The sequence below is a fragment of the Erinaceus europaeus genome, chromosome 19 (assembly GCF_950295315.1).
Source record: "Erinaceus europaeus chromosome 19, mEriEur2.1, whole genome shotgun sequence".
NCBI classification, from domain to species: domain Eukaryota; kingdom Metazoa; phylum Chordata; class Mammalia; order Eulipotyphla; family Erinaceidae; genus Erinaceus; species Erinaceus europaeus.
In genome coordinates, this window is record NC_080180.1 from 19,907,204 (window position 1) to 20,013,247 (window position 106,044).

General features: G+C 51.8%; 3 protein-coding genes and 1 long non-coding RNA gene across 9 annotated transcripts; all 4 read right to left on the minus strand.

The window, feature by feature from the left end:
• Window positions 1-16,023: 16,023 nt before the first annotated feature.
• TNNT2 (troponin T2, cardiac type) lies at window positions 16,024-30,964 on the minus strand. Of its 3 annotated transcripts, none has more exons than XM_060178523.1 (14): window positions 30,912-30,964; window positions 29,778-29,788; window positions 29,666-29,683; window positions 25,130-25,201; window positions 24,833-24,865; window positions 24,174-24,207; window positions 21,541-21,598; window positions 21,189-21,305; window positions 20,278-20,355; window positions 18,901-19,026; window positions 17,870-17,979; window positions 17,474-17,564; window positions 16,479-16,519; window positions 16,024-16,250 (listed from the first exon to the last, which is right to left on the minus strand). In XM_060178523.1, exons 1-14 carry the CDS (start codon window positions 30,947-30,949, stop codon window positions 16,205-16,207), a joined length of 873 nt encoding a protein of 290 aa, XP_060034506.1. In that variant the 5' UTR covers window positions 30,950-30,964; the 3' UTR covers window positions 16,024-16,204. The 3 variants fall into 3 exon arrangements, with proteins under 3 accessions (XP_060034506.1, XP_060034505.1, XP_060034504.1); XM_060178522.1 differs by having other exon boundaries at window positions 18,916-19,026; window positions 24,833-24,868; XM_060178521.1 differs by lacking the exon at window positions 30,912-30,964 and having other exon boundaries at window positions 18,916-19,026; window positions 29,666-29,788.
• Window positions 30,965-36,472: 5,508 nt separating this feature from the next.
• On the minus strand, window positions 36,473-53,392 carry LAD1 (ladinin 1). The gene is made up of 10 exons (XM_016187681.2): window positions 53,006-53,392; window positions 43,808-43,945; window positions 41,876-42,689; window positions 41,335-41,430; window positions 40,797-40,840; window positions 40,320-40,392; window positions 40,088-40,225; window positions 39,701-39,787; window positions 39,424-39,498; window positions 36,473-38,925 (listed from the first exon to the last, which is right to left on the minus strand). The coding sequence occupies exons 1-10, from the start codon at window positions 53,038-53,040 to the stop codon at window positions 38,920-38,922; spliced, it is 1,506 nt and encodes a 501-aa protein (XP_016043167.1). The 5' UTR covers window positions 53,041-53,392; the 3' UTR covers window positions 36,473-38,919.
• Window positions 53,393-65,073: 11,681 nt separating this feature from the next.
• On the minus strand, window positions 65,074-75,950 carry TNNI1 (troponin I1, slow skeletal type). Of its 4 annotated transcripts, none has more exons than XM_060178526.1 (8): window positions 75,927-75,950; window positions 75,432-75,477; window positions 71,941-71,975; window positions 71,084-71,125; window positions 70,462-70,593; window positions 67,921-68,010; window positions 66,897-67,073; window positions 65,074-65,219 (listed from the first exon to the last, which is right to left on the minus strand). In XM_060178526.1, exons 4-8 carry the CDS (start codon window positions 71,090-71,092, stop codon window positions 65,112-65,114), a joined length of 516 nt encoding a protein of 171 aa, XP_060034509.1. In that variant the 5' UTR covers window positions 71,093-71,125; window positions 71,941-71,975; window positions 75,432-75,477; window positions 75,927-75,950; the 3' UTR covers window positions 65,074-65,111. The 4 variants fall into 4 exon arrangements, with proteins under 4 accessions (XP_060034509.1, XP_060034511.1, XP_060034510.1 ...); XM_060178528.1 differs by lacking the exon at window positions 75,927-75,950 and adding an exon at window positions 75,733-75,918 and having other exon boundaries at window positions 70,462-70,663; XM_060178527.1 differs by lacking the exon at window positions 75,927-75,950 and adding an exon at window positions 75,737-75,916.
• Window positions 75,951-87,473: 11,523 nt separating this feature from the next.
• Window positions 87,474-99,027, minus strand: LOC132534604 (uncharacterized). The gene is made up of 3 exons (XR_009546313.1): window positions 98,725-99,027; window positions 92,092-92,187; window positions 87,474-87,527 (listed from the first exon to the last, which is right to left on the minus strand). It is a non-coding gene; the product is annotated as an uncharacterized LOC132534604 (long non-coding RNA).
• Between the last annotated feature and the right edge of the window lie 7,017 nt (window positions 99,028-106,044).

Genomic DNA, 106,044 nt, shown 5'->3' on the forward strand with positions numbered 1-106,044 from the left:
AGTGGGCAGGCAGAAAGGTGCTAGCTCCGCAGACCTTCAAGAGCAGAGCACAGCCAGCACCCAAATCAAGGGCAGACTGTCACCTGCTCCCTGGCCCCTGCATGTCTCCATCTTTCTCCCCCCACCCAAGGGTAACACCATCCTGACTCCTAACATCAACTAGTACTCCCAGCCACTTCTGCCCTTTATGTAAGAAGGTCAATGGCATATTCCCTGCTGTGTTTGGCTTTTTTTTTTTCATTCCTTTTTCCTTTTTTCAATTGAGAGGTGACTGGCATGTAACATCACATTTTGGGTGTCTGACAAATGATGACATTGCTGTGGCAAATCTAGCTAACCTCCCTGACCATACCTGTATGTACTTGTTTGTTTGTTTGTTTATTACCTCCAGAGTTATCACTGGGGCTCGATGCCAGCACTACAAATCCACAGCTCCTAGCGGCCATTTTCCTCCCCTCCCCCCATTTTATTCAATAAGACAGAGAGAAATTGAGAGGAGAGGGGAAGATAGAGAGGGAGAGAAGAAGATAGACACCTTCAGCCCTGTTTCACCGCTCGTGAAGTGTCCCCCTTATAGGTGGGGAGCGGGGACTTGGACCTGGATCCTTCTGCAGATCCTTGCACATAGCACTATGTGCACTTAATTGGGTGCACCACCTACTGACCCACCCTGTGCCCATTTCTTTTTTTTTTTAAGATTTTATTCATGAGAAAGATAGGAGGAAAGAGAGAAAGAACCAGATATCACTCTGGTACATGTGCTGCTGGGGACTGAACTCAGGACCTCACACTTGAGAGTCCAATGCTTTATCTACTGTGCCACCTCCCAGACCATGCCTGTGCCCATTTCTTTAGCCCAATAAAAGGTATGTCTGTTACAACCACACATCAAGTTAACTGCCGTCCCACATCCCCATGTGATTGCAGTCACATGCCTCTTAGCAACAGGGCTACCTTCAGAGAGATGCTCCATCATCGTCAGGTAAACATACAGTTATACAAAAACGTCAGCTGGTGGCACACCTGATTGAGTGTACACATAACAGTGCACAAGTATCCAGGTTCAAGACCTTGGTGTCTACCAGCAGGGGTGAAGCTTCATGAGTGGTGAAGCAATGCTGCAGGTGTCTCTCTTTTTCCCTCCCTCTCAGTCTCCCCCTCCCTTCTCAATTTTTCTCTGCCATATCAAATAAAATTTCTGAAAAATGGCTGCAGAAAGCAGTGGATTCATCATGGGGGCACCAAGCCACAGTGATAACCCTGCTGTCAATTAAAAATCTGTCATATCAATGGCACAGCCCCCATGTACCTGATCTGTGTGACCAGGTAACCCGTGGGAGTTATCATGTCATAGACAATGACACATGGCTGTTGCTGTGACAGCTGGTGTTTGCCAACACCGTGTGGATGACTTTTTTCCTTCTGCAAAGTCCCTATGTGTGGTGGGACTACTGGGGAATTGTAACCGGTGGGAATGAAGTTAAGTTTTGTACAAGAAGTAGGGTGCATCGTGTGTGTGCCAAAGAGTTACAGAAGTCAAGACTCAGTCACTCCTGGTCAAGAAGGTGGCAAGCTATCTGGCCCCCCAGAGGACTGGCTGAGCAGGTGAAAGAGACTGGGGTGGGGTGGTGGTGTCAGTGGCAGGTGATTAGACTCAGCTGGGAGACTGGAAGCAGCAGCAATCCCAGACTATGGCCAATGAAGGGTCTTCAGCCCAGCATCCAGGCTGCCTATGACAGCTCCTTCTCAGGGGCCTGGAAGCTTCCCCCTGTCCCTTTTGTCCTGACCTGGCCCAACTTCCTCACTGGAATCCAAACTCCTCCAGAGATAAAGCAGCTGGACCACATCACCCTTCAGAATGTAGGGGCCCTGCTGTGCAGCAGGCTTTGAGGAAGAATCGATGGTCGTCAATAATAAGAATAAATAGCTCACTTGGACAGTGCACTGCTTTGCCATGTGGATGGCCCAGGTTTGAGCCCAGCACCCACTGCATTGAAGAGAGTGTTAGTGCTGTGGTAGGTAGGTAGGTAGGTAGATAGATAGATAGATAGATAGATAGATAGATAGATAGATGGATGGGGGGAGTGATGCATATGTTATGTGAAGGGCCCAACTAATCCCTTGGCCTTTCAAAGCCTAAGCAGACCCACATTCTCTTTTGATCTTGACCATGTCCTGATGATCCAGGCAGACAGACATCAGAGAAAATCTCCTTCAACTCCGACTTCCCAAAGATGGCAATGAGACCCAAGGAGAGATGGTACTTTTCCCAGCATCACACTAGGGAGTTGGTGGCAGAGCAACACTGGGGTCAGGACCCCTCCTGCCAGCCCACATGTAATCTGACAGACTCCCCAGAAGCTCCCCAGCTGCCTTGGAGAGTGATGAGCTGGGCCTGACACGAAGGTGGCACTGAGCCTGATTCAATCTGTAGAGACCCACAAGCTCACAATACCTCAGTGTGTCCCAAGATGACGTGTTTCATAAGTCAAGGCTGCTGTGCAGATCTGTGATTCAGGAACTGTGTGATCACTGGGATCACTGCAGGGATCATCTAGTCTGAGGACGGCTGGTCTGTCTGGGCAGAATATCAGGCCAGTGAGACCAGAGTCCTAGGGGAAAAATGCCTCTGTGAAGACATGAGCCTCCCCCTCCAACTCACTGCCCCCCCCCCCCCGCTCTCCCACCCCCACAAACCCCTGCAGCGGTTCAATAGGATGTGACTGTCACCAGGCAGCCTTCTGGCACTCTTGGTGACGTATGTCAGAGCTGATAGTCCCTGTCTATGAGTCACCAGCAATATCCCGTGTAAGCTCTTCACACTCCTACATTCCAAACCCTGGACTTGACAGTTGAGAAGGTCCATGACTTCACTATTTATCAAGTGATTCTAAATCTTGGACCTCCAAACAAGGACACTAAAATCCTGCTTTAGGCATCTCCCTCAAGTTTTTGAGGCCAGTGGGCATGCACAATGAATCCAGACTCCTGAATCCTGAGGCCACAATTTTTTGTCTATGATAAGGAAGGGAGCAAGAGAGTGGCTGATAGGACAAGAAGAAGGGCTTGTTTCCAGAATACTGTCTTAATTGGTTCCCAAGATTTGCTGAAACATGAAATTCTGAAAGTAAGGTAACACATAAGTAGTAGATCTCTTGATGCACACACACACACACACACACACACACACACACACACACACTCCTGACAGGAGGTCTATGATAGTGGCTGGCACTAGTGGGCACAGAGCAGAGCTCTTATAAAGCTCAGTGTCCCTCTGTGATTGGGTGGGACCCTTTTGTAGCCCAGTGCTGATGAAAGGAACTCAGCAGAGAACAAAACAAGGTCAAACACCTCCCAATCCAGTGTCTAGAGCAATTGGGCTCATCACCAGATATTTGTGTGCAAAAATCTGAAAGCATTTAAGCAGTTAAAACCAGACAAGGTGGCCAAAGGGTTTTAAAAGAAGAGGTTCAAAGACAGTGGAGCATCAGCTGAGGAACAGAGAGAATATGAGCTGGAAGCAGAGCAGAGGAGTGTGAGGGCTGGAAAACAAACAGAAGGTGAGGCCAGGCACGAGGAGACGGGACCATTGCATCAACTTTTCTTTTCCTTCTTGTGCCTCTGCCTCCCTCCTTGCTCTGTTCCTATTCTTCACTTGCAATTTTGTAGGTAAAATTTAGATAGTGAAATGGCACTAAACTGAAGACCTCTACTCTAAGTATTGACAAATTCACACATTTGTCCATCCCCAATCACTATCACCATACAGAGAATTGTCACATCAGAATGTTCCCTCCTGCATTTTCCTAACACTCCACCCCCACTGTTGAGTTTTGCCTGTTTAGAAAGCTTTGAGATCTGTAAGATGCATCCTTCTCTTTCTGATATTTTTCAGTTGTGTTCTTTTTTTTTCTTCTTCTTTCAGTCTCCAATAGTCTAAGACATATGTCATCATAAGAGCAACTGTAGTTAAGTCATAGAAGTGGAAATGTGAGAATGAGTTTAAGAGAAAAATGTAAGATGCAAAAACATATGAAACCAGCAACAAAACTTCTGTTGTCGAGAGAACAAGAAGCAGGTTGGTTTCTGTAGAGGGAGGTGACATCTGGAGAGGTCATTCTCTAAGAGGAAGGCATGCATTCCATGCTGATGAGAATGTCTCCGGGGAGAGAGGGAAGGACTACAGGAGTGATGGTCTGGGGTAGAGGAGCGAGAACGTGTGGAAGAGCAGGAGTCGACTCTGGGCAGGTCATGAATCACTTATTTGCAGGAGCAGACAAGTGGGTAAGATGTGGCGTGGCAGGCTAGTTGGAAGTTCATGTGGTTGTGGTACTTCCTTGTTCTCAGTGAGATAGAAAGTTTGAGGATTATCTGTGAGGATAGAGGAGAATGTATTAGAAGTATGAGAGAACAGGGTAGAAATGAAACAGTTTTCGAAGAAAATAGGAAGACTGAAGACCTAGCCAAATGCAGTAGAAACTGTGAGCATCACACAGAGCCCGTCTGAGGCTGACGGGGTGCACTTACAGAGAGGCAGGTGGTTCCCCCACCCACCTTCTGCTGCCGCACTGGTGCAGGTGAAGAGAAGGTATGGAGTGTTTAACGAGGGATTTTCCCAGGCAGTTACAATGAGGTAAGAGGAAAGGAATTAGGCTGCATGCAAATGATTACAGGTGGACTAGGGGCCTTCACCTGGGGAAAGGAGTGAGCAAGGATCAGTTGGGAGCTACTTAGAATGGAGTTGATAAAACAGATTTGTAGAGTCCAAAGAATCACCAGAGTTGTGCACTCAAGGGAGGAAGTTATCACTAAGGAGGAGGTAGTCAGGGAGAGTGTTGCTTGAGCTGAGACATGGAGAGAAATTGTTATTGTTGGCAGCCATAAGAATAGCTGACTGTGTGGGGCAGTCAAGATGGTGTAGAAGAAACTGAGGCTTTAAGATTAAGAACTTGCATAGCAGACTTCTGGCTTCTTGTCCTCAGAGTTTCTTCCCAACTCTCCAGCAACTGCCCCAGTCTCCCCTACTTTGCTCAGGACTCCATGATGCTTCAAGCCTACCATGGGAGCTCTCTGTCTTGTTGCCTATGGAAATCATCCCAAGTGAGAAGTTTCAGCTGGCCCCTCCTTGAATACTCCCTTCCCCCATCTGGGTACCAAGTCCTGACAGCTCTAACTCAAAGTCTCTTCTGTATACCTACTGTCACCCAGGCCACCACAGCCATGAGAACATGGTGACCTCTCTGCCCATTGTCTTCCCTGCCACCTCCTAGCCACTAGACTATGTCACTACTGGGACCATCACCAAAGGTTATGCTAAGTAGATCTATCCTCTATAAACACCTGCTCACAGCCTGGCAAATAGCCCACATAGATAGTTCACTGCTTTGCCATGTGCATGAACCTGGCTGGAACCCAGTCCTCTCAGCATTGAAGGAAGCTTCAGTGCTGTAGTTTCCTTCACACTCTCTGCACCTGTCTTCTCTGTCTCTGTCTAAAGAGATAACAAAACAAGTAAACAAAAAAAAAAATCTGTCCACTCCCATTCTTATAGCTAAAATTCTAGGGCTGGCTCCCAAGGTCCTCCCTCTCTGTCTCCACTCCCTCCCATCCCTCCTCCCAGTGCTCCACTCGTTCTAGGCATCTCCCCAAACAACGCACCGATTTAATCCCAATGTCTCCGAGTTGCTTCTCCTGTGTTGTGTGCCCTTCCCTGGCTCTGCCTGTCAAAACCTTATTTGTTCACTGAGGTCCTGCTCACACATTTCTATGCAGAGGCCCATATCTGGTCTCGGCTTGTGTGCCCACATCTGGCTCCCCCTCATGGGTGGAACAGGACTGGTTCACTGGATGTCTTTTCTCAGTACTCGTAACAGTGCATAGAGCAAGTAAGTGCTCCATGAGCCTGAAGATAAAGCCAAAATGATTCAGGCTTTTTGGTCAGCCTGCTTGGATATGTTATTAAGGGCCACTCTGGGAATGAAAACAGAAATCTGTGTGAACTGATGCTAAAAACCTGCCAGTTCTACCTCCCCATACCTCACCCTTGAAGGTCCTGAACCACAGCCTTCAAGTAGTAGGACAAGCTGCCCTTCTGGGCACCTCCAGGGAAAAAGCTTTGAAACCATCTGCTAGATGTTTCTCTGATTCTTCTTCTCATCCTCATTCTCCTACTCTTTCTTCTTCTCCCTCCTCTTCTTTTCTTCCTACCTTCTTCTCTTCCTCCTCTTCCTCTTTCCCCTCCTCCTTTTCCTCCAGTTTCCTCGTTTATTTTGATTGAGAGAGAAGGAGAAGGAGAGGGAAAGGGAGAGGGAGAAGGAGGGAGAGGGAGAGGGCGAGGGCGAGGGCGAGGGAGGGAGAGAGAGAGAGAGAGAGATCAAAACCTCTTTTATGCAGTCAGGATAAAACCCACTGCAAGCAAGACTTATGCTCTACCACTGAGCCACCTCCCAGCCCCTCCCTGTGCCCGCTGCCACATTCCTTGAGTTCCTATGCCCCAGCCCTTCTCTTCCCCCTCCAGGTCACAGAGCACAGGGCCATCCAGCCTTCCCACACCTGGACACAGTGCCCTGTGTGTGGCCCAGGCTAAGCCTTCTCATTGTTGCTCTGTTCCCTTATAAGGCTGGCTGAGTGTCCCTGGCTGCCTCTGGGAGTGACTCAGGGCTCTCAGTGGGCGTGGGCCACTAGATGTTTCCTGAACAGAAGTGTGGTGGGGGGCTGGGGTTCATCCAATTTGACGTGCCCATTTCTTTTTTTTTAATTTTTATTTATAAAAAGGAAACACTGACAAAATCATAGGATAAGAGGGGTACAATTCCACACAGTCCCCACCACCAGAACTCTGTATCCCATCCCCTCCCTTGATAGCCTTCCTATTCTTTATCCCTCTAGGAGTATGGACCCAGGGTCATTATGGGATGCAGAAGGTGGAAGGTCTGGCTTCTGTAATTGTTTCCCCGCTGAACATGGGCATTGTCAGGTCAATCCATACTCTCAGCCTGTCTCTCTCTTTCCCTAGTGGGGCAAGGCTCTGGGGAAGTGGAGCTCCAGGACACATGGGTGGGATCATCTGCCCAGGGAAGTCAGGTTGGCATCATGTTAGCATCTGGAACCTTGTGGCTAAAAAAAAGAGTTAAAATATAAAACCAAACAAATTGTTGACTAATCATGAGCCTAAAGGCTGGAATAGTTCAGATGAAGAGTTGGGGGGGTCTCCATTTTGTAGATAGTAGGCCTATTTTAGTTATATTCCAAAGGGAGGTGCCCATTTCTAATCTATTCTATCCCCCAAGCCTGGAATTTGGGGACTCCTGGCATTTCTGAGGTCTGTTTTCTGTCAAAAATGAATTAGGAGGTCTGTTCTGACTTCAAGGAGTGAGGGAGGGGGTCCTATGTATAGTGTTCCTTTGCTACCCCCCCCCCAGTCATGAGCTGGGTCTCTGACAGAGCCAATATAGGCTGATCCAGCTCCAGAATAAATGAATTTCGGGTCAGCCAGTGCTGCCACCTTTCGATGTCATCAGTGCTCCCAGATTTTCCTGACCCAGGGTGTCCTTGAGATCTCCATCGGTCCAGCAGGGCTGGCGTTCCTGTGCTGGTTCCCACGCACCCTGCCACCAGCCGTGGGGAGTCGATGAGTCAGCCAGCCTTCTGCCTGTCAGCAAACGCCCTGCTTGGCTGCTATTACCCAGCTGTCACCCAGGCTTCCTGGGACCAGGCCATGGAGGTGTCCTCAAAGCCCAGACCCACTGCCAAGAGTGAAAGATTTCTAGGCCCTCCCCTCCTGCTGGAGGCCAGCCACCAGGTCTTGCAACCTTCATCTGCCTACAGGGGGTGCCACATCCACATCCACGCCCCCAATGGTGGATGAGGGAGAACTAAGAGCTTCTGAGACATTCAGCATAAGCTGCTGAGGAGCCCCTGTCACACAGACTCAGGGAGGAGACACCAGCTACACACATGCTACACACATGCTACACACATGCTACACACATGCTACTGCCCAGAACAATCTCAGGAGAGATGCTCCACAGAGCTCTGTACACCACCCCCCAGACCAGCATCCGAAACGGGGTGACAGAAGAGTCTGACAAGATAGCCCTAGTAATGCCGGGTTATGTATATACCTGTGTAAGTGTATATATGATTGAGTATGCATGTAAGGGAATTTAATTAGCACTTCTCAAAATTATTCTTTTTCTATTATCATCATCATCATTATTATTATTACCTCCAGGGCTTGGTGCTAACTACAAATCCACAGCTCCTGACAGGCATTTTTTTCCTTTTTTTTTTCTTTTTTCTTTTCTTTCTATTTTATTTTGATTGGTCAGAGAGAAGTTGAGGTGGGAGAGAGAGAGAGAGACCTGGAGACCTGCTTCACTGCTTGGGAAGTATCACCCCTGCAGAGAGGGGCCTCGAACCCAGGTCCTTGTGCATGGTAATTTGTGTGCTTAACCAGGTGTGCCACCACCGGCCCCCAAATTCATCTTTTTTAAAGTTTGTTCATTTATTACATGGGGGCAGTTATTACCATTCTGGGCTGACTTTTTTTTTTTTTAATAAAGAACGACAAAGAAAAAAGACAATGAGAGAGGGGGAGAAAGAAAGAGAGAAGGAGAGAAAGAGAGAGAGAGACCATAGCCCCAAAGTTTCTCCAAGACAGTGGGGGCCAGGTTCAAAGCTGGGTCACATGCAGGGAGAGTTCAATACTTGTATGAGAGAAAGTGAAAGGGAGAGGCCAAGCACTCCTCAGCTGGCATGTGGCAGTGCCACGGGTCTAACACCCTGGGTCCTCAGATGCGCAACTTCTGTGCTTGGCCTTGCTGAGCTGTCTCTCAGGCCCTCAGCACTATTCTCAAAGGTCATTCCCAGGTACCAAGTGACAGTGGAGGTCTGGGTTCCAGAAACTCTTGGCTAAATGAGCTTGGATGGTTTTCCTTCTTCACACCTCCCATCATGTGTGCTGGAGGGGGGGGAGGGCGGCATGGAACCTCTCCAAAGCTTGTTGCTCAGAGGAGCACTTCTGACCAGAGCACCAGTGTTCCAGAGAACCAGTCAAGTAGCACTCAAATTGCTGGAGCTGACTTTTGAGGGAAGATTCTGGAATCCCAGCAAGTGGGTCAGTGCCTGTGGATCTCTGGACATTTGTTGACACTCACACATCAAGGTTCTGTGTTTCTGTGATGATGTCACCGATGCTGCTGGTGTGTTGCCCACACTTGTGTAGCAAGATCATGGCCAGTCTGGGAAGATTCCAGAAGGGTAGATAACCAAGGATGGGAGACCTAGAAGGAGAGAGACCAGAAAGTAGAAAGAGAGAGACAGGAGAAGGAAGATAGGCTTGGAAAGGCCACAGGAACAAGGTCCAGGGTGGTTCAAGATGCAGTTATAGTTTAGCTAGTGGTTGGAGCCTGAAGATGGCACCAAGATTGAGCAGCTGACACAGCGCCCCATGGGCCTTGCAAGTGGGGATGACAGTGACTCTGTGGCAGGGCCTGATGACCCCACCCAGGGAGCTAATCCCTCAGCAGGAGGCTGTGCTGACTGGGCTCCAGAATGCACCCCAGACTTGGGTCCTCCAGAATGCACCCCAAACTTGGCTTCTTCCTGGCCTCCTGGCTGCGGGGCAAGGCAGGGTGGACTGACTCACCACTTCCCAGCCCAGCTTCCCATGACCAGCCCTGGGTTGGTGAAGAAGGCTCACCTGGGCCCCTGCTATGAAACAAGAAGCAACTGGAGCAGAGGGAGGCTGGGGGGGGGGCAGAAAGGAAAGGATGGCCCCCAGGAAGGGGAAAGAACAGAGGAGCTCAAAGGCCTGGGAGATGGCACAGTGGCTAGCATGTCTCATTTAAGGGCACGAGGTCCTAAGAACCATCTCTGGAGTCACACAGTCACACAGGCCGGTGTATGCTCTGGTGTTTCATCCCTCCTTCTCTCTCTTTCTTATTAATAAATAAAATAAATCTTTGGGGGAAAAGAATGTAGGTTCAAGCAGGTGTACACCCACATGTTATCATGCTCAAGGACCCAGGTTCAAACCCTGGTCCCTACTCGCAGGTGGAAAGCTTGATGGACAGTGAAGCAGTGCTGCAGGTGTGTGTGTGTGTGTGTGTGTGTGTGTGTGTGTGTGTGTGTGTGTGTGTGTGTTCCTGTGACCATGTATCAAAAAGAAAGGAAGAGAAAAAACTATGGCCCCTGCAATCAGTGGAGTTGTGCAGGCACTAAGCCCCAGCCGTAACCCTGAGGCAGAAAAAAAAATGATGGGGGGTAAGGAAGACAATATATAAGCCAAAGTGTTTTCCATTGTTTGAAGAGCTCAAGGACCTCCCACCACACTCGAGTAAGCAAGAGTACTCCTTGCTCTGAGATCCTCGAGGCCCCTGTGACCTTGCCCTGTGCACCAGTACTGTCACCCACCAACCCCTTACCTCATTCACTCTCTCAGCCCCTGGGTCACACCAGGCCCCTGGCACCAGCCTGTCCCTCTGCTCCCAGCAGTTCTCCCTCCGTGACTCGTAATTCTCCAGTGCAGGGCAGCTGTCCCCACTGCAAACCCAAGACTCAAGTGATACCTAGCCCCAGTTGCCACCCACACACCACACTCTTATCTTCCTGTCTAGCTCTCCTAGCAGTCAGAAACACCCTGTGGGTGTGCACACGTGTGTTGCTTTCACAGAAAATTCTGCTCAGAGACTTAGATTGCCAAGAACAGTCTGATTCCAAGCAATGACAGCCTAACGGCATTACAGTTCCAGGTCAAAAGGAGATGAAAGAACACAAGTACAAGTCTAGTTATGCTCCTGGCAGAGTTCAACTTTGCAGTGAAGGCTTGGTGTCAGCACCCAGCCTGGGTCCCTCGTTGCTGAAATGCATAGCTGTTGAGTGAGGGCTCCAGTGCCACTGGCTGGGGTGTAGCTCCTGGGGACTGTCACCCAGCTTGTGTCACTGCCACGGCTAGAACAGATGTCCCTTCTCCTGAGACAGCTGTATGGTTTACACTGGCAACAAAGTGTAACCTAACCATGGTAGGATCACGTCTTAGCTTCAAGAACCAGCTAGCTTAGCAGAGTAGCCCTGCCCATGGAGGATGTGCTCCAGCTGTCCGTCAGCTCTCTGGGGACTTTGTTTATTTTTTTAACCAGGGAACTACTCAGTTCTAGTTTGTGGTTATGCCAGGGATTGAACCCAGGACCTCAGAGACTCACACTTGATACTCTTTTGCACCACCAATATCCAACCTCTTGAGTCCCCTAACCTCTTTGGTTTTTTTTGTTTGTTTTTGTTTTTGTTTTTTGGCCTCCAGGGATATCACTGGGGTTTGGTGCCTGCACCATGACAAATCCACTGCTCCTGGAGGCTATTTTTTTCCTCCCCTTTTACTGCCCTTGTTTTGTTATTGTTGTGGTTATTATTATTGTTGTCATTGATGATGTCATTGTTGGACAGGACAGAAAGAAATAGAGAGAGTAGGGGAAGACAGAGAGGGGGAGAGAAAGATAGACACCTGCAGACCTGCTTCATCGCCTAGGAAGCAACTCCCCTACAGGTGGGGAGCTGGGGGCTCAAACTGGGATCCTTACGCCCAGTCCTTGCGCTTATCACAACGTGCGCTTAACCCACTGTGCTACCACCCAACCCCCAACTTCTTTGTTTTTACAGCATATAAGTTGCAGTCTGGGAGGTTGTGCAGTGGAGGAGTGGCAGGACTTGCAAGTGAGACAACCCTACTTTCAGTCCCCAGCATCGAATGTGCCAACACGATGCTCTAGTTCCAAGAAAGAAAGAAAGAAAGGAAGGAAGGAAGGAAGGAAGGAAGGAAGGAAGGAAGGAAGGAAGGAAGGATGGAAGGAAGGAAGGAAGGAAGGAAGGAAGGAAGGAAGAGAGAGAGGGAGGGAGGGAGAAAGGAAGGGAGAGAGAGAGAGAAAGAAAGGAAAGTGTGATGGGGAGAGGAGAGAGAGAATAATAGAAGCTGAGCATGTGAAGGGCATCACCGCCTTAACAATGATTCATGGTACAGTGACCCTCTCCACTCCAGGTGCGAGTGTCTGATAAGAAAGTCCCAATACCCTGCTCAAAACAATATCATCAAAATGAGGTTTTTTTAAAGGAAAACACTGATTTATTTCTTTAAAGATATATTTGTCAGTGAGAAAGATAGAGGATGGTTTGGGAGGTGATACAGTGGATAAAGGATTGGACTCTCAAGCGTGAGAAAGTCAGAAGGACACAGAAAGAGAACCAGAGTTTCACTCTGACATATATGATGCCAGGGATCAAACTCAGGGCCTCATGCTTGGGAGTCCAACAGTTTATCCACTGTGCCACCATCCAGGCTACCAAAACAAGCTTTGAACACCAACAATTTGGCTCAAAACAAACATCAACCATATGTATACCCACATCTCAGTAACTCTTATTTGTCTATCTGTCATCTGTATCTTTGTCATTCATTCAACCTATCAGTCCACCACTCCATCTGTCTATCTAGTCATAGCTTTAGTGTCTGTGTACCATCTCTCTCCCCTGCTTTGTGGAGGTGGGGCAGGGATCAGTCTTGGTCTGTCCCCATGTAGAGCCTTGCTAACTGGTCAGTGCCCAGCACAGAATATATACTCAAGAAACATGTCCAATTAATATTTGTGAAATGACCAAGTCAGTGGATGAATAAGCCTTTCTAGTAGAAACATGGGTCAACAAGCAGACTCTGTGTGTGTGCACTGATAATCACACATACTAAGTAAACATCTGGAACTTTCAAGATCAAAATGGCTCCTGTGCTGAAGTATGCATTGTTTTAATTTCCTCTGGACTGGAATGTGTCCTATTTGCCACATTTTCCTGCCCTGTTAATGTTTAATGTCCAAAGGAGTAAATTCTTGGGGAGATAGTGGAGGAATAATGCATCAGACTTTCATGTCTGCCATCCAGAGGTCCAGGGTTCCCAGCACAACCATAAGCCAGAGCTGAGCAGTGCACTGGTGAAAAATGAAATAAAGGGAATTGGGCAGTGGCACAGCGGGTTAAGCGCAGGTGGTACAAAGCACAAGGACTGGTGTAAGGACCCCCGGCTCCTCACCTGCAGGGGGGATTGCTTCACAGGTGGTGAAGCAGGTCTGCAGGTGTCTTTCTCTGCCCCTCTCTGTCTTCCCCTCCTCTTGCATTTCTTTCTGTCCTATCCAACTACGACAACAACAATAATAACTACAACAATAAAACAAGGGCAACAAAAGGGAAAATAAATATTTAAAAAGAAAATTAAAAAAATGAAAAATGAAATAAAGCCTTTACAAGATCTGCTGGATGAGACTGGCTTCATGCTGCATCCAACAAGTGTCAGAAATACTGAGAGCTGCTTTGAACAAGGCAGGGCCACAGGCCCCAAGAGGCACCCAGACTGGATGGGAGAGAGATGAAGAAATCCAGCCACAACCGAGTGGGCTGAGGTCTGTGAGAGCACACAGGTCACCTCATCTGAACAAGGGACAGAGGGGACCCTGCACTCGTCAGCAGACCCTGCTGAGTGATCATGATGTCACAACCTACAGATCTGGACGTTATTTCACACAGACTTCCTGTGATAAGAATCAACATATACAGGGCCAGGCAGTGGCACTATTGGATGAGTACACATGTCACTATGCACAAGACCTGGATTCAAGCCCCTGGTCCCCACCTGCAAGGGGGAAAGCCTCATGAGCAGTGGAGCAGTGCTGCAAGTGTCTCCTTTTTCTGTACTCTGTCTTTTACTCTCTGCCAAAAAAGAAAGAGAAGTTTAAGGGGGGAAATGGATACCTGGAACAGTGGAGCCATGCAGACACTGAGCCCCAGAAATAAACTTCCTGACTAAGAATAAAAGAATCAGGGAAGATAAGCACAGCTGGGAGAACACACAAGTGACCATGTGTGAGGGCCCAGGTTCCAGCCTCTGGTCCCCACCTACAGTGTTGGGGGGGCTTCATGAATGGTAGAGCAAGCTACTGGTCTCTCTCTCTCTCTCTCTATCTCTGCCCTCCCTCCCGCTACCTCTCTCAGTCTCTATCACAATAAACAAATATTTTCTAAAAAGAATCGGTGTGCACATACTTTGAAGAACATAGCCAGAAATTATTTATATACAAAGACCATTTTTAAAATATTTATTTATTCCCTTTTGTTGCCCTTGTTGTTTTATTGTTGTAGTTTTAATGTTGTAGTCGTTGTTGGATACGACAGAGAGAAATGGAGAGAGGAGGGGAAGACAGAGAGGGGGAGAGAAAGATAGACACCTGCAGACCTGCTTCGTCACCTGTGAAGCAACCCCCCTGCAGGTGGGGAGCCAGGGGCTCGAACCGGGATCCTTACACCGGTCCTTGCATTTTGCTCCACCTGCACTTAACCCACTGCACTACAGCCCAACTCCCTGCAGAGGCCATTTTTTTTAATGGACTTTTTGAAGTTTCTCTCAGATACCTGATTGAAATTGGTAGAAAGTGTGTAATGATAAGAATAATCAAAACTGTGTTCTTTGTGACCTTGGACACATCACCTAACTTGTCTGAACCCTCAATTCTCACAGCAAGTGGAGCTGTCCGTGGGAGCCCTCAGTGTCCATGGTGCATAGTTAGAGTGTGTGCACTGCATGGCCATGTAGGAGCATGTGGTGGGGGAACTGGCATCACTAGGCACTTAGATACCCCATCCATCTCCTCCCAGCAGAGTCACTGCCACAGCAGGGCCAGCAGGGTCTCTGTTCCTAGTTCATGGGTGACACACTTGTCCCAAACCCCCAGCAGAAGAGAAATCACCTCTCTTTCTCCCTTTTTCAGGCACAGTGGGTGGCTCGCACTTGGTGATTCATGGGAACAGGTCTGGGTGCTCTGCCCTGCCTCCCCAGCACCACCCACCCACTCACCCCATTCTCAGCCCCAAACCCAGGCACCTATTGCAATTTAAAGTGGCCTGGATGGAAAGTGCTGGTCTGGGTGTGGTGCCCATGGCTGGGGGTCTGATGCTGAGGTGGGCATCTGAGCAGGACCGCCCCCCAGACCTGGGGGCAATTCACACAAAGTAAAGCATTTTCTTTCTCCTTCATCTTCATTCAAGGGCAGTTTAATTGTGATAGACATTTAAATCACAGCGTCACTGTATCTACTGTACCTGCACAGTGACTCATACGTATCGGTGCTCAAGATGGACTAGCTGAATAAATGCATGCATGCACGAATGAATGAATGAATGAATGAATGAATGAATGAATGAATGAGAAATGAGGCCAGGGTCCCAGGTTGAGCCCTTCTAGCTGCCTGGGCTCCAAACCTATTCATCTCTGAGTCACTAGCCTCCCTCCCAGAACTTGAATAGGACACAGGAGGGACAGCTGTCACTCTGCCATGGTGGGTGGATGGGGGTCAGGGCTGAGGTGGCCGAAGTCAGCAGGACCCAGATGCCCAGGAACATAGGGAAGTGCCAGGAGGCCTTCCTAGCAGAAGGAGCAGCCTGAGCAGAGGTGTGGAGGGAAGGAGAGCAGCTCATCAGGTCACTCCGAGAGCTTGGGGGATGGTCTCTCTGCCCTGCTGCCCCCTGGGACTGATGCCACCAGGCTGCACTCCTCAGCTGGGGGACCCCATGGTCCCCAGCTTATAGGTCCCGCCCTAGAGGATATGCAGATGCTAGGGAGGGGAAAACCAAAGCAGATGTGTCCAGCTTTTCCTCCCTCTTCTCCTCTCCTTCTTCTCTTTCTCCCCTCCCCCTTGCCCCTTCCTCTCTCCAGGTCTCAGGCACCTGCTTCCCAGGGTCCTGGTGGGAGGAGACATAGACAGGCCCATCCCCCATCTCAAGAGGCCTCTAGTATTCCTGGGAGTGACCCAGGGGGGACACATATCCTTGACACCCCTCCCCACTGTGTCCCTGCCCTTGACTCAGCCCTGACAGGACAGTGCCTGCACCCCACCCCCTCTGTCCCCTTGGGAAGCAGGCGTGAGGGGGGTCTCTGTCTCCCTGTGCAGCAGGGTCTCCCTGCAAAAGGAGAATGACAGCGCCCCATTAGGAATGTGGTGACTTTATTCCTGGTGTGGTGTGGGGGTGGGGGCTGGCGGGAGTGGGGGCTTCAGGGCCTTCTGCTGGAGCCTCCTCTGGTGTTTGGAAAGCCCAGGGCAGGGGGCACAGGCAGGGGTGGGCTGGGGGCTCTTGGGAAGGAGGCCTGGCCTTCAGGGAGGCTGCTCCTCTACTTCCAGCGTCCGGTGACCTTGGCCTTCCCGCGGGTCTTGGAGCTGCAGGAAAAGTGAGACTTGGTGAGAGGAGGACATGGGGCAAGGGGCAAAGGGTGGGAGTGACAGGTCTCCCTAGGGAGCTGGGGCATGAGGGGAGCACCTTGGTTTCCTCAGGATCCAGTTCCCCACTAGGGAGCAGGAGGAGAAGGGACTCCCAAGGGAGGATGTGATGCAGGGCTGAAAGAAGGGATGGGGGAGCCACCAGAGGACCCCCACCCAGACACTCACACTTTCTGGTTGTCATTGATCCTGTTTCGGAGAACATTGATCTGAAAGGAAAGCGGGAAGAGAGGGAACCAGGTGGTGGTACACCCAGTTAAGTGCACATATTATCATGCACAAGAACCCAGGTTGGAGATTCTGTTTCCCACATGTAGGGGGAAAGTGTCACAAGTGGTAAAGTAGTGCTGCAGGCATCTTTTTCTCTTCCTATCTCCTCTCTCTCAATTTCTCTCTGTCCTATAAAGTAAAGAAGTAATTAAATAAATAAAGGAAAAAGTGGCTTCTGGGAGCAGAGAATTCATAGTGCTGGCACTGAGCCCCAGAGATAACCCTAGTGGCAAAAAAAAAAAAGGAAAGAAAAAATAAAGAAAGAAGAGAGAAGTGTGTAGGAGCCCACTGGACTGAGGCCCTAGGCAGCTGGTGGCAAAGGGAGGCTCAACACAGAAGAGGAAGAAGAGGAGGGAGATTGGAGAGGCAGAAGGGTGAGCTGTGCTATTACAAAGGTAAGAAGTCAGAGTTTTAGAAATTTCCAGGTCCCAGGAGCAGAAACGAAGGAAAGACTTCCTGGCTACTTCACTAGCCTCTGACTGTGGGGTTGAGGGTCCCAGAGCTAGGTACAAGGCCTGGCCCAGGAAGGCCCCTTTATCACCACCACCCAGTATGAGAACATGGGCCACCCAGCTGCCCCTCCGCATACCTACAGTGGCTCCCCACAATCTGGCCTAGCCTGTTCCCCACAGGCCTGGCCAGAGTTAAACAGAAGCCCCACAATGCTGTGCCCACACCAGACCTCTGGTGTACCTGTGGAGTAGCAGGATGGCGGGGGGGGGGGGGGGGGGGGGGGGGGCTGCCTCACTGAGCGTGAAGGCTAGGAGAGTGGGGGCCCCTGGGGCTGCAACACTGGGATCACTAGGTCTCTGTTCAGCTCCACTGAACCCCCAGACACTTTCAGCCAGTGGTGTCCATATGGCGGCTGTGCTGGGTTGGGGGTGGGGGCTCACCTCATACTTCTGCTGCTTGAACTTCTCCTGCAGGTCAAATTTCTCTGCCTCCAGATTATAAATGCTCTGCCACAGCTCCTTGGCCTTCTCCCTGCCAGGGTCAGAAGGGGAGGGGACGGGGCACATAGGCCAGCAGAAGTGAGTGGGGGGACAGGACCCAATCTGTTTTCATCCCAACCCCCCTCCCCCAGAGGCCTCAGCCATTCCCACCTGCAGAGCGGGTCCCCAGCCCACAGGCCTGACTCCACAGGGAACCCAGAAGTCAGTTCTCAGTGTTTGGGGGTGAGATTGGGGTGCTGCTGCACACTGGGGAAATTGACGGAGCGGCATCGCCCCCTGGTGGTCCCGCTGAGAAGGCGCCCTTGCCTGGCGCATGCGCAGAGTCGCCCTACCTACCTCAGCTGGTCTTCATTCAGATGGTCAATGGCCAGCACCTTCCTCCTCTCGGCCAGGATCTTCTTCTTCTTTTCCCGCTCTGTCTGCCTCTTCCCGCTCTTCCGCTCCGTCTGATGAGGGTGGCAAGCAAGGGAGTCAACTAGAGAACTCCCCACCCCACCCCCTTCCCCAACCCCAGTATGGAGTGAGCAAGGTAGATCTGCCCACACCATCATCTGCCTGTCGATCCCCCCGGGAAACTGAGGCAGGGATGAGGAGAACCATTTCTTGTCTCCTTTTCCTGGGCCTTTCCAATCTCTTCCGTCTCTCTGCAGCCACATCCTCCCCACACCTGGCCTATCTCTGCACCCTCTCCCCCCCAGTGAGGCCCCGTCCCCTTCCCCTCCCACGGCAGGCCCACCACTCTGAGGAGGGAGGAAGAACTGGAGGTTAAGGTACCCACCTGGGCCTGCAAAGCCAGGACACCATGAGAGAAAGAGCCAGAGAGAAAGACGGAGACCACAACAGAGACAGAGAGAGGGCAGGAAATGGAGAGAAAGGGGAGGGAGAAGGTGATTGAGTTGCTCACTGCAGGCCACTTGGTTCACTAGGACATGAGACTGGATTAGAGCAGGGTCGGGTCGGTGTGACTGGGGACAGAGTCAGGGTGGTGGACTTGGCCCTGAGCCAGGGACTATGACAATCTCAGGAAGTGGTGGATCCCTGGCTACCCAGAGGACACCAGCTGGGTGTCCTCCTCCTCCCCCTGAGAGTAGAAGAGCAAGAAGGAGTGGGACAGGAGGACCTTCCAGTTGCTCCTGTCTCCCTCTGGACATCACCAGTACTCAGATGCCCTTCTTGTGAGCACCCGGATCTCAGGGAGGGGCAGAGCAGACACAGACCCCACTTCACAGAGGAGGAAAGTGAGATCAATCCTTGCATATGGACACACAGCTGATGAGGCAGATCTGGGGCTCCATGCTGAGCTCCAACAGGGCTTGAGGATTTTCCAGCCTCCTTGGGACTCCTGAGGGGTCTCTGGGCTCAGCCACTGTCCCCCTACATACCTTCTGGATGTAACCCCCAAAATGCATCATGTTGGACAGAGCCTTCTTCTTGCGGGCCTCGTCCTCAGCCTTCTTCCTGTTCTCCTCCTCCTCCCTCCGGGCTCTCTCTTCCTGATATTGAGGGAGGGGGGGGAAGCACAAATGGAGGAGGGTCAGGAAACTCTGATTCTGGGATGGAGATGCTGGACTTTTAAAATATTTGGTTTATTTGAGAGAGAAGCACTAGAGTTCGGCTCATCTCTTGACACAGGGTGGTGCTAGGGATTGAACCTGAGATCCTGGGTCCTCAGGCAAAGCTGCTGGACTTAATGGTTTTTTGTTTGTTTGTTTTTTGCCTCCAGGATTATTGCTGGTGCTCAGTGCCTGCACTATGAATCCATTGCTCCTGGAGACCATTTTTCCCATTTTTGTTGCCCTTATTGTTGTTATTGCTGTTGTTGTTGGATAGGTCAGAGAGAGAAGGGGAGACAGAGAGAGGGAGAGAAAGACAGACACCTGCAGACCTGCTTCAACACTTATGAAGCGACACCCTAGCAGGTGGGAAGCCAGGGGCTTGAATTGAGATTTTTTTTTAAATTTTTTTTAATATTTTTATTTTATTTATTCCCTTTTGTTGCCCTTGTTGTTTTATTGTTGTAGTTATTATTGTTGTTTTCGTCATTGTTGGATAGGACAGAGAGAAATGGAGAGAGGAGGGGAAGACAGAGAGGAGGAAAGACAGACACCTGCAGACCTGCTTCACCGCCTGTGAAGCGACTCCCCTGCAGGTGGGGAGCCGGGGTTCGAACCGGGATCTTTATGCCGGGTCCTTGTGTTTTGCGCCACCTGCGCTTAACCCGCTGCGCTACAGCCCGACTCCCCTGAATTGAGATCTTTACACTGGTCCTTGTGCTTCTTGCCATGTGCACTTAACCTGCAGCTTTACCACGGGGGCCCCGAATTTATGGATCTTTATAGGCTTTTTCTTCCCTGAACAAAAAGTTCCTGAAGGTACCTTCCTAACTCAGGGTGGGCCCCACACTCAAGAACTAGCAAGATGCTTGTTTATTGAGTGGGTGAAGAATGAATGGATGAATGAGTGAATGAGAACCTGATTTCTGTGTGTCAGGTTCCCCTCGGGCTGTGAGCTCCCTGGGTCACCTGTAGCTTCAGAAGGGCATCTGGTGGCAGCAGAGACAGAAGGTTGTGGGACCATCAGGCTCCAGGGAGCCTGCACTGCAGGCCTTTAACATGCGGCCCTGTCTGCTTGTTCCCTGCATGCTTCAGCGCCTCAGCAATGCCCAGGTTCTCGGGGTCATGTCTAGGTGATGGAGGGGCTCAGGGCCTGTGAACAGGGGGAGGGGGTGCCTTCAGGGCACTCACAGCCAGGCGGGTCTGGCGCTCTTTCTCCCTCTCATTCCGGATGCGCTGCTGCTCTGCCCGCTCTGCACGCCGTTTCTCCTGTGAAGAGGCAGAGAGAGAGAGAGAGAGAGAGAGAGAGAGCAAGGCAGCCCCTGCTGTGTGAGCTCAGGCTGAGGTCTCATCAGAGATGCAGGGACCAATGGGGAGTGAGAGGTGTCCAGAAGCCCCCATGCTGGGGGTTCTCCCTCTAGTCTTGGGGAGGGAACACACCTCCTCCAAGGGCTTCACTCCCAGGCACTACCACCCTCTACCCCCCGCCCCACACACACACACAGGTAGGCCGGCACAGGACACTCTGGCCAAGCTGCCTGCACAGAGGACACATGGAACATGACTCAGGATGGGGCTGTCCCCAGCCAACTGAAGTATGCCAGGCAGTCTTCTGCTGTTCCCCATAAGGGCTCCACCAGGCTCTGCCCTGGCAGCTGCTCTGTGCACCAGACCAATTCCAAGTCCTCAGCTGCCAGCCAGAGCAGGTGTTGTTGGCCAAGCAAGCGGGTGGAGAGAAAAGGAAGAGGGGCCCAAAGGCCCTGCCCACTCCCCACTGGTGTGGCTTGGATTCTACAAGTCACTGACTCATGTCCTCATCTTCAGTGGGGACTTCTGAGCCCAGTGGGGCAGGGACAGGGACAACAGGCATAGGCTTGGTCACTTCACAGGGACAAACTGACTCAGTGCCAGCTAGCAGGGTGCATCCAGGCTGGCAGGGAGAGAAAGCAAGGACCCAGAAACCTTAGTGCAGGGTCTGGAGAGTGTAGGGCTCTAGAAGGGTAGGGACCTTCTGGGAAGGCTGCCTGGAGGAGATGGTGTCTAAGGTTGAGAATGGAGGACAGAGCAGGGCAGACATTCCTGGAGGGAGATACGACACATACGATCCTGTCTTTGAGCGAGAGCAGCTCTTCTTCCTCCTTCTTCCGGTTCTCAAAGTGGGCCTCGATCAATGTTTGCAACTCATTCAGGTCCTTCTCCATCCGCTTCCGGTGGATGTCCTATAGATGCACCCCGTGAGTCCCAGGGAGCCCTCCTCAAGGAATAGGGGTAGGCAGACCTGCAGTGGGCCAGGCCCAAGAAGGGGCAGGTGTGGGCTGGACCCAGAAGAATGCCCAGCCACACCTGTGACCTTCCACTTGGCAAGGCTCCAAGTCCACCATGCTTGGGTGGGGGGGGGCTTGCTATCACACCCAGCCCTAGCCTGGGGCTGCTTATACTGAAGTCACCACTCACATCAAAGTCCACTCTCTCTCCATCTGGGATCTTGGGTGGCACCAGGTTGGGCATGAACCTGTGGGAGGAGAAACTGGAGTTGTGACTGTCAACCATCTGGTTGTGACCATCAGACACAGCCACAGTAATGACATCACATACCATCAGCAGCAAGTGCTCAGGGCCCCCGTCATGTTATTCAGCCTCATCTGAGGCATAGCAGAAACACCCTTCATCTCACTCAGGACAGCTGAGACCCAGGGGATGGAAGGCAGAGCAGAGCTAGAGCAGAGGTCTGGGGTCCCAAGTTCAACCCCCACACTGAACATGCCAGACTTGACCAAGACTCTGGGTTCTTTCCCATTGTCTCTTGGAAAACAAATAAATAAGTATTTGTCTAATAAAAAGAAGCAGAGGCTCAGGATCATGCCAGAAAGAGAAAAAGGGACTCTGTTACACTGTTGGTGGGAATGCAGCTGGTGCAGCCCCTCTGGAAGACTGGCCTCAAAGAAATGAAAAACGAAATTACCTTATGACTCAGCAGTACCACTCTTTTCTCCAAAGGACATGCAAACACTAATTCAGAGGGATATATGCAGCCCTGTGTTCACAGCTGCATTATTCACAATGACCAAAGAGTGGAAGCAACCTAAATACCATCAATAGATGACTGGATAAAGAAGTTATGGGATATATCCCCCCCCCCATGGAATACTTCTCTGCAATCAAAACAGATTATATTATATCCTCTGGGACAAAATGGATGGAACTGGAGGTGATGGTGCTTAGCAAAATGAGTAAAGAGATGAAAGACAACTACTAGATGGTTTCACTCATGAGAACTAAAACTCGAACTTGAGAAAAGAAAAGAAAGAAAGAAAAATGAAAACACTAAAACAGAAGTAAACAAACTGCCTCTAAGACTTCGTGAGGACTATGGTGGTGATAGATGGGAAAGTGGGGACACAGAACTTTGGTAGTTTGGCGTATTGCACCAAAATAAAAGACTCTGGGGTGGCCGATCGCAACCTAATCAACACAATGATTGCCACCTCAACATGCTTCACCTCAGACTGTGTCCAGAGACTTCACGTGTGGAATGACAACCCTTCAGCTTCATTACTCGGGTGAGACCTTTCCTTTCATAGTATACTCTAATTCCATACCAGTTGGATCACTTTCTAACAAAGTCCCAAAACCTAGATATACACTAGTTTTGGTGAGAGAGAGCATTATGTTCACACGTATCCATAAACTAGTGCAAAATATATACCTGAAAGCAGAAGTACACTAGAGTTTGCAGTGAGTACCCCCCTAACACTTCCTCTCCACTATTCCAACCTTTGGCTACATGATTGCTCAACAATTTGTTTGGCTTTGTACGTTAACTCTCTTTTCAGTCACCAGGTTCCAGATGCCATCAGGATGCCGGCCAGGCTTCCCTGGACTGAAGACCCCACCAGTGTGTCCTGGAGCTCCACGTCCCCACAGACCCACCCTAATAGGGAAAAAGAGAGGCAGACTGGGAGTATGGACCGAGCAGTCAACGCCCATGTTCAGCGGGGAAGCAATTACAGAAGCCAGACCTCCCACCTTCTGCAACCCACAATGACCCTGGGTCCATGCTCCCAGAGGGATAGAGAATGGGAAAGCTATCAGGGAAAGGGGTGGGATATATGGAGATTGGGTGGTGGGAATTGTGTGGAGTTGTACCCCTCCTACCCTATGGTTTTGTTAATTTATCCTTAAATAAAATAAATAAAATAAATAATATATTTTAAAAAGACTCTGGGGTGGGTGGGTGGGGAGAATACAGGTCCAAGAAGGATGACAGAGGACCCAGTGGGGGTTGTCTTGTTATATGGAGAACTGGGAAATGTTATGCATGTACAAACTGTTGTATTTACTGTCAAATGTAAAACATTAATTTCCCAATAAATAAATTTAAATAAATAAATAAAAGAACCTGGGCTTCTCTGAAAGAAAAAAAAAGAACTTTGGTAGTGGGTATGGTTTGGAATAATACCCTCATAACTTATAAAACTGTAAACCACTATTAATCACAAGACTTAAAAAATGGCTTGGAAAAAATATGTGTAAACTCAAAAATAAGTCACACCAGCAGGAAGCCGAGGCTATGACAGGTGACCAGCTCTGACAGGTGTGTCTGGCTGACTCCACACACTCCCCTTATGATGCTGAGTCACCTGTCCTGCTTGCTGTGTGACACCAGGCCCAGTGGCTCTGGTCCTCAGTGTCCCCACCTGCCCTCAGGTCTGTGTGGCCTGAAATGAGATACTTGAACCTACATGCAAGTGGCCAAGGACGGGAAGGTGTGGCCTGAGCAACCAGGAGGAGCTGGGGTTATCCTGGGTGCTGCTGACTGGATCACCCAACACCTGGAAGAAGCCTTTGAGGGTGCTGAGGCGCCACCTACTGGCAGGTTAGTATGGCCTCCAGGAGAACATGTGCTGCCTCTGCCAAAGCAGGAACTGGCAATAGAGTGCAGGGCGCATTTCCTTCCCATGAACCTCTTCAGACTGAGACTGTGCAGTCCATAGCCTGTGCGACTGTACATGGTGGTCTGCACTGCCCATACCTCTCTCACTGATCCTCTGCTCCCAGGGCCTTGCCCAGGCTTTACCACCACTCACCTGGGCTTGGGTTTAGACTCCTCCATGGGGCCATCTGAGGAGAAAGACATAATCATAGTCAGCAGGTCCCTGATTTGATCACAGCTCAGCCTCACTTGCTCAATTTCCCACTTGCTCACTGAGTCCCTTCCAGCCTGGGTATCCCTGAGTCACAAGGGTGTCACAGGGGGTACCCACTGCATGAGGGAGCTCAAAGTCTCTCCCATTCACCAGAACAGGCACTGACTTCTCTCAGCCTCCCTGTGAGGAGGGCTCCTGGACTCAGAGCACCCCCTCACCTGACCCTCCCTGGGTACCCCCTGGAGGCCACAGGCCCCGGAAGCTTCAAGTCCCTTTGAGGCCCAGCGACTGCCTCACTCCTGCAGAGCCCACCTAGACCCAGTGGCTGTGCCTGAGTTTTGGGAGCCATGGCTGTGGGCGTGACTCTTGGGGGGCCCCCTAGACTAGGGGCTGGACTTTGTTCCCTACCACCATTGGGCCCCAGAATGGCAGCTCCTCTGGGAAGGGAGCCCCACACCCCACACCTGAGGGCCATCAAGTCCCATCCTCCCCTCCTACAGCACCTCATCCCATGCCTCCCTGGAGCAGCCCCCTAAAACTTCTTGGGGATTCTCTTGTCACCCTCTCCAAACTCTCTCCTGATGACCAGTAATCCTCACCTTCAGCCTCTTTTACTTCCTCTTCTTGTCCATCTTCTAGAAAGACACAAAAGTCAACAAAGGCCTTCACTCTGAGCCCAAGTCCCTGCCAAAGCCTTCCTTAGACTGTGCCCCAATGCTTTGGGGGATCAGGAAGTTGTCTCTCCATACACAACAGGGAGCTCAAGGTCAAGTTCATGGACAGGATCATGAGGGCTGAGTCCCAGCACAGATAAGAATGGCTTCACAGGGCTGTGAGGGGTCCTGACACCCCCTCAGCACCATGAATGTCCCTGTACCCTCAACTCAGAGTCCTACCTTCTATATTGGTCTCCTCGGGCTCAGCCTCAGTGTCACCATCAGCTTCTTCTGCTGCTGCCTCTTCCTGCTCTGTAGGAGTGAAGCAAACAAAGTAAGCAGCCAGCCCCACTTCCACTTGGAGGCTCAGAACAGACAGGGGTGGGGCTGGAGGGAGTAGTGACTTCCAGATTCCAAAGAAATTGGGGGGGGGGGATTGGATAACCAATATGAATACAGGTGCTTCCAGTTATTGGCTTAAACCAGAAGTAATCAAATTATGCAAGGGTCAAGTCTGATCTCCAGACTGTTTCTATGAATAAAGTTTTATTGGAACATAATCATAGCCATTTATTCATGTGTTTAAAATGGCAGCCTTCCTGCTGCCTCTGCAGAACTGAATATCTGCAACAGACTGTGTGACCCACAGAGCCTAGGATATTTGCCACCTGTCCTTGACAGAAAAAGTTTGCTGACACTTGGTCAACCACAGATGGAGAAGAGTTCTTTTATTCTAATTGTGCCTTCCAGGGAGTTGGGGAAGTGGGCCTTTGCACTAGGGAGACAGGCAGCACCAGAGAAAGGCAGCCTGGGGAGACAGAGAGTCATGTCTGCTGGCTCTTTCCATCTGAATGACTTCCCTTTCCCAGAGTCTCCTTAAAGTCCCTACCTCAACCCCCAGTTTTCTACCCCATGCATGTGTCTGGCCTAAACTGAGGTGTCGGGAAAGCTCCAGTAACTCCATGGAACCATCATCTTTATTTAAAAGAAGCCATAAGAAGCCCAACACATATGGATGTCTACTGTCCAGAGAGTCAGAAGAAGTTGTCCACTTTCATCCATTTTCTTGGCAGGAAGTAGCTCCACCCCAGTGAGGCACTTGAAGACAAACAGATGGATGGACAGACAAGACAGAAGGATGCCAGTATAGGGTTCTGGCCCTGAGAAATGCCTAGTAACGCCCCCTGACTGATGGACTGATGGAAGAGGTCTCCTGGCAGACAGAAGAAAAGACCTCTGGACAAGAGAAAGGTCATCATGAGAGAAACATTGACCTCTGTCCTCTCAGTCCTCTTCTGGGTCTGAATCATTTCTGAGCCTCCTCTCTGATCCCTACAGAAGCCTTAGCTCAAATAAGGCTTCCAGAAGCTGTGAGAGTAGAGGACCAGATGGCAGTTGTGGGGTCCACCTTCAGGTCATCTAGGTAGTGTCCCCCACCCTGTCTGATGTTTCAAGTCTCTGTAGACTACCCCCAGCTCTGCGTGGATGTAACATACCACCATGACTGCCATCCCAGGGCACCCCGTATCCCAAGACACCAGCCTCAGGAAGCTCTTTCTTTTTTTTTTTTAAATATTTATTTATTTATTTATTCCCTTTTGTTGCCCTTGTTGTTTTATTGTTGTAGTTGTTGTTGATCTCGTTGTTTGGATAGGATAGAGAGAAATGGAGAGAGGAGGGGAAGACAAAGAAGGGGAGAGAAAGATAGACACCTGCAGACCTGCTTCACCACTTGTGAAGCGATTCCCCTGCAGGTGGGGAGCCGGGGGCTCGAACTGGGATCCTTACACTGGTCCTTGTGCTTAGCGCCACCTGCGCTTAACCCGCTGTGCTACCGCCCGACCCCCCAGGAAGCTCTTTCTAACATGAAGCCCAGTCTGTCTCCCTTGATGATAGGAAGCAAGTCCAGGCCCCACCACCCAGCCACAGAGCACCTTTGAGACTAACATGTCATTTCCAGTCCCCTCAGCTACTCCTTGGGACTTTGTCTCTAGGCCTTTAGGCCCTGGTCACTCTGCCTGGGCACTGCCCCCACTAGAGCAAGGGCACAGTACAGAAGACTGGCATTCAGGGGGGACATAGTGGGTCCCCTCTGGAGCCACATTAAGGGTAGGCCAGGAACCAGGGAAGGAGTGGGGGCCCTGAAGGAGACACAGGAACAAGAACTCAGAACAGGGGTCCCAGGCTCTCTGAGGCCAGAAGTAATTGTCCCCACCCATCCTCCTCCCAGAGTGGGACCTTTGCCAAAGCAGTGTGGGTGTCAGATCAGCAGGGAGTGGATGCACAACAGAAGTAAGAGCTGCAGTACCGTCTTCATCATCCATCCAGTCCTCCTCTTCTGGGGTTCAGGGAGTGGTAGCAGTGTAAGGGAGAAGCAAGACAGGTTAGTGGGGTGCAGAAGGGCAGGGATGGGAGCAGAGCAGAGGACAGCATGGGCTGAGTTGCTGGACCCACCACTTTAGCAACCTGATTACCTGGCTTCTCATTACTCCCGGGGCCTCAGGTGCCTCCCCAGTGAAGTGGAGTATATTGGACCTCAAACAACATGGTGGCACTTATATTGCAGATTACTTTCAATCTGTGGGTTCTGCCTTTGGGGATTCAACCAACCTTGAATGTCAGTTGGTTCACTCCGTGAATGAGGAGGTATGAGTCAGACCTGGATCTCTGACAATGGGGGCAGAGTGGAATGGGTTCCCTTAACCTCCGCCCACCATGTTGTTTAAGGCTCGATAACAATTCTGCCCACTCTGGTGATTGCAGAGAGTGAGCACTCCAGCTTCTGAAGAGCACCTAGTGGGAGCTTGGCACAGGGGCACATTCAGTAAGTGGTGACTGGTCCCTGCTTCTAGATAACGTGCACCACCTTATTTTCTCTAGCAGTCCCAAAGAGCAGAACATGTCTAGTATGCAGCCTCAGAGGTGGCGCAGTGGATGAAGCACTGGACCCTTAAGCATGAGATCCTGAGTTCGATCCCCAGCATTGTATATGCCAGAGTAATCCTCTGGTTCTCTCTCTCATAAGTTAATTTTTCAACTATTATTTAATTAAAACCATGTCCAGTTTGCAGGTGTCACAACTCTAAACATCCAGCACAAGGGCACACTGTCCCAGCTCACTTCTGCCCGCTCACAAAAAAAAAAAAACTGGGTGCTGATGAGATGGCAATTCTTTCAAAGCCAAAGAAGATCTGAGAACTCAGGACCTGTGTGGGAACAGGAAGCAGCTGGGTTTCCCCTCCTTGACTCAGACTGGTCCTGGGGAGCCAAGAGCAACTCCTGTGTCTCCTCTTCAGCTAGACACCCCTGGAGAGGCCTTAAATGTGCAAGAGCCCCCATTTCCATTTGAAGACATGAGGGAGAGATGAAGCCCTACCAAGCCCCCAACTCTCTCCCTGCCCCTTCACGGAGGCCTTCTGGAGTCCACAGCCACAGCTGAAAGGTTTTTGCTGAGAACTTTTGGGAGCTGTAAAGAGTGGGGTCACTCTGCCCAGCAGATGATGCTCTTAGCCACACTCATGAGTCCAGGCCTCTGGAAGAAAAGGTGGCAGGGTGTCCCTTCAGTGAGCTATGGGCATGGAGTGGGGAGAATATTGCTAGCTGGTCCAGAGGATAGGCAGCAAAGACCCTGAGACCCAAAGGGACCTTCCCAAGGTGGCAGTGTTATCATGTCCATATAAAATGTTTCATCTAACTGAGCACTTTTAGTCATGATCTCATTTGAAAGAGTGTACACATTACCTGCAAGTCCCCACCTGCAAAGGGGAAGCTTCATGAGTGGTGAAGTGGTGTTGTAGGTGTCTCTCCTCTCTCTCTCCCTCTCCCCACCCCCATTTATCCCTGTTGAAAGAAAGAAAGAAAGAAAGAAAGAAAGAAAGAAAGAAAGAAAGAAAGAAAGAACAGAATCATCCTGCAGGCACTGAGCCCCAGTGACAACCTTGTGGTGAAAAAAGAAGAGGAAGAGGAAGAAGGGAAGGAAGAGGGAGAGGTAGGAAGAAAAACAAAAAGAGGAGTCAAAGGAAGAAGTGGAAGAAAGAAAAAGAGAGGGGCTGGGTGGTGGTGCACCAGGTGGAGCGCACATGTTACAGTACTCAGAGACCCAGGTTCTAGCCCCCAGTTCCCACCTGCAGGGGGGAAGCTTTGCAAGTGGTGAAGCAGTGCTGCAGGTGTATTTATCACTCCCTTCCCTCTTGATTTCTGGCTGTCTCTATCCAATAAATAAATAAAGATAATGCAAAAAAATTTAGAAAGAAAGAAAAAGAGAATTTAAAGAATGATCACATCAAATGCTGTTTGCTAAGTCAGTGGCTATGTCTATATTGTGGTTTTGTCTATATTGTGGTTATGTCTTTCTCCTAAAGACATAAGCTGAAATATCAAGTATGTGGGGAACTGATGTCTGGGAATGAATCTGGACATCTGATCTGAAGCAACCGAGGAGACGGAGCCAGGTGAGAGGAGACTGGCCCTATGTGGGCCAAGTATAGGGGTGGGAAGGAGAAGACACAGGGTGGATTCAGTTTTTACTACACAAGATGTGTGTTTCAACTGTCTATGGGGTGGGGGGATTTAGAAGAATAAAAGCAAAACTAATTCATTTTAAAAAGTGGTAATTCTGTTTGGGCAAAATGGCACCCCGTAGAGTAGGCTTAAACTGTTTGCCTCCAGAGCTGACAGATGACAGTGAGGACTGGTGTCCACTCAGCTGTATGACTGTAGGAGGGCCTTGTCCAGATCAGAGGAAGGGACACCTCGTGTGGCCCTCCAGCTGCTTACCTTCCACAGCATCTTCTGCTCAGAAAAGGCCGAAGGTGAAGGAAAGAAGAAAAGAGGCAGGTCAGTTCCAAATCAGGTCATTCTTCCTGCAAATGACTAGACAGGGGCTTACCTTCCTGCTCCCTGCAGATGGAAGATGATGCTGTTAGCTGAATGTACCCACACAAACACACACGCTCACTCACTAAGTCAGATACATTCATACACACACACACACACACACACACTCACTCACTAAGAGGAACACATTCATATACTCACAGAGACATACACAGTAAGAGAAAGACACATTTATATACAGGATACAAAGACACATTCACACAGAGACACACCGATACACACACTCACACAAATAAAGGCATATTCATACACGCAGATAGATATAGACACACACACACACACACACACACACACACACACACACACACACTAGCCTTACCCTGAAGATAACCCCATTTTTATTCTCTTGCCTAGTGGACTTCACCTCTCCCTGTCTGGCCTATAAAGGAACCCCTAACCTGCCCCAGCCTTCTGCTCCTCCGCTGCCCCAAGGAACCCACCCACTGTCCCCACTCAACCTTTGCCTTGGCCAGCCCCATCTCTTTCATGCCCGCCATCTTTCTCTCCTCTCACCTCTGAGTTTTCTCAGGCTGTCCCTTTTCTAGAAAGCCCTTCTCTCTCCCTTCTCGCTGGATCCAAATCCTCCGTGGCTAAACCTGCCTTCTCCAGGATTTCCCCATACACTCCACCCCCAATAAGGAGAGCCGAAGTGCCAACTGCTTCTCAGACTCGCTGGCCAAGTAGGAGGGTGTCAGGGGAAGAAGCTGTACCCACCCCTGTACCTCCTTCCTGCTGACCTCACCCCCAGAATGACAGAGGACACCCACCCCTGGATCTCCCCAGGACCTAAGAGTGGGCAAGGCGTTGTGGAGTGAGCAGGTCTCCATGACTGCACCAGGGCTGAGCTGTGAGGTTTTGTGGGCACAGACAGCCCTGTGTCCCTGGGGCAGTTACAGCCCTTGTCCGGACACTCAGAGGAGCCCAAGCTTCAGTCTCTGCTCCTGTCACCTCCCCGTCAGGCAGGACCCCTGTGGATCATGGCAGTGACACCCCCATGCCCCTGAGGCCCACAGCCCAGAGGTGGATCAAAGCAGTCACTCCATGCCCCATCTCAGGATACTGGATACTCCTGAGCCAGGGATGGGGGCAGGGGGTAGCTCTCCAGACAGGATGCCCTGATACTCACTCTTCATACTCCTCCACAGCTTCTTCCGTGTCAGACATGGCCTCTGCTCGTCCTCCAGAGAGAGAGAGAGAGAGAGAGATCAACCTGGGCAACAGGGGGCACCCTTGTCACCCCAAGGAGAAGAACTCAGGCCAGAGACGCGCCCCTCTAGTCCATGCCCTGCAGGGGGCGCCTGCTTCCTCCTCTACCTCATGCCACAGATGGGCACCCTACCCCCAGTTTCCACCAACACCTGCCCCTGGCCAGGCAAACTGAACTTTCAGTGCTCCCATGCCAAACACTGTTTCTCACTCTCTCCAGCCTGAGAAGCATTCAGGGAAGTAGAGCTGCACACCCCTTCCACATGACGTGTTCATCACCACTAAAAGCTCCCCAAAAGTGAGGATGGCAGCACGGCAGCTCCCCTGAACAGCGCATGATTTGCCATGTGCAGAACCCAAGTCCAAGCCGAGACCCCACTGCTCTAGGGAGAGCTTGGGTGCTGGGGTGTCATTCCCCCTCTCTCTATCTGAAAAAGTTGACCCAGAGAGAGGCCAGATGGTGGTGCTCCAGGTTGAGTGCGCACAGTACCATGAAAAGGGATGGGGGGGGCAGGTGGTGGCACATGTGGTTAAGCACACACATTGCAATGCACAGGACCCGGGTTCAAGCTCCTGGTCCCCACCTGCAGAGGGAAAGCTTTGCGAGTGGTAAAGCAGGTCTGCAGGTGTCTCTCTGTCTGTCTCCCTCTTTATCTCCCCTTCTTATCTTAACTTCTCTCTGTCTCTATCCAATAATAAATAAAATTAAAATTAAATCTAAAAAAAAAAAAAAAGCAAAGCCTCACATTTTAAAAAGAAAAGAAAAAGGGCCCAGGTTCCAGCCCTGGTCTTCACCTACTGTGGGTATCTCTCTCCTCTCTACCTCCCCTGATCTGTCTCAGTTTGTATCTCTCTCTAATAAAACGAATAAGTAAATGTTTTTAAAATAAAGTATATTCCTTCTTTTAAAAAAGTTGATACAGAGCAGTGAAACCTCAAGAACAAAACAAACCAAAAAAAAAAAAAAAAAAGTGGGCCACACTGAGTCACAGTCATCACAGAACACCCCTAGCCACAAAGAGGAACAACGTGGTGACGACAGACACTCTGATGAGTCCCAAGTCCTCAGCCAGGACACTCACTGGGGAAGCCCCCCTCCCTTGTCCTGTGATGCCATTCACACAGCTTTCCTGGGATGGCTTGGCCATGAGCCATGAGGGTGCTGGGTGGCTTTGGCGTCCAGCCAGTGGTGATGGACACAGGCTCCTGCACAGGTGACAGTCACACAAAGCGCAATACCTAGCACAGGGAGAGCTGGAACCTGGCCCAGAGTTGCTGGGCAACTGGCTGAGTGAAAGGGGGGCCCCTTCCTGAGCTCTGCACCTCAGTTCTTCCTCTATGCTGAGGAGATGCAGAGGATATCCCAGCTATAGGGGAACTTTGGGGGGGGGCAGAGTGCAGGGTTGACTGCTGACCGCTGGGTGAAGCCACAGGGAGAAGCGAGATGGCGACTAATTGGGCTTAGGATGCTGATGTCATCACACACTTATACACAACCTTGAAAAGGTCACTCAACCCCCTCCAACCCCAGTTCCCTCTTCCCAGTGGCCATGAGGTCAGAGTGAGCAGCAAGGGGGGTCTTTTAGTCCCCACCACCCTCTGGGTCACAGCCACACAGCTCCAGGGTACCGCTTGCCAAGGTAAAATGTGAATGGCGCCCCCTGGAGGTGTGTAGCACTCTGCAGAGGGGACCAGCAGGAGTGGAGGCTAAGCCCCTTGGGCAACCATGCCTAGCTTCTCTGCATTGCTCATTGCCCATCCCCTCTCACACGGTGGCTGAGCCCACCCAGCCACCCCAGTAGACATCTAGACTGGGGGGCCCTGCTGCCAGGTGGCCCCAGTACTGCTGGACCCCAGACCAGCATGGGCAGACCCCCTCCTGCCCCCTGTGCTAGAACAGGGTAAGGACAGTGAGAGGTGGCTGACTTATGTGAAACTTTTCTTACCAGTTAACTAATCTATTATTGGTGTACTGATTTTCATGAGAGAGCAGAGAGCAGAGCATGGTTCACCTCTGACATATGGTGGTTCCAGGGATTGAACCTGCAAACTCCCAGTGTCTGGTGTGCTGCCCTGAACTATCTAATCTCCCTGCCCCCAATAAATCTTCATGTGTGTGGAGCTAGCATCCCCCCTGCATGATTTCACTGCTAGGATGCTGTTTCATTCAGAGAGAGGCAGAAAGGAAGAGATACGAGCTAGGGCTTCCCCTAGTGCTATGGCACGTCCCCTATGGTGGTGGGGCTCAGTGGGTTGTGCACTCAGCAAGGCACACACTCTACCCGGTGATATCTCTCCAGTTTATAGATGCTTTGGACAGAAACCCTGAGCTGGTCCTTGGTTCCTGAGGGCTGAGAAAGAGGAAGAAACGTGAGCAGTGTAAGGTGGCAGGAGGCAGGAGGGAGGACTGAGCCTCCTTCTGCTGGGGACTTAGATGAGCAGCGGGTGCCTCCTTGGACCCTCAGGGTGAGTGTGAGCAGGGAGAGCAGCCCCCCATCCTGAGAGGGGGTGTCCCAGTGGGGGAGTTCCAGCCAGACAAGCTCTACCCCATGCCCTAGGGGAGCAGCCAGACTAGCAGTCCTAGATCTTGGGGACCCTCTCCTTTAGCCCCAAGGGAGTCTGCTGCTGCAGGGAAGGGGATGTGGGGGGGCAGGGCAGAATGGCCATGTGCTCCCCACACACGGGGATTGAGGTAAAAAGTAGCCCTCTCCCTGCTCCTGCATCCAGCTTCTAAAAATAAGCACAGAGGGAGGGCTTTTAGCTGAGACCATGCAGTGAGTCCATCCCTCGGAGGCAGGATTGTGAAATGAAAGATAAAGGGGCTGCTTGCAGGGTAGGAGCAGCAGTCAAGAACCCAGCAGAGCAGAAGGTGAGTGGCCTGAATAGCTGTGATCTCAGAACCAAACCCTCTCAAACTTCCCAGCCCAAACCCTCACAGCCAGGAGACTCGGGCCACCTTTCCCTGGAAATAAATCAACATCAATAGGAGGCAGAATAGATATTGGCCCTGGGAATGAAAGAGCTGAGATCCAAACCCAGTTTTGCTGTGTGGCTTCAGTGAACTTACTTAACCTCTCTGGTGCTCCATTTACCCAGTTTCGAAATGATGGACATCATATTCCAGTCTCGCAGAAAGCCTCTGAACTTCTGAGGAATGTAAGACCCATCCCTTAACTCTTGTCCCCAGCATTCATCTGGAATTTCCCTTAAGCCTGCAGCTGTCACCCAACAGCAGAATTTGGGAAGAGGGTAGGAGGGAGGGGGCCGCAGGCCAATGGCAAATTCCTCGTACACCCCAGAGAGGGAGGACTTGGCCTTGGAGATTCAGGTCAGAAGAGGAATCCCGAGGTCGCAGGCTATACTGGGCCAGGAATGTGGTGCTGACATTCCTTATGCTCCCGGCGCCCCCTCCCAGGAACCTCTGTGCCTGCCTGAAGCCACCGAACCAGCAGCAAGTTCTCTCACCACCCTCCAGGGGCTCAGAGCTGGAGTCACACACATGGGCTGGAGGGAGGCAGCCCTTTAGTGCCACCAAGCTGGGTCATACCCTGAAGGGTTCCCCCAGGGAGATCTTTCCCCAAGTGCTGCTCAGCCAGGTCTCCCCATTAAGAAGTATTGCGGGGAGAGACCCACCAAGGATCCTGCCAGCCCTGGATGCTTGGTCTCCCTGGTGCTTCTAGTTCCAGGCCTGAGGGGACAAGGGGACTCTGCTCTCGGGCCCCAGGAAGGCCCTGCTTGCAGTGAGTCAGGTGGTGCTCAGCAGATGATCAGGCCTTAGCCAGGTAGGGTGGTCCTATGGTTAGAGCCACAGCATCAGAGCTACAAGGCCTGCTGCCCATTCCACCAGTGTGGCTCTGGGGCTTGCTGATGGCATCGCACTCCCAGGGATAGGTCTAGGGCCCAGCCTCGAGGGGGCAGCGTCTTCACACTGAGGCTTTTGTTCTGACCCCACAGTCCGTTCTCCTGCTCAGAGAGAGACAATGGCTGACTCTGACAAAGGCACCAGCCCCCCATCTACAGAGTCACCCCAAGTCTTACCTCCTCTGTACAGGAGCTGCCACCGATGGTGAGGTGTCACTGGGCTTGGCAGGACTGGGTGAGGCCAGGCTGGCCGGGGCTTTAAGCAGGGCCAGTGGGCTGGTCAGGGAGCCAAGCCCTGCAGGGCAGGAATGCAGGCAGGAGACATGGGGGAGGAGCTGGGGGCTGGGTGGGGGGGGGTGCTGGCTGCTATTTTGGCAGGTGCCGGGGACAGGCCTAAAGGGACTTGTACCCCACACCATATAAGCCCATGTGGTTGTCCAGCTGCTCAGATAAGCTATTTAAAACCAGGACAGATTCAGGAACAGAGGAGGGAGCAGCCCTGTCACATAAACCAGCTGTCCCTCTTGAGCACACTGATAAAGGAGATGCCAGTGCCCTGCCTGGGATTGGGCACTTCATGAGCCTGGGGCCTGAGGGGGCAGGGAGAGGGCTGATGGTGGTGCTACTGGAAAGAATGCTTCAAGAAGTCTCTGGGCTAAGCAGCCTGGCCTGGGGCAGCTTGCATGTTCTGGGGCCTCAGTGAGGGCCTGCAAGCAAAGTTTCCTCCAGAACCCCACAACCCTCCTCATGGAGGAGGGGGATGGACTTGTTATAGGAGGTGGCATCTAAAGCAGAACTTTCGGTTGAGGCCAAGTGTCTACCTGTGCCCACGCCTCCTTACACACTGCTTACCTGGGTCAGGACAGAAAGGAGAGGCCGAGCTGACTGCCTCCTGGGTCCCCTGAATCTTCAAGGACCAAGGCCTGAGGGAGGGAGGCCCCACCCCTGCACCAGGCCCCAGAGCCCCTAGCTGTGGGCTTTTCCAGACCATCCACTGATACACAGCCTGCCATTACCCCCATTCTGCCTCCCCTCACGTGCCCCTCGCCCCCACTTCTGCACGTCCGACCTTAGAGCTCAGACTTCTTTCAACCAAGTTGCTTGGGGACAGCCATGCCATCCCACAAGCATCCTCGGCTGGCCAGACTGCCTGTGCCCCCCACCCAGCCTCTCACTTTCCGGTCCCCTCAGTGGTCCCCAGTGGCTAGGCCCTAAGGCCTTACTTGCCAATGCTGCTGGCACAAGGGGGGCTGAGTGAGCTGGTGCCCTGCACCTGACGCCTGGCTTATGATCCAGGCAGGGGTGAGATGCAGGCAGGCCATTCATGAAAAGAGGAAAGACCTCATCACTGCATCCCATTCTAACCCACCTCCCCCCAACCATAGGGCCCAGCCTTGCTTCCTGGCCTGGTCCAGAACCTTCTGGAATGTTGAAATGCCCTTTTCTAAGCCCTCCCTTCACTTGATCTCTATCAGCAAGTCACTGCTCCTTGCAGGCCATGATCCTCTGCACACACTGAGCTGGTTTACAGAGGCCGGGGACGGGGGTGGGGGGAACCAAGCTCCCAGGCCCCTGAGGGAAAAGCCCTACTCTAGGCCCCCGAGGACTAAACACATGTGCTTTACACTCTTTAATGCATTTATTTCATTTTATTTATATTTTATTGAATGAGACAGACCAGTAGAGACCAGAGCACTACTCAGCTCTGGTTGATGTGGTGCTGGAGATTGAACCTGGAAACTCAGAGCCTCAGACATGAAAATCTTTTGCAGGATAATTATGTTGTCTCCCCAGTTCAACTACAAGCCTGGGGGCGGTCACTCAGCTGGTGTGAACATCTAGCACCTTCTGTTACCTACCTCCTCTCCCCCATGACAAGACATAAAATCACCTCCCAGGGCAATGATGAAAGATGGTGCTCTTCAGAATTGTAAGAGGAATCAAGGACTGAATGAGTGGGCCTTGCAAACATCAGGGTCCACAAGAGAACAGGCTGCCAGGACCTGGGGTGACTGGGCCAGGCATGCAGGGGGTAGGGATAGAAGAGGTGGCAGGGGCTGGTCTGTGCTGGGCTGGGCCATCTGTTCTGTCTCCAGAGAGCACTCAAGGGAGAGCAGCTCTGCCCTCCTCACCAGTCAGTCACCGCCACACTCTTATCATAGTTACTGGCAGTCTCTCCGGCAGGAAGGGGGGCAGAACCCTCATGGGGGAGGAAACAGATGAATCAAAGGAAGGGGGAATAAAGGGACTGTGTCTTCCACCTCCTCTACCAAACACTGCCCAGGCTAAATGCAGGCACCAGGATTCAGTACCCAGAGGTGACAGCTACAGCCAGGCCCCTGACACTCAGCCCCCTCCAGCCTCCACCCTGGAGGAAGGTTTCTGGAAACCTCTCCTTAGATGTATTTGAGGAGCTGGCAGGTAGCTCAGTGGGTTACAGCACAGGGCTCACATGCTAGAGGGACCAGATTCTAGCCCTGGCATCTTCATACACTGGGCAGGACTCTAGTCACTGACAGAAACAGAAGTGTATGTGAGAGCAGTTCTGCCCACTGGGTGAAGCACCTACCTGGTGCTTTTGTGCTTCTAGAATGTGAGCATTTACAGCCTTTGAGGTCCTTGTGTACACCCTGAGTGCTGGCAGGGCCAGAGAAGTGCGGGTCCTTGGTCTCTGGATACTGAGTCCCACCCCTCTCCCCCTGCCCTTGGCCTTGTCTCTGTCCTCAAACTTTTGAGCTGGGGCACCTGATAATGCTCTTGCCCTGGGAAGGGAACTTCTGAGCAGGGCCCCTGGGTCCCACCACCCCAGCACAGCACAGGCACCACAGACAGACCCAGGAAACCCTCCCAGGACATAGAGGGGGCTAGTCGGCGAAATGGGGGGCTCAGGAGTCTTCTGGAGCCTGGTCCCAAGGATCCAAATGCAAGCCACCAGGTGGGAGCGAGGTTGGCTGCTTCTGCACAGCATGTTGAGGGCTTCTGCTGCCCCTGGGGCATGTCCTGAGACCCCTGGCCATGCCCGAGGGTGAAGTCACAGAACAGTGGGCAGGACTCTATGCTTGTTGTGGGTAAAACCAGAGCAGTAGAGAAACCGTTAGGAACAAGAGTGTTAATAAGAAAGTTCATGTGTGCATGTGTGTCCACATATGTGCGTGCGCACATGCATGCGCGTGCGCGCGCGCACACACACATTTGTCATTACAGCATTAAAGGCAGGGTAGGGACTATGCTGACTTTCACTTTCTTAATGTGGCTAGTCCCAGATGTTCCCATGGCTTGATGTTCTTGGGGCTCAAACAGGAGATGGAGGGGGATGGAAGACTGGATCTGGGGGCAGCTAGGACAGCTCACCTGGCACTGCATGTGGGAGTCTTCTCCCCCCCCCAAAGGGCCATACTAGGACAACTGGGATGGGGGAGCCCATGTTAATGTGGGGATAAAGGGGCAGCTAGGAAAACAATCCCCAGCCAGAGGACTCCTCTCCCACGAGGGGTCTCCACTAGGGAGCAAGGCTCCAGGACAACAGAACCCGCTGGCAGCATCACCAGTCACATTCAGACAGGGCGTGAGGGGTGGCATGAGTTTGCCAGCTCTTTTCCTGAGAATCTTTTTCAGAGAAGGAAGAGGGGTATAAAAATTAAAGGCACTGAACCCCAGCAAGGTGGGAGGGGGAGGGGTAATGCAACTGAGGGAAGCAGACCCCCAGGACTAAGGCAGGTCAGGGCCTAACTGCAGGAGCTGCATCACAGGGGTGCTGGGGGGAGGGGCGCTGAGACAGGCAGGCCTGGAGTCCATGAGGCAGCAAGCCCCGAGCCCAGGAGTGAAGGAAGAAGGCGCCGGCTCTGGACTGGATGGAAGTCCCTAGTCAGGCTCCCGCTCTGTCAGGCCTGTGGTGAGACCAGGGCACATCTTCCCCAGAGGCCAGGCTGGGAAGGGGCCAGCTGAGTCTCCCCAAGATTTCTGGCCCAATGTGATAGCAGAAAAGAAGCAGGGGTGATGAGAGGCAAGGAGGCTGCAGCAGGGGTGGGTCTTGGTTGAGGCAGCCCTAGAGGTCCTGGGCGGGCACGTCACACCTGTGGGACAAAGGTACATCAGGCCCAGGGAAGGAGCCAAGTCAGGATGTGGCTCAGTGGGTAGCACACAAGACCTACGTGTGTGAGGTCCCAGGTTTGATTCCTGGCACTGCATATGCCAGAGAGCTGCTCAGGTATATGTAGTTTGTCTTCTCTCTCTCTCTCTCTCTCTCTCATAAAAATAAGTAAATAAAGCTTCTAAGAATGGAAGAAAAGCAAAAGACATCACTAGGCCTGGGAGGGGCAGGGCCTCTGGACAGAAAGGCACCCCCCCTTTGCTCAAGCCCCACTGAACCAGAAATCCCAAATCTGCTGGTTGAAGGGGGCAGAGCTTTGCAGAGTCATGGAGGGTTCCTTTAGTGTCACTGAGTCTGGGTCAGTCTGAGAACAGGAGTCCAGCACTCTGGGTACCCAGACTGTGTGGCCACAGACCAGAGTATGTAAATGTGGACATCAGCATACACCTCCACCCCCAAAGTCCCCCCCTACTCCCCTCACCTCAGCATCCAGTGTGGAGCCTGCTTTCTTTGCCCACTGGGCCCTCTTGCTGGTGGCTGACTCTTCCTGCACCTCCTGGTTAGGGACATCATGTGACATCAGGGACAGGAAAAATGTTGGGGCTCCCAGTGTCCTCTCCTTCCCTGCTATTTCCTAACCACCACCAACCCAGGCTTATCCAACAGATCTCCATCACCCTTGGACTGCCCCCCTCAAACCCAGGGCACAGGGCACACAGCACAGGGCCAGAGCTAGAGCTGAGCTGGGGAAAGGGTACCTGGGGGTCCTGCTCCCCAGAATCCTGGGTTCTGCTGATCCACAGATTGAGCTTCGATGTCACAACCCCTGAGAGTTTCCAGTTCTCCTGAAAAGAGAGGTTACATCGTGAGGAAAGGGGTACTGGCAGCAGAGAGGCATCCCCTGAGGCCTGGCACCACCCCCTCCCACAGCCACTTTTCCCCAGTGGCACAGATCAGAGATGTCCCCCGCTCCACCCCTTCCCAGGGACCTCTACCCATGCAGCTAAGGAGGACACAACAGCAATGCAGCTGCCACCCAAACTGACACACAGAAATGGGGGTCTCGGGCACTGGCAGCACTGAGGGCAGGGGTTCAAGACTTCAGGCCTGCCCCCCCCTCCCCACTGACAAGACCCCAGCCTCACCTTCAGGCTGGAGGCTGGTTCTGCTCGGCCCTGGCTTGCCTGCTCCTTCTCAAAGACGTGGCGCCTGGTGGCCACACTGGAGGGAGCCACAAAGAACTCAGTGCGAGAGGTGCTAGGAGCCTTGAGGGATCCTGATCTCTGCAGACAGACAGAAGGTCAGAGCACTGACCCTGGAGGGCCAGGTCCCCCACACATCCAGGTGCCTTCACCCTCCTCGGGGTCCCCCCCTCACCTGCACAGCCGCGTGGTACTTCTCTAGCTTTTCACCGAGCTTGGAAGCACTGGGTGGGAGCCTCACACTGGCACTGCAGGGGGACAGGGCACAGCCCAGTGAGACCCTCACCCACAGGAGCCGGGAGAGGGGGGGCCACATTCACTCTGCCACTGGAGAACGCAGCCGTAGAGAAGCAGCCACCAGCCCTACTCCTGCTCATTGTCTCTGCAACACCTTGCTCTCCACACTCCTGCACTCTGAGACTAAACCCTCCTCCATTTTCCCAGCCCCACCCAAGACCTGCTTCCTCCAAGAAGCTCTCCCAGATCCCCCCTTCCTGGTTCAGTTCATAGGGCCTCAGTTCCTCCTGCTAAACCAGTCTCCCCGCTGAGTCTGGAGGTCTGTGCCCTATGGCACCGACTGGCATGAGAAGGACAGGCACTTAGCAAACAGGATTGACAGGACCAAGGCAGGAGCCGAGCTCCAGGCACTGACCTTCGAGTTAAAGTCGTTTCTATGTTTTCTTTCTTGGGACTCATCTGAAATGATAAGAAAGGCACTGACAAGGTTGAGAAGCACAGGCCGGCCTCTGATGAGGGTGGGGCGCAAAAAGGCCTCAAGAAAAGGAGAGCCCTTCTGCCTCACCCATCCCCCCACACACATACAACTCTACCCCCAACCTAACCCTCACTGAATCCCCTCCTCTGACCATGAACTACAGGACTGGAGCAGAACAAAAGGCATTAGGACACCTCTCTCCTGGGAGCACAAGAAGGGGTGAAGGAGGACCAATCTAGGGGGGCCTGCCAAGTGCCACTTGCCTGCAGTTCCAGCCTTCCCCACTAGGTGGGGCTCATCACATCTTATTTAAAGGCCACCCACTGGAATGCAAAGACCCTCTTTAGCCAGAGCCCACCCCTGACAACCCTTCTCTCCTCCCCTATACCCCCTGCCCCCTGATAGCTGACTGAAGGCCCCTGTGTGGCAATGGCTGGTTTCCTGGCTGGCCCTCAGATGGTGCCCAGGGACTCACCCGAAAGGAGATGGTCCTGGGGCTGGAGCGTTTGAGGGAGCTGCTGTACGTGGGTGAGACCACATCTGCTTTCTCTTCCCTGCTGGGGATTTTCACCTGGGGATGGGAACAGTATCACACAGGAGGTCTGGGGACCTGGCAGGCTCCTGAGTTTAGGCTACCACCAGAAACTCAGGGGCCTGGCTCAGCCCTGGGCTTCTCCCGCCACCTGGCTGTGCAGGGACAGTGGGCAGGCCAGCAGATAGGGTTTTTCAGGGAAGCTTCCAGAAGGATCCAAGGCTTTCCGAGCATTTGTGGGTCCTGAGTCCACATCCTAAATGAGAACTTGCCATGGGGTACCAGGTGCACCCCTTCATACAACAGATCCCCCCCCTTCAGTGTCCCCTACTCTGATCACAGCTGAACATGGAGGGAGAGAGAGAAGAAAATGCCAGGGCAGGCCTGGAGGCTGGAGGACAGGGGCCAGCATGGGAGCAGAGATCATCGAGGCAGAATGAGGCAGGGGACGAAGCTGTGAAGGGGGGAGTGAGTGGCTGCCGACCTGGAGTGTGATAGGCGGGAATCGGGAAGGTGGGCGTTCGGCTGGGGATGATGGTTTTTTCTCTGGGGAGGCCTGTCCTCCCTGCTCCTTGGGGGCCAGCTGCGCCTGGACCTGGGGCTTGGGCACTGGCTTTGTTTCTGGGGCTGGTGTCTTCTCAGAGACCAGTGACTTCTCAAAGAGTTGGGCCTTCTCAGATACCAGCCGTCTCTCTGAGCCCCCTGTCTTGCCCAAGGGCAGGGTCTTCTCTGAGCCACCAGTCTTTTCTAGAACAAATTTCTTCTCCAAAGTGGTCCTCTTCTCCGACAGCACAATCATCTCTGACACAGATGTTCTCTCCGGGGCCTTCCTGGAAGTGGAAGTCTCCTCAGAGACCAGTCTCTTTTCAGGAGCTTTCTTCTCAGGAATGGGAGCCTTCTCTGAACTGGGAGGCTTCCCAGGAGCTGGAACCTTCTCTGACACCACCTCCTTCTTCTCATTCTTTGGCTGCCCACCAGCCAGGCTCTCCCCCTCCTTGGCCCAAGGGCCCCGCTGCTCCCGGCTCAGTCTCCGGTGAAGGGGCGCCTCTGTCTCTTTCTCCCTCTTGGATGTGAGAGGTTCCTGTTTGGCCTGGGTGGGCCCAGGGCCACCTCTCCCCTCCTCAGGCTGTGGCCGCTCTGGAACAGAGGCCTGAGTCTGCATCCCCTCCACTGCCTGCCGCCTCTGCCGCCGCTCCTTCCGGCTCCTCAGGATGGCCTGCACATCCTCCTCTTGGTCCTCAGCCCTGGGGGTGGGGGGTGGTGGCCTGGGCACCTCCGCTTCGTCCACGCTCGGCAGCCTGAGTCAGGGGACACAGAGGGAATCATAGCAGATGGGAGGAGGAGAGCCCCTGGGGAGGGTGTTCCTCACCCTACAAAGCTGCCTCCCTCTCCAGAGCCACCAGGTAGGGATGAGGAGACAGACCTAGGCTGGCCCTCACTAGCTCCACCAGCTCCACTTGTAGGGCTTCGAGGAGTCCTGGGAGCCAGGGGCTCCTGAAGAAATACAGAAAGCCCTGTGCTCAGATTCAGTCAACAAACACCCCTGAGCAATGGCTCCCTCAGAGTCCTAAGGCCACAGCTGGGTGTGAGAAGGCAGAAGAAATAAATGTGCCTTAACCCCTTAGAGATGACAAGACCAGAGAGGCAGAGGGATTCACCCAAGGTCACACAGCTAATGATAGGTGGAGCTGGGCAGAGAACAGGGGCTCCTGATATACCCACCCAACACCCCTCACTCCTGATGGCACGTGGTGCAGCTGGGACTGGGTAGTAGTCACAGGGGTTGGAGTGACCCAGGACATGCATCCTGCTCCCCCCTTCGGGGTGGGTATAATGGGAGTGGGGCAGGGAAGCAAGGATGGTGTTAGACAACTGGTCATAGGCCTCAGCACTTGACCTCATGTCAAGGAAAGTCTTTTCCTTCCTCAGAGTCCAACTCTCTGCACAATCAAGGCCAAGTTAGCTCATTTCCTAGGCCTCAGCCTCTGGATCCTTAAACCAGGCTTGGAGGTGGGGTGGGGGAGAGGGCTCCCAGGAGAGAAAGATGCCCCACAGCCCTGGCACAGAGGATCATTCAGCAAATCCTGGGGCCTTCTCCTTGTCCACTGGTTATCCCTGAACCTCAGTGGCAAGACTAACCCCCGAGGCCCCCTAATCTGAATTATGGAGGGTCGGGCTAGAGAGCAGCTATAACCAGCTGGGTCATAGCTTGACAGATCTGGAAGGAAGCTGGGGGATGTGGCTGATTTCAACAATTCACCCAGAGATTCCCTGACCAGGTTCCTGCATCTGTAAAATGGGTTAATGACACCTATCTTGAAGTTCATCCTCCACCCTTGGCCCACGTGGTACTGAGGCCCCCTGGGCCCCTTGAGACGAGAGCTGGCACCTTCCCTCCCCACCCAGGCCCAGTCACCTCTCTGCAGCCTTCTGGTCTCCATTGGGGGTGAGCCTGGGTGACCCCTCATCCGAGGTGGAACTCAGGTTGCGATTGCGGCGCCGTCGCTCCCGCTCCTGTTCCTCCTCATCCTCCAGCGTCCGCTGCCTGGCGAGGCTGGGGGGACAGGTGGGGGGACAGGTGGGGAGACAGGTGGGAGGCGGGGGTGTCAGGGCAGCTCAGAGGCCTGTGCCGTGGGCAGCTGCAAGGCAGCTGGTGTGAACCCAGTCAAGTGCACAGACCAGCTATAAAACAGAGTGACAGGGCTTGTGAACACTGGAGCAGAGAGACAATATGTCATGATGATTGTGTTTGTCCATCCCAGGGAAAGTGAGATGTTAAAATCTTGCTTGTTTGTTTACTTTAAATTGATTTTTTTGGGGGGTGGCATCATAGAAATCTCCCATTAGTGCAGATTCACTGCTCTGAGCTGACTCTTTCAGTGAGATGCAGAGAAAAAAGTCACATCCCTGGAGTCTCCCCCAGTGCTGAGGAATCCCCCAACCCTCCATGTGGTGCCCAGGCTCAAGCCTGGACTGTGTTGCAGAGCAATGCGTGTACCCTACCACATGAGCCATCCCTCCAGCCTCCTTGTCCTCCTTTCTCTCTCCTTCCTCCTTTCCTCAATTTCTCTTTTTAAGGTGACTTCAAGAAATGAACCCAGACCCTCACACGGGCCCAGCACGGTCCAGCAGACCAGCCTCCTGAACTGCAGCATCACCCCACCATCTGTGCAGCTTCCCCAGTGCTACCAGAGCTCGAACCCAGGACTTTAGGTGTAATAAGGCACACTTTACCAGCTCAGCTGTCTTCTGGTCCCTTTTTACTTCTGTAATGTGTCCACTTGAACACTTAGATTCTCATTCAAATGTGACTCATAGGTGTGATTCATGTTGTAGGGCAAGTGAGTTTCTACTAAAAGCCACAAGGGTTTGGGTTAGGCCAGAGTTTCTTTTCCTTGGTGCCTTTTACATTTTGACTGGATAATCCCACATGTCAAGGCAGTCCTCAAGTGGCAGAGGAGGTGCTGAATGGGCCCCCCTTGGCTTCTACTCGGCACCACACCCAGTAGTGACAACAAATAATGCCTCCCCACAGTGCCAGGAGTCCCTGAGGGGCAAATACCCCCCCCCCCAGGTGCGAACCTCTGGATTGTACTCATCTCTGGACCCAGAACAAGAATGTAGGGGCGGCACAACTAGATCCTGAGGAGCAGATGAGCTTGAGACGTTCCCCATTCCTTGGCCCTGGGACTCTACTGACAACCCCTCAATGAATAGTCACAGAGAAATGGGCTCAGTCACTCGGTGGCCATGGAACTAACTCCTCAGCTTTGAGGAAAGGGAGGCTCCCAAGTAAGAGTTGTTGACCCCAGAAGATTCCATATCACCTTCTTTTTCTGTCCCTGGAGCAGTGTGAGCCTCTTGACTCTTAAAGCATGTTTCCCCTTGGTTAGAAGCAAAGGAACACACCCAGACATTTACCCTGACTCCTGGCCAGGTCCCCCTTCATCATGGGAGTGACCCTGCACTGTCAGTCATCTGCCCAGCCTCGAGCCTGTCAGTGTAGACACCCACCACCTAGCCACCTCCCCTTGACCATCAGCTACCTCCCTTCTTTCCAGCCTGACCACAGGGCACCCCAAGGAGCAGCTGCCACAGCCAAATCATCAGGAAAGGCTGGGAAGAGACAGAACCTGGGTGAGGTCCCAGTGGGTGAAATAGATTTTAGTGTAGGTGTAGGAGCTGCAAAAGGACTGGAAAGTCCAGACAGAGGAGGGGGACAGACAGTAAGCTTGAGGTCAGAAGTGGGGAGGGCTGTGTTCCCCTGTAATGCTCGAGATCTGAGCAGTGAGCCAGAGGCTTCTGGCTCCGTGGGGTGAGCCTCTCTGGAGCCTCCCTGTGCCTCCCCACCCATTGCTGCCTATGCTCTAGCTCAGAATGTTCTGGAAAAGCCTCCTCCTTCCCTTCTGGAGCAAGGACTGCAGCAGCCACTATGAGGCCTCCCTCCCTGTTGTCAGGTGTCAAACCTGCTCTCCCAGCCTCGCAGGCCCAGCCCTGCTCCCTGGGGCCTCTTCCCTCCTGCAGGGTGTCATCATGCAGCCAGGCCTTGCTCTGAGAAGCACATAGCTTTCTTGGGGTGACCACATGGCCCCACAAAGGCTATAAAGTGAAGCCACATGACACAGCTATGGGGCCCCTTGGGGAAGAGAAAGCACCAGGAGTCTTTGGCAAAGTTGTGTCACTGCATCTACCTTCTAGACCCTGTAAACCTGTCTTTCCCTCAGTTTACCCTCCCTCCTTCCTCAGTTTACCCTCCTTTCTTCCTTAGTTTACCCTTGTTCTGGATCCAGCCTGACATTTTGCTTTTAGTGCCGACTACATTCCAGGCTACTTTCCCTGGGATAGACATGGCAGGCAGGGAGAGCCAAGAGATACAGGCAATGGCAGAGGACAGCAGCAGAAGAGATGATGTGAGTGGGCTAGAGGGGTCCTCCCCAAGAGCCCTGAAGGTGGTGCACTGACACGGCCACACAGAGGCTGCATAGGGGCCCACATGGACCGATAGGCTTCTGGGAGAAGCCTAGCCAGCAGGGCCCACGGGGAGCTCAGAGGGGATCCCAGAGCAGAGACTCCAACACTAGGGCAGAGCTGGGCACACTGCTGGGGTGCCACAGACATAAAGCAGAAAGACGAATTGTGTGGCTTGTAGAGGGGAGGGGGGAGGATGTAGGCATGCCTGCCATCGTCCCACCAGACACTAAGGTAACTTGAGCTGGGGTACTGACATCACTAGAAAAGTGAGACTTTGGAGACACACTTTGTAGCTAGCGCGTGCGCGCGCGCGCACACACACACACACACACACACACACACACACACACACGGTTTGCTGTCAGGCTGGAAGAGGGTGAGGAATGAGAAAAAGAAGACAGACAATTAAGAAGAATGCCCAAACTTTCAACTCCAGAAATCCCCAGGGCAGCTGCTAAGGACAAGGGAGTGGAGAGGAGGGCTTGGGAGGGAGATGTGGGCAGGATGGGGAGGCAGGATGAGGAGAGGGAAGCTGGTCTCACTTGCTCAGGAGACCCCAGTGAGGGAAGAGCACAACAAGACACTACCTGAGGAGGCTGGAGACACTGGGGAGATTGGTGGAGGCCAGGGAAGACCAAGATGGCTGGGGGAGACTGGTGTGAGAATTCAGGGGAGTCCAGTTCACAGCAAACACACAAATCTTAAGTTGTATTTTCTTTTTACCGGGGAGGAGAGGGAATGGGAAATTCCAAAAGGGGGAGCCCCACAGGCCCAGGGCCTGGGGATAGCTCCGCCAAGCCAATAGAGTGCAGGCCTTCCATGTCCATGTGCCAACATGATGCTATGGCTTCACTATATCTTCTGGAATAAATATTGTTTTTATGGGCCAGGGGATAGCTCAGCTTTAGAGCCCAGGACCTGAGTACCTGAGGCTGCAGGTTCAGTCCCTGACACTTTATGCCAGAGCTGGGAAGTCCCATAAAAATAAATACATTTTTCAAAAAAAATATCTTTTAAAAAACAAAGTTAAAGAAAAACGAAAAAGCATGACATGGTCCAGGGAGAGAAGACAGTAGGCAGGGCCATCTTTTATCTCTGGCATTTATGGCTGTCGCCACCCAGCACCAGCACCAGCAAAAGGGTGTGGAGAACAGAGTCATGATTTCAAAAGAGCAGGAACCCCGACCTCTGCACACACACATGAGGCAGCAGATCTTGAGCCCCCCACTGAAGAATCTGCCTGGTTCTGCCCAGGGAAGCTGAGTACCTGCCTGTCACCCCACTGGAACCTTCCAGAAGGTCCCAGTTCCCACCATCATAGCAGCTCTTGGTGAAACATTCCAATATCTTCGGCTTCAGTCAGTCCTCCACAGAGGAGGCAAGGAAGGCTCACTCAAAGACTACGGCCTTGACCACACAGGGTCCCTGTGAGATATGCACATCTGCAAACAGGTCACTCATTCATTCACTGTGACTGACAGCACAGAGCTCTGAAGGCCCACCCCCTCCTCAGCACCTCTCCTTCAGATGAAGCACCCCCTGCTCGGCCCTGCTCTCAGCTCTTCCCTAGACACAGTCCACAGCGGAAGCTGCCCCGGCCTCCTGACTGAGGACCCCCCCATGCCCAGAAGCTGCTCTTCTCCCTGTCCACACAACAGCTGGGCAGGGCTGTGCCCAGGTGTCTTGAGTCTCCTCAGCCCTCAGGGGAGCTGCTGGCTTGTTTGTTTATCCTCCCCTGGGGCCCTAAACAGGTGACCTGTTAGAACTGATCCCCTGGGAAGTGGCTTGCTCCCCCAGGCAGGTAGTGGCAAGGAAGGAGGTGAGGTCTGGGGGCCCACGAGTATCCCCAGCCTTACACCAAGATCTCATAGCCCAGCCCTGGTCACACACTCGCACACCCCCTCCCGCAGCCCAGCCACGATGGGGTTCCCTTAGGGCTTGACACCCCAGCACCAAGACCCCACCCAGAAGGAGAAGAGCCAGCTGGACCTTGAAGGCAAGGAGGGGCCACCTCAGCAGGTGTGAAACCCCAATAATACATGATAACCAAGGGCTTAGTACTCAACCTATACAGCACTCAAATGCTTGATGAGTACCGTGAACAACAATTAGTCTATCGATACAGGTTTAAAGGAAGAAGAGAAACACAGGAGTTTACTGATGGCTGTCCTGGGCATTTTTATAAATTCCTCAGAGGCTCCTAACAGGTTGATGGAGTTCCCATTCAGCCAATGAGGAAACTGAGGCTCCTAAGGGTTGCTCACCTTCCACAGCCAACACAGTTTAACTGTATAGCCCAGTTCCAGCCTTGGTCAGCTGACCAGACACCCATACCCTTGATCTAAGACTAGGAGGGAGGAGGTGCTCTGGGAGGGCTGGTCTGAAACCAAAGGGCTGGCCTGCTTCTTGGGAACAAGGGCTGAATATTCAGAGTAAGGAATAGGGGCCTGGGAGGTCCCCTGAAAGGGCGGGATTCCCCAGCCCAGGCCATGATGCAGCCCAGGAGAAGTGAGCTTTGGGGAAAATCCAAGGGTTCATAAATTGACCTGTAAGTTCCAGAACCAGAGTGGCGGGGGTGGGAGGGACCTGAACCTGGCGGCCCCAGTCTCTGGAGAGTGCCCCCCCACATGCACACTCTCGACAGCTGACCCATGACCCTGAGCCTCCCTCTCACCATCCTTCCTGCCACCTCCTGGACTTCACTTGGGGGCTATCTCTTCCCCAGTTCTGACTTCACTGACCCTGTCTTTGAGGATGGAGGCCCTCATTTTTCCTTTGACTGTTCCACAAGGCATTCTGCCATGCGGCTCCCAGTAGGACTTGCTCTGCTCTCCAAGGGGTAATGGGGGCGCTTTTCCTGGGACCTAACTTCTGCCTGCTCTGTGAAGCTGGGAGTGAGGCTAAGAGCCTCTCCCCTAAGGGTAGGGGGGTAACACAATGGTTATGCAAAGAGACTCTCATGCTGAGGCTCCAAAGTTCCAGGTTCAGTTCCCTGTACCACCACCATAACCCAAAGCTGAGCAGTGATCTGGTAAAAAAAAAAAAAAAAAAAGTAATTTTGGGGGAGTCGGGCGGTAGCAAAGTGGGTTAAGCGCAGGTGGCACAAAGCGCAAGGACCAGCGTAAGGATCCGGGTTCCAGCCCCCGGCTCCCCACCTGCAGGGGAGCCGCTTCACAGGTGGTGAAGCAGGTCTGCAGGTGTCTATCTTTCTCTCCCCCCTCTGTCTTCCTCTCCTCTCTCCATTTCTCTCTGTTCTATCCAATAACAACCACATCAATAACAACAACTTTAATAACTACAACAACAATAAAAAAAGACAACAAGGGCAACAAAAGGGAAAATAAATAAATAAAATTTTTAAAAAAGTAATTTTACCACCATTGGAGGGGAGGGGTGCAGGGTTCACAGTCCTTTGATAGTGAGAGTAGTGTGTAACTATACTCCTATTAATTTATAATCTTATAAATCACTATTAATTCATTTTTTTGCCTCCAGGGTTATTGCCAGGGCTCGGTGCCTGCACTACGAATCCACTGCTCCTGGAGACCATTTTTTCCCCTTTTGTTGCCCTTGTTGTTTTATCATTGTTGTGGTTATTATTATTCTTGTTGTTGTTGCTGTCGTTGGATAGGACAGAGAGAAATCGAGAGAGGAGGGGAAGACAGAGAGGGAGAGAGAAAGATAGACATCTGCAGACCTGCTTCACCGCCTGTGAAGCAACTCCCCTGCAGGTGGGGAGCTGGGGGCTCAAACCAGGATCCTTACGCCAGTCCTTGCGCTTCACGCCACATGCGCTTCACCTGCTGCGCTACCGCCTGACTGCCTAATTCAATTTTTTTTTTTTAAAAGGAGCTTCTCCCCTAAGTACTCAGGCACCTGCATAACCTCTCTTCACACACAGAGCTGCATGGACACAGCTGCCCTGCATCAGGGAGGGGAGAGGGAGGGACTACCTCAGGGCCTGTGGCAGAATTCCTCCAGGCCTCAAGGTACAGAATTTGCAAACCTTGGAAGGACAGAGGGACAAGAGAGCCTAGGCCTGGTGCTGTGTGTTTTCAACCTCCCAGTAAGGCATGTCTAGGCTCCCCTAGTGCACACTGAGGGGTCACAGGGACAGCCACTGAGGTCCCTACCTAGCCCCAGAGGTCTGGGGAGATATGGGAGAGATGGGAAGCTGGGAGACTGGGAGGCTGGGAGGCAGGAGAGCTGCCCAGGGCTCAGCGGGAAATGATTAACCACTGCTGCCCGTCCTGTCCCGGCACTCCCGGACCCACTCACCACCCCCTGCAGACAGGCCCTGCCCAGCCCTGCCCAGCCTGGAGAGGAAAGGACAAGGCCACGGGCCAGGGCCTAGCCAGTCCACCCGGCCTGGACTCCAGGGCCCAGGCATCTGAATTCCTCTCTATGCCCAGGCTGGGCTGCTGGCTGGTCCTGTACTCCCCACCATGGGCCTGACTGGGGTCACCTCAGCAACCCCTCAGCATGATGCTCCCACGCCTGTAAGGTTAGGCTGACAGTGACTCATGACCCTCTCCCCCAAGGCCCGCAGAGGCTTGTTCACTGGGGAAGCAGAAGAGGGGAGCGGTCCTCTTTCCAGATGCTTCCTTCGGGCAACTGTGGCACCCACTACATCTGCCAGCAGGCTCGGTAAGGGCTAGGGACTCATGGGAAGGGGAGGCCAAGGGCTTCTGGGATGGACACCCTGGGCATCCATAGGAGGGGCTCAATCCCACACCTGTAACCACATAAGACCAGGTCCCCCAGAGTGACAAAAGGGCCAGACCCAGCTTCAGCCTGAAAAATCTGTCCCAGCTGCCTCCTCCCCTCACACATATGAACACACACACACACACACACACACACACACACACACACACACCCTCTACATATCCAGGCATGCTCACAGACACAAAATCACATATCCCACCAGTCCATGGGCTCCTGAGACAGGAGTGTCTGGTGGATATTTTTAGCCCAATTCACAGCACCCAGGTCTCCCTAAACCCACATCCTGGGACTCCCAAGACCAAGAACATAAGAACCACCCACACAGCCAGTGGGATCTCCTCATTACCCACCTGCCCACCAACCCACCTATTCACCTACACACACACCCACACATGTGGTCTCAGACCCACCCCTAGCTGAAGCTAAGGCGATCCCCCAGTCAACCAGCCTGAGCCAACACAGAGTCCAAGGCCTTGAACCCAGCCCCACCCTAGAGCAGACCTTTCCTGGGGTGTGTCCAACTTCTGAAGCAGCCGGGATTGCTTCTCCAGAGTACCGACTGCCCTCCATTCTTGAGGTGCCCCTTATCCCCTCTCTAAGCCCCAGCGGCCTCCCTCTGCAGACAGTGACTGGTAACTGCTCCAGAGCAGTATAAAGTGGGGGGGACTCCCCCAACCCCAGTCTTGAGCAATGAGATGCTTGGGAAGGCTGAGTGACAGACTCTGAGTCCCTGGAGCACTGGAGAGTGGGCAACAGTAGGCCAGATGGGCAGGAAGGAGATGGTCCCCCCCCCAGAAATAGCCCTGCCTCAGGCCCCACCTGTAAGAGGCCAAAAGGCCAGGGAGGGAGCTCTGTACTGTACTGTGGGGCTCAGTTTCCCCAGAGGTGTGTGTGTGTGTATGTATGTGGGGGGGGGGGGAAGCAAGCAAAATGGAGGGCTGGGGGTGTCTGGGTGCTGCCTCCTGGACCCCCACCCAACCTGCCCCAGACTTCCCAGTCAGGATGTGATCTAGGCACAGATGCTACCTACACCCAGACCCCTGGGCATTCTGAGGAACCAGCTCACAAACACAGACAGGAGAAGAGAGGGACAGCAATTATGTGGAAGTCATCCAGCCCAGACAGCCCCCAAATGGCACATTTAGAATTCGGGACTCATTAGTGGGAGGAGGGTCTGGGATTACTCACTGAACCTCCCCACCACCAGCACCCCCCAGGAGATGCTGCCCTGTTCCTGGCAGCCCCCTTACTCTTCCTTGCCAAGAGGGGTGCTACTTTTTATCACAGAAAAGGGGGATGGGCAGAAGGGTGGTTGCTCTTAAGAGGTGAAGCTAGCTGGTAACTCCAAGTTATCCCCCCTACCCTAAAAAAAAGTTCCCCCTCCACAGGGGGGCATACCTGGGACTTTCCACGCTAAGAGCCACTTTTCCCCCAATCACTGGGTGTGGGGGTCTCAGTACCCAAAGGGAGGAAAGGAAGCTGTGGAGAAACAGGAACACCTGCCCTGCTACCTGAGGGTACCCTAGCTGAGCCCCAATTTTGTCCTGGAAAGATCAAGACCATGATCGGGGCTCACAGCCCAGTTCACAGGACCAGAATGTTCCAGGGTTGGGATATTTAAATTGTGCAGAGCGCCTCCAGCTCCTGAAAGAGGGTCACAGTTGAAAGGTGTCCCCCACCCCAGTTCTGACAGCCCCAACAGGGAATGGGACCCCTCAGCTCAGTTTTGAAACCCCTCAACTCCCGACAGGACCCCCCAGTTCTGACACTACCCCCAGCTCCTGAAAGAGTTCCCCAACTCTGACATCAAGCCCCCAGCTCCCAGTGGGGTCCCTCAAGTACCCGGCCCAATTCAGATGCCCCCACACACACTCCCCCAGCTCCACACAGGGCCCCGCTGCCCAGGCCACCTCACCTGGACAACGCCGACCAGTCCTTCCTTCCAGACATGCTGCGAGCAGCCCGCGTGTGTCCCGAGCCCGGCCACCGCCTCACCTGCGCCCCTCCCCCGCCTCCAGGTGGGGTCACATGGCCGCTTATATCACCCGCGCGCTGCCATGCGCCGCCGCGGGGAGCGGCCGCGGGGGTGTGGGTGCCCCACACAAAGCCGCTTTCATCGCCGCCCGCCGGGCTCGGCCAACCCAGGTAGACGGACTGCGGGGCACCGACAGACAGGCGGACACACGGAGGCACGAACACGGGCAGGCGCGGGGCGCCCCGGGCCAAGGCGGGAGACTTCCTGCTCAGAACCTGTCGGACCAGATCGGTGCCCGCCGCCCCCTCGCGCAGGTGCCGCGGCCCAGGGGTGCGGGGTTGGGGGTTGGGGGCCGTGGGGGGGGTGCGGAGACCCGCAGATGGGGTCAGTCTGAGCTCACTGCGGGTAAACGATTCAGCCCTGAGAAACCCATGAGCAGGAAGCCGAGCGGAAAAAGTTGGATCGGGTACCGTAATCTCGGGTGTAGAGCGCCCCCAAACTTCCTGGGGCCTTCTTGGGGAGCGTCCCGCCTGGCTCCTGAGCTTTCCAAACTTCCCCTTGCCCCAGAATGTTCTTGGTGCTGCGTGTAAAACTACAAAACACACCCAAGGAAAGCCTCTCCCGCTCCCCGCTGAGAGAGAGAGAGAGAGAGAGAGGGAGAGGGAGAGGGAGAGGGAGAGGGAGAGGGAGAGGGAGAGAGAGAGATGGAGATTCATAGATGTAACTCAGAGAACATTTGAGTGCCCACAGCCCTGAACTCACAAAGATGCCAAAAAGCTGTCTTTGCTGTTGGTTCTGGTCCTTGGGCTTCAGGGGCCTGGTGTGTCAGGGCGAGGAAGTTCAGTTTATGGGGGGGGAGGAGGGAAGGTTGGTAAGAATAGGAACGAACACAGACACCTCGGGCTGGAATCGCGGAGTGATTTGCAGCTTGGCACCACCTGCTTCCCCTGGAGCACCCAGGAGGCTGGCCCAGGTGATTTCTCTCCAAGACTCAGGAGTGGGGAGTGGGGTGCTGGTTCCAGGGAATCTTATCTTTCCTGATGCATCACAGCTGCAAGGTCAGCTGCAGTAGCTTACCAAGAGATGTGGTACCCCACCCAGATGTCCTGGTGGAAGGCAGCCCCAACAGCCAGTATCCTACTAGGCTCTGCTCCCCATAATGGGCTCCCCTTGGTGTGGGGGGGTGCTCTCTAGCTTGAAAAGTCTCTCTGGTAGGGGCAAGCCAGCTGCTAGGCTAAAACAGAAACACACACACACACACACACACACATCACCATTCAGCTAAGACCTCTCCTTTCCAAAAGCCCTCCTCCAGGGAGCCTTCATGACTGGCAATAGCAGATGAGAAGTGGAAGCTTGGAGACTTGGCTTGGAGCTCTGGTCCTGTCCTCTGTGAGCCTTGTGACTCAGTTTCCTCAGTGCAGTGGTGATAAAGAAGCCTTACCTTGCTTCCTTCCAGGTAGTAGGAATGAAATAAATGAGTGGGTCACTGAGGAGCAGAGACACCAGGGGAGGCAGAGTGAGAGCTGGCAAGACCCCAGAGAGTTCTGAGCAGAGGTCAGGGCTGTGTTTTCCCTCCAGGGAAGGAGAAAGCAGGAATGGCAGTCACCTGTGTCTCTGGGTGCTTTGACCCAGGACCTGGCCCTTACTGGCACACCTGCTGTCTCCCTGTGGACACAGAGAATGTTCTTCCCATGCTTAGTCAGGGTGGCATCTCGGTTTAGGAAGGAAAAAACCTTCTTATCACTGGATACCTGGCTCTTCTAGGGACTTTCTCAAGCCAGAGGACAGCTGGATGTGAGTCCCAAATCCACTCTCTGGCCAGGTGGTGGCTCAGCGGTGGAGCATAAGACTTGCACACATGAGCTCCAGGCTTAATCCCATCACCACATATGCCAGAGCAGTGTTCTGACTCTGTTTCATAAAATAAATAAATGGGAGTCCAGGCAATGGCACAACTAGTTAAGTGCACATAGTAATAAGTGCAAGGATCCATGCAAGGACCCAGGTTCAAGCCCCTGGCTCCCACCTGCAGCAGGTCCCATTTACAAGTGGTGAAGCAGATCTCTCTTTCCATCTCCCCCTCCTTTCTCAGCTTCTCTCTGTCCTAACCAATAAATGGGAAAAAATGGCTGCCAGGAGCAGTAGATTTATAGTGCTGGCACCAAGCCCCAGCAATAATCCTGGAAGCAAAAAATAAAATAAAATAAATCTTTTAATGGTAAAGCCCACAGAAGTTAAAAAGTGAAAAGTCCACATTTCAGTCCCCCTTTTATGAGCACAAAGCCATCAGAGGTCCATAGACTTGTGATTCTAGAAGTGAAGAAAGTAGAGGATGGGTCTGGCAGTGCCCACATGGTTCCTTGCTGCAGACATTGGGGCTCACTGGGCACCTCCCATGTGCCAAGCCCCTTGGTCACTGCTGGATTGATGTGGCTGTCTCCTGGGGGTTCTGGGGCAGCAGGTGACAAAAGGAATGCCTATGAAAGCAGAAGTGTACTACTACACCTTTCTGAAAACTGGCAGTCTGGGGCCACACTATGAGTGGAACCCCACTCCCCCAGCAGGTGGGAGCTGCATCCTCCTCCCACAATAGCCCTAGAGTTACAGGATTCTGTGTCTACATGGCCCTCCTCTCATGAAGACGCCAGTCACTGGGTTCAGGCCCACCCTCATCCATCACACAGCCTCACCCACCACACAACAGTTTTATTGGTGTCCTCACCCTGGCCCTATTCTGGATCAGGTCAGAGTCACAGGTGACAGGGGTTAGGGACTATGTGTGTCTTTGGGTGGGACATTTGCACTCACTGCAATTGACGAATGGCTCTGATATTTGTGAGGTATGCTACTCTAGAAATGGAGACACAGACACACACACACACACACACATACACACACACACACACACACAGTACCCTAAGTCATGCTCAAGTCAGGCTGTGACAGTGTCAGGAGAGATCAGCTCTAGTGAGGAAAGACCAGGGACATTTCCAAAGAGGCAAGGACATCTGGATTGTGCTGTGAAGGTTTTGTGGAATCCAGCTGTGGGCAAAGGCAGTTAGGGGATCAAGCTCCAGGACGCAGAGTAAGTAGGTATGAAAGGTGCTCTTGGAGGGAGACTTGCTGCTCCCAAGGCTGGCAGGGAAGGCGGGGACAGCAGGTAGGGCCTGTGCATTGGGCTCCGGAGTTGGCCTTTATCCTATACATGCATGACGGTGAAAATGTCCAGTGTTAGTGGCCTTGAACAGGACTTGTGGAGACAGCTCTGGGGACTGTGCTACTTTTTAAGATATGTTTTACTTATATATAGGAGAGAGTTTTGTACAAGACAAAGAGAAACCAGAGCATTACTCTGACACATGGGGTGCTAGGAATTGCACTGAGAGCTTCAGACATACAAGTCTGATGCTCCAGCAGTTGAACCATTTGGACAGTGGTGCTTGGGATTGAAACTAGGACTTTGGAGCCTCAGGCATGGAAATCTGTTGCATAACCCCTGTGCCATCTTAGGGGGCTGTTTGTTTATATTTCACAAAAGAGGTGGGGTTTGAGCAAGGGCAACCAAGAAGTGATCATCTAGAAGGTGTTGGTGAGGGCTTTGGAAGATAAAGGCAGGCTTTTCCGGCCTCCATGATCTATTATTTAAGGTAACTGGATCTGGAGACAGCTCAAGAGGTGGGTCTATGTCACTGTGAGGCCTTGGGCTCAGCCTCTGGCTCCATATGGGAAGGCAGTGGACAATGCCTTGGGGGGGTCTCCCTGAGGCTGATGGAGCAGTGCTGAGGGCTGTTCACTACCCCATCTCTCTCAAAAATGAGAGAGAAAAGACTGTTCCCAGGAAGCTTCTCATAAGGCCCTGAGTTCATTCTGTGATGCCGCATTTTATAAAGAGAGAGGGAGGGAGGGCTGGGGAGACAATAAAGTGGTTCTGCAAATGGCTCTTATGCCTGAAGCTCTAAGGTCCCAGGTTCAGTCTCCAGCACCACCATAAGCCAGAACTGAACAGAGCTCTGGTGTCTCTCTCTCCCTCCCCCCTCTCTCTTATTAAAATTTAAAAAATAAGGGAGTCGGGTGGTAGTGCAGCAGGTTAAGCGCATGAGACGCAAAGTGCAAGGACCGGTGTAAGGATCCCTGTTTGAGCCCCTGGCTCCCCACCTGCAGGGAAGTCATTTCACAGGCGGTGAAGCAGGTCTGCAGGTGTCTATCTTTCTCTCCCCTTCTCTGTCTCCCCTCCTCTCTCTCTCTCTCTGTCCTATCCAACAACACTAACAACGATGATGATGATGATGATAACAAGGGCAATAAAATGGAAAAAATGGCCTCCAGGAGCAGTGGATTTGTAATGTAGGCACCAAGCCCCAGCAATAACCCTGGAGACAAAGAAAAAAAGAAAGAAAAAAAGAAAAGAAAGCATGCATTGTCCACCTCAGAGCCCCCACAGACCATACCCAGCAGAGTAGATACACAAGGAGGTGTGGGGATTTGCACTTAATTCAGTTTCAGAACAGGAAAATTCAGAGCCCGAGAGCCCCTGTCGAGAATGTGAGCAAGTGGAGCTGAGGCGAGGGGTTCAGAAGCACCAGCACCTTTGGCCCCCATGATCGGGCCAAGGAGGCGATGGGAGCCTTCAGGCTATATCCTGGCATTGTAATACTGTCCCCCATGATGTCTCAGTGAGCATCCCTCTGGGGAGAAAAAGATCTCAGGCATGAGGAAGAGAGAGAGAGGCTTAGGCTGGAGAAAGAGCTCACCAGGTATGATACATGCCTTGCCAAGGGCTTTGTCCAGGTTTTAACCCCAACACTACATGGGAGATTATCTATCTCTCTATTTATTTGTTTTTTTCCTTTATTGGGGGGACTGATGGTTTACAGTTGACAGGAAAATACAGTAGTTTGTACATGTGTAAAATAATTTTCCACATAACACCCTAACCCCCCACCTAGGTCCTTCTCTGCCATCATTTTCCAGGACCTGAACACATCCTGCCACCCCTGAGTTCTTTACTTTGGTGAAAAAAACCAACTCCAAGAGAACATCTTTTGAAAGAGAATTGGAGAGGGAGCCAGGTGGTGGTGCACCTGGTTGAGTGCATGCACATGTTACAATGCACAAGGACCCAGGTTCGAGCCCCTGGTCCCCACCTACAGGGGGAAGGCTTTGCAAGTGGAGAAGCAGGGCTGCAGGTGTCTCTCTTTCTCTCTCCCTCTCTATCTCCCTCTACCCTCTTAATCTCTGACTCTCTACCCAATAAATAAAGATAATAAAATTTAAGAAGAGATTTGGAAACATCAAGAACTTATGTATTAGTCTTGAGGAGATATAGCTGCTGCCTCTTTTACCACTTTTTAATTTTTTCTTTTCTCCCCTTGATTTATTTATTTATTTTTAATTGTATTAGTGACTTTATACTGACTTACAAAATTGCATGTCAACAGGGATATAATTCCATACTGTCCCCACCACCATAGTTCTGAATCCCTAATCACTCCATTGCAAGCCACAGCAGTTCTCCTAAGGTTGCAGACATGGATTAATTATTATTTCTATAACGATCTGTCTACATTTGTACATAATTGCTCTATCTGAATAAAAACATGATTCAGGAGCAATGAAATCACACATGTGCAAGAGCCCCATTCTGAGAACATGAGAACATGAGCAGCAGAGAGAGGGAGGGGCTTGTGTCAAAGCAGCGCTGTCCATGGAGCAGCAGACTGGAAACCATCCAGATGCCTCGAGCAGCAGGATAAACAGACGGGCAAGTGGTGGCATTTCTGCCAATTCATCGGGTCGTTGAGGTGAGACTGAGCTGCGGTCAATGCACAGATAATGACCTTTACAACCTCAGCCTGGTGGGAGTGGGGGGACGGGCAGGGCAGAGGGCGTGCATGCACGTTAGTTATCAGGGTGACAATGAGCCCAACGATGGGCAGTCAGTTCTGTGGATGAGAAGAGCTGGAAGAAACACTGGGGGCAGCAGCACCCCGCTTTTAGGAGGAGTAGCTGGAATGTGGATGTACGCTTCTTCGTTCTTGAAGCCAGAAGCACCTGCTACTGGCTATGTCCCATTTCAGAAGAGCCGGCAAAGACAGGGCCACTGCCATATCCCTAGGGTGTCTCCAGGCCTCCTATCCAGCCCTCAAGGAATGGGCCACCTCTCCTTTACCCCAGAACCAATGCCGGGTTCTCGAAGTCCCCAGCAAACCCAAGACTCATAAGACTCACAGGGCAGCTCCAAAGAGACCCCAGGGGAGTCTTGACCCCAGACTGCAGACTTGGGCGGGGGTCACAGGCTGACACAGCAGCCCTGTTCCCTCTCAGAACTCCCAGCCTAGCAGCCACCAAAGAAATAGGTGAGGCGGTGAGACCCACACGCTGAGGACATGGGTTTTCACAAACTAATTTATTTTCTAAAGATTTGTTTTATTTTTTTTACAGAGAGAGGGAGAGCAGGCATCATTCTAGCAGGGATCAATCAGGACCGCATGCTTGAGAGTCCAGAATTCCCTCGGTATGCCACTTCATGGGTCTCTAATATATTCAAGGCACTAACCCAAGGGGAATAAAGGCATTGGTCACACTTCACATTCCCAGGCACACAGCTGTGCTTGTGTGCACACACCTGCTCACACACTCACACTTCTCCCTGGGGCTCCTGGGCTGGCACGTTCAAGTGAGGCCACACTTCCCTCCTGAACCCAGAGCAAAGGCCCCAGCACAGCCAGCTTGTGCCAAGTGGTGACAGGACCAGACGGCTGCTGGCACCGGGTGCTGAGACAGCAGAGGTGCAGCTGAGCGCCATCACCCTGTCACACCTGGCAGGCTGGAGTACAGCCTCTGTGTCCCTCCACTCAAGGCCTGTGACCTTGAGGAGCCACGCTCCTTCTCCACCTGCGTGGGCTGACCCTTCATCAGCCATGGGGTCTCAGGCAGGGTCCAGCTGCTAGGTCTGGGCTCTCCAGGCCAGTTTAGGGGTGTGTTTTCAGATGAAGAGACCCCCTTGGTCCTGGCTCAGTGATGCAGGGATTGAGGACTGTGTGGAGGCCCTGCTGGGGGTGGGAGAGGAGGCTGGGATGTGGGCCCAGCTGACCACCCACCTGGAACAGGTCTGCCCCCCCTCCACCCCACCCCCGTCTGCCCAGCCTGAGCTCTGCAGGGAGTCTGCTGCAGGGGGGGCCATTGGAGTTAATAGTTAAGCAGGCTCCTTTCTCTTGCCAGCTTCTTAGCCCGCTGGGCCCTGGGTCTGAGCCTGGGCCTGAGCTTGGGCCTGGCCCACCCTGGTGGGCTGCTGGGAGGAGGCAACACAGCCAGCATTCTACTCTAGGGTTTCCCGACAAGAAGAAGGAGACAACAGGAAGGTCACTCCCCCGTCTGCCATGTGGCACCTCGCCTGTCCAGCCCTGCCCCCACCTCTTCTCACTCACTGTCACTTATGTCACATCTGAACTCCTTCCTCTGGTGGGGATGTTGGGGCTTGACAGAGCCATATGCAGAGCTCCCAGTCCCCAGCTGTGGACCTTTCTAGAAAGCAGCCTGCTGAAGCAAGTCTGATCCCAGACCAAGGTGGCCCCAAAGGCAGGCTAACCTAGGTCCCAGCTCAGGCCTTCAGCCTTCAGACCCAGTGATTTGGGGTCTATACATCTGAGATCACCCATTCTTGGGGTCTGGCGAGCATACAATGATAAGACACTGATAAAGCTTCCCTCCTGCTGCTGTCCCTGTCAGGCAGACAGTGAGTGAAAGGGGGGCCTCTGATGGTCTGCTTCAGCCTGGGCCCCTAACAAGCTTTTCTGGGCCTCAGTTTTCCTCTTTGTAAAATGGAGGTGGGTGGCAGTTTTGCACAGGGTCCTTGGCAAGGTGAAGTGAGTTCATCTGTGTGCACACAGTTCATTGCTCTCAGTGGGAGCTGCTCTGCAGTGGGGGGGGTACCCCTCACACACACACATACACACACACACCATGAGAGGGTACTTAGTGGAATTGGGGTTCCACAGACAGCACACTGCCCACACCAGGCCTCCTATCCACAGCCCCAGCTAAAGCACACTCCCACCCAGAGGAGTCCAAGACACCTACTATCCCCTCCTCCACACAGGCCCCCAGTATGCACCCTCAGGAAGCCTTGCTCCCTGCCTGGGCGTTTGCTCCTTCCTCCCAGGAGACGAGGGGCCGGAAGCAGGAGGGGCCAGGCAGCAGCCAGGAGCCCTTTGTCTGGCCCTCTCCCAGAGCTAGGCATGGGTGTGTGAGCACCCCTATGCCTCCGCCCAGTCCTCTATACCCTGTGTTTGCTCTGAGTCAGGCCTGGGGCTGCTCTTCCCCTTTTAGGGGGCAGGGTGGAGCCCCCACAGCCAGACATGGAGTTCCTCACCCACTGGCAGAACGGAGGCTAGATTTAGAGATAGAGTCGGGGCCTGGGTGCTGGTGCGCCTGGTTGAGTACACGTTACAGTGCATAAGGACCCAGGTTTGCATCCCCGGTCCCCACCTGCAGGAGGAAAGCTTTGCAAGTGGTGAAGCAATGCTGCAGGTGTCTTTATCTCTAGTTCTCCATTTCCTTCTATCCTCTTGATTTCTGGCTTTCTCTATCCAATAAATAAAGATAATAAATAAAAGAGAAAGAGATGGAGTCAGACCTTGGCATAGGACTGGGAAGAGACAAAGCAGAGAACCCAGGCTCAGACCTAGGCCAGACAGGAGAAGCCCTGGAAGGCTTGGAAGGTGAGTTCCTGTGACTACCTATGCCCAGCCTAGCTGTGTGACCCTCATGCTCCTTGAGTCTGCCTTTCTGCTAGCTGAGTTGTTTGCAGCTCGAACCCTGTACACAGGGCTTCCCCCCGCCCCCAACTAGTGCCATGAAGCCATGTCCTGTGGGCCAGCAGGGGTGCCCTGGGTCCATATGATGCCCAGGGAGTAGCTAGTGGTGCTCTTTGTACCCGACCTTGGCATTCAGAGCAGATAGCACACGGAGCAAAGGGCAGGTTGAGGGCTGAGGGGCCGCGGAAGGGGTCCTCACCCAACTCAGCCTCCCCTGGGAACAGAGGCTCTAAGTCTGGAACCAGCCAGCTCCTGGGAGGCTGAGCTCAGGAGTCCCTGTGTATTGTGGCAGGGGAGAAGAGCTGCCCTGTTGTCCCCCACTTCGCTTCAAGGCTTGTGCCCCTCAGAAGACTGCAAGCCCAGATATCAGTGGGACAGACCTCAGGGCAAGAATCTGCCCCCGGGGCGGGGGAGTAATGTGTGTGGTCAGTCCAGGGCATGGGGGAAGGCTGGAATGAAGTGGGAACAGGTGTAGAGAGACGCCCCTCTCTCTGAGCAATGGTGCCCCCTGGTGGCCAGACTGAGAGCTGCAGGGAGTCCCTCCACAGGGTCAAGGAATGGGCATCTGTGCCAGTGGGCGGAGCAGAGGGTGAAGACGCACTGACTTCTCAGCACGGAGCAGCCAGGAGCAACCAGCAGGCATGAGGGAGAGGTGATCTAGTCTTGTGGAGAGTGTGAAATTAGGCAGGGCACGGGGCTTTCAACAGCTATTTGGGGGGGGGGGGACTCTTTGAGGGGCCAGGGCTTGGGTGATGGCTCTGGGAGGGGGGAGTGTGCCAGGTGATATTACTGGGCCTAGGCAGAGGGCCCCAGGGGGCTTCCCAAGCAGCTGCCTGTTCTCAGCTTCCTATCTTGACCCCAAAAGTAGCCTCCCTTCAGGACCTCCCCTTCCCCCCCAGTAACAATGACAGGCATGAGCAGAACACAAGACTTTAATGGGGGAGGGTCTGTGCGTACACTATATGTCATATTAGTGGGGGGACTCAGCAGGGCTTCGGGGATGGTGTCCTCTCAGGAAGGCACTCCAGGAGTGGCAGTGCCCACACAGCTGGGGCAGGTCTGGGACTTGTCTGCTCTCAACCTCTTTAAATGCTGGTTCCAGAAGGAGGAAGAGGGCACAGAGGCTGGAGGGTTGAGGGAGCCAGGGAGAGAGCTGTGAGCCGAGTGGAGGGAGGAGCGTGAAGCAGGAGCGAGGTGGGATCGAGGGAACACTGAGGCAGCTGTCCTGTGGGGACAAAGGTAGAGCCATCATTTCAGGTGAACTGGGTTTGGCACCCCAAGCTTCTCCCTGCAGTGGGAGTCGCTCTCCCAGCCCTTCTGCTCCCTGTCCAGATCCCTGACTCCTGCCCAGCCTTGGGTTTCTCCCCTCCATGAAGGCTGACACCCTCCGTCCCCACCTCGTGCTTCTGTGGCACCCCCAGCTCCACGACATGCCTTCCCCCAATCAGTCAGACTTTCTTGTTGCTTCCTTGGGTGGCTTCCCCCCAAAAAAAAAAAGTCCTCACACTCCCAACTGGGGTGGAGGGGCTCTGTGGCTAGATTTTACTTCTTTCTCCAGCCATGTTCTCAGAGTGGGTGGTCTTATCTTCTCAGAGTGGAACCTGGGACTCAGAGTTCAGGGCACTTGGCAGGAAACCCCAGAAATGTTTATTTGGTTAATTGGGGGGGGGGAGTCTTTACTGAAGCGCTCAAGAGTGAACTCAGGGCTTCATGTGGTACCATAACAGTAATGGACTTCCAGGACCAGGTTTTTTTCATTTTCTTATTTAAAGAAAGGTACAGAGCAAAAGTAAGGATTTCACAGCACTGCTTCAGCATCCATGGAGCTTCCTCAGTGCCATCCATGGCACTCCTATGTGGTTCTGGGGTTTGAATCAGGATCTCACATGGTAATAAGTATCCTCTACCTAAAACCATGTTGGGGGGGGAACTCCTCCATCATTTATAATATTCACACTTTGTCTAGTTTTTTTCCCCTTTTGTTGCTCTTGTTTTATTATTGTTGTAGCTATTATTGTTGGTGTAACTGATGTCGTCATTGTTAGATAGGACAGAGAAATGGAGAGAGGAGGGGAAGACAAAAAAGGGGAGAGAAAGACAGACACCTGTAGATCTGCTTCACCGCTTGTGAAGTGACTCCCCTGCAGGTGGGGAGCCAGGGGCTTAAACCGGGATCCTTATACCGGTCCTTGTGCTTTGCGCCACGTGTGCTTAACCCACTGTACTACCACTTGACTCCCTTTTGTGTGTGTGTGTGTGTGTGTGTGTGTGTGTGTGTGTGTGTGTGTGTGTGTGTCTGAGAGAGAGAGAGAGAGAAAGATGTGGGGATCAAATCCCTGACCTTCACACACAAGGCATGTGCTCTATTGCTGAGCCCTCTCACTGCTCCCCAGGACAGGTTGCACACAAATGAAGCCCCCAGAAAGTAGCGGCTATGGAGCCCTCGGGTGAACTAACCCTGAAGTTCTGATTTATTTTTTATGTAGTGGCAGGGATCAAGGCCAGGGCTCTAAATATGTGAGGTGTGCACCCAGCCCCTGAGCCACCTCCCTGTCCTGGTTCTCAAACTCTTCCAAGTAGGCACCCCCCCATACCTGGCCTGGCCATCTCTCCACCTCTGGCACCCAAGTCACTCAGAGCTCTGAGCTTCCCACTCAGTGGGGAGCAGTCACTTGCACCCCAGGAAATGCTGAAGCTGTTGGTCCCAGAACCTCATTAGGAGACCCATAATCTGGCTCAACTGTTGGTATGTTTCATATTGCTTTGCTCCCCTTCCCCCCGACTTTTGAGAGAATTGGTTTGGCCCTTGCTAGTTTCGCGCCCCGCTTTCTCCCCGCCCCCTATGCTAAGCACATCCAGAGTCCCAGCAGCAGCCGTGGAGGGATAATGATGGGGAAGCACATGGTGTGGTGATTTGCCCATTCGTGAATAAAGGTTAAACTGCAGCTTCTCAGCCCAGCCGTGTGTCCTCGAGTCTCTGTCTCTGTCTACCGCCACGATGCTAGCCCAGCCTGCTGGAGCCTCCGAAACTTTAACGACACTCAACCCTCAGCTTTATAGATGAGAAGACACACCACACCCCAGGGTAGAAATGATATGCCTGAGACCTCTAGGTAATAGAACTAGGACCACACACTGGGAGCCCCCCAGCTCTCCTCCTGGGCTCCCCATCACACTCTGGCCTCACTTCTGCAGGCCCCAGAAGAAAGCGCTGGGCTCCGGTACCTCTACTGTGAGCTGGGAGACTTGGCAGCGTCAAACATCTTCTTCCGGCCTTCCATCCCAGACAGGGCCTCCACATTCTTCCTCCAGTCACAGACCTCCACCGGCCGCTCCTGCAGGGAGGCCACATGCATCTCAGAGACAGCCCAGGCCACAGGGGTCCCACGACCTTCCAGACACAAGAGACACTGAGCAGCAGAAAGTCAGCCTCTTGAGAGCCACAGGGAATGGGAACTCTGATCCCAGGAGATGTGTGCACCTGCGTTCACTGCAGCACCATTCACAGGAGCCGAGATGTGGGCACATCCCCAGTGCTCAACAACAGGGACAGGAGACCCGGGAGGAGGGACAGTGGATAAAGCACTAGACTCTCAAGCAAGAGGTCCTGAGTTCAATCCCTGACATTCCATGTGCCAATGAGATGCTCTGGTGTCTCTTTCTCTCTCTCTCTTTCTCCTTCCCTCCCTCCTTTCCCTCCATATCCCTTTCTCATGTTAATTAAAAAAAAAGTTTTAAGTGAAGATGTGGTGTATATATACATGAATAAATGAATAAAACTATAGTATTATTTTAAACTAATTCTTTTTTAGAAAAAAAATTATTTACTAATGAGAGAGGAAGACACCCAGGCATCAATCACTCTGGTACATGCAATGCCAGGGAGCAAACTGGAGTCCTCAAGCTTGAAACGCATCCAACACTTTACCCACTGCACCACTTCCCAGGCCTCTACTACTGAACTATATTTAAACAAAGATGAAATTTTGTCTTGTGTGATAACCTGGGTGGCCCCTGAGGGAGTCCTGCTGAGTGAAATGAGACACATGGAGAAAGACAAGCACCATGGATTCCACTCACCTGTGAACTACACAGTGACAGAGCATATGGATAAACCAGAAGCAGACCCCTAGACCCTGCCCACAGAGGGAAAGTGTGGGGACAGGGAGGGGGAGCCTAGCAGGAGGTGACTGGAGACTGGCTGTGTGGTACAGGGTGTGGTGACAATCAGGGTGTGGTGACAATCACAGTTATTTGATGAGAAATGGTGTCCCCAGAGCTGGCACAATGTTACAGAGCAGCATAGTCTCAGTGAAAAAAAAAAAGGGAACAGACATCTTGACACCCCTACCCAGAAAGTGGGGCTCCCAGGGGGTGTCAGAGGGTAGACACAGACACCATTCCCACTCAAGGAACCAGGTCCTTGTCTCCAGGGCCCACACTAGCTCCAGTCAGATGTCCAGCAGCCCAAGGCCACCTCTTCCAAGTTAGGCACCCCCCCACACACCTGGCCTGTCCATTTCTCCACCTCATGACCCATCTCTTTCCTTTACAGTCTTCCATCCAAGCTTCTCACAGGGCCAGACAGTTCCAGGCACTCATGCTGTGAGTTCAGTCACCTTTGAGGGACCTATCGCCAGGTGAGTGGCTGGAGACTCTGATTTCTGTACTCCTGTGTCCAGAACCACAAGGACCCGCTGTCTTTCTCCTTCAAGCGGCAGAGGCAATTGCCCCCCCATCACCCCAAACCTTCATGTCCCCCTGTAGACTGGATGTGAGGTTCTGTTTTATCCCCTAAACTGACTTTCTTGGGCCCCAGCTCAGTTATCTGAGAGCAGCCTGAGGGAAGGGAACAAATCTTCATGTGGTAAGGCTTCACCACTGTCCTCCCAGGAGCTCCTAGAATGTTCTCCCAGACTGGCTTCTGCCAGGGGTTCCGGGGCTGCCTGGCACTCTATGGGGGTGGAGGCTGACTGGCAGGGGACAGAGACTCTGAGGAGAGGGACCCTCACCTTCTCTGTGTCCTCCTTCTTCACAGACTTGAGGTTGGCCCTCAGGTCCATGGACACCTTGTGCTTGGAGCCCAGCAGGGCACGCAGCATGGCATCAGCCGAGACACGGACCCTGCGCAGTGGTGGGCGCTTGAACTTCCCACGGAGGTCCAGCACCTTCAGCTTCAGGTCCTTAATCTATAGAACAAGGACAACACTCACTGGAGGTGGGGCAGGGGGCAACCATGGACCAGCTTCCTGAGGGCCTCAGACTCCTGGAGTTCTGGATAGAACTATGCCCCAAGTTGCCCTGCTTCTAGGCCAGTTCCCCCAAAACAATCAGATACATTCACCACTGCACACAAAAACACCACATGTTCATAGATGCAGGAATAAATGAATGAATGAATGAATGAGAATGAATGAATGACTTTAATTCCTGTTCCTAATCTCTACCTCCCTAGTGAGCCTTCAAAGCAACTTGCTGAGAGCACAGCCTTGACCCACCCCCCCCCCAATCCAGGGAAGAAATTCTGAGATGAGTGATCCCCCCATTATGGGGAGAAATGGGGAGGCGGGACGTAGCTGCTGGTCGTCCCCCCCCCCTTGGCTTGAACACCCCACGCAGCAGGAGCCCTGTCTTCTCTCCAGGGAGCATTGAGCACTGGACTGAGTGTCAGAGACCCATGCAGCCCCACTGTGTTACCTGAACTGAGTGAGTTTCCCAGCCTCTCTGAACCTGAGGGTCCTCATCTGGGGGGTTCAACTAGTAGCTCCTTTCCCCAGAGAGGAGGCAAGCAGGAGCAATCAAAGGACATTGCAATTAGTAGCCTGGGATTAAGCCAGAGAGGGGACACTGGAGGCCCCAGCAGTTCCCCAGCAGGCCCTAGAGCCCAGGGGCAAGTTGAAAGGAAGCCTGGACTCTTCCTCTGGGCAAGTGTTCTCTCTCTGCTGGGGGTTGGGGTGCAGAACCTACACTTCAGGGCACAAGGCTGCCACTCAGACTCCCAGCCCCACCCCACCCCACCCCCCCACACACACTCACCTCCCGAGTGTTATGCAGGCACTTGGCCTCGATGTCATATCTCTCCTCATCCACCACCTCCACCTTGGCATGTAGCTCTCGGCACAAGTCCTGGGGGAGCAGGGTAGCCAGGTAGGACTAAGATACCTGTAAGCCCCCAATCCCCACGCAGGCCCTCAACCTCCTAGCCCTGAAGGGCCCACGCTTCACACAGCAGTTGGCACACTGCCCCTCACTGAGGCCTGACAGGTCTTTGTTTTCTTTCTTGACTGACCATGTCTTGTGATTGTTTTTTAAATATGTACTTACTTTATTTCATAGGACAGAGAGAGATCAAGTAGGGAATGAGAGAGGGAGAGACAGACACAGAGAGAGAGAGAGACCTGAAGCCCTGCTTCACTGCTCATGAAGCTTCTCCCCATAGATGGGGACTGGGGAGTTGAACCCAGATCCATATGCATGGCAACTAGTGTGCTCTACCAGATACACCACCATCCAGCCCCCATCTGAGTCTTCTTTAAAAAAGTTTTCTTGGGGGTCTGGCGGTAGCGCAGTGGGTTAAGTGCATGTAGCACAAAGTGCAAGGACCGGCTTAAGGATCCCAGTTCAAGTCCCCAGCTCCCCACCTGCAGTTGCGTCGCTTCACAGGCAGTGAAGCAGGTCTGCAGGTGTCTAACTTTCCACTTCTCTGTCTTCCCCTTCTCTCTCCATTTCTGTCTTATCCAACAACAACATCAATAACAACTATAACAATAAAACAACAAGGGCAACAAAAGGGAAAATAAATAAAAATAAATTTTAAAGAAGTTTTCTTGGGGCTGGGTGGTGGCACACCTGGTTGAGTGCACATGTTACAGTGGGCAAGGATGCAGGTTCCTGTCCCCAGTCCCCACCTGCTGGGGGAAAGCTTCATGAGTGGTGAAGCAGTGCTGCAGGTGTGCCTCTGTCTCTCTCCTTATCACCTCCTTCCCTCTCAATTTCTGTCTGTCTCTAACTAATAAATAAATAAAATTTAAAAAATTTTTTTAAAGTTTTCTTGTGTTGAAGATAGTTTGCGTCCTCACTTGGACAAAGCACTCAGGTTTGCACCCGGCCCCCACCACACTGGGGGAAGCTTTAGTGTTGGGTCCTCTTTCTCTCTTCTCTTCTCTTCTCTTCTCTCTATCTCTCTCTCTCTGCCTTCCCTGTCTGGAGAGTGGGGGGATACATAATCTATGTTAAGAAAGTTTGAGGGGGTAGATAGCATAATGGTTAAACAAAGAGACTCTCATGCCTGAAGCTCCAAAAGTCTCAGGTTACAAAAAGAAAGAAAGGAAGGAAGGAAGGGAGTTTGAAAGCTTTATATGAAACAAAACAGAATAAAATCAAAACTAGTGATGTAGCCAGGAAACTGACAAAGTGACAGCACAGGGCCAGCATGCCTGAGGTCCTGAGTTCAAGCCCTGTGACCACTTATACCAGACTGATATATATATACATATCATATTAATAATCTTTTTAAGAATAATATTTAAAATAATCTTTAGAAACAGGAAATGGGATAGGCAGTGGCACACCCAGTTGAGCATACATATTGCCATGCTCAAGGACCTGGGTTCAAGCCCCTGGTCCCCAACTGTAGGGGGGAAGCTTTATGGGCAGTGAAGCAGCTGGCCCCCTCATCTTTCAATTTTTCTCTGTTCTACCATATAAAAGAAAGGAAAAAAGAGAAAGAAGGAAAAGATGACCCCTGTGAGTAGTGGATTTGTCTTGCAGGGACTGAGCTCCAGCCACAACCCTGGTGGCAATTTAAAAAAATGAAAGAAGAAAAAGAAAGAAAGAAAGAAAGAAAGAACAAAAGTGAAAGACAGCACCACCTGCCTCCAGTGGTGACATCTGGCTTACTTCCCTCTCAGTCTCTTCTCTCTAAGTCTTGGGTGTTTAAATAATCGTCAATCACTGGGGAGAGGGCCCCACCATATGCCAGAGCTGAGTGGTGCTCTAGCAAAAAATAAAATTAAAATGTTAGCCCCAAGCCATGGCACACCTGGCCGAGCACCCCCAGTCCCTAACTGCAGGGGGCATTTCATAAGCAGTGATGCAGGTTTACAGGTGTCTATCTTTCTCTCTGTCTCCCTTTCCTCTCCCTATTTCTCTCTGTCCTGGAAAAGAAAAGAAAGGAAAAGAAAAGAAGAAACAAATGGCTGCCAGGAGCAACACTGAGCCTCACAGAGAACCCTGGTGGCAAACAGTCAAGATGATGATGATGATATAAAAACACTTGCAATGTCTTAAGGACATCAGAGGCCCATTTCCAGGAGCAGGAATTGGCAAGTCACTGCTTTCTAAGTCCCACTCACCTCCTGCCCTAGCCGCCACCCCCACCCCCACCCACAGTGTCTGACCAGCAAAGCCCCCATCCCTGGCTCAAACCCCACCACCCCCCGCAGGTGTGAGGGTTCAAGGAGAGTGCAGAAGGGAAGCGGAGTGTGAATCAGAGCCAGAAGAGGGGTTAGTCCAGGTTCCGGCCAGCTGGTCCCTGGGGTCAGCCATCAGGACCCAACCCTGACCTGCAAGGCTCACCTGCAAGGCACTGAGGGACAATCCGCGCATCTGCAGTGTGGGGATACGCTCCGCCAGGTAGCGAGCCTTCTCTGCCTCGCGCTCCTCATGCTCCTGCTCCCAGCACTCCTTGGCCTTGGCCAACATCAGGCTCTGCGGGGCACAGGTAGTGAGCTGGCTGGCCTCCCCAGCCCTGGACAGGGACCCTGGAGCCTCAGTTCTCCTACAGTGCAGGTCCCAGACCAGGCAGGCTTGGAGCGCGTAGGCAAGACAGCAGCAGTATGGTGGGGCCCAGTGTGCAGGGGTGAGGGGCAGCTCAGGGCCCAACTCAAGATCACAGCACTCTGGGTCTGGGCTGGCTTCTCCTCAATTGTACCCTGGCAGCTTTTCAGGCCCACAGAGCTACAAAGAGAGAAGCTCTTCCCACAGCCAAACAAGCTCCTATGTGACCCCCACCCTGAAGTCACTCACCACCTCCTCCTAGGAGCCTTGTCAGGGGAACACCACTTAGATTCCCAGGCTCTCTCTGCCTCCCCCTCCTCTTCCCCCAGGCTCTGGTTTCCCACCTGTTCACTTTCCAAGACCCCCACAGCCCCTATGAATGTGCCTGCACCCCATCCCTGAGCCAGCACCTGAGTCTCACCTTCAGCATGAGCTTGCGGGAGGCAGTGATCTTGGATTTTCTCTGAGGACAGAAGGGTTGGGGCCGGGTGAGAAGGTGGTGAGTGCACCAGGCAGGCTCCCCTCTGCCCCCCATAGCCTTCCCTTCTCTCCTGTTTCAGGTGCTAGACGCTATGCCCCCCAGCCTTGACCTGAGTCTCCTCCTCTCCCCAGAGGCCCACCACCCCCACCAGCCTGACTGGAAACCAGAGCAGAGACACCCCAGGATCACTCACCTCACTGTGGGCAGCAACACAGCAGAGGGCAGAAACAGAGAGACCATGAACAGTGTGAGAGCCCTTCATGGGGGGCCAGATCGGGGCTGGGGGGTGGTGATCACAGTGCAAACAGGGACTTGGGCATCAGGCTGGGAGCTGGTGGAGACTTCCAGCCAAAGAGAATAAATGCTCAGGGCCCTCTGGAGCTGCCAGAGGAGGGAGGGTGTGAACTGGTCCATATAAATCAGAGAGCATGATGGGAGGTCAAAGATGCCCCACACAGGGATCCAGAGTCATGGAAGCTTCCAGTCTGGACTCCGGCTAAAGTCCCACAGCTCTGTTCACCCACTGGACCAGGCATAGGCCACGGCTCAGTGCAAGCAACCTGTTTCATCAGTCTGGCCCATCTTGGGGCACACAGGTCTGTCACACAGGCCAGGAAGAAGCAGGAGTTGTTCTCCAGGGCTAGGAAACCCCAGGCCACCCTGGCTGCTCCTGGGTTAAGGTCTGGTGTTCCAGGAACCATGTTGGGGCTGATGAGATGGCGCCTTGACTATGGGCTGAAGTCCTGGGCATAGGTAAACCCCTCCCTGGGGCCCTGGGGTAAGGCGTGGGGGGCTACTCACACTTCCGGCATGGTGGTGGAGGGGCTTGTGCCTGTGGGTGCAAAGGAATCTTGATGAGAGAAAATAACAGGGTCTGGGCAGTGGTACACCCCACTGAGCCCAGGTTCAATTGCACATTAGTGTGCAAAATCCCCTAGTCTCCACATGCTGGGGTGAAGAAGCCTTACAAGCAGTGAAACAGATTTGTAAGTGTCGCTTTCTCTCTCTCCTCTATCTCCTCCTCTCCTCTCAATTTCTCTCTGTCCTATTTAATAAAAGAAAAAAAAAAAGGAAAAAGTGACACCAGGAGCAGTGGGTTTGTTATGTAGGCACCAAGCCTAGCCCAGTGATAGAACGCAAAGGGGGAGTGGGGAAGATAGCTCACTGGGAGGTCACCTGCTTTGCCATGAGCACCACCTAGGTTCCAGCCCCTGGCACCACATAGGAACACCACCGCAGTTGTGGGGGATTCCCGTCTCTATGTCTCTCCCTCTCCTCCCATATCTATCTGAAAGTTTGTCCACAGCACTGAAGTCACATGTGCACACGGCCTAGAGATGCCAAAAAAAATAATAAAAATCCATGGTGGACAGGTGTACAGAGCAGGGATCCCCAAATCACCCTATAGGCTGTATCTGGGCCTAGATTGTTTTCACGAAGAGAGTTATAAATAAAAAAATCTGCACCAGCACCTTAAGTGCTCTCAGAGTCTGAGATATCTGCTTTCTGGTTCATTTCAGAAAAAAAGTTAAGAGAGCATGGAAAATGAAGGCGGGTGCCCCCACTGCACTCTGATCCAGGGCTAAGGAGTGGGGATGGAGGCCTCACCAGGGCTGGCAGTGCAAACATGCCGCCAGGGGGCGCCATCCGCCCTGCAGAGCCTGCGGGAGGAGTAGAGCGGGTGAGAGGCGGGGAGGCGGGGCTACGGGAGGCTCTGCTCCTGCCTTTCCCTGACTCCCTCTGCAGAGCCACTGGCTGCACTGGGGACTGATGTGCCGTCCCCACAGCATTTAGCTCTTGAACATGTTTCCAACCAAGTTTGACTTGGAAGCTAAGTGAAGTCAGTCACTAGGAGCGACGGCAAGGGTTGAAAGGTGACCCTAGGAGCCCCGTGGTGCTCACTGAGGACCCCTGGCCACAAGGTGATGCCTTCTAGCCTCCCTACTGAGTAATCCTGGGGTCCCTGTTTGCCCAGACAGGTAGGGATCCAGGGCAAAAAGAGATCCTCAAGTCTGCAAAAGGATGTGTCCCCAATGTCTATGTGATTCGCCATCCTGCCTGGACAAAGAGCATGGAGGGGTGGGGGTGGGGTTGTAGACTAAGGAGCGCTCAGAAGGACAGCTGGGAGGGCGCAGGAATGGGGGGGGGGAAGTGCATGAAAGATGAGGGTGGAGGTGGGGGTGCTCAAGGAGTCCAGGTCAGATTGGATTTGGCCCAAGAACTTGGCTTGCTGTGGGTAATGAAGAATCTGGGGGAACCAAGTGGTAGTGCAGTGGGTTAAGCACACGTGACACAAAGCGTAAGGATCCCAGTTCCATTGGAGCCCCCGGCTCCCCACCTGCAGAGGGGTGGCTTCACAAGCAGTGAAGTAGATCTGCAGGTGTCTTTCTCTCCCTCTCTCTGTCTTCTCGTCCTCTCTCTATTTCTCTCTATCCTATCCAACAACAACGACAGCGATAACAACAAGTAACAACAATAAACAGCAAGGGCAACAAAAGGGAAAAAACAGCCTCCATGAGCAGTGGATTCATAGTGCAGGCACTGAGCCCCAGCAATAACCCTGGAGGCAAAAATTTTTTTTAAAATCTGGGGGGAGGGCACAGCAGTAGCATAATAAAGTTGCAAGCCTGAGGCCCCAGAGGTCTCAGATTCAATCCCTGGCTGCCCAATATGCCAAACCTGAATGGTGCTCTGGTCTCTCTCATTCTGTGCGTGTTTCTCATGAAAGTGAAGAAAAAGGAAGAAAGACCAAATGAAAGAGAGAGAGAGAGAGAGAGAGGACAGGTGATGGTGCACCCAGTTCAAAACACATGTTGCCATGTATAAGGACTCAGGTTCTAGCCCCTGGTCTCCAGCTGCAGGGAGGAAGCTTCGCAAGTGGTAAAGCAGTCTCATTCTCTCTCTCCCCTCTCAAACTTCTTTCTGTCCTCTCAAATAAAAAGGAGGGAAGAAGGGGGGGGGGAAGGCCACCAGGAGCAGGCACCAAGCCCCAGTGACAACCATGGTGGAAATAAAATAAATAAATTAAATAACAGAAAGAAAGGAAAAGAAAGGCCTTTTGCAAAAGGGGGTTCCCAAACCTCCTCCCAGATCCACCACCTTCTCAGCCTTGCTTCTCTCTTGTTCCCTGCCCATGGCCTTATCCCCTGGCTGTGTCTTCCCAGTGCCTCTCCCATCAGAAAGTGCTCTAGATTCCCCTCTGCCAGGGGAGAGGAAGGCCTGGAGAGAGGGGGGAATGTGACCCCTGAGTCCCAGCTGTCACTGTAGCAGAGGGAGGGGGGACTCAGCCCCTACATTCCTGAGGCCTTGGTTGGAATTCAATTTTATCACCAGCTGTCCCCTCTGAGGGAGCCACTCTGCTCCTCAGAAGATGTTGAGAGGGTCCAGAAAAGAAACACCAGCTGGAAAGGACCCCCTCATCCTGCAGTCATCATTGTCGCCCTCCCAGAATGCAGGTCCCCAGGCATCAGGTGTCAGCAGCGGGAAGGCATGGCTCCAAGGGGGAGCCCACTGTCACCAGCCTGGGGTTAGTTCAGGCCTGCTGTCAAGCTCCTGGGGACAGCCCCTCTGATGAATGCCAGGAGCTGAGGTCCCCAGCCTGTGCTCTGACGCCCCTCAGACTGGACTCCCTGACAGGCCCCGGGGAAGACAAGCCAGAGATAAGTCAGAGCCAGATAGCAGCTGCATTCCATCTCCCACAAGGCAGCAGCCCAGAGGTGCTGAGAGGGGCCATCAGAGTTCGGGGGGACATGTGAGTGGGAAGGGGGGCTCTGGTGGGTGACTAGAGTCCAGCTTTCTCTCCCGAAGCCCCAGACTCTGAGGTCCTGTGAGTGCACGGTGTGTGGGAGGGCCAGAGTGCGCTGGACTGGGTCCTCTCCTCACACACCCGACAAAGGGCCACTTGGATCTCTCTGGGCTCTTGGTCTTGCCATGATCCCCATCCCTGACCTTGCACCCCAGTTCAAGGGCATCCTGGTCCTCCAAGACCAGCCATCTGTCCCCAGGCCTGTGGCTGTGGATGTCTGCCCCATCACACCCCAAGAACAAGACAGCCTAATGACACAACTTGAGGCCTCTCTCTCTAGACTGGTGCCAGCACTGCCTTCAGCTCCCCCAGTCAGAACCTCCCCCCCCTCCCGTGCCCTGTAGAGGGTGCCCTCAGTTACATGTTCTCAAACTCCTGTCCCCTCACCCCAAATGCTGTCACCCTCTGTCTGCCCCACCCCCATCAGCCACTCATCTCCCCACAGCAAGGCTGGCCCCTCACCAAGCATGATGGTCCACTCACCTACTCTCGTCCACTGTCCAGATGGGCACAGGGAGCCTGGTGTGGCCTGCAGAGACAGAAGACAGAGGCAAGGTTGGCTTCCTGGTTTGCCGGGGTGAAGATGCCTCTTGAAGAAGAGCCTTCTTTCTGCGTCCTATGGGCCACCCTTATAGGCAGTGCTCACCAGCCTTCTTCTGAACTTCCAGACTTCTAAACCCCCTGCCAGCTCTCCCAGGCCACCCCTTCCTGAGGGACCTGCCCCCCCCCACCCCCAGCCCCCTGCACAGGCTCCAGCCAGAAAATGCACAGAGAGCACTCATACCTACTGCAGCTTTTCCAAGGCCAGTGCCAGGGTGAGGCAAGCCCTGGGGGCAGGGGGCAATAGAAAGGCTTCCCCAGCCAGCAAGACATGTTCCCTTCTGTCCCCAGGCCCTGCGACTGCTGATACTGCTGATACTCCAGCCCCCACTTCTGTCTGGGCTGCGCCTGGCCCCAGAGTGAGGTTTGGACACTCACCTCGTCCAGGAGCTGACAGAGACTGAGGGCAGCAGGAGGGAGGCTGTGGACCAGGCCCCCAGCAACTGGCTGGTAAAAATAGAACAGCCAGCCCCTCCCCTGGGCCTCCCCCGCCCCCAACCCTCACCCCCACCCCCCCAGACACACACCACACATCATCACACTAAACACCATACACACAGTGCATACTACACTTATCATACATACCACACACCCCAAACATGTAACACATACAACACCATAAACACAACACATACACAATACACACCATACACAGCAAACCCACAGAATATGCACACACTACACACACATGCCACAAGCCCTACTCAAGCCGTGCATGTACACCGTGCACATCACACACCACACACATGCTATGTACCACACAGCCACCCCTCAGCACACGTGTACACACACACAGGGTCACTAGCTTAAACACAATTGTGTGCGAGACCCAGGAGCACACACACATCCTGGTCACAGGCTGAGTAACATCAGTAACCAATTCAGGAGTCCCCAGTCAGAGGGAGAGGGAGAGCGTGTGGCCAGTCAAGAGGGGCACCAGGCGATGGGGAGCAAAGGGCTCAGTGAGGGACATGCAGACCTGGGGGTTCAGGGGGTGGGAGGAGGCGCGCTCTCTGAACCTGCCTCTCTTATGGGGAAGCACAGGAATCCAAGCCTCAGAAGACTAGAGACTCAGGGAGATAACGCAGCCCAGTAGAGCCCAAGACTTGCATTTCTGGGACTCAAAAGCCATACTTTCAACCCTGAATGCCAGCATGAGCCAGAGATGAGTTGTGCATCTCTCTCACAATAAAGGACTAGACCTCTGAGGAGAGACAAAGAGGGAGAGGGTTAGAGAGGAGATCAAAGACTCGGCTTTCTCTCTTCAGGCACCCCATAAATGCCCCTGGGGCATGTACCCCTCCCCAGGTGCGGTTCCAGAAGTCCTGGGCTCCGGGGTTCCAAGTAGCAGCCCCTCCCCCACCCCCAGCTACACCCAGGGGGTGAGCTCACCTTCTGCCTTTGTCTCCAGCCAGACGCTGGCAGCACCCTCCTGGCTGAAAGGGTGCTGCACCTGTTGGTGGGTATTTTTAGGGTGCCTGATGAACACATAATACCCACCCTGCTGCAGAGAGAGACAATGCCCGTTGTGCTAATCCCGTGGCTGCTATTGTCACAAGCTCCTGGGCCAGCGTCCTGGGTGGGCAGAATACATGGGTTCTCACCTAGTGGGAGGCCAGGAGAGGCTGGGCTCCCCCTTAACTCAGGGAGACAGCTGGTGGATAAGGGTGTCCCAAGGAGACACAGCCTCGTGCCCCCAGGGGGCAGAAAGAGCCTGCCCTCTGGCTCCAGCCATTGAGGTCCTCAGATTGCTTGGGAGGCATCCAGGGAGAAAGGTGGTAGTGTGTGGGGGTGTGAGTTGTGGGGGTAGCTACAGCTGGGGGGGGGGGCAGCAGGCAAAGGGTTCCAAGCAGAGGGGCTGGTGGAAAATGAAGGTAGGAATCAGATAAGGAGCAGCTGGGAATTAGAATTTAGGGACTGGAACATGAGTCTCCTAGATTCTTCTGCACTGACTTTTTATTTTTACTTCTTGCATAGCTGGGGTCTTGCACCTGTGTGATTTTACTACCCGCAGGCTGCTTTTTCATTCAGGTATAAATATTAATTAATTTATTAATTAATTAATTACCAACACCAGAGCTTCTTCTGGTGCCACAACACCTCCCATGTGGCACCAGGGTCTTGGAAACACCCCAAATACCACACTTGCTGTAAACTGAATCATGCCCCAGCCCCAAAGACATCCAGTGACTAAAGATAACATGAACGTGCTACCCTTTGAGATGAAAAGGATTTTGCAGATGTGAGTAGATTTGGGAACTGTACTATGTAGGAGTGAAGCCCTGGGTTATCTATGTGGGCACAGTCCAGAGAGAAGAGGCCCTGGGAGGTCGCCCTGGGAGGAGGCGATGGGGAGTCTGGAGACAGAGGAGTTACCCATGACCCAAGGAATGTAGGTAGCCCCTGGGAAGATAGACTCCTCTCTCTAGAGTGTCCAGCATCCTGTCAGGGAGCCTGGATCTGGGATCTCTGACCTTCAGAACCACAAGGCCCTCTAGCCTGCATTGCTCTCAGTCACCAAGGAGTAATGTGTTATACCAGTAACAGGAAACAGACACCCTGCATGGGGACACCCTGTCCCCAGGTTGACGGCCCTCCCCCTGCCCCCATTTAGAGTCTAGAGAGGGTGGGAGGCAGCCTTGGCCAGAAGCTGCACCCCAGGGAATGAGCCATGTGGACCACTGTACAGTCTCAGTTCAGTGGAAGCTTCCAGGAGAGCAGTTGTCAGGAGGGGAAGGAATGAGAGCCAGGCTTACAGATGTAGAGGTTCAGGGGAGCAATTCAGGGTGGGTTGGGGACGGGGAGAAAGAAGGCCTAGAGGGGTTTCTAGCCTCTGGTTCCAGGGACTTCATTTGTTATCCCCTCTGCCCTGTTCCCAGGACTTGGGAGGCACCAGTGTCTGCCCAGAGGAGCTAAGTCTCGGAAGGCCATGGGTGACAGGGGCCCCACCTCTGTGCCCACACTTGTCAGGCATTGTCTGGAAGGCAGAAGGACCCAAATTAGCAAGTGACAGGGCCCCCCCCCCAGCCCCTCCTGCCCTGCCCCTACTGCTCAGGGACAGTCCTGGGTCACAGCCAAGTGCAAGCTCCCTTTCCCCCAGCTCAGACCCATTCTTTGTGCCAGGGGCAGCTAGAACCAAAGAGACAAAGACCTGGAAAGCAGCAGCTGAGCACAGTGAGTAGAGAGCCAGACTTGCAGACATGAGGTCCCGAGTTAGATTCCCCAGCACCTCATGTGCCAGAGTGAGGTGGTCCTGCCTCTCATATTAATAAATATTAATAAATAAATTAGCTAATCCTTACAGAACGAAGAACAGAAAAGCAGCTGCCTGGGTCTGCCACCAATTAGGCCACCAGGCCTGAGGTGTGAGCAGCGTGCGGAGGCGTGCTAGGTGGACGTGATAGTTCTGCCATCAAGCACTCCCACCTCTCTGGTCCCCACTTCCTCGTCTGCGGAAGGAGGTGGTTGCCCCAGGTCTCAGTCTCCTTCTCAGACCACATGAGAGCCTGGGTTCGAGCCCCTGGCCACCACATGGAAGCACCATGCAAAGGGGAGCTTCCTGAGTGCTGGAATTGTGCCGTAGTGTCTCTCCTCACTCTGCCTCTCTCTCCCCTCCCTCCTGCCTCTCATCCTCTAGCTAAATAAATCAATCTCTCTTGCTCTCGATCTTCTTCTCCTCCTTCTCTTCCTTCTCCTCCTCCTTCTCCTCCTCCTTCTCCTCTTTCTCCTCCTCCTTCTCCTCCTTCTCCTCAATGTCCTCCTCCTCCTTCTCCTCCTCCACCTTCTCCTCCTCCTTTTCCTCCTTCTCCTCCTCCTTCTCCTCCTTCTCCTCAATGTCCTCCTCCTCCTTCTCCTCCTCCACCTTCTCCTCCTCCTTCTCCTCCTCCTTCTCCACCTTCTCCTCCTCCTTCTCCTCCTTCTCCTCAATGTCCTCCTCCTCCTTCTCCTCCTCCACCTTCTCCTCCTCCTTCTCCTCCTCCTTCTCCACCTTCTCCTCCTCCTTCTCCTCCTTCTCCTCAATGTCCTCCTCCTCCTTCTCCTCCTCCTCCTTCTCCTCCTCCTTTTCCTCCTTCTCTCCTTCTCTCCTTCTCCTCCTTCTCCTTTTCCTTCTCCTCCTTCTCCTCCTCCTCCTCCTCCTTCTCCTCTTTCTCCTCCTCCTTCTCCTCCTCCTCCTCCTCCTTTTTCTCCTTCTCCTTCTCCTTCTTCTCCTTCTGTCACCAGGTTACTGTTGCACTCAGTGCCTGTACACTTCCATGGTTCCCACTGTTGGCTCCTTTCTAATTTTTTTTAAGATAAAGGATGAGAGAAAGTGAAAAGGAGATAAAAAGGGAAAGAGAGGCAGAGAGAGAGAGAGAGAGAGAGAACATAGCACTGTTCCGCTGCTTATGAAGCCTCCCCCACGTGGGTGCTCCTATGCCTTGGCCAAGAGGTCAAAACAAACCCAAGTCCTCACTCATGGTAAATGTGCACTGTCCCAGCTAAGCCATCTCCTGATCCCCTAAATAAATAAATCTTTAGAAATAGAAGAGGCCTAATGTCTAAACACCCTGCACACCCCCTACCCCACAGTGGCTCTGACTCCTGACCATACCCTATCCCCAAATGCCCTTCCTCCAGTTGAGGCCTCAGATGTCCAGCCCTGAGCTCCCCAACAGCCTGGTGCTGTGTCAGAGGAAAGGGCCCAAAGGCCACTGACACCTACCCCACACCCCCTACCCCACCCCAGATCCTCTAGTCTGAGCTGGGGCTCCACTATGCCTGACTGGCTTTTCTTTGCTCAGCAGAAACCCCATAATAAGCAGGTGGGGTTGGGGACAAGCCCTGTGGGATGGAGGTGGGGACAGAGATGGGGTGTGGACCCCACCTTAGAAGCTAACTCTTTCCAAACCAGCTCAGCAACTGGTGAGCAAGGCTAGAAACTGGGGACTTACCCCACACATGTACCCCAGTTCTGTTTGGGGAAGGGCTTCTACTTAACCATAGGGGTGAATTCCACCCCAGAATGAGGTGGGGACAGAGCCCCAGCTGCTCGGCCACACTGAGGTCACCAACCCTGTAACCCAGCATTGGCCCCACCATACTCCCTCAGCTACTGTGAGCCTGAGCTCTAGGTCCCCACCTGAGCCCCAAGTCTGCCCCCCAGCCTGTCCCTCCAGACAGCAGAAAGTCAGCCCTGAACCAAAGCAGAAATGTGAGGGTCACCCCTCCAGGCCCCTTCCACATGACCAAAAGTGATAACCCCAAACCCTGCCCTGGCCCCACACAGCTTCACTGAAGCCTCTCCCAGATACACTGCTGCCTAAACCATCTTCCTAAAGTGGGAGTGTGGTCGGGTCCCCTCCCTGCCCCCAATGACCTCAAGACAACAGGTAATTCCTTCTCCTGGTCAACACTCCCTTAGCCCTGGCCTCACAGCTCCTCTGGAAGCTCCCAGAACAAGTGAGTCTCTTCGGATCCCCCTTTCTCCCAACCCATGACCCTCTCCTCCTCTCAGGAGAAGCATTTGCTCTTCCAGGAAGCCCTCCCTGACTGCTCCACAAGGATCCCCAGCATCTCTCTCCCCTTACACTTCATCCACAGGGTGGAAATCAGCTCTTGGCTCCTCCTGTGATGCCAGCTGCTGCTCATCTTATCCGCAGTGCCAAGCACACAGTAGGTGCCTAGTAAATGCCCCGGCTGAATGCACAGTCAGACAACACAGAGGGGGTCTTCTGCCCAGGGACAGTGCGGGATGTAGCCTCCCAGAGATGAGCAGGGTCCCTGCATGTTCCTTGGATCCCTCTGGGGGGGAGGCAGTCATGGCTGGGGTGCAGGGAGAAGCAGTGTCCAAGTCCTTGGCTCCAGGGAGTCTGGGCACCACCTGTCTGCCCCCACCCCGTGTCTCGCCCTCCCTGTCACTGACTGGGATGGGACACTCCCCCCACCCCCAAGCAATGTGCTCACACAGAAGCAGCAGGTGGCTGGGCTTTTATTGGGGGAAAGTTGGCCCTCCCACAACTCATGGCTCAGCAGGCAGAAGCCATCCATCCAAAGATTCTAAGATTACAGCTCCACACCACACCCACCACCAGAGTTCTGTGTCCCCACTCTCCCACCTCCCAAAGATAACGACTAGAGTTCTCACAAAGACTTAAGGAAATAGTTTGCTTGCTTTTGCTTTTGTTTTTGTTTTTGTTTGTCAGTTCATGCACATCCACTCTCTGGTTCCCACATATGAGTGAAACTATCCTGTAGTTGTCTTTCATCTCTTTTTTTAATTTTTTTATATTTATTTATTTATTTGTTTTCCATTTTGTTGCCCTTGTTTTATGTTGTTGTAGTTATTACTGTTGTTATTGATGCCATCGTTGTTATATACGACAGAGAGAAATGGAGAGAGGAGGGGAAGAGAGAGGAAGGAGAGAAAGACACCTGCAGACCTGCTTCACCACCTATGAAGCCGACTCCCCCTGCAGGTGGGGAGCCGGGGCTCCAACCAGGATTCTTAACTCTGGTCCTTGTGCTTTGTGCCTGCCACCTGCGCTTAACCCACTGTGCTACCACCTGACTCCCGTCTTTTGTCTCTTTACTTATTTCGCTAAACATAATCACTTCCAGTTCCATCCATTTTGTCCCAAAGGACACACGTCTTCTCTTTTGATTGCAGAGTAGTATTCCATCTTCCTCTCTCTTTCTCTTTCATGTGAATCCTTCTCTCTCTTTCGTATGAAATGATTTTTTTTTCATTTAAAACAAGCAGAGGACAGGACATGCAAGCATGAAGCCTTGGGTTTGATTCTCTTCAATACCTTTGTTTGAGGTATCTCTCCTTCTCTTTCTGTCTCTCAACCTCTGTCAAAGGGAAGAAGGAAGGGAGAAAGGGGGGGGGGAAATGTCCACAGGTGAGAGCCCCCAGTGGTAACACTGGTGAAAAAGCAATCTCCCATGAGACAGCAGGAATCTAGTGGATTTTAGTGTAACCACCTGTGAAAGCTTCCTTGATGTGGTTTCAGATTCCACAGAGTGGGCAATCCTTAGGAAACTCTTACTTGGTCAGTTTGAAATAATAGCCCAAAAACCAATATCCTCAAGTCTCTGAAATAAGAACAGCCATTGCAATACTCTTGTCTTTGTCTAACAGCCATCTGTGTGAAGTCAGGTCGCTCTGTGTCCTTCAGCCAAAGCAGAGTTGAGCAGTGTGACCACAGAAGTGCATATGAGAACCCCGCCGCCCTCTATTAAACCAGACACTAGCAGGCTTTGTGAAAGTATAAAGCAATGCCACTCTTCTATTTTTATTTCCTAAGTCCACTATAAAATAGTCAGTGGGAAACAATATTTTATTGAAATCTATTTGTGATGATGCTCTTTGTGATGATGCATTATAACCACTGTTTATGTTAACAGGCGTGATAGTCTTACTAATTAAACGTTGAAAAGTTTTCTGCCCTTTAGTTTCAACATGGTGAATATTGATAATTCTGGTTTAAACAAAGCTTTTTAGAATCTTCAGTGAATACTATACAAGGGGGGGGGTCAGGTGATGGAGCACCTGGTTGAGTGCACATGTTACAGGGTACAAGGATCAAGGTTCAAGCCCCTAGTCCCCACCTAAAGGAGGGAAGCTTCATGAGTGGTGATGCAAAGCTGCATATGTCTCTCTTAGTCTCTTCCTATCTCCCTCTTCCCTCTCAATTTATTTCTGTCTCTATCCAGAAGTAAATAAAAAAGATTTTAAAAAAGAAAAGTATGCTTAAAAGTATGCTTTAAAACTATAAAAAGGCCTTGATCTCCCTACGCTTCAGTATGTGCATTATTAACACCATTTATTTCTTTTATTTATAAAATGAAGCATGCTCAAGACAGGAAAGGTTCCAGGTTCAAACCCTAGTCCTACTATAAGCCAGATAATTGCTCTGGTAAATAAAAATAAAAATAAAATGAAGAAAATTCAATAAAGAAAAAAGTAAGTGGGGGCTACATGGTGGTGCACCAGGTTAAGCACACAGTAAGAAGCACAAGGAGCCACTCAAGGATCCTGGTTCGAGCCCCTGGCTTCCTACCTGTGAGGGGAGGATCACCTCACAAGCAGTGAAGCAAGTGTGTAGGTATCTTTCTTTCTCCCTCTCTATCTCCCCCTTCCCTCTCAATTTTTCTCTGTCCTATCAAAAAATAAATAAATCAAATTGCTGCAGGAGCAATGGATTCATAGCGCAGGCACCAAGACCCAGCGATAACCCTGGACGCTAAAAAGAAAGGAAGGAAGAAAAACAAAAAGGGAAAAGAAAAAAAGTAAGCTATGTTTATCAGAACCAAAGAATTCTTAATATTCAAAAATTTGGGAGATTAAACTCTGGGGGCTTTGTGGCTTAATAAAATATCCACAATACGGCAGGCTGGAAGATTTTTCATAAGTAAAAGCACGAAATGGCTTTTTTGTGGAGCCATGTTTTTATTTCAGACCTTGGTGGGAAGGGACTTAGAGCTGAGGTTCTAGCCACAGCAGCCGGAGGTGCAGTTCTCCTCCTGACCACCTGAGGGCGCGCCGGTTCCGGAGCTCGAGTACCGGTGTTCGCGACCTCCCAGCTGTGCGTGCGGAACCATTTCTGTGTGTAAACTTCAGGGTGGCCGAGCGGATGTGAATGCCCCTTGTCTCCACCCACGCCCCTCCACCCCGATGATAAGCCTTCAGAAGTGCTTCCTGTCTGGGCCTGGGACTCCTGGCTCAGGGAAGCTCCCTGCCCAGTCTCACAGGACGTGCTCTGGGGCAACGCCAGCGCTGGGCGGCCGCGAACCCGCTTATCTGATGAAGGGTTTTGCAACACAGTTACTGCAACCCGGTGCATCCTGTGAAAATGTTTACCTTTCTTAAAGGGAGTTTTCCCTGCAGTCCGGAAGCTCCCCTGAGGATCTCTGATTAAGTGGTTCTTTATGGGGGGGGGGGGGGGAGCGTGCTGGGTGAGCAGGGACAGAACCTCCTTTAAAATACTTAACACTGATGAACTAGGGAGACAGCATAATGGTTATACAAAGTGACCTTGCCGGAGGCTCTGAGGTCCTAGGTTCAGTCCCCAGCATCAACATAAATCAAAGCTGAGCAGTGCTGTGGTGCTTATCTATCTATCCCTCCTTATCTCTCTCATTAAAATAAAAAATAAACAAAATATTCACAGAGAGAGAAACTTAACATCCAGAGACACCATTAGGAAAGCTATAAATTCACACCCCAATTCCAGGGGGCTGGGAAATCTTCTGAAACATATCAAAGGGCATTGGAGGGGGGTGCTGAACCAGAGGCATGTGCATGACTGTGTCCAAGGACTTCTAGGCCCTTCTTCCAGGAGAGGTCCCCGGTGGCCACACACCTGCCTAGAAAGGAGCTTGAGCAGAGAGCAGGAGGAAAGGGCTGTGGACAGCAGAGGACGCCTGGAGCAAGGAGCTCAGTCCCTGCTCAGCAGGCAAAGACATAGATTCCATTTCCTCTACTGGCTCCACTAGTGAAGGATACTGGGTGGGCCCAGGCAGTGGTGCACTCAGTTGGGCACACAATGTTACCATGTGCCAGGACCTGGGTTCAAGCCCCCAGCCCCTATCCGCAGGAAGAAAGTTTCCTGAGCCAGGAGACAGAGCTGCAGGTGTCTCTCTCTCTCCCCCTCTATATCACCCCTTCCCCTCTTGTCTGTATCCAATTAATTTAATTATGGGATAATGAGGGCTCTGGGTGACTGGAGAGACCAGGGACACAGCTGGTGACAAAATGATGTTCACTTTCACCAACACTTCCACCTTAATTCACAGTAATTAAGGGACCACACACATCAGTGTAATGCATGCACTGATCTCTCCTCTGCCTTGGTAATTGAGAATTCTCCATAATTCCCACTGCAATATAGACAGAAAGGATGTGAGGTATGGTGTGCGTGTGGTGGGGAAGGTGTGTGGAATATCATATATACATATATATATACGTACATATATTCTTATATATTGAGTTGTTGGAAAAGTCATGATGTATTTTCCATGTTTTTCTATGCAAAATTGCATCATGACCTCCAACAACCCAATATATTGTTGTCTTCACTTATCCGGGACTTGCGTAGGTCCGGCCCCACATTGGGCGCCATATGTTGTTTTCAACAGGCTGGCTTCACGGGCGGGTAACAGACGACTAGGGACTCATGGTTGAGCTGTACGCAGTATCTCTTTATTCATGCAGGACGCAGTGCAATCTAAGCTGAGCTAGACTAAAACTAACACAACTACCAACTAACTAAAACGAACAATGTTGTCCTTACATACTTTCCAAGTAGGGTGTAAACAAGATGTGACATACAGAGGATGGAGAGAAAAGTGACTGGTGAAAATCAGGGTGTGACAAGGAGAGGGGGCGGAGCAGGCAAGAATTCTACCACTGAACCACCAATGCCCTGGAGGGAGGGTAGTGCTTTATGTAAATGTAAAAGTGATTTATGTAAATAGACCGCAGCAGTGGTTATGTAAATAGAATGGTGTTAAGCAGGGGGGATTGAACCAAATGAAACAGAAGAGGTTTTTAGAAGTAGAATTAGAAGCATACCAACAATATATGTTCTTACATACATTCACATATGGATATTTCTCCCCTAGCAGAGTACAGACATACAATAACAAGTGCTTTACTGTCCTACTGAGAAGGTGTGATTAATTCCTGGGCAGGGACCCAGAAAGACTACAGAGACCAGAACCCTCCTATCTAGGTCCCTCAATAAGTGCAGGAATTCATCCGGCAGCCACAGAGAAAGGGTGTTAAGAGACCCAAGGAACAGCTGGAGCAAGGATTGGGGCATGAAAATGTGTGATAGGCCCAGGGCTGGAGGCCTCTGCTCTCATTAGAGTATGAAGGGCTCAGCTGGGGACAGAGAGAGGAGATGATGATGGGAGTGGACATGGGTGGTGACACTCACAGGCCAGGTGTCAGGCTTGGCACAGGTCAGAAACACTGCCAGTCATGGTAACTACCCGTTGTGAGTTGTAGAAAGTTCATGTAAATGCAGAAGAGGAGCTAGATTTAAAGGTGGGAGGTTTGAAGGCCAAGGGATCAGCTCAGAGGTCCTTATGGTAGACCAAGATGGTGGTTTGGTTGAGAGTGAAATGTACTGAAGTCTCCCTTGGGGAAATATAGAGCTGTCTGTCCCCTTGTGACGACACAACCCCTGCAAATCAACATTTCTCAATAAAATGATACTAGAATGGCAGGTGGCGGGGGAGAAGGAGTTGTCAAGGTGATGGGAGAGAGCTCGCTTGCTAGAGGAGACACGTGACCGTGACTGTGACCATGACCATGGCCATGACCATGACCGTGGGTGAGGAACTCCCACTTCCCACCTGCAGGGGGTCCACTTCAGGAGCGGTGATACAGGTCTGCAGGTGTTTATGTTTCTCTCTCCCTCTCTATCTCCCCCTCCTCTCTCACTTTCTCTCTGTCATAACCAATAAAATGGAAAAAAAAATGGCTACCAGGAGCAGTGGACTTTTAGTGCTGACACAGAGCCCCAGTGATAACCCTGGAGGCAAAAAAGGAAAAAACAAGCAATACAAAACAAAAAGTATATATATATATATATATATATATATATGAAATGTCACAGCCCTCTTGCCCCTCTCCCCAGGAAGGAGCTTGAGGGTATGTTTTGACAAAATGAAAGGACAAACCATAAAAGAAGAAGGGAGGAAGTCAAGGGTTCCAGAGATCAGAGGCAAATGAATCCTCAGAAAGGGATTCTGCTGAGAGAGGAAGTCTTCACACTTGGGGAGGAAGGGCAGGAGGGGTGGCAGGAGCACTCTTGGATTCCCTGTGGGCTTGGAAGTACAAAGCTCTCTCTCTTTGTTGTCAGAGAGATGTTGGTTATATTATCCTGAAAACTTAGACAACTGAGCAAATCAAAATAAGGCACATCTCACCTTCAGGGCTGGGAGATGGCTCACGTCTTGATGCATGAGGTCCTGGATTCAATGCTAACACTGAACAGAAACCAAGAATGACTGAAACAAATGTCACAGCCAGCGCCCTGGTCACCCTTTTATATTCTCTCTCTCTCTCTCTCTCTCTCTCTCTCTCTCTCCTTTCCTCCCTCCCTCCCTCCCTCCCTCTCTTTCCAGGACTGAAGGATTAGCTTAGCCTGTTAGAGCACAGAACTGCCTAGCTGAGGTCTCTGGGAATGCAGGTTCATTCCCCAATGCCACCTTGAGCTGGAGCTGAGCAATACCCTGCTTCCCTGTATCTATCTGTCTATCTATCTATCTATCAAAATCCTTCAAACATCTACTGAAAGAGCTACAGCAATATATTAACAGCAACACAGTAATAGTAGGGGACTTTAACACCCCACTTTCTAAACTTGACAGATCATCCAAGCAGAAAATCAATAAAGAAATTAGGGAGCTAGATGAGAAGATAGATAAACTAGAACTATTGGACATTTTCAGAGTCATTCATCCCAAGAAACTGGAATGCACATTCTACTCAAGTCCACATGGGTCATTCTCAAGGATAGACCATATATTAGGCCACAAAGACAGCATCAGCAAATTCAAGAGTACTGAAATCATCCCCAGCATCTTCTCAGACCACAGTGGAATTAAACTAACACTTAACAATAAACATAAGATCAGTAATGGTCTCAAAATGTGGCAGCTCAACAGTACACTCCTTAACAACTACTGGGTCAAAGAGGAAATAAAAGAAGAAATCAAAATGTTTCGAGAGTTCAATGAAAATGAAGACACAAGCTATCAAAATATTTGGGACACAGCTAAAGCAGTTCTGAGAAGGAAGTTCATAGTCATACAAGCCCATATTAGGAAACAGGAAAAAGCACAAATAAACAATCTAATTGCACACCTTAAAGACCTAGAAGAAGAAAAATAATAAAGGAACCCTAAAGCAATCAGAAGGACAAAAATAACTAAAGTTAGGGCAGAGATAAATAACATTGAAAATAAGAAAACTATACAAAAGATCAATGAAGGGAATCGGGCTGTAGCTCAGCGGGTTAAGTGCAGGTGGCGCAAAGCACAAGGTCGGCATAAGGATCCCGGTTCGAGCCCCCCGCTCCCCACCTGCAGGGGAGTCGCTTCACAAGCAGTGAAACAGGTCTGCAGGTGTCTATCTTTCTCTGCCCCTCTCTGTCTTCCCCTCCTCTCTCCATTTCTCTCTGTCCTATCTAACTATGACAACATCAATAACAATAATAACTACAACAACAATGAAAAACAACAAGGACAACAAAAGAGAAAATAAATAAACAAAAATATTTTTAAAAAAAGATCAATGAAAGTAAATGTTGGTTCTTAGAAATAGTGAACAAAATTGACAAACCTTTAGCCAGACTCACAAAACAAAAAAGGGAGAAGACCCAAATAAATCAGATCATAAATGAAAGAGGAGATATCACAACAGACACCGCAGAAATTCAACATATCATGCGAGGCTTCTAAGAACAACTATATGCCACCAAGCTAGAGAACCTGGAAGAAATGGACGATTTCCTAGATACCTACCAACTTCCAAAATTAAATAAAGAGGAAGTAGATAATATATACAGGCCTATCACAGTTAACAAAATTGAAACAGTTATTAAAAACCTTCCCAAGAATAAAAGTCCTGAACCAGATGGTTTTACAAATGAATTCTACAAAACCTTCAAAGAAGAACTAATAGCTCTACTTTTAAAAGTCCTCCAGAAGATTGAAGACACAGGAATATGAAGCCAACATCACTCTGATACCAAAAGCAGACAGGGACACAACCAAAAAAGAAAACTACAGAACAGTATTTCTGATGAACATAGAAGCTAAAATATTGAACAAAATTCTAGCCAACTGGATATAGCAGTATATTAAAAAGGTTGTTCATCATGACCAAGTGGGGTTTATCCCAGGCATGCAAGGTTGGTTTAATATATGTAAATCAATCAACGTGATCCACCACATCAAGAAAAGCAAGACCAAAAACCACATGGTTATATCAATAAATGCAGGGAAAGCCTTTAACAAAATCCAACATCCCTTTATGATCAAAACGCTACAAAAAAATGGGATTAGATGGAAAATTCCTCAAGATAGTGGAGTCCATATATATATAGCAAACCTACAGCCAACATCATACTCAATGGTGAAAAACTGGAAGCATTTCCTCTCAGATCAGGTACTAGACAGGGCTGCCCACTGTCACCATTACTATTCAACATAGTGTTGGAAGTTCTTGCCATAGCAATCAGGCAGGAGCAAGGAATTAAAGGGATACAGATTGGAAGAGAAGAAGTCAAACTCCCTATTTGCAGATGACATGACAGCATACATAGAAAAACCTAAAGTATCCAGCAAGAAGCTTTTGGAAATCATCAAGCAACACGGTAAGGTGTCAGGCTACAAAATTAGCATACAAAAGTCAGTGGCATTCCTTTGTGCAAACTCTAAGAAGATGGAGTTATTAATAGTTTGTTACAAGATTGTAAGATTACAATGTATAGTTCCACATCACACCCACCACCCAACTTCTGTATCCTCACTCTCCCATCTGTACTGTCCAATAAAATGGAAAAAATGGCTGCCAGGAGCAGTGGATTCATAGTGCTGGCACCATGCCCCTGGGAGAAACTTGGAGGCAAATAAATAAATAAAAAGGGGGAAAAAGAAGACTATTAAATCCAGAAATCAATTATTTTTACTATAGCAACAAAAACAATAAAATATCTAGGAAAAAAACCTAGTCAAAGAAAGGAAAGACTTGTATACTGAAAATTATGAATCACCACTCAAGGAAATAGAAAAAGACACAAAGAAGTGAAAAGATATTCATGCTCATGGGTTAGAAGAATTAACATCATCAAAATGAATATATTACCCAGAGCCATATACAGGTTTAATGCCATCCCCATCAAGATCCCAACCACATTTTTAGGAGAATAGAATAAATGCTACAAATGTTTATCTGGAACCAGAAAAGACCTAGAATTGCCAAAACAATCTTGAGAAGAAAGAAAAGAACCGGAGGCATCACACTCCCAGATCTCAAACTGTATTATAGGGCCATTGTCATCAAAACTGCTTGGTACTGGAGCATGAATGGACACACTGACTAGTGGAATAGAATTGAGAGCCCAGAAGTGAGCCCCACACCTCAGGACATCTAATCTTTGACAAAGGGGCCCAGACTATTAAATGGGGAAAGAAGAGTCTCTTCAACAAATGGTGTTGGAAAAAAATGGGTTGAAACATGCAGAAGAATGAAACTGAGCCACTTTATTTCACCAAACACAAAAGTAAATTCCAAGTGGATCAAGGCCATGGATGTTAGACCAGAAACTATCAGATACTTAGAGGAAAATACTGGCAGAACTCTTTTAAACATAAATCTTAAAGATATCCAATGTAATAAATCCAATTACAAAGAAGACTAAGGCAAGTATAAACCTATGGAACTACATCAAATTAAAAAGCATCTGTACAGCAAAAGAAACCAATTCCCAAACAAAGAGACCCCCCCTCACAGAATGGGAGAAGATCTTTACATGCCATACATCAGAAAAAAGTTTAATAACCAAAATATATAAAGAACTTGCCAAACTCAACAACAAGAAAACAAATGATCCCATCCAAAAATGGGGAGAGGACATGGTAAGAATATTCACCACAGAAGAGATCCAAAAGGCCAAGAAACACATGAAAAAAAATGTTCCAAGTCTTTGATTGTCAGAGAAATGCAAATAAAGACAACAATGAGATACTACTTTACTCCTGTGAGAATATCATACATCAGAAAAGGAAACAGCAACAAATGCTAGAGAGATTGTGGGGTCAAAGGAACCCTCTTGCACTGCTGGTGGGAATGTCAATTGCTCCAACCTCTGTGTAGAACAGAATGGAGAACTCTCAGAAGGCTAGAAATGGACCTACCCTATAATCCCACAATTCCTCTCCTGAGGATATATCCTAAGGAACCCAACACACCCATCCAAAAAGATTTGTGTATACCTACGTTCATAGCAGCACAATTTGTAATAGCCAAAACCTGGAAGCAACCCAGGTGTCCAACAACAGATGAGTGGCTGAGCAACTTGTGGTATATATACACAATGGAATACTACTCAGCTGTGGTAAAAATGGTGATTCCACCGTTTTCAGCCCATCTTGGATGGAGCTTGAAGAAATAATGTTAAGTGAAATAAGTCAGAAACAAAAGAATGAATATGGGATGATCTCACTCTCAGGCAGAAGTTGAAAAACAATATCAGAAGAGAAAACACAAGTAGAACCTGAACTGGAGTTGGTGCATTGCACCAAAGTAAAAGACTCTGGGGTGGGTGGTAGGGGGTAGAGTTTAGGTCCTGGAAAAGGATGACAGAGGACCTAGTGGGGGTTGTATTGTTATATGGCAAACTTAGAAATGTTGTGCATGCACAAACTATTGTATTTACATTTATTAATGTAAAGCATTAATACCCCAATAAAGAAATTTTTAAAAATGCAAAAAATGGTCTGAAAACATTAATCAAGACTGGGAAAAAGCTCACAGTGTGCTCACCTTCTCATGAGCGAAGCCCTGGGTCCAATCTCCAAAGCCACATGGGAACACCATGGGTGATGGGGTGGTATTGTGGTGTCTCTCCTCTTTCCCTCTCTGTACCTAAAATAAAAATGGAAATATTGAGCCTGGGGAGGATCTCTCTTGGCAGTATCACATTGTCACTTTTTGGCACTGCATTAAAAAAAAGTTAAGGAATATTAATTAGCATATGGACTTGGCAGAGATGGGAAAAAATATTGACATAGTCAAAAATATGTAAATGCTTTGAGCGAGGCCAAACCCAAGAGTAAACTGAACTCATTGAGAGACAGGGTGGGAGGCTTTGATGTCATTGTACCCAGCCTGTGTGGATGTTGGTGGCCAGGGGATAGGTGACTCAGAGCTGGGGGTGGTGGGTGGAGCCTGTGAAGGGGAGCTAAGATTCTTATCTGCCATCTGCTCTCCTATCTCCATGGGAACCGCATGCACCCTGCCACCTGGGTGTCATTACCAAGGTCAGACTCTCCCTGCCCCAGAGGCACTCCCCTACACACACCTGTCAGCCCAGGGCAAGACCTGGAGGGATGTGTGGAGAGTTATTCCAGCACCAGATCCCAAACCAGCAGGGCTGGCTCTCCACCTCCCTGCACTTCCTGCCCTTCTGTGGGATGGGAACAGTGGCCCTACCGTCTGGAGACTGTGGTGAGTGGGTGGGTGGGCAGACGGTGAGTCAGTGAGAGTGTGCAGGCCCCTGGATGGAAGCAGCTGACCGAGAGTGGCGGGTGGCAGAGCCAGCTCAGCTACAAAGCCTGCACTGAGCTACAAGGCTGTGCTGGAGGAGGTAGGAAGATACTGAGTCAGGCCAAGTTCAAACCTGGACATCACATGGGAGGTATAATGCCAGAGGAAACTCCTCTCTCCTCTCTTCTCTCTCTCCCTCTCTCTCTCCCTCTCCCTCCCTCCTTCCCTCTCCCTCTTCTCTTCTTCTCTCTCCCTCCTTCCCTCTCCCTCTTCTCTTCTTCTTCTTTCTCCCTCCCTCTCCCTCTTCTCTCCTCTCTCCCTCCCTCCCTCCCTCCTACTGTCTCCCTCCCTCCCTCCTTCCCTTTCCCTCTTCTCTCCTTCTTCTCTCTCTCTCTCCCTCCCTCCCTCCCTCCCTCTCCCTCTTCTCTCTCTCTCTCTCTCTCTCTCTCTCTCTCCTATCTCTCTATGTCTCTGTCTCCCTGAATGAAAAAAGAGCTGCACTTGGGTGCCAGTTCAAGCAGTGATGTCACCTACAAATGAGCAGAAATATTATAAAGACAAAGCAAAACAAACAAAAGGCCCATGGTGGCAGACAAACTGAACAGTCTGAGAGTGTCACTGGACAGACCTCACTGAGAGCAGAGGACCCTGCCGACTTCCTCAGATCTGTGCTCTGCCAGCGACCAAAGAAGACACCCCAGGAGTTGGTGTGGGGCAGCGAAGACTTTGGAGTGAGTGAGCTGATCTGCTTGTCAACCTCTCTCGGATGGCGCCAGTTTACAGAGGCACTGCAGATCAGCACCCAGATGGCAAAGGTCAGAGCAGGACTCAGGCTCTGATCCCTTCTGCTTCAAACTCCTGGGGTTTTTCTTTTCTTTTGTTTGTTTGTTTTTAAACAAGCCAAGACCTTGAGCATGAGCTTAAGTTATTCTCATGTCACTTTTTTTGGGGGGAAGGGACACATGGACACAATTGCTCATCTCACCAAGATAAAAGGTGTGTCTGCAAAAACACTCTTACCCCAAGCTTAGGTCCTTTTCAGTCATCATGTATCAGGACCTGAAACAACACCCCACATACACCCACTGCCCTCTGCCCTTCCCCCCACTTCTTCCATCCTCTTTCCCCTGAGTCCTCTACTTTGGTGCAATACACCAGTCCAAATTTGACTTTCTGTTCTTGTTTCTGAAGTTCTGCCCATGAGTGAGATCACCCCATATTAATCCTTCTCTTTCTGACTTATCTCACTTAGTATGGTTACATCCCGTTTTCATTCAGACAGAGAGAGAGAGAGAGAGAGACGCCACTGCACCAGAGCTGCCCCCTGTGCTGTGGCAGCTCCCATATGGTATCAGGATTTGAGTCTGGGAAATGTGCAGAGCGAGGCAGGCACCCTACCTGGTATATACTGTTCTCCAAGCCACACTTTTCACTTTACAGGTGGGAGATGGGGCAAAGGGAGTGTTGAGATGGGGACTTTGGGGTCTGGCCCTTGAGTTGGCCCTTTTTTAACAGCACCCCACCTTTATGATATGCCTGACTCCAACTTGCTTTGTCCTATAATCTCTCCTTTTTTTTTAAGAGAGAGAGAAGACACCAGCTCTGACTTACAGTAGTGCTAGGGATTGAATCTGGGATCTCAAAGCCTCAGGCATGAGAATGCTTTGCAGAACCATTCTGCTGCCTCCCCAGCTTCTCTCCCACTTTCTGAGGGACCCCAGGAAGAAAGCAGGGCGTGGTCACTCTGATGGGGACTCACTGTGCACATGTGAGGATCCAGTCACAAGGGGGCGCCCATCCCCACCTGCTCTCCACTTCCCACACCCACCGGCTCTGAGAGGGAGCCTGGGCCAGTCCCAGAGGTCCAGCACAAGGCAGAGGGAACAATGGGGTGATTGATGCACATTACCATGAAAGACAGACTGTTCAGTTGAAGCACATTCCCGGCTCCTGCCCTACGCCCAGGCTGTATGGAATTTCAAGGAAAAGCTGAGTGGATTCTGGCTGTTGGGGACCCTGGGCCTCCTGGACCTGGAATGTGGGCGCTGGGCTTTGAGCAGGCAGGATGGGGAGCAGTGGGTGTGTCTGGGAAAGGTGGAGCAGGGGGAGGACCTGGCAGCATGAGTCCATTTTTGGCCTGTTGGATGCACTTGGCCTTGAAGAACCTCCCTGTACCCACCTCTTGCCCCCACCCAGGAGCCTGGGGGGGATCCCAGAGCTGCCTGCTACTCCTGGGTGGCCTCCTGTAAAGCCTCCCACCCCTTTGAACCTCTGTTTGCTCATCTGTGAATTGGGAGTCAACACCCTCCCATGGCTCCCCCCCAGGCTGCACCAAGATCAAATGGGAAAGATCCGGAAATAGTGATTCTGCTCAAAGGCTCCACCAGAAGCCCCAGGCCAGCTTCCTGGCCTCCAAGCTCCAAAGATGTAGGCCTAGCCTGCTCAGCCCCAGCGGGCTCCCTGGGGACCTGCAGGTGACCCCAACCGCCGCTGCCCCTCCCCCAGTACAGGCTCCCAGCCCAGGGACTGAACTTCCGACCAGCCCCCAGGCCAGGCGGGTGGAGCAGCATCTGAAGGCCAGGCCACACAAGGGTTCCTTGTCCCTCCTCGTCCGGCTGAGCAGGCTGGCACAGCTACCCTGTGCTGAGCAGGAGCGCTGCCACCATTGTCCCCCTGGCGTGTTTAGGGGGAGGGGCCAGTCAGGACCCACCAGGCCTCGCACACCCAGTCTACCTCCTGTAGGGCCGGACTGTGGGTCCACCCACAAAGACCCATGGGCTCTGCAGCCTGGGGGAGGAAGCTTCCTGCAACCAAAGGCCTCACCCCTACCCAGCTGCCTTGGCCTCTACTCTCCCCTCTCTCCTCAGCCTCCCGACCGTATTCCTTTGTTTGTTCTTTATCAACTGAAGTATCCTCTTCAATTTTCTATTTTTTTCTTCTGGCAGCTATTTTTTCCTTTTTATTTTTTTATTTCTTACTAGAGAGGACAGAGAGAAATTGAGAGGGGATGGGGAGACCGAGAGCGGGAGAGAAAGACACCTACAGGCCCTCTTCACGGCTCATGAAGCGTTCCCCCTGCAGCTGGGGAGTGGGGGCTTGAACCCAGGTCCATGAGCATATCCTTTCACATAGTACCATGTATGCATAACTGGGTGCAACACCACCTGGCCCCCTTCTTCAGTTTTCTAACTGACTTAACACACTGTGCACTTTTGTGTGCACAATTTGGTAATTTGACTTTTGCATGAGCTCACAGTAAGTGGAGCTGACAGATTCAAGAGAAAGCATCGTGGTTATGTAAAAGACACTCATGCCTTATGCTCTGAGGTCCCAGGTTCAATCCCCAGCATCACCATAAGCCAGAGCTAAGCAGTGGTCTGTGGGGAACAAAATGGAGTTGACATCCATTATCATACACTGCAGTGTTTTTAATTCTTTTTAGGAGAAAGAGACACCAGAGCACTGCTCATCTCTGGCATATGAGGGACTGAGGATTGAACCTGGGATCTCACACATGAAAGTCTTGTGCTGTATGCTTCCTCTCCAACCCTACATGGGTATTTCCTTCTCTTTTTTATTATATATATATATATATATATATATATATATATATATATATATATTATTTTTATAAAGAAAGAAATCAAGAGGGGAAGGAGAGATAGAGGGAAATAGACACCTGCAGCCCTGCTTCACCACTCATGAACTATCCTGCAGGTGGAAGGATTTAAATCTGCATTTGTTTCTTACGATGAGAACTTTCAAGACCTAGTCTCTTAGGGGCCAGTAGATAGCTCACCAGGGTAGAGTGCATGTGGGAGGATCTGGGTTCAAGCCCCGAGCCACCTCATCGGCATCATGCAAAGGGAAAGCTTTAAAAATCTTCTCTTGGGGCCTGGTGGTGGTGCACCTGGCTGAGCGCACATGTTACAAGGCGCAAGGGCTCAAATTTAAGCCCCTGGTCCCTACCTATAGAGGGAAAGCTTTGTGAGTGGTTGAAGCAGTGCTGCAGGTGTCTGTCTGTCTCTCTTACTCTCTATCTCCCTCTTCCCTCACTTCTGGCTGTCACTTTCCAATAAACAAATAAGATAATTAAAAAAAAAACTTTTAAGTCTGCTCTTACAGAGTAGATTAAACTTGGCAACAAGTATTCTAAGTTAATTAGCTATGCTAATAATTACTGCCATGTATTAATTCATACACCACACCTAGCAGAGGCAACCCACCTTGGACCAGGCCTCAGGCCACCGACCTGGATTCTCCTCCGGGCTCCAGCATCACATGACTATTGTGTGAGTTTGAGCAAATTGCTAGACATCTCTGGGTTCTCTGTGTCTATTTCCAGGAAGTGTGGTGGGGTCCTCAAGTGCTCCAGGGGGAAGGGATAAGCAGAAGAGACATTGGTCTCGGAAGCCCCTGGATCAGTGTTGCCAGAGATATCTTAGTAGAGTCAGCATGCCTACAGGTAAGCCAGCCCTCTCCTGGCTCCCACAAACTACAGCCACCCCAGGGGTGCCATGCCCCAAATTTACAAAGCCTTCCACTCCTGTGGACTATCATGGCCAGATGGATCCTGTCAGAAGTGGGAAAGACAGGGGATCCTGGGCAGCTGGAGGCTCTTCCAGAATCAAGTCTCTGGAAGATAAGCAAGGGCCCTGGCCTCAGATGCTCACAATCTACAGAGAAGATGCTCAGGAAACTGCTCCACAGACCACCCTGACTTCTGTGTAGGCCCCTTCCAGAGAGAGCCTGGTCTCTCTGGTTCTGAGCAGAAGGGCTTTTGAGACCCTGCTGTTGACTGAAGAGGGGGCTCATACACTCCCCTGCCCTCAACCCCCCGACAACCCTCTTCCTGCGTGGCTTTTCCAGTCACTCTAGGCATTAACCAGACCTGCCTGCCCTTCCACACTGGTGGCAGGATGAGGATTTTAAGTCCCTCAGTAAGCAGTCTTGGGGGAGCCCTGTGCCCACCCCCTACACATGTACAGCCCCGACCCCTCCCCAGCACAGGTCCTGGAAGGGTTAAGTTCACAGGACTTAACCCTGGGCCCCAGCTGTTTCCGTGGGTGGAGGGAGATTTGCAGCCTTCCCCATTTCAGGGCTGCACTAGGAGAAGATGTTTCTGGAAAAGAAGAGCCCTCACTCTGTGGCCAGAAGTCCTGTCAGGCTGCCAGGACCGCCCACACAGGCGCCAGAGATGGGGGGCAGGGCCAGGAACTCGTTGCCCAACCCTGGAGAGAGACATGAGGCTGACTGAGGGCCGAGCTGGTCCCTGGGAGGTTGCTCTGGGAGTCAGAGTCCAGTCTTCAATTTCCAAGTGAACAGACAGCAAAATGCTGCTCCATGCCTCAGTTTCTCCCTTTCCTGGCACACTCTCTGGGACAGGCTTAATACTGACTCTTTGATATATATATTTGATAGGACAGAGAGAAATTGAGTGTGGAGTAGGAGAGAGAGAGCGAGAGAGAGAGAGAACGAACTGTAGCTGTGCTTCACTGCTCATCAAGCATTCCCCCTACAGGTAGACAGCAGGGGCGTTTGAACCCTGGTGCTTGAGCATGGTAACTTGTGAACTTAACTGGGTGCGCCATCATGCAGCCCTTTGAGATGTCCACCACATTCTAGTCCCTGGAGCCTATGGATTATCCCTTACATGGTAAAAAAAATAATAATAATAATAAATAAAAACTTTTGAGATGTGACCATATCAAGGATCTTGAGATGGGGAGAGTATCCAGTGGGCTGTAAATATTGTCACAAACACCATTCTAAGAGGGGTGCACATGGAGGTTACAGATGGAAATGAGAAGACAGTTTGATCACAGAGGCAGAGACTGGAGTGATTGGGGCCACAAGCCAAGGAATACCTAGAATCATCAGAAGCTGGAGGAGCAAGGAAGCCACTCTTACCTGGAGACTCTGGAAGAATGCAGCACATACACCCCTGGGTTTCAGTCCAGTGCTGGGGCAAAAAACTGATTCCTGTTGTTTGAAGCCACCAAGCTGATGGTCCTTTGTCACAGAGGCCAACAGAAGTGACTGGCTGCACTCTCCTTGCCTAGAAGACTTTGGAGTGCCGAGCCCAGTCCCAGCTCCCCCTGAGGGAAGTCTCTTTGTAGGTGGCACTGGTTTTCTTTGCAGAGAAATCCGTCTTCCCTGCAACAGGAGACCACAGCTCACCAGCCAAGGGCATTAGTTCCACCTCAACACACCCCGGATGACCTGACAGAGGTCACGCCCAGGGCTGAGCAGTCAGATAGAGGAGATGCCCATCAGCCCACCCAGTCCCTCCTCCTGGTTCCCAGCTTTCTGGTGCCTCGTGACCCCCTACAACCACTGGGCAAAACACAGAGCATGTCCTCTGGGCTGACCCTTCCTCTCCCACAGCCCTAGCACTCTGCTGTCAACTTGGAGTGACATGACCCAATTTGTGGAAAGGTATGCTGCCTGGTCTGGGGGGGGGGGGGCGGGAAGCCACGGTGAGAAAAAGCTGAGGTCTGAACCCTCTGCAGACAGGGAGCCTCACTTGTGTGCCAGACAGGGCAGATTATAGAGAGCTCCCTGCCAGAGCGGTGACAGTCACACTGACAGCAGCACAGAATGAAGTCTGCAGTCTGAGAGGGGTTGGGGGGGTGGGGGACAAGGTCGTCCTTATTGCCAGAAGGTTCTCCTGGGGTCCTGGTACTTGAGTCTACATAGCTGTATGTGAATTTGCAGTGTGTGTGTGTGTGTGTGTGTGTGTGTGTGATTTTTCAGCAGGTTCAACTCAATAAATCACCAGGCACCTCCACTTCATCGCCTCTTCAGTTCTTTCATGAGTGAACAAAGCCAGACCCAGCAGAAGGGACTTGCCTGGGTCACAGAGCTGGGCAGGAACCCAGCTTAGTGAGGCCCTCAGAGCCTGGAGCCAGGCCTGGCCGCCAGCCTCCCCACTGACAGTTACTCAGGCTTGCCCAGTGCCTCCGTCTGGCGTGCATCCATCCACCTGCCCCTTCTCCTGGACTCTGTTTTCATCTCTGTTTTAGTCTCTGCTTTATTTTTGTCATTATTCATTGTCATTATCAGGGCTTCACCATTCTGAGCTGACTTCTTTCAGACAGAAAGGAGAGAGACAGAGGGAGAGAGGAGAAAGAACCACAGCACCCAAGCTTTCCCCATGAAATAGGAGATGGACTGGAACGCCGGCTGTGGACATAGATAAGCAGACACCTTCCAGCTGAGTTACCTCACCTTGCTCTGCACATCTGAAGTGTCAGGAGCACAGGTGAGTCCAGTTCCTGTCCTCCCGCCACCCACACAGAAGGCTTTTGTGCCAGAAGCTGGTGAGTCCTAACACACCACACACACTCAGACACATGCACAGTCACACACACATAGTCACACACAATCACTCATACACAAAGATGATACATTAACTGTCACACACTCACTCAAACCCACACACTCACAAACAAATTCACACACAAACTCTCACATACAGTACACTCACAATTACACTCAGACTCATGCATCCACTCTCATGCACACTCACTCTTACACATTCACTCAAACTTTCACATAAAGTACACTCACACAATCACACTCAGACTCATTCATTCACACTCACAGCTTCACCCCCATCCTCCCCACAGCCCTCACTGAGCCCCAGGTCCCTAGCAGCCTCCTGGTCCAGCCCGTGGGGCAGAGCTCACAGAGGCCTCTGGCTAAGGATCGCACTCGGAGCTCAGTTACACAGCTGCTCTGTCTGCCCTAGTTAGTGTGGGACCTGTAGGGCTCCCCGGGACTGGATATGTCAGGTGCCAAATTCTTTTTTTTTTTTCCTCCAGGGTTATCACTGAGGCTACTGCTTCTGGTGATCTTTTATTTTCAATTTTTTGGATAAAACAGAAAAATTGAGAGGGGAGGGGAATATAGGGAGAGAGAAAAATACACACCTGCAGACCTGTTTGACCACTTGTGAAGAGACCAATCCTGCAGGTGGGGAGCAGGGGCTTGAATCTTGGTCCTTGAGCTTCGTACTATGTGTGCTTAACTGGGTGCACCACAGCCTGGCCCCTGATACCAGCTCCTTCTTCCCCTTGGTCTACGACTGCTCTGTGACAAACACAAGGGGTGTGACTCCCCTCTCCCCTGGTCAGGCCAGATGTTCTGTGTACAGGGCTCTGATCTGCTGGAGTGAAGCCCAGCTAGCAGTGCTGGTGACGATGACAGCATAGCACGGCCTGATGACCCTGGGACCTCAGACAGGCTGGCCTGTGGGGCTGACCAGGAAGTTTAACACTGGAAGACATATGGGGGTGGGAGGGGTAGTAATGAAAGGAGCAAGGGACCAAGTTCAGCCCATGCCATTGCTCTGTCTCCTCTGAGTGTCCTTCATGGTCTGTCAGGGGACACTACTACTCTGTGAGGATGTGAGTCCTACACAGAGCCTGCAGTGTAGACGGCCTGGCCCAGGCTGGAGCTGGGATCAGGTGGAGGTGCCAAGGAGCTGCTAAGGTGCCCTATTAACTGTGTGCAGCCTTCCCAAGGTGGGGGGGGGGCCATCCAGGAGGCTGCAAGGGAGGCCCATTATGCACTGTAATAACAAACATGCATTGTGCACTGTCTGGGTGCCTTATCTGCTTTACTGGCATTCTTTCAATTAATTCTCACAATGGCCCCTGGAAGCAGCTATTATTCCCATCCCCGTGTTAAGCAGGTGCCAACCAGCCTACCCCAAGAGCACAGCTAATGAGAGAAGAGGCACAATTTTCAACCCAGAAGCATCCATGCGGGTAGCACAAGGCCCCTGCGTCCTTCTCTCATCCTTCCAGAACTCACCTTCCACCTCCATGCCCACCAGAGCTGCCTGCCTCCTCATTGATGTCGCTGATACCCAACCACTTCCTCCATCCACTGTGAACCCCCCCCTCCACTCCCCAGTGGGACCTGGCCATACTTTGGAGAATTCTCCTGTGGCCTGGGAGAGGGTGCAGTGATGGAGTATGGGGCTCTCAAGCATGAGACTCTTGAGTTCAATCCCAGGCAGGACATGTGCCAGAATGATTCTGATTCTCTCTCCCTCTCACTCTCTCATAATACATAAATGTTTTATTTTAATCTCCTAAAGAAATAACACAATATAATGATTCATAAAATATAGAGCATAGGGACCCAGGAGATGGTGCAGTGGATAAAGCACATGCTTTCTATGTCTGAGGCCATGGGTTCAATTCCCAGCACTCCAAGAGAACTCCGTGACAAGGATGCTTTGCTGTCTCTCCTTTTTCTCTCTGTCACTAATAGCTTGGGATAAGAATTGGTCTGGTAAGGTGGCTCGATAGTATCAAACATGCACAGGGTCCTGGATTTAGCCCCACCCCAAGCACAGTATAAACAGGGAGGACTGAAGAGACAGCACAGTGATAACACACCAGACCTGCATACAAGAGGGCCCAGGTTTGATCACCTGCACCTCCAATAGCCACAGCTGAATTCTCTGGTAAAAAAAAAATAGTAAGGGGCCAGGTGGTGATGCATCTGGTTGAGTGCACATGTTACAATGCACAAAGACCCAGGTTCAAATCCCCCACCCCCACCTGTAGGGAGAAAGGTTTCCAAGCAGTGAAGCAGTGCTGCAGGTGTCTTCCTCTCTCCCTGTCTTCCCTTCCTTCTTGATTCCCCTATGTCTCTATCAAATAGCTCAATAAAATAAAAATGTTCTAAAACAAATAAATAGTAAAATACAATGAAAATGGGATAGAATGTCAGGCTGTTAGAAAAGCTGTGATGTATTTTGCATAGAGAAACAGAAAAAAATACATCATGACTCTTCCGACAACCCAATAGAATACATACATAGGATGACTCCCTGTGTAAAAATGATTTCTGATCATACCATGTTGCAGCCTCCAGATATTTCTGCATCGGTGTGGAAGGGAATGCGCCAGGGATTCTCTCTGACCGATAGGAACATGGCAGTGTTCACTCATGCACTTGATCTTCCAGTCAAAATGAGTGTGTTCACCTAGAGACCTACTGGGGACTCCAGACAGGGCATGAATCCTGACTCCTCTCCTTATTAGCTGCTGTGTGACCTCAAAGAAGCCACTTAAGTTCTCTGGGCCTCAGATGTCTGAAGTAAAAACCTGGGAGCCATGAAAGCATAGAAGTGGCTCAAAGAATTCTTGAGAGCATTCCAAGAGTCAGTTGTTGCACAACCGAGACTTATCCCCAGCACAGAGTAGGCACATCAGCCTATTTGTCTTTAAGGTCATTGCTATTAAGAGCCTACTGTGTGTCCCTCCTTTGCAGTGACAGAAGCAGGCAGGTAGAAGAGTGGTGAGCAAGTGCAGGAGGGTGACAGAGTGGAGGAGAGGTCACTCAGCCCAGACTGGAAGCAGAGCAGGGATGGCTTCTCAGAGGTCAACAAGACACAAAAAAGCAGAGGAAGGGGGCTAGGTGGTGGGGCACCAGGCTAAGCACACACATTACCATGAACATGGACCCAAGTTTGAGTCACTGCTTCCCACCTGCAGGGGGGATGTTTCACAAGCTGTGAAGCAGGTCTGCAGGTCTCTTTCTTTCCCTATCTCCTCCTCCCCTCTCAATTTCTCTCTGTCCTATCAAATAAATAGAAAGAAAAAAAGAAAAGGTAGAAAAATGGCTGCTGGAAGTGGTAGATTCATGTGCTAGCAACAACTCTGCTGGCAAAACAAATAAATAAATAAAATACAGAGGAGGTATTGGGTGCAGAAGCCTAGAATGGGAGGCAGCCAATACCAGCCCAGGACTAGGGGGGTAAACCAATCCAGGAAGGGAGGGGCTGCAGGCAAAGGCAGAGAGTGGAGACTATGGAGAAATAACCTTGGTTCTTCAGAGTGGTCACTTCTGGGGAGTTTGCTTTCCACCCTCCATAGTGGAGAGGCTTCTGGATGCTTTAAGCAGTATGAGTCTCAGTTTGGAAACAGCAGAGGGCACAGCAGAGCTCACTACACAGCCTGGTGGCAGCCTGGCACAAAGCAAATAGTCCCACCAGGGCAAGGACGTGCCCTGGAGGGTCCACTGCTCCAGGCACCCACGTACACCCAAGTAAACTGGCACACACCACAGTGCTCTGAGGGTCTGCCCTCACTCCTCACTGCCACTCCAGCTCCAGGTCTCCCTCCACTCCAGCACCAGGGCTCCCTCCTCAGCCCAGACACAGGCTCCATTCCCAGCTTCAGCTCCCTGACCCACCCTCCCTGACCAGGGCCCGCCCCTCCTGTCCCCCCCCCCCCCCCCCCGCGTCTGCTCAGCAGGGACTTGCCCATCTCATTTTCCCATCCATGACTCATGTGTGGCGAGGGGTGAGGCCAGGGCAAGGGGATGGTGACAACAATTCCTCAGCTTCCCAGCATCCTTGGGCCGTCCGGTGGAGTTTTTCCATCTCATCATGTCTGTCTACTGGCACTGCCTGGCCTGTGTGTCCCCAAGGGGCCACGACCCTTGTCTGCAGTCTAGCCAGGCAGACTCTGGGTTCAGAACAGTAAGAGCAGTGAGGACACCCTAGGGCCCAGAAGCGGGATGCCCCTTCCCCAGCAGAGGCAAAGACTTCCCCAAAGACACCACATATCTTTTTGTTCTCTTAAAGAGACAGAGGCAAAGAAAGAGACTACGGCATACTCAAGCTTCCTTCAGGCAGCAGGCAGAAGCTGCGCTCAGACATGGGCAACACACATGACAAAGCAGCGCACTGTCCAAGTGAGCTATTCACCACACCTTGAAAAAAGGTAAAAAGCTTGATGTAGAAGCTCCAGATCTCTGAGCTCTGGGGATCCTCCCGAAGCTTCTGGATTCTACCAAATGGTCCATCTTTGGCTGTCACCTCCGCTGAGCTGTCCAGGGCTGCTGTGTCCCAGGGCCCATGCCGGGACTCCAATAGCAGCACAGACTTCTGGGGGGCTCAAGCTCCCCTCACAGAGGAAGAAGCTGCAGCCGGGTGTGAGCAGGACCCAAAGCAAAGTGGAAACAGACAGGGCTGGGGGTTCCAAACAAGTGGGGAGCACTAGCAACCAGAGCCTCCCTTCTCCCACCCCCCCACGTTAACACTGCCCTTAACACTCCACACTGAGTATGCCCCTACTACTTCCCAGTTTTGTTCAGGCCAGCGCAGGGCTTGGCAGAACTGGTGCCCACTCTCCTCTCACTGGTCAGTTGGCACTAGGTCTCCCCTCTGCAGGGTCTTCAGGGCAGGGTCTCGTCATGCCCTTCTCCCCTCCACCTCCCTGATGCCAGACAGAGCCAACCTAGTGGGTGCCCCCTGCTCCCAAACACACGCACACCTCTGGGTGCCTCTGCCATTACACCTGAGCCCTGCCATCAATCACCTCCTCCCGTTGTGAGGGAAGAAGCAAGGAGCCTGGGTCTGAGGGTGCTGCTGAAGAGAAGGGAGATGCACCCTCTTCCCAGCCACCTCCAGCCCCTCCCACACCAGCATTCCCTCCTCCCCACCTTCTCCCAGAGCCCAGAGCAGAGCCAGCAACTGAGGGTGAGTCCTGTGAGCATGGATTCCACGGAGATTCTGCTTGGTTCCCTTGATAGGATGAAGCTGCCCATGGGACAAGTGCCACTGAGGTGGTAAATGACACATGTGGGGGCTAGAGACACTAACTTAGTATAGCATCTGCATTGTGTAGGAAGCCCTGGGTTCAAGTCCCAACACCACATGGGGAAGCTCTAGGGATGGTGGAGCAATGCTGTGAGGTCTCCCCCTCTGCCTAATTCTTTCTATAAAATCATTTCTACAAAGTCAGTCTGGAGCAATGGGATTGTGCATCAGTGAAGCCCTCGTGCTGCTAAAGTCAACAAAGTCATAGAGATATTTGTCCAAATCACTTTAGGTTTACAAACTCTGACTCGCATGTGCACGGTAGCTATAGCCTCCGATGAGCAGATCACTACTGAGAAGGTAGAGGGACTGGGAAGGGGAGGTGAGAAGGAGAGTCAGATGGGGCGCTGGGCAGGTAGAATCCCTAAGAGACCCCACTTGGCCTCCTCATCGGGCTGCCACTGCCACAGGGAAGGGTGGAGGTAGGTGATCTAGGGCAGAAAGACACACAACCCGGGGAGGTGTGCGGCTGCCAGACTCCTTGCTCCTGCGTCACTAGGGCAGCTGTGCAAGTACTAACTGGGCCCAGTCCTGCTCAGCAGCCCAGACTGGGCGAGCCCAGGCGCTTCCGGGGTGGAGCAGCCGTAGGAGGGGCAGCTGGC

Bases quoted from the DNA above. Each gene is read 5' to 3' on its own strand.
- TNNT2 (XM_060178523.1), bottom strand. From the start codon at position 30,949: ATGTCTGACACGGAAGAAGCTGTGGAGGAGTATGAAGA. The intron at 24,208-24,832 runs GTGAGGATTACT...CTTTCTCCTCAG, and splicing joins GGAAGTAAAAGAGGCTGAAG to ATGGCCCCATGGAGGAGTCT. The intron at 17,565-17,869 runs GTAGGTAGGGCG...TGACCCTGGCAG, and splicing joins CTGAATGAAGACCAGCTGAG to GGAGAAGGCCAAGGAGCTGT.
- LAD1 (XM_016187681.2), bottom strand. From the start codon at position 53,040: ATGTCTGGAAGGAAGGACTGGTCGGCGTTGTCCAG. The intron at 42,690-43,807 runs GTGACTGGGCCT...CCCCTGACTCAG, and splicing joins GACCAGAAGGCTGCAGAGAG to GCTGCCGAGCGTGGACGAAG. The intron at 39,788-40,087 runs GTGAGGCTGGGG...CTCTCTTTTCAG, and splicing joins AACCAGCCTCCAGCCTGAAG to GAGAACTGGAAACTCTCAGG.
- TNNI1 (XM_060178526.1), bottom strand. The intron at 68,011-70,461 runs GTGAGCCTTGCA...CTGCTCCCCCAG, and splicing joins TGTCCCTCAGTGCCTTGCAG to GACTTGTGCCGAGAGCTACA. The intron at 67,074-67,920 runs GTGAGTGTGTGT...CTTGTTCTATAG, and splicing joins GCCTGCATAACACTCGGGAG to ATTAAGGACCTGAAGCTGAA.